The sequence below is a fragment of the Equus asinus genome, chromosome 1 (assembly GCF_041296235.1).
Source record: "Equus asinus isolate D_3611 breed Donkey chromosome 1, EquAss-T2T_v2, whole genome shotgun sequence".
NCBI classification, from domain to species: domain Eukaryota; kingdom Metazoa; phylum Chordata; class Mammalia; order Perissodactyla; family Equidae; genus Equus; species Equus asinus.
Genome location: NC_091790.1, coordinates 118,520,036 through 118,664,214, shown reverse-complemented (window position 1 = coordinate 118,664,214; position 144,179 = coordinate 118,520,036). Strand labels below are relative to the sequence as shown.

The following is a 144,179-nucleotide window of genomic DNA, read 5'->3' as shown; positions in this document are numbered from 1 at the left end:
TAACAGTAACTGTTAATGAAAGGAGGAGAAGCTCTAGATTACATGCCTCCTTGTAGAAGAATGTAACAGCAAATGACGTAGTCTTCAAAACTGTAAACCTGAATCTGGTCATGCTACTTGTTTATAGGAAATACATGTTAAACCACACCAAAGAGCATTATAATCAGCAAAAATAGCCAGGTAACTGCAACAAATAAATTTTTTTAAAAAAGAAAAAGAATTCAAAGGAGAAGTCTATGTTAAAACAGTGCTGTTAAACCGACTCTTTGGACAAAGAAAAGTCATGATTTGTAGTGTTTGCCAATTTCAGTAATGTAAAAATTTTTTAAAAACTACAAAACTTCTTCAGTATCCTGGGTCTTTTGCCTTTCCATGTAGACTTAGTATGAAACACTAGCTGAGAGACAGGCTATGGTGGTACAGCTGTGAAACCCAGCCCGGAACAGTCTCCCAGCTCCTAGAAAGCCAGGAGGAATGGGAAGAAAGGATCCTGAGGGCATTGACAATCCTAGTACTCTTCACCATTACCATTCTTGTCAGGACTCCCTCTATTTAGAGAAAAAGATGTGTGCCTTGGGGACTTGCCTGCCCTACAATCTCTTCTCCTTTGTCCTGTTGATGAGGATTATTTTAGGCTGGTTACTGTTAAAAACTGCAGATGAGAAGGAGGCTTTGAGGAGTGGAATTTGCTTGCCCTTAGATGAGAGACATTTGCATTTGTGAAGGACGTCTCCATCTGTGGGGGGTGTCTCCTTCTCTGCACCAGGAGGAAGGGGGGATGACCTTATCTCTAGAAACTCTTAATGGGGATGGCAAGGACTTAAGTCTTGTTTATTGTGTTTGTCTGGTAACCTCATGTAGCTGACTCCCCCCACCACCAACATCCTCTTTTGTCTTTAGCTGAAGATGATATTTAAGATGGAGGCTTCTGCCATTTACTTAATCAGGTTTGATTCTTATCTAAAAGTTATAGGACCACCCAATAACCAGACCCCACGGATACTGATACCATTTTAATAACTTTCTTTATGTAACCTTTCCTTTGTCTTGTAAAGAGATAACTCATACCTATGCCTTAAATTTAGCCCTACCCTCAACCCGTGTTTGCGGCAGCTCTTTACTGCCCATGGGTCCTGTCCTCACGCTATTCCACACTATTCTCTAAATAAAAGAGCACTACTGCCAGACCTTGAGAGTCCAAGAAATCTTTCTTTTGACTCTTCGGCTCGCTGACCCCGCATCACTGTCATGTGGTAGGCATCAGAACAGTGATTCTCAAGTTTGACTATACATAAAAATCAATGTACAAATGTCTGGGATCCAACTCATAGATTTTGATTGATTTGGAGTGGGATCAGGGAATTCATTCTTTCTCAAAACTCTTCAGGCAATTCTAACGCACAGCCAGGGTTGTGAACCACCGCATAGAAAAACTTCTGTGAAATGTAGGGGAGCAGAATTTTCTACCCAAAAATATGCCTCTTTGGCATAAGGATTGTTTTAAGCTGTTTTTTTTTAAAAGAAACTGCAGACACAGGAGAAGCTTTGAAAAAGAACAGAAGTTACCCTTTTGTAAGAGATATTTACATTTATGAGAGAAGTCTCCATATGCAAGGGTGTCTCCCTTGCGGTACCAGGAAGAGGAGGATGACCAAATTTCTAGAAACTCTTATCAGTTCAGAAGACAGTGACCTAAGTTTGCATAACAATTTGTTTACTGTGCATTTCCTGGTAACTGTCCACAACTGACTCCCCACCCCCAACGTCTTTCTTTGTCTTTAGCTAAAGACAGTATTTAAGATGATAATTTCTGCCATTTCAGGGAATTACCCAGTTTTCCTGGGTCTTTCCCATGTATGCATGTTACTAAACTTGTGTTTGTTTTTCTCCTGTTAATCTGTCTTATATCAATTTAATTATTTGGCCAGACAAAGAAGCTAGAGGGAGAGAAGGAAAATTTTTCCTCCCCAATAAAAATAACCAAGGGGTTAGATGGCAGGTTCCCCAGAGTGTGCTTCCAATGGGTGAAGGGGTTCAGAACAGGTCTTGCCAAGATGTGCCACTCTGGCATGTGGAATAGTTTGAGCTAAAGGCAATGGAGAATCTGCAGGTTCAAGATAAACTTTTACCCCTCCCTCAAAGTATTTAAACTGGGGGCCTTGCCCATAATAGGAGTTATTACCAGAAGTAAATTTTATGACCTATCTGCATGGCAGGGCAAACCTCTAATGACTGAACCTCTGTTCTTCTTATTGTCCTGTGAGTTACCCTCTTCCCTTCTGAAGCCTCAGGCCCCCATCCCATTCCTTAGTTCGAGATGGCATTTATATCTCATTTTACCTTTTTGCCTCTGAATCTGGCATGTATGTGGAGTCTCTGACACTCTCATGTATGTGAGGTTCCCATATGAGTGCAATTAACTTAGATTTTCTCCTGTTAATCTGTCTCATGTCAAGTTAATTCTCCAACCGGACAGAAGAACCCAGAAGGGTAGAAAAAAATTTCTTCCTCCCCCACAATTGGCACAGTCAGCTGGATAAACTTTTCAGCTGGATTCTGCTCTCTCAGAGGCTGCTGCAGCTGAGAGATCCTAGGACATCTGACAAGCACCAGCAGAAGGTAAAGTTCTTGCCCTGTCTGTCTCCCAGATCTCTGCCTGTTTCTGGGTCTATTGGAAGTGAGAGTAATAAGAGTCTTTTTTCTCTTTTCTAAATTTAGATAGGAGGAGAAAATATTTGTGAAGCTAGGTTCTGTGGCAAAAGCGACTCTGCCAAAGATTTGGGATGAGTACTCTGATTCTGTTAATCTCATTTCTCCCAGAGGTGGTCATTGTTTTTCTTTTTTTTTTTTTGTCTCCATCAGCCAGAGGATGCATATGCTTTTGGTGGGCAGCCTAGTAAGCTACGGATCTGAGCTAGGGAACCTAAAACCCTATTCTGTTCAAAAGTGTGGGGGGAACACATGATTCCCTATGTTTTCGAAGGGCTGTTTAAAAACAGGGGCCCTCATAATTATTGGCTTTACCTTCTTAGGCTGACTCTGGGAGTGAACTTTTTGGATTTTGTGAGGGCTGCCTCTATTACTGCCCAAAGCAGTGGGGGGTTTGTCTGCCCACCACAAGACATGCCAAAAGTTGAGAGGCAAGGTGGTAGGAGAGAAAGGGTTTTCTTACAGCTTGCTAGCAAGGGGTAAGATGGCCAACTAATGTCTGAAATAACCATGTTACAGAGCAAAGACTACAAGCTGATTATATAAGGGGCTGGTTTCCGGATGGGGGAGGCATTTGGTCTCTGGGTTGGGGCAGACATCTGATCTTCGGGTGGGGCAGACGTCTGGTCTTAGTTCCTGATAATCTTTTGTTTTACAGGATAAACATCAGAGACCAGAGCAACACCCTATACCCAGATCTTTCCAGTGTCATTGATGATGGCTATCAGCATAGACTCTCTGCCCAGGGTCATCACACTCCTAAGGAACTCGAAAGACCAAAGTTATCATCTTACAGCAGTTGGGAGGGGCCATAAAGCCTACAGAGATGTACACCTCCTGGAGGGTGCATATCCAGCTGGGTTAGTTAATCGGGTTGCTCAAAGTTACTGTAGGGTTTCTTTCCTACAGTATAACTTCCCTTATGTCAACCTCTTGTTGAGCCAGTATCACCTCCTCTGCACTCTCCTTTGGGAATACCTCTTGCATCCATGGTTAAGTCATAAATAGGCTTATTGGTTTGAGTTGCTATTAACATCCTACTTATCAATGGCCAGATGATGGATCCTTTGAATTGGAAAAACTTCTACATTGGAAAAAATTTTTGGAGATCTCTCATATTCGTTTAATGACTAGTCTTTAAGACTTCCTTAATATGATGGAAGGAGAGAAATTAGAACAAAAATCAAAGGCCACTCAGACCCCTTCCTATTTACCTTTAGACTTTTGCAGATATTGTAAAAAAAAAAAATCAAGATATCGGAAGTACAATTGTCTAGCACTCAAACAGAAAAGGAAAAAAAATAATATAACAGCTAGACTTATGGACTCCTTAACAGATGAAAGAACAAAAGTTTAGACTTAAGACTCCAACATAAAACCCCTTCTTAAAATCTGGGCCCATCCTCCTGTTGTTGTTTTTTTTTTAAGTCTTTTTATTGTGGTCTAAATAGTTTATCACATTGTGAAATTTCAGTTGTACGTTAATATTTGTCAAACACGATATAAATCTGCTCCTGCATGCCCCGTGCCCACCCTGCCCCACACCCTCCCTCTAGTAACCACTAAATTGTTCTCTTTGTCCGTAAGTTTGTTTATAAACCACACACGAATGAAATCATACAGTGTTTGTCTTTCTCTGTCTGGCTTATTTGCTTAACGTGATGCCCCCCAGATCCATCCACGTGGTTGTGAATGGGACAATTATGTCTTTTTTTATGTTTGAGTAGGAGTCCATTGTATATACATATACCACATCTTCTTTATCCATTCATCAGTTCTGGGGCAGTGGGGTTGCTTCCATGTCTTGGCTATTGCAAATAATGCTGCAATGAACATAGGGCGGCATAAGTCTCTTCGAATTGTTGATTTCAAGTTCTTTGGATAAACACCCAGCAGTGAGATAGCTGGGTGATATGGTATTTCTGTTTTTAATTTTTTGAGAAATCTCCATACTGTTTTCCACAGTGGCTGCACCAGTTTGCATTCGCACCAGCCGTGGATGAAGGTTCCCTTTTCTCCACAACCTCTCCAACATTTGTTGTTTTCTGTCTTGGTGATTATAGCCATTCTAACAGGTGTAAGATGGTATCTAAATGTAGCTTTGATTTTTATTTCCCTGATGATTAGTGATGTTGAGCATCTTTTCATGTGCCTATTGGCCAGCTTTATATCTTCTTTGGAAAAATGTCTGTTCATATCCTCTGCCCACTTTTTGATTGGGTTGTTTATTTTTTTGTAGATCAGTTGTGTGAGTTCTTTATATATTATGGTGGTTAACCCCTTATCAGATGTATGATTTGCAAATATTTTCTCTCAGTTGGTGGATTGCTTTTTCATTTTGATCTTGGTTTCCTTTGCCTTCCAGAAGCTCTTTAGTCTGATGAAGTCCCACTTGTTTATCTTTTTTTTGTTTTCCTTGTCTGAGTGGACATCCTATTTGTAAAGATCCTTTTAAGGCTAATGTCAAAAAATATACTGCTTATATTTTTTTCCAGAAGATTTATGGTTTCAGGTTTTGCCTTCAAATCTTTGATCCATTTTGACTCTATTTTTGTGTATGGAGAAAGATAATGGACTACTTTCATTCTTTTGCACGTGGCTGTCCAGTTTTCCCAGCACCACTTATTGAAGAGACCTTCCTTTCTCCCTTATATGTTCTTGGCTCCTTTGTCGAAGATTAGCTGTCCATAGATGTGTGGTTTTATTTCTGGGCTTTAAATTCTGTTCCATTGATCTGTGTGCCTGTTTTTGTACCTGTACTATGCTGTTTTGATTACCATAGCTTTGAAATATGTTTTGACGTCAGGGATTGCAATGCCACCAGCTTCGTTCTTGTTTCTCAGGATTGCTTTGGCTATTTGGGGTCTTTTGCTGCCCCATAGGAATTTTAGGATTCTTTGTTCTATTTTTGTGAAAAATGTCATTGGGATTCTGATTGGGATTGCTCTGAATCTGTAGATTGCTTTAGGTAGCACGGACATTTTAATTAGGTTTATTCTTCAATCCATGTGTATGGAATATCTTTCCATTTCTTTATGTCATTATCAATTTCTTTCAGTAATGTCTTATAGTTTTCCTTGTATAGCTCATTCACTTCCTTGGTTAAATTTATTCGTAGATATTTTATTCTTTTTGTTGCGATTGTAAATGGAATTGTATTCTTGAATCCTTAACTTCTGTTAGTTCATTATTAGAGTATGGAAATGCCATTTAACTTTCTGTATTTGCCTGAAAGTCTTTAATTCTTACCAGAGTTAAGTGGATAACTGAGCATTGTTTCACAATGACTTATGATCCTGTTTGAGCAAGTGTTTTAAAACATTTTGATATTTTTGACAAACTTCCCCAAATCAATTTCTAAATGAAATATTTTTGGCTTAGTGGTTTTCCAAAGGGTCCCTGGAACACCTCAAAAGATTTGCTTTCTTTCCTTACAAAAAGATGTTAAACTAATTAGGTTTATTTGGTATGTTAAATTACTTGGGAAGCACTGTCAAATAAATGTTGATGAATCTTCTTAGGTTATACTGTGTGGGTAAATATTATAAATATGTGTTCTAGAAATTAAATGAATTTCTAAAATTCTGATATGTCTTGGTATAATGTTACCACTTATAATTTTAGCTATTTTCTTAAAATATTGCATGTCATAAAAATAACCAAGTTTCTTTGTCAACTGCATTATAATGTTAAGTCTTTTGTCATTTATAGCCAGTTATTGTTTTACTCTGATGCTTTTTCAAAAATGCTTCATCTTCAAGAAGCTTCATAGAAGCAACTTTTTTGACAAGTATAGGTCTATGATAACTTTCAGATCATACCACTGAACTGGGTAAGAAATTACAGAACTCTAATGGAAAAACTGATGGCTTCATAAAACTACTAAGAAAAGACCACAATCAACAAGACTTAATTACATAGAACTGAATGAGCTGATAAATATGATTATAATTTTTATGCTTTTTGTCTAAAATATCATTTTTTTAAATCTTTTGTTTTCCTGATATGAGAAATTTTTTTTCTCCTAAGCCAACTATGACTACAGCAATTGGTAAATTATACCTTTGTAAGCAGAATTGAAACATCTTTTTCTCACCACCTTATCCCTCCAAATTCAGAAATTTAGTGACTATTCTTCTTTTCATATCAATATAGTTATTTGCATAAATTCAATAATAATCTGTTCTCCTTGTAGCAGGGCACAATTGGAAACTGGTTATATTACCAAGGCTTTGACTGGAATGTCATATTTGAGAGAGAATGTACATAGACTCAGATATGACTAGTCAGCTTTGAGGAACCAATATTGACTTTATAGAGCCAATAAATCCCCTTGAAAATATCATCCTGGTACCTTGCTTATAGGATTCTCAGTAGCCTTACCAGGGAGTAAGGCAGGTCACTTCCTGGCAGGTGCAGGAAGCTCAAAATATTTTGGAAACCTCAAGAAGAGAGGAATTCACACAAATCTGTAGTTATTGCAGGTGAGTCTGATGGAAAGTCCTCAGCTTGGTTTCCTGGCCTTGAGAAGTCTCTAAGTTCAATCTAGAGATTCCTTATGAAAGATTCCAGCCAAGCACATTTAAAAGTGCCTATATGACCAATTGCTATTCTTGCTGCACTTATGAAAATAACAAGTCAAGTTTCTTGAACCTAAACTTATTTTATAAACAAATTAATCTTACTGTGGTTATACTTGATAGAAATGTGAGTAACTTTAGAGAGAAAAATTATGTTTCAATAGAAACTATAATACGCAATTGTGGATATTAGATTCTAGTGCTGTTCATTATCTTTTAAGGTTCTGTTTACTAGCTATAAACTGGACGAGATCCTGAATTTTTCTAATTTCCTCCAATACTTGGCTACAACCCTCCAAATGAACATATCCAATTTTCTTCCACTTTTTGACTCAAAATCATTGAGAACTAAAACTACCATTTTCCCGAATCCTTCCAAACTAAAGCCAAAAATCTTAATATAAATTTCAGAAAAACTACCACAACAGCTTATGTATGGATAATCTTTATACCTGTTACTCTATGGGCCCCTCAGAAAAATCATCAGAGACATTCACAGTGCAATCTAGGAAAATCTGTCAGATTCCCACTGCCCGCCCTCAATCCATCTGAAATTCCTTCAAACCAAACGTCTAATAATCTCCTCGACTGGCTGCCTTTAGAACTCAAAACTAGGATTATAATCTGCTCCAATCAATAGCTGTTGTTTTCCTTTTGTTTCATGGGAATGTCTCTGCTGATTTCTTGCACCATAGGCTTAGCTTTGGGAGTCCACCTGTATCACTGCCTCCTGAAATTGGACACTGCCGTTTGATTAGACTGATCCATTTTCTAAACCAAGAGACTGATGCAATGAAATGGTGCAATCTCCCAACCCATCTTTTGGATGTGAAATGTCTCATGAAGTTTCGAAGGTGAGACTGAGGGGGTTCAGAACAGGCATACCCAATATGTGCCACTTTGGCATGTTTGAGCTAAAGGCAATGGAGGGCCTTTGTGGGTTCAAGAGAAAGTTTTATGTGTCCTTTCAAGAACTTAAATTGGGGGCTTTGCCTATAACAAGAGTTATGACCAGAAATGAATCTGTGTGACCCATCTGTATGGCAGGGCAAACCTCTAATTACTGAACATCTGCTTTTCTTCCTGTCCTGTGAATTACTCTCCTCTCCTCTGAAGCATCAGGCCTCTATCCCCTTCCTTAGCTCAAGATGGTGTGTATACCTCATTTTACATTTTTGTCTCTGAACCTCTCATGCATATGAGGTCTCTGAACAGCTCGTGCATGTGGGGTTCTCATATGTGTGCTATTAAACTCGATTTTCTTCTGTTAAACTGTCTCATGTCAATTCAATTCTTAGACAAGCCAGAAGAACCTAGAAGGGTAGAGGAAATTTTCTTTCTTCCCCACACAGGTAAATAAAGTTTGAGATATTAAAAAAATGGGCAGAGGATATAAACAGACATTTTTCCAAAGAAGATATACAGATGGCCAACAAGCACATGAAAAGATGTTCAACATTATTAATTATTAGGGAAATGCAAATCAAAGCTACAATGCAAGTCACCTCACACCCATCAGAATGACTATTATTAAAAACACAAGAAATAACAAGTGTTGGAGAGAATGTGGAGAAAAAGAAACCCTTGTACATTGCTGGTAAGAATGTAAATTGGTGCAACCACTATGGAAAACAGTATGGAGATTTCTTAAAAAATTAAAAATAGAACTACCATATGACCCAGCTATTTCTACTTCTGAGTATTTTATCCAGAGAACACAAGAACACTAATTCAAAAGATATATGCACCTCTATGTTCATTGTAGCATTATTCACAATAACCAAGACTTGGAAGAAACCTAAGTGGCCATCCACAGATGAATGGATAAAGAAAATGTGATATATATATATATATATATATATATATATATATATACATATACAGTAGAATACTAATCAGCCATAAAAACAATGAAATCTTGCCATTTAAGACAACATGAATGAACTATGAAGGTGTTATGCTAAGTGAAATAAGTCAGATGGAGAAAGACAAATACCATGTGACTTCACTCACATGTGGAAGAGAAACAAACAAATATACAGATACGGAGAACAGATTGGTGGTTTCCAGAGGGGAGAGGGCAAAATGGGTAAATGGCACATGTGTATGGTGATGGATGACAACTAAACTTTTGGTGATGAACATGATGCATTCTATACAGAAGTCAAAATAGAATGATGTACAGCTGAAATTTATATAATATTATAAACCAATGTGACTTAAGTAAAAAAAAGAAAGTTTGAGATATTGATTCCATCTGTCCTCTGGATTGCTGCAGCCCCAGATCCTCTGTCTATTTACCACAACGTGCTGCCAATATGTTAGCATTTTCTATGTGTGCCAAGACAAGAAGAGGCCTGGGAAGCATGAGGGTAAACAAAAGAAGAGCTTTCTTTCCAGAAGGCTCTAGAAAATTCCCATTTGTTACCAGGGCAGAGAGAGAAACACTAAAGGAACACTTCTAAATTCTTTCCCTGCAGGGTCATAAAAAGACACCACCGAGATCCTCTGAGGGAGCAAGTATTTGACTGAAGGCTCCAGCTACTGCTCTCCCACTACACACACCCGGTATGCCCCTCAAGGTCATGCCCAGCCCATAGCTGAGCACTGCAGGGGCATTGGCACCAGCCACTCCTCCCTGACTCAGATCTCCTGTAATGGGTACCTTTGTCTCAAGGACTCGCCATTGGCCTGGCTGAAATCTTTCCAGAACTGTGCTCTAGTCTGAGATTTTTCCTCCCAGGCCTCCTTCCTTCACCGTCTCCTTCACAGATGTCAGATCTGCATTGCAGACTAACGGTTTCCCATCCTCTCCTATTTCCTTTCCTTTAACTTTCATAAGCATGCCCCCCCCATAACTCTCTTGCACCCCTAATCCCATCTGCCTTTGGAGGTCTAAAACTAACACTCTCCCATTAGCACTGGGAAAGGCGACGTCAGCGGACGCACATTAAAACAGAGCAGGGGCAGCCATTTCAGAAAAATTGCCTTGTGTGTCTTGTTTTCTTTATCTTCCAAACTGGACCATCCCGCCGACATTCCAAGAAGGCAGTAAAGTGAGAATATCCTGTTTGCAAGGACTGATGAAACTGGACTTTGCTGATGGCCAAATGCTAACCCATCAGTGAAGTACAAGTCTGGCCTTTTGCCTGATGAGCGAATCTCAAACCAACGTCTGAGGCGCAAACCTAGCCTTATCTCATCTAGCACCTGTGAACTCTCCTTTACTACAGCTCACCTCATCGTCCTCCCTTTTTCCCTTAAAAACTCTGAGCCCCTCTTCTGTAACTGAGACAGAATTTGGGTTTCCACCTGAATCTGTGATCCCCAAATTGCATTTCTTTCATCTCAAATAAGCGCTTTGCCTTTTGACCTGGTTTCTGATTTCTACAGGTTGACAGCACATTAGTGAGAATCAGTACCTCAGACCTGTTCCCTGGGAAGATAGAAAAAGTCTGGCTTTGAGAAATAGGATAAGAAAACAAAGAAGTTTCTGAAGAAACCAGAGGAAGTCATCTTCTAATGGGTTCAGCAAGAGATCTTCCCCTGGGGACCTGGAGGACAGAGCCTCAAGAGATGCCCCGCCCTGAATATAAGATTAGACACGTGCTCCAGAGAGAGTATTCCAGGGCACATCCTGGCAGGAACGTGAGCATGAGGTGGGGACACACATTCATTCAGTAATTAATTCAGCAAATATTTGGGCATCTACTCTATACTAGAGCCTTTGAATACCTTGCTGAAAAGAAAACCATCAAGATGGGGCCTGGCCAGTGGCGCAGCAGTTAAGTGCGCATGTTCCGCTTCTCGTTGGCCGGGGTTCGCCAGTTCGGATCCCGGGTGCGGACGTGGCACCGCTTGGCAAAAGCCATGCTGTGGTAGGCGTCCCACGTATAAAGTAGAGGAAGATGGGCACGGATGTTAGCTCAGGGCCAGTCTTCCTCAGCAAAAAGAGGAGGATTGGCAGTAGTTAGCTCAGGGCTAATCGTCCTCAAAAAAAAAAAAAAAAAGAAAACCATCAAGGCTCCTTCCTGGTGGAGTCTCAGTGCCACGTGGACCCTCAGGGTGTACCGTCTGCGTTTCAAGCTGCCGGGCGCAGTCCGCGCTGTGACTCCTCCGCCTGCCTGGAGTCAGAGGCCTGCTCTTCCCCGAACTGTTAATGCAAACGTCTGCTCTTCCTGCTCCTCCAGTAATTTTCTAACCCAGAGTCAACCTTGGACTGAGCCTACTGTCTAACAGCTTGTTTGCATGCCTGCTTTTCCAGCTATTTGAGCCTCGGGAGGCCGCTGGCTTCCACCATAGTGCAAGGTGTTCTGCAGGAATTCAATAAACAAATGTGTCCCGAATGAAAAGAAGACAGAACTTGAAAGACGGCCGTAAGGGTCAGCAGGCCTCAACACATGTTCCTGGAAACATTTATTGAGTAAAACGGCCTGAATCAGATGGGGGCTCCCACAGTCATGGGTAGACAACCTCTCTTTTGAAGAATAATAAATAAGATTAACAAAATAAAGGCTCTGAGAAGTCCTGTAATAAAGAAACATTTAAATTTGTTTAATCTGGAATTTTGCAAAGTTCACCATATTACTATTTACATGGGACTATAAATTTATTAAGAGGTAGTGAATGGTGGTCTCTTTTGAGATATGGCAATTTTCAAGGATGGAGTTGCCCTTACATTGATATCTTCAGCTTTCTCATGACAATCCTCTGAGTGCTCTGTCATATTTTATTGATCATAACTTTTTCATAAATTTAAATTTTTCTCTGTTAACGATTCTCCTTGACAAATGTGCTTCATGGAAGAAGCTATTTACAAGATCAAACATTCTTATACATTCTTCTCATGCATTCTTACACATGAAGATTGCCAAGATGGGAGGTGGGTTTCCTCAGTTCATTGAACAGGACAAAACATAGCGGTACCATTTACAGTCATATGAGGAAGTGTTTTCTAGCTAGCATTTTATAATAATTCTTTTTAAAAAAATTGACTATACGTTTTTTAGTGTCAGGAAGGGAAGTTGACCTGTGAACTTCACGCATTGGCATTTGCATGCCAAATTTTAACAACAAGCTGGTGTCTCTGAACATACTCATGTATCCTGTTTTGTTTTGTTTTGTTTTTCTGCTTTATCTCCCCAAATCCCCCCCAGTACATAGTTGTATATCTTAGTTGCAGGTCCTTCTAGTTGTGGCATGTGGGATGCCGCCTCAATGTGGCCTGACAGGTGGTGCCATGTCCACACCCAGGATCTGAACCAGCAAAACCCCAGGCCCCCACATCGAAGCACACAAACTTCACCACTCGGCCACAGGGCCGGCCCTGTCATGTATCCTGTTTAACAGCACAAAGTTAGACTGAAGGGCATGCACGCCTGTGCACTTTTGTCTAGACTATGGGCAAGAACAATCACTATAAATTAGTCAAGGAGAATAAGGACGATCACCCACCTTCAAAACTGTGCTTTGTCTTTTCAGTGATTTTCTCGTTTGATCCTTCTCTACACTGGGGATAAGGAAAGTAAGAGTGTAGTTTAGTGTTTAACTGTAAGAATTAGGAACAAGATAAACCTGAATTCAAATATTAATTTCACCATTTATTTGTTATTGCTTAAATCTTCTAGTTAGTTGTGTGAATATTCAGCTGTAAGAATAAAAATTGCTACCTCGTATTTTTGCTAAAACTATGAAAATTTTGTCAGATATTTTTAGAGATGAAAATGTAAGTATAGATACAAATCATTTTGTTAATATGTGGCAATAGTTATTTTTTCATCTGTTTTTATTCATAGTCCTATATTTTATTTATTTATTTTTTATTTTTGGTGAGGAAGATTGTCCCTGAGCTAACGTCTGTGTCAATCTTCCTCTATTTTGTCTGAGGTATGCTGCCACAGCGTGGCTTGATGAGTGGTGTAGGTCCGCGCCTGGGATCTGAACCCGCCAATGCTGGGCTGCTGAAGCAGAGTGAGCAAACTTCACCACCACGCCACCAGGCTGGCCCCCTGGTCCTATATTTTGAAAGGTCAAATTTTTGCTCTCAATATTTTCTATGGCAGTAAGCAGAGATTCTTGTACATAAACCTTTCAGTGTGGTGTGTTCTGGAGATTAGTGTAATTTGTATTACAATGTAATATAGAGTGGCAGAGTGTGCTATTTAAAAACGATAAATATGGAACACTTTCCACTGCAAAATAATGTCACACTTTTTCAACTACCTATGAAAGCATCTAAAGATATCTGGCATTTTATAATCTGATTTTGGACTGCAAGAATTTTGCCTACCAGCTCTTTCCAAAAGACCACCCCAGACTGATGACAAACATTTTCAGTTTTGACAATTTCATAATTTTAATTTCAAACACAGAAAAGAGAATAGAGAGTAATATACCACATGTGTACCCAACACTTACATTAAACATTAGTATTTTGTTGTATTTGTCTCAGATCTGTAAACTAAAATTTCCCCCACCCCCATTCCGGCACGCTTGCTCGATGTAACCACTATCTTAAAGTTGGGAGTTTTAAGTCGATGCATATTTTTATATATTTAGTGTATTTGTATGTCTCCACAAGCAATAGGTACCATTGCTTTTTATGCTTTAAAATGTTGAATAAGTGGTGGCATGCCATCATACTCTTTTGCAACTTTATCTGCTTCTCAACTTTCTACTTTTTAGTTTATCCATGTTGATGTATATAGATGTTTGTTTAGTTAATTTAATGTAGCATAAATTATGTTGACTGAAGAAAGTACTGTTTATATATGCATTTTCCTACTGAGTTTTCCCACATTTTGGACGTTACAAACCATGCTGCCACGAAGGTCCTCCAGCTGTCCGCTTGGAATTAGTGTGCCGTACGAAATGGATTCTGCATTTTCCCTTGATAATTAAATTACTTTCTGAAGTGATTCTATCAATTTCAGTTGTCAACCATACGGTTAAAAAATTATTCCCCACAATCTTGCTAACTGTACATTCTCAGGTCTTTTTATTTTTACTATCTTTTGATTAAGCCGTATTTGGTGTAAAATTCTTTGTATCTCTTTGTTGTTTTACTTAGCAATTCCCTGATGAATGCTGAGGTTAAGCTTCTCTCATTTGTTTGTAGACTTTTCTAGTTCCTTCTGTTACTTGCCGCGTCATAACCTGTGGCAGAGAGTGCTGCCACATTCATGCTCCCCACTGATTTTGTGGACCTGTTGCTGATAAGTGATATCAACCAGAAATCTATTTCCAGGGACCCCTGGCGACTAGATTGGACCATATGAATTGTTCTTACCGATGGAGTATGAGCGGAATGATGTATTCCACCTGGCGAGCTGGATAAGAAATGAGTGAGCCTTCCCTGTTCTTTTCTCCCTTCTCTCGGGATGCAGAGGTCTCTGAGCCCCTAGGAGATGGAGAGCTCTCCAAGATGGAAGGAGTCTGGGTCCCTGAGTCACTGTGTGGAGGACGGCTGGAAGCTATCAACCAGGATACTCCCTTTGGACTGTTACATGAATGGGAAATTAACTTTTGTCTTAATCCAAGGAAATTTGAAGGTTTATTTGTTAGAGAAGCTAGCAGCATTGCCTTAACTAATACAAACCCTTTACCTATTTTTCTATGGGGTTGTCATTTTGTATTAATACTTTGTAGTTTTCTTACATCTGACGGATATATAAAGTTCCAAATATCTTCCCCCAATCTGTGGCCTGCTTTTCCCCACTGTTAATTATTTCTTGTTGTATACAAGTTTCTAATTAAAAAAATGCCCTCTTTGTTAATATTTTTCTTTTATGGAATGTCCCTTTTTGTTGCTTTTTTAAAAGAAATATTTTTGCCAATATTATAACAATTTTTCCCATGTATATGCAAAAACTTTTATTTAAAAAAATTTTGATCTTGATTTTTTCCCGGGTTTTTATTAGTATTTGATGTGCACTTCAGATCTAATTTAATCTTTTTCTTCCATTGTTAATTGTCCCAGAACCAGTTATTAAATATCCATTGTTCCCCTACTGATATGTAATGGCTGTTGTAATGCCCTTCTGATCTGCAATACATCAAGTTCCCATTTATACTAGACTATTAGACTAGATGAGTAAACTGAGAAAGTAACCTTTCCTTTCCTTCATACACATAATATAAACACACGTGCAGAGGGTTTTAAAAAATCATTGGTTTGCAAAAATGAGGTCATATTATATATATTTTATATCTTACTTTTTCTGTTCAATAGTATCTTTTGGGACTATCTCTAAGTAAAATAGCATAGCAATAATTTTTTAATGGCTGAATATTACTTTATGAACAAGTGTCCAGGAGCAAGAACAAGTGTCCATAGGACACTGAAAAAACATTCTAAAATTTCTTCATCTCCTCCCCTATTAATGGGTATTAACATTTTGCTGGTTTTCTTGCCAGTGAAACATGGTTGCAGAATAGCTTTATACATCTGTTACTATATGTTAGTACTTACTTTCTTTGGGATACACTCCCAGAAGAGGAATGGCTAAGTCAAAGAATGCATTTATTTTTAATTTTAGTGTATCTTGCCAGAATGCCTTCCAAAAAGTTGTAAAACATCATATTTCCACTGAAAATACAGGAAAGTAATCTTTCCTTTCATTCTGCCAACAATAGGTTTTACAGCTCTTGCTAAACTTTGCTAGTCTGATGGGTACAAAGTGATATCTTTCTGCTCTTTTGAGCATTTTTTTCAAATAAGCATTTTTTCCAAGTATTTCTTGCCCATTTAGATTAACTCCTCTGTGATTTATTTACTCCTAGGCTGTGCTATTGGATATTCTATTGGGCTGTCTGTCATTTTCTTCAAATTTTTAATAGTTTTTTGTATAGCACATATGTTCTTTAAAATCTACATTACAAATATTTTCCCATCATTGTCATTACCTCCTGATTTTATTTGTAACATTTTTGCTATATAAAAACTTTCAATTTTGAAATTGTTATACAATGCTGAATTTCTAATATTGGTTAAGATTTTCTCTTCTTCTGTGTTTGACATGTACTTTTCTAGATTTTCCTACAAAATTATTCTCATTTTATATTTCACCTCTAAATCTCAATTGTTTCTCTGAAAAAAGTATAATGTTCCTATATTGCTCTCGTCAATATTTTCTTTCCTTTACCTTTGATTTTTTTCTAAACTATGAGTTGTTGACTACTCCTTGTTTTTGACCTTTTTTCTCATTAGGATTTAAAACTATACCTGTATCTATGAATGAATGCTTCTGTAGCTGTATTTTATGTTTCATATATAGTATCATCATCACTGCTCTGTTCTAAATAGTTTCTAATTTCCATGTTTTCTTTCATTTTTTGTTGTCGTTGAAGTAACATTGGTTTATAACATTATATAAATTTCAGGTATATATCATTATATTTTTATTTCTGTGTAGATTATCATGTTCACTACCCAAAGACTAATTACAATCCATCACCACACTCCTGTGCCTAATCACCCCTTTCTCCCTCTACCCCCCTCCCCTCTAGTAACCACCAATGCAATCTCTATCTTTATGTGTGTGTTTGTCGTTGTTTTTATCTTCTACTTATGAGTGAGGTCATATGGTATTTGACTTTCTCCCTCTGACTTATTTTGCTTAACATAATACCCTCAAGGTCCATCCATGTTGTCACAAATGGCCATATTTCATCTTTTTTATGGCTGAGTAGTATTCCATTGTGTATATATACCACATCTTCTTTATCCATTCGTCCCTTGATGGGCACCTATGTTACTTCCAAGTCTCCGCTATTGTGAATAATGCTACAATGAACATAGGGGTGCATTTATCGTTACACATTCATGTTTTCATGTTCTTTGGATAAATACCCAGCAGTGGAACAGCTGGATTGTATGGTATTTCTATTCTTAATTTTTTGAAGAATCTCCATACTGTTTTCCATTTGGCTGTACCAGTTTTCATTCCCACCAGCAGCATATGAGAGTTCCCTTCTCTCCACATCCTCTCCAACACTTGTTATTGCTTGTCTTGTTAAGTATAACTATTCTAACAGGCAAGAGGTGATATCTCATTGTAGTTTTGATTTGCATTTCCCTAATAATTAGCAATGTTGGACATATTTTCATGTACCTGTTGGCCATCTGTATATCTTCTTTGGAGAAATGTCTGTTCAGATCTTTTGCCCATTTTTTAATTGAGTTGTTAGTTTTTTTGTTGTTGAGATATATGAGTTCTTTATATATTTTGGATATTATCCCCTTATCAGATATATGTTTTCCGAATATCTTCTCCCAATTGTCAGGTTGTGTTTTCATTTTGTTGATAGTTTCTTTGCTGTGCAGAAGCTTTTTAGTTTGATGTAGTCCCATTTCTTTATTTTTTTCTATTGTTTCCCTTGCCCGGTCAGACATGGTATTTGAATATATGCTGCTAAGACCCATGTTGAAGAGCGTACTGCCTATGTTTTCTTGTAGCAGCTTCATGGTTTCAGGTCTTACATTCAAGTCTTTAATCCATTTTGAGTTGATTTTTGTGCATAGTGTAAGATAATGGTCTACTTTCATTCTTTTACATGTGGCTGTCCAGTTTTCCCAACACCATTTATTGAAAAGACTTTCCTTTCTCCATTGTATGTTCTTGGCTCCCTTGTCAAAAATTAGTTGTCCATAGGGGCCTTGTGGCACAGCGGTTAAGCGTGCACGTTCCGCTTCAGCGCTTCAGGATTCGCCGGTTTGGATCCTGGGTGCGGACATGGCACTGCTTGTCAAGCCATGCTGTGGCAGACATCCCACATATAAAGCAGAGGAAGATGGACACAGATGCTAGCTCAGGGTCAATCTTCCTCAGCAAAAAGAGAAGGATTGGTCGCAGATGTTAGCTCAGGGATAATTTTCCTCAAAAAAAAAAAAAATAGCTCTCCATAGATGTGTGGGTTTATTTCTGGGCGCTCACTTCTGTTCCACTGATCTGTGTGTCTCTTTTTGTGCCAGTACCATGATGTTTTAGTTATTATAGCTTTGTGGCATATTTTGAAATCAGGGAGTGTGATAACTCCAGTTTTGTTTTCTTTTCTCAGGATTCCTTTGGCTATTCGGGGTCTCTAGTTGTTTCACATATTTTAGAATTCTTTCTTCTATTTCTGTGAAAAATGTAGTTGGAGCTTTGATAGCGATTGCATTGAATCTGTAGATTGCTTTCGGACTTATGGACATTTTAACGATGTTAATTCTTCCAATCCGAGAGCATGGATTATCTTTCCATTTCTTTGTGTCTTTTTCAATTGATTTCAGTGATGTTTTATAGTTTTTGGTGTACAGGTCTTTCACCTCTTTGGTTAAATTTATTCCTAGGTATTTTATTCTATTTGTTGCAATTGTAAATGGGATTGTATTCTTAATTTCTCTTTCTGTCACTTTGTTGTTAGTGTTTGTTAGAAACATAACTGAGTTTTGTACGTTGATTTTGTATACTGCAACTTTACCATATTCGTTTATTATTCCTAAAAAGGTTTTGGTGGATTCTTTAGAGTTTTCTATATACAAAATCATGTCATCTGCAAAGAGTGGCAGTTTCACTTCTTCCTTTCCAATTTGGATTGCTTTTATTTCTTTTTCTTTGCTGATGGCTCTGGCTAGGACTTCCAACACAATGTTAAATAAGAGTGGTGACAGTGGGCATCCTTGTCTGTTTCCTGATCTTAGAGGGATAGCTTTCAGTTTTTCTCCATTGAGAATGATGTTAGTTGTGGGTTTGTCATATATGGCCTTTATTATGTTGAGGTATTCTCCTTCTATACCTATTTTATTCAGAATTTTTTCTCATAAATGGATTTCAAAATATGCCACATAAATGGATGTTATATCTTGTCAAATTCTTTCTCTGCATCTATTGAGATGATCATGTGATTTTTATTCTTCCTTTCATTGATGTGGTGTATCACGATGATAGATTTGTGGATGTTAAACCATCCCTGCATCCCTGGAGTAAATCCCACATGATCATGGTGTATGATGTTTTTAATGTATTATTGTATTCAATTGTTTAGTATTTTGTTGAGGATTTTTACAATGATGTTCATCAGTGATATTGGTCTGTAATTTTCTTCTTTTGTGTTTTCCTTCTCTGGTTTTTGTGTCAGGGTAATATTAGTTTCGTAGAATGAGTGAGGAAGCTACCCCTCCTCTTCAATTTTTTGGAAGAGTTTGAGAAGGACAGATATTGAGTCTTCATTGAAGGTCTGGTAGAATTCACCAGGAAAGCCGTCTGGTCCTGGACTTTTATTTTTTGGGAGGTTTTTGATTACTGTTTTGATATCTTATTCTCCATTTGTTCTTGATTCAGGTTTGGGAGGCTGTATGATTCTAAGAACTTATCTATATCTTCTAGATTATCCAGTTTGTTGACATAAGCTTTTGTAATATTTTGTATTTTTTTTCTTTTCTTTTTCTTTTTTGCTGAGGAAGATTCATCCTGAGCTAACATCTGTGGCAATCTTCCTCTATTTTGTATGTGGGTCACAACCACAGCAGGGGAGCTGATGAGTGCTGTAGGTCCACACCAGGGAACTGAACCCAGGCTGCTGAAGTGGAGAGTGCCGAACTTAACCACTAGGCCATGGAGCTGGCCCCCTAATCTTTTGTATTTCAGAAGTTTCCGTTGTAATTTCTCCTCTTTCATTTCTGATTTTATTTATTTGAGTCTGCTCTCTCTTGTTTTGGCGAGTCTTGCTAAAGGTTTGTCAATTTTGTTTATCTTTTCAAAGAACCAGCTCTTAGTTTCATTGATTTTTTTCTCATTTTTTAAGTCTCTATTTCATTTATTTCTGCTTTGATTTTTATTATTTCCTTCCTTCTACCGATTTGGGTCTTGTTTGTTCTTCTTTTTCCAGTTCCTTTAGGTGTACTGTTAGATTGTTTATTTGAGATTTTTCTTGTTTGTTGAGGTAGGCCTGTAATTGTTGTAAACTTCTGTTGTAGAAATGCTTATGCGGTATCCCATAAATTTTGGCATGTCATATTTTCATTTTCATTTGTCTCCAGGTATTTTTTGATTTCTTTGTTGACCCAATCGCTGTTCAGTAGCATTTTGTTTAATCTCCCCATATTTGTGGCTTTTCCAATTTTCTTCCTATAGGTCATTTCTAGTTTCATATCATTGTGGTCAGAAAAGATGCTTGATATTATTTCAATCTTCTCAACTTTATTGAGATTTGTTTTGTGGCTTAATATGTGATCTATCCTGGAGAATGTTCTATGTGCATTTGAAAAGAATGTGTATTCTTCAGTTTTTGGGTGGAATGTTCTCTACATATCTAATAAGTCCACCTAGTCTAATGTATCATTTAAGGCCAATGTTTCCCTATTGATCTGCTGTTTGGGTGATCTATCCATTGGTGTAAGTGGGGTGTTAAAGTCCCCTACTATTATTGTGTTACTGTCTATTTCTCCTTTTATGTCTTTTATTTATTCATATATTTAGGTGCTCCTATGTTGGGTACATATATATTTCCTTTGTATGTAACTTGTTGCCTTTCTCTTGCAGCTTTTAGGATTCTCTCTTTACCTTTAATTCTTAACATTTTAATTATAATGTGCCTTGTTGTACGCCTCTTTGGGTTTATCTTGTTTGGTGCTCTCTGTGCTTCCTGTATCTGGAAGTCTGTTTCCTCCCTTAAGTTAGGAAAGTTTTCAGCTATTATTTATTTGAATGGATCCTCTGCCCCTTTGTCTCTCTCTTCTCCTTCTGGAACACCTATAATACAGCTGCTAGGGTGCTTGATATTGTCCCAGAGCTCCCTTGGACTGTCTTCATTCTTTTTAATCCTTTTTTCTTTTATCTGTTCAGCTTGAGTGATTTCCTCTAGACTTTTGCCCAGCTCACTGATCTGTTCCTCTGTATCATCTACTCTGCTATTGAGTCCCTCTAGTGAATTTTTCGTTTCCATTATTGTATTCTTCGTTTCTGATTGGTTCTTTGTTATATTGTCCAATTTTTTTTTTGAAGTTCTCACTGAATTCATCCATTCTTCTTCCAAGATCAGTGAGTATCAGTATGACTATTTTTGTACCCTTTATCTGGTAGATTGTTTATCTCTGTTTCATTTAGTTCTTTTTCTGAGTGTTTGTCCTGTTCCTTTATTTGGAATGTATTCCTTTGTCTCCTCATTTTGTGTATTTGTCTGTGCTTATATTTATGTATTAGGTAGATCAGCTATGTCTCTTGATGTTAGAGAAGTGGTCTTACATAAGAGATGCTTTCTGAAGCCCAGTAGGGGCTACGTGTATCCTTCTACTGTGGCAGGGTTGCTCTTGCTGCAGGTGCCCAGGGAGGCTAGGCTGTCCCCTCGACAAGTAGGTTGTAATGCTCAGCTGTGTATGGATGCTATGGTTTCTTCAGTCACTTTGTCAGGCATGGGGAGACCCAGCATAGTTGGTTGTGAGGTCTAATAGCACAGTCCTTTTGCAGTTTTCCCGTTAAGTGGGTAGGCCCCCCGTGTGGCTGGTTGCTAACCCCAGGAGCTTAGAATTGCTGTAGGCCTCCGGTCTGCAAGGCTGTTGTCAGTTCTCTCAGGATTGCAACTGAGTGGCGCTGACCACAGGCATGTGAGCACTCAATGGCTTCAGGCTTTGGAAGGTGGGGCCAATCCCCTTAGTGGCTGTTTGAGAGGCACAAGTCTGCTGAAGCTAACAAGCTCCACCACCCACAGAGCCACACATCTCATCAACACAGTCCTGCCTTGTGTGCATGCCCTGACCCACTGAAGCAGACCCACTTGCCCCGCTGCAGAGGCCCCCAAACACTCCACCAATGCAGGCCTGCCCCTCACGCAGACCCTGCTCCACAGAGGTGGACCCACTCATCCCACTGCAGAGGTCTCACATGCTCCACATATTTGGGCCCACAAGTTGCCCCAGGGCTTGCCATTGGGTGGGGCCTGTCCCTAGGGTGGACTGCCTTCCCTGGCTAAGCTGGATTAAACCAGCGCCATAGGGGGTGGGGCAGACCCCTGCACTAGCAGACCAGGGGAAGAGCTCCAGGGGTGTCTGCCAGCGTCTGTGTCAGCACGCCTGTACTAGGTCACAGCAATGGCTGCCACCAATGTCTCCCTCCCTGGGGAGGTGCTCCCAGCCTGGGGAGGCCTCATCCCTAGCTGAAATGTGCCCAGAGCCTATTAAGTGAGTCTTTATTTACCAAAAGACTGTGCACATTTATTTCTGGTGATTTTAGGTTGCTTTCTGAAATGGGCAAATTTGTGTGTTGGTCCTTTAAGTGCAGGCTTTTCTCTCCCTTATGTCCAATAGCTTTTCTTGGGGTATTCTCCATTGTTGTTAACAGCCAGCAAAGTCAGATATTACAACATTTGTCTCAGTTTTGCTGACTCCAAAAGCTGCCTATGGTGGTCATGCTTCCCCGCTCAGATCCCCGACTCCTCCAGGGAAGGCTGCATACTGTAGGGTGGCTCCTGCCTGGCTGTGAATCTCTGTGCCTCATGAAGGTGGCTTTTTTCTCTCCAGACAGGAATTTCTGCCTCTCCCACCTCAGTCAGGACTGTCCCTTATTGTGGGGGTTCTTTTTATCCAGTTTTCTGTTCTCTCTCAGGGCAATTGTTCCAAGAGTAGTTACAAATTTGTTGTGTCCATGTGAGGAGGTGAGTTCAGAGTCCACTATGCTGCCATCTTGACACCGGATCTCCATGGCATTTTCTTATAGACGAAATTATCGAGGGAAGGTCTCTAAACCTCTAAAAGTACTTATATATCTATATAATTAATACATACTTCATTATTTGTTATAACTTGTTTTGTGAATTATTATGTGCTCAATACTCACATTCCACGTGTGTTTGTAACAAATGTGTATTCTCAATTCCCAGGGACAGAGTTCTGCATCTCTCCATTAGGTAAAGCTCGTTCATTGTGTTTTTCAAATAATATATACTCTTATCAGTTAATTGTTTGCCTGCTTTATCAATCAATTATTGAGAGAGGCAGAGGCAGACTAAAATTCCCTACTATGACAGAATATTTGTAACTTTCTCCATCTATTTAATTAAATATTTTGCTTTTGCATTTGGGGGCTGTTTTGAAGCACACACAAGTTCAGCTTTGTTATATTTTCCCATGACTTTTTCCTGTTAGCAACATATAAAGAATCCTTTTTTCTCATTGTTATGCTGTTTTCATGTCTATTTCAATAGGGCTACATTAGCTTTCCTTGATAGTATTTTCCAGGTCTATCTTTTTCTAGCTCTTTATTTACACATTTTCATTATATTTTGTGTGTCTATTATAAACAACATTTCAAAGTTTGTTAAAATTCTATAAAGCAGAAGTTACTTCCACTTCTACCCATGAAAAAAGCATAAAACTCAAAAATCAGACAAAATATCTGAGGCAACTGTTCCAGACATGAACAAGGGGTAGTGTAAGTCAGTGATCCCTAACGAAAAGGAATCTCACTGATGAGCTACACTTCGTCTTGGCTCTGTGCCTGGAGAAAACTTTCTGAATAGGGCACAAGGAGGTGGAATGTAAACAGAAGGAACACTGGCCCCACTGAGCTGCGGAAGCAGAGATGGGAGTCCTGGGCTGCTGCAGATACTGGAATCAAAAGGGACAAGTAGGAAAGGTGCTGTGCTAAGGAGGGCTACAGAAATATCTATCAGGAGTTCCACAGATCCTTGGCCCAGAGCTGTGCCTCGCATATGCAAGGTGAGCTGGTAAGACTAACCAGGGAAGGATAGCTATGCAGTCTAGACCAGGAGGAATATACTAGAAGTCAAGCCCACAGGGTGAGAGGTCATGTCAACAACTCTTTATGGTACATCATGAAGGGCAGCCATCCATGCTCTTGTGTGTTCCAGGTGGTCAGCCTGTCATTTCTCCTCACGTCTTATTGTTACTTTCCCGTTTCCCTTTTTGTTTTCGCTGAACTTCTTTCACTCTCCTGTCAAAATGTATGCCAAAGCTTTCTGGGACTGTTAATTGTAATTAAGCATAAAAATATTTTATTTCCTTATTTTTTTTAAATAGCTAACCTGTAGTATCATTAAAAACATAAAACTGATTTGAGGGTAGATATAAGACCTAAATATCCTTACGTAGTTATTTAACTAGGAATTATTTAATTAGATGAACCCATCTTCAATACATACTGTCAGCTTAAAAATACATTATTGTTTAGAGATCAACGTGGTCAGCTCCCTGGAATAAGGTAAGGACTGCAGGCCAGAGGCCAAGAACGGTTCTCAAGAGTTAACAGGATGGGGTGTGGCTGACTGGCCTGTTGTGGGTCCTAAATTTATTCTTTGAATATTCCTTTTGGTCTTGGTGTCTTCAGACACCATGCCCTTCGTGTCTTCGGAAGTTCTTTATGAAACACTTCTGGAAGGGATGGTATTTAAACAGGATCAGATCATTCCACAGGAAAATCAAGAATCTTTCAATGGTTCTCTTAGGGTGCAAGGGGCTTCCATTTACAAGGGTTTATTTGATCCTACAATATCAGATGTGTTGAATGATGCCAAGCAGGTACTTGTGTATTACCGCTCAAGCATTATAAATGAAAAAACAGTGACTCAGAGATAACCAGGTGACTTTTTTAAGCTTGTAAGTGCAGAGCCGAACTGCAAAGCTAGGTTGCCTGATTTCAGGTGCTTTATTCTCTCCACCACCCCTTCCTGCCTTCCTGGTAATGGATACGGCAGCAAGGGCTTCTGTGAGCTTTACAGTTTGTATGGCACTGGTCCGTACAAGAGAAAGTAGCAAAAGTCACCTCCTGAGAAATTCCTCTTCAGCATTATTTTGGGGAGACACAGAGAATGACACACATTCCCAAGGCCACATTTCACCATAGCGTCTCCTTCCGCTCTCCCTAGAGAATGAGTTGGAGCCCGTCTTTCCATCCTCAGTGTTCCCTCTTACTCATCTCCCCAGATATTCAGTACCCTTATCCTCTATCCTTTTATCCCTCAGACATTCACACCAGAACTACACTGACCAATAATATGGGAGCCGCTAGTCACATGAAGCTATTTAAATTTAAATTTGTTAAAATAAGATAAAATTTAAAATTCAGTTGCTCAGTTTTTGGAGCCCCATTTGGCGCTCAACAGCCACATGTGGCCAGTGGGCAACTGAGCAGGACAGCACCCTATATGTAGGACACTTTCCTCATCATAGATGAGTGTTTTTGGAAAGGTCTGCACTAAAGTGTGACTAATGACACTTTAAGATATTTTTCCTTCAGTGAGATCTATATTTAACTGAATTCTTTTAGTAAATGAATTCCAGCTCCGCTATTAGCCTTGTTTAAAAGACAGCTCCTAAGCATCCAGCCCAGCCTCTGAGCTGCCCCGGAAATTGCAGCACTGAGGCCAGTGGCTCTCAACCCTAACTGCGCATTAGGATCACCTGGTAACCTTAACCACTCCCGTCTGAGGGGGTAGGGGACCGTTTGTTTTAAAAGCTTGCCAGGTGATTCTAACATTCAGCTGGCACTGAGAACTGCAGACCCAAGGGGCTGCTTGCACGGCCCTGTCTGGGATCTTGCTGATTTAGCTGTCTGGCTGCTGCCTCGCTTCACTGCTCTTTGCTGTTGGCACCTGCAAGGCCTCCAGTCTCATGTACCCACTTCTGGCCTTAGGATGGGAAGCAGTCTTTCAGTCTGGCTTCCTCTCCAGCCGCAGATTCTGCTGCATCCTGGTCTTTGCTTTGGCCCCAGCAACGTGCCTATTTTTCTACAGCAATTGATTTTGTTAGCGTTTCCGTTTAATTGACTTTATATGCTTAATGTAAATTTAATATTATATACTTAATACCCATAAAGAAGCTTCAATGATGCAGCTAATAGGGTTAGAAGCCAATTTAAGCAGTAAGACAGGGAGTCATTGGTTATTTGGTTTCTGTTGTTCAAAAAACATTCATTTCCCATTAGCCAAACCAAAATTAAGAATAAAGTGGGGAGAGAGAATATTTTTCATACAGTTGTCAGAGAACCACAGAACCCAGAACCACAGAGGGGTCATTGGAGACATTTAGGCGTAGGTGCCACCGGCATAGATGCACTTGCGACGCGGAGGACCCGGCCGCACGGCGTTCTGGAGGGAGAACCAGGTTGGCACCGGCGCCGCAGGCTCCCAGCCAGAGCTCTGTCCAACGTGTGCAGCTGTCTCTCAAAGAAACACGCCTTTAAGGCAAAGTCAAGCAACCTGAAATCCATACGACAAAGGTAGCACCTTCATCCAAAGCACTATTTAACCAGCCGAATGGCTTTTAAAAATGTATGGCCAGGAATGGGGACAAATTTAAATTTTGTGGGTCCCAAATCTTGTACAATTTGTGAGACTCTGTTTAAGAACAAGAATGCAATAGGTATGAAAACAAATATTCATCAAAAATTATTATTTATTAAATTATTAAAAATAATAAGGGCTGTTTCCAAAAACTGACATCATAAACCAGAAAATACAGAAAAAAACATTTTATTAATTAACTGCTGATAAGCTTATAATAGTTTTACTGTATATTTTTTGCTGTAAAACATATATTTTACTATATATTTTTTGTTACTATACATAACAGTATATAACAACTGTTACGATATTACTCTTTTTGAGCGAGAATGAAAAGAATATTCAGTCCTTTTACCATCATGAGAGACTAAAACTATGAGTCAACAATTATAATTATTGATATTTTTAGAAAACTTTCAGGTTCAAAAGCCATTATTGATAATTTCATATAAACTTTTAGCATTTTTGTTAAATCTGGGGAACCTCTATCAACCTTCTTTTTTCATGTACAAGCTGTAGGATTTCTGACATTTAAAGTCTTCTTGTCCAGTGACTTATTTTAAATGTTCATTGAATTGCCAACACTCCTTGACCACTTTGTTGTCAGTCCTTCCATGGCACATTAGGGGTTTATGTTATCTTTGTTAATGTTGGATTCTGTGTCAAGGCAGCAAGAAAGTAACAGGAGCCTGAGGATGAGCCTAAGTCATGATCCAGCAGAGGGGGGAGTGTGGTCTGGATGGAATGTGTAGGGAGAGCTGCAGAGGGACATGGACTTGAGAGGTGTGTTGCAGCCAGGTAGGACATGAACACACTGGCAAATGCTGTTTGGTGGCTGAGGACAGACTATCGTGCATTTCAGTTAAGGAATTGAAGACCCGTTGATGGATCACTACACACGTGAAAGGCAATGTTGAGTCAGGAGCGTTATCAATAGCGTCAGACGAATCTCTACATCCTGCTAGGCTGTGACTCTCCCTGGCGAGAACTGAGCCAGACATAGGAGTGACTGCAGACGGCACAAACGGATCTCACTAAACCCAAACTCAGTGTATCATCAACTTGACTCCTGTTAGCCGGATTTCAAAAGTGACATGGTTACTCCAGCCTTACCTGGCAAGGGGGGAGCCTGGGAGATCTCGTACTGGAGTGGAAAGGGAGAATATTCTTAACCAACTGGCTAAAATATCTTACTCTTGCAAATATTACAAGAGCATATGACCATGTGAAGATACTACTGGGGTTCCACCTAGAGCCTTGCAGTGGTCCATGCTGGGGAGAAGTCCCAAAGCGGAAGCTTCTTTAGCTTCGTGGTAAATCCTCTGCTTGGTGCCAGATGGCTGGGTTTGAACCCTAGCTGCGTCATCTTGCACAAGTTACCTAATCTCTCTGGGCCTCAGTTTCCTCATTTGTGGAGCAGGAATCTGTGAAGTACTTACCTCAGAGAGTGTTGAGAGAACCGGTTTATACACACAGAGAGGATCAGTTTATAAATGTTAATGGCTGTTAACAGTGCTTAGTGCTCAGTAAAACCTTTTACTTTAGAAGTAAATTAATGCTAGATTGCGTCTGTGTAGCATTCTTAACTTTTAAAACCTTCAGTAAGATAGAATTCATCCGATCCTCTCAGCACCCACGTGCTGTAGTTGTTCTTGTTGCCATGTTTTGGGTGAGAAAATCCAGGTCCCAGTTGAAGCAATTTGCCTCCCAGTGTGTCTTTGGTCTCTCGTTGGGGTTTCTTTGCGTACCTCACTTACTGAACAAATCATATCGTAGCCGACATGTTGCCCTTCTCTGCCACTCAAGCATGATCATTGATGGGAAGGCCCGGTGCCTGACTCTGGGTGGGCAATTGACACAAGAGTGTGCTTTATATGTGTGCACTTCTGAAAGGACTAGGATTTGGGGCCACCGTCTGGCTTGCTTTGTCAAGTCTGGATATGTTCTTCAAGAAATAGAAATACGAACCTATGTGGATGCAGTAATGGTAAGAACTCTTTGCAATTCCTGTGCTTTTCTTAAAGAATAAGGCCCCGTTTCACACTGTGGGAAAAACATGTAAATCTTCTGACTATATTAAAACATGGGAACTACTCATAATGGAGAAATTTAAAAAGAAAAAAAAAAGTTTCTCCTTTTAACTGAAGCCAGTGGGGAAAGACAGAAGCCTGCAAGCGAGCACTCAGGCCATCGCCGCCTCTTTCGTTGGCCTTTTTCTAGTAATTGGAATTTCCTTTGGAAACCATTTGTTGTAGGTAGTTTCCCTCCTTCAGTCTGCTATTCTTAGAACACGCTTATTGGTTGTGATTTCTTGCCAGCTTGCGAGTTATTTGTAATGTTTTCCACCGTCAAGAATGCCTGTTGTGGTTTATTTTTAATGGACTTATTGCGTATTCCCACTGGGAAACTTTTATGATGGAATTTATAGCTACCCAACTGTTTTTTTCACGTGTTTTACATTTGTCAGCCTCCCGGGGCACAGTGTATGGAAGACACGTGGATTTGGCTTGGTGACTGATTTTCACTCTGTTCCCCTGCGGGAGTCTGAATTCAGCCTGCACAGAGGCCAACCTCACCTCCCCCCCTTCCAGGTTGTCCTGCGGCCTCACCCCTCAGGAATTCGAATCAAAGTAAAACTGGAAAGTTCTCCTTTCCAATGCACATTGTTCTCAGCTCAGGTCAATCTTATTCCCTCTGCAACTTTGAAGCACCTCAGCTGTGTGGGAAAAAGCAGATTGAACTGGGGCTCTTTTAAGACCTGAGCAGATTAGAAATTTTTTTTTTTTAATTGTGTATTTTCTTTGTCTTTCATCCATTGGTGAAAACTTTTGCAGATTTTCAAACTGATTAATAAAAAATATATGCAGCTGCTTTTCAAACTAAGAAAACCTGTGACAACATGGACAGACCTTGAGGGCATTAGGCTAAGTGAAAGAAGTCAGAGAAAGACAAAGACCGTATGATTTCACTTATATGTGGAATCTCAAGAAAAAGTCAAGCTTATAGATTCAGAGAACGGATTGGTGGTTGCCAGAGGCCGGGGTTGAGGGTGGATGAAGTGGGTGAAGAAGATCAAAAGACATATATTTCCAGTTATAAGTCAGTCCTGGGGATGTAATGGACAGCATGGTGACGGTAATTAACAATACTGTATTGTCTATTTGAAAGGTGCTAAGAGAGTAAATCCTAAAAGTTCTCATCACAAGAAAATACACAAGAAAATTTGGTTTATGAAAGATCTAGGTAATCAGAGCTGTCCTGGGACACAGCTGTCCCAAAATGTCCCAAAAACGTGTTTGATAACTTCTCCAGGAGCAGATCCCCTCTCTGCTTTTATTACTATTTCATTTCTGTTTCCATCTAAAATTAAGGAGAAATGTTGTTATTTTATCTGATATTTAAGAAGTGAACATTAATAAAAATTAAACTTTGCTTGAGCAGGCTAAAACCACTGACTGGGAATGGAAAGTTAACACGTGAAACGGAAGTTAGCAGAGTAATAGCAATAACAACAATGTCAATAATAGTAATATCTGGGGTCCGGCTCCGTGGCAAAGTGGTTAAGTTTGCACTCTCCGCTGCAGTGGCCCAGGGTTTGGATCCTGGGCGCTGACATGGCACCGCTCGTCAGGCCACGTTGAGGCGGTGTCCCGCATCCCACAACTAGAAGGACCTGCAGCTAAGATATACAACTGTGTACGGGGGTGGGGAGTTGGGGAGATAAAGCAGAAAAAAAAAAAAAGATTGGCAACAGTTGTTAGCCAAGGTGCCAATCTTTAAAAATAAATAAATAAATAATAGTAGTATCTGCATTTTTTACACCATCAGACTTTTTGAATCTTTAATATAATCTTCACTGATCCGGATGTAACCTTCTGGGAGGGGGGCCTAGAAATAAAGAATAGGACTCTAGTCACACTTCTTGCACCTCGATAATAGGAAAAAGAGAAGAAACAGAAAGAAAAAATACACTGGATAATTCATAACAAATGAATTGATCTTTTTTAGGGTACATGTATTTCAAGGCCCCATTTCCTAGAAATTTTAGAATAAGGAAACTTTCTTCATTATTAATGGAAAGTTACAGCCACTTAAGGGACTTCAAGTTTTGAATGTATCATTTGGGAGAACTTTAACGAGTAGGAATGTCTTACTCATTCTTCCATGATCTCACTATTAATAGCTGTAATTCAAGTGTACCATAAAGGTTCAAAGAAAGCTTATCCACTGGGATTTAAGGTTCTATTTTTCTTATAAACTAAAGAGAGTAATTAAGAGCCTGAAGGACATGAGGTAAAGGATACAGAACATTATTTCAAGTTTTTGTTTTTTATTAATCCGCTGATCTAGCTTTCTTAACCTTTCTCCATCTTCTCAGTTATCGTTAGTAATTCTGAACTCCTTGTGGCCCATCTTTTAGGAAGGACCTAACAGGAAGGAGAATGGAGTTAATAAGGATTGCACTTTGAATATCATTTTCCTGGGACGGCACAGGGTCGGAGTACTGGTCCACTCTCTGCAGCTCCTGAGAACCTGGGTAGAAGGGAACAATTGGATCCTTGAGCGTAGTTAAAGTCATGGTAAATAAATTGTCTTTACGCTAAGGGCCGGTAAGGGAAAAATCAACCCCATCAACCCTCCTCAGTCAGAATGTAAAATTAAAGAAGTCTTGACCCACCAGTCCCACCGCCCAGGTGTTGCATAGCTGAGAGAGGATAATTCAGAGCTCCTTGAAAGCTGGGAAAAGCCAACCCCATCCCATGGCCAGAGTTCAGATCCTCCAACCCTCAGGCATCCAGTGTAGTCCAGTTCAATACATTGACTGAAGGCTAGTTGGGTGTTAGTGATGGGAGCTGACACAATAAATACGGCGTGGTTTCTCTCTGCTGAGAGCCTGGCAATTGGTCCCCTGATGAGCTGATTCATGAATTTGTCCCAACACGACTGACAATGCTGTCAGGTTCACCTGGCGCCTTTTGCTTCTAAAGATAAAGTGGATTCAGTTTCTTACCTGCCTAATTGTCTTATTCTTCGATTTGGGTTATTTGTGGGGAGAAGTCACCGACTGTTTCAGTATGTGAGTTCCTTTATTGCTATTTGCTTCTCATGAGGCTCAACCTTAAGATTTTATCCCTAGGTTTTCCAAATCTTATTATACTGGTAATTTCCTTCTCTGTTCTCACTGGCCCTAAAATGTTTCTTTCTCTCTCCCTTTTACTTGCGTTAAGAGTATCAGAAAGCAGAAGAACCTTACTGCCAAGCTGAAACTATGGTGGAAAAAAATTAAAATATCTTGCATACATGATATAAAACCCAATGACTTATTTGGCTAATAGATAGGGAAGGAGGATTGCAATACTTAAACTTCATCTGTAAGGATTTATTTCTTTAAAAACTCTGAAGCAAATATTCGGAAAATGTGAGCGTGTTTATTTCAACAGGCTGATCCAATAGTGTTTGCTGTCTTTCGAACATTTTGTTTTTATTTATTTTTAAAATTCATACACTCACATGCTCACACTACACACAATTTTGTTGTTTAAAGCAGAAACATCTTCAATGCTTCTGAAACAAAATGCAAATTCTTAGCCTTAGAAATTAAGGTCATCCGTAGTTTTCTGTAGCACGTCTCCCCACCCTTTCTCTCCCTGACGCCCCGGCAGCATCTGCCCCCGTCTCGCTGCCCACGTGCTGCTCCGTGCCTTCCTCCCTTCACACCTGTGTTCATGACCTTCCCCCACTATACTTTCCTGAAGCCTATCCTGCCTTCAGTGTCTATCTGATCCGTGAACCTCTTGAAACATTTAGACTTTTGAGCAGAATGATAACGATAACGGCAACCATTCGCACCTGCTCTGCCTCAGTCAGACACCATAATAAGCACTCTGCAGAGATTATCTTGTTTCGTACTCATGACAGCCTTCTAAGGTTGAGGAAACAGAAGGAAAAAACAATCAAATTCACAAACTAGCAAATGTACACGTAGAATTGGATCTCAGGTTTACGTCACTCTACGGTTCATGTTCCCAACCTAAGGAAAGAACATCTGAAAGAATTTCTGAAAGGAGAGACTTCAGGCAATGAAACAAGTTAGAAGTTTACAGAAATAATCTAGGTGAGAAGAAAGGAGTGGATTAATGGGAAATGGGGAGAGGGAAAAATGATACAAATATTACAATGGCAGAATCAACAACATGATATTTGAATATGAGGGCAAAGAATGAAGTTTAGAAAAAGCCACTGTTATAAGGTTTGCTGACTAGGGCAAATGGGGGTTCCATCCAGAGCCATGGCCTGCATTGTTGGAATTGAAGCCAAGCAGACCAAAAGCATTTATTTTGGGATGATCTCTTAAATATAAGCTACTGAGTTTTTCTCTCTGAGTAACTGAGATTTGTCTCTGGCAGCCCTTCTGCCAAGAAGGCCAGGACCTAAGTCTGATCGCATTGTCCAAGGGCAGCAGAGGGCAGACACTGTGTTGGCCAGACAAAAAATCAGAAGAAATTAGTGTTCTGCTTTGCATTTCAGAAACAGATTTTTGAAGTCCATGGTGAGATGATAATTTGAAAAGAAGTCTTTTGATTTGTAAGAGCCTGGCTTCCTGGGAGATAAAGAATTTCACAGAATTTCCAAATCTAGGCTTTGAATATTGAGTCATACACAGAGGACTATAGCATAAAGTTTTAAATTAAGCCATATAAATATGTTTTAATATAAACTATGGAATAGAGAAGGATGGGGCTATGACACGAAGGCAGTTCCTATTAAGCAGGAAAAGGAAATAAAAATTCTTTCTATGTCTACAGAGAGGAGCTAAGGGAGGGGGCTGAAGAGAGAGAGAGGGCGAAAGCAAGAAAGACAGAGAGTGAGCGCATGAACACAAGTAGGCATGAATAGCAGAGCAAGAGATGAACCAGTTGGGGGATGTAGTCCAGATTCCATTGCCACCTCGCCAAGGCGAAGGGGAAGAGATCTGGTGCCAAGCACAGTGGTAAAAAGACCCCAGTAGTTTTGAGATAATCCCAAAGCAGAGGATTTGCTCCTTCTTTCCTGTGGCATGGCCCCTTTGACAAGGTCTGCATTCACCTTAATGAAACGTGGCATCCGGAGAAGACAGCAGTGAACAAAACAATAATTACCAATGATAAAGAAGGGGTGTAGGTAGATGGGCCTTAGATACCATTCTTGGCTCCCAAGGCCTATATGTGGAGGGCAAGCGATCCAGAACTTTCCATGTGTCCTGAAAGCTATGCGGAAGTAGTAGGAGAACTGGAGGATGCCAGAGGTCAGGAAGCAGAGGCTGAAGAGTGAGGAGACCAGAGGCCATTGCAGAGAGTCAGCATGAAAAGTAGAAAACCTGAGAAAGCAAGATGGGCCTAGCTGTGCCACTGGTGTGGATATCAGCTCAGGATGTTAGTGACCAATGGGGTCAATCTGGACCATAGAAGAGGCCACTAGGACATGGGGATGGTGGCAAACCAGATGCTACTTCTCTCTTTATGCCACAGGGTACATAGTCTACTTGAGACATTCAACTATCTCTGATGAGTAGAAAGTGGAAGAAGGAGAAAGACTTGAGTACTAAGTATTTATTCAACTGAAGGTAATCAGGAAGATAGGTCTAGGCTTTAAACTGGAAAGACTTTAATAAATTTAAGTTGGCCAGCAGAAAAGGCAGAAGGTCCTGTGGGTGGTCTTAAATGAGGCAGTTTCGATAAGTAATAGAAAAATAAGGTTGCAGTTTTCTGAGTCTGAGTCATAGTGGGTGCATTTTGACTTCGCCACTATAGATCACCTCAAATCAACTTTGTCTTTCACGATGTGGTACCTAGAGTCACGTCATTAACAATACGGGCTGTTTGAAAGATTCCTGTTTTAACTTTTTTTTTCCCAATATGTAGATGCTAAATAGATATTAAATTTAAAAACTACTAAGACATTGCACACTAAAATCTGTGCCTTATAAATGTGGATACCCAAGGCAAAGCCCTGGTTGGCCCACCATAATTACACTGACACAAATAGAGAACATAAGAGAAGAAAAATGTTTGAGAGGGAAAAAGGTGAACTCATTTTTTTAATCAAGTTTTTATTTTAGAGTAGTTTCAGATTTATAGGAAAATTGTAAAGATAGTACAGAGTTTCCATATGCTCACGCCTAGTTGCCCCTTTATTGATTTCTTAGTGTGGTACACTCGTACAATTAATGAACAAATATTTATACATTATTATTAACTAAAGTCCATACTTTATTCAGATTTTCTTGGTTTTTATGTAATATCTCTTTCTGCTCTAGGACCCCTTCCAGGACACCAGATTTCATTTAGTTTCATGTCTCCCTAGGCTCCTCCAGGCTGTGGCAGTTTCTTAGACTTCCCTTGTTTTTTTTTTTTTTATTAAGATTATGATAGTTAACAACCTTGTGAAATTACAGTTGTACATCATTATTAGTCATGTTGTAGGTACACCACTTCACCCCTAGTGCCCTCCCCCTACCCCCCTTTCCCCTGGTAACCACCGATCAGTTCTCTTTGTCCATATGTTAACTACCACCTATGAGTGGAGTCATACAGAGTTCGTCTTTCTCTGTCTGGCTTATTTCACTCAACATAATACCCTCAAGGTCTATCCATGTTGTTGTGAATGGGATGACTTTGTCCTTTTTTATGGCTGAGTAGTATTCCATTGTATATATATACCATATCTTCTTTATCCAGTCATCAGTTGCTGGGCACTTAGGTTGGTTCCATGACTTGGCTATTGTGAATAATGCTGCGATGAACATAGGGGTGCATGGGACTTTTGGAATTGCTGATTTCAGGTGCTTAGAATAGATACCCAGTAGTGGATGGCTGGGTCATAAGGTATTTCTATTTTTAACTTTTTGAGGAATCTCCATAGTGTTTTCCATAGTGGCTGCACCAGTTTTCATTCCCACCAACAGTGTATGAGGGTTCCTTTTTCTCCACAGTCTCTCTAACATTTGTCACTCTTGGTTTTGGATAATTTTGCCATTCTAACAGGTGTAAGGTGATATCTTAGTGTAGTTTTGATTTGCATTTCCCTGATGATTAGTGATGATGAGCATCTTTTCATGTGTCTATTGGCCATCCGTATATCTTCTTTGGAGAAATGTCTGTTCATGTCCCCTGCCCATTTTGTAATTGGGTTGTTTGACTTCCCTTGTTTTTGATGACCTTGACAGTTTTGAGGAGTCCTGGTCAGGTATTTTGTAGCATGTCCCTATGCTGGGATTTGACTGATGTTTTTCTCATGATTAGACTAAGGTTAGGAATTTTGGAAGGAAGACCACAAAGTACCATTTTCATCACTTCATATTAAAGGTATGTACTATCAACGTGGCTTACTGTGGATGTTGATCTTGACCATCTGGGGAGGTAGTTTGTCAGGTTTCTCCACTGTGAGTTACTCTTTCCCTCTCCTTTTCATGCTGTGCTTTTTGGAAAGAAGTAACTATGCACAGCTCACACTTAAAGGAATGGAGAATTATAGTCCACTTCTCTGAGGGAGAAGCTTGTACATAAAATGAGTCCATTTTTGCCCACAGACTTTGAGATGCCTTGGAAATATACAGTGAAAATTCTCTGTGAGTGTTGAAAATGCAAAATTGTATCTCCATTGAAAAATAAGGGCAGAGAAAGAGAGAGAGAGGGATCAGCGTCATAGAGGGATGATATTCAGCAAGCGTCTAGAGGATGAAGAGCCAGAAGGAGAGAGTTGGAGGGAGTAGTCTGTGGGGTAAAGTGGTGTCCTGGAAGCCAATGGAAAACAGTTTCAAAAAGGGAGGACAATTGGTGATGTACAAAAAAGACAAGAGAGATAAGGAAGCTTTTGAATTTGGTAACTAAAAAGTTACTGATAGGGGCTGGCCTGTGGCACAGTGGTTGGGTTCATGTGCTCCGCTTTGGCGGCCTGGGGTTCACAGGTTTGGATCCTGGGCAGGGACCCACACACCACTCATCAAGCCATGCTGAGGTGGCGTCCCACAGAAAATAGAGAAAGACTGGCACAGATGTTAACTGAGCAACAATCTTCCTCAAGTAAAAAGAGGAAGATTGGCAACAGATGTTAGCTCAGGGCCAGTCTTCCTCACACACACACACAAGTTACTAATTACCTTTTATTATTTATTAATTTTCTGCCCCTATCAATTAACAGAAACTGGAATATATTCTTTTGAGCTTATGCCATTATCCACTCTGAGCCATTCCCACAGGCATCGACATGCCTGATCCCCAACTAAACTCTGGTCATGTGTTATCTTGGTTTTCCAATGACTTAGTCATTACTGTTATTACACATTTGCATTCCACAACATCCTGTGGGATATGGGGATTCCTCCTGCAGAAAACCATCAGCATGCTTTTATGTTACAGTTGGGTATTGTCTTAGGAAAGACTGTCTGCTCGAGTGATCTTTTATGTTGAGAAGTACTTAAAATAACGGGATGAGCAGACTACAGAGATGTAACTAGCACAACACACTGATGGAGAGCTCTCGGGAACTCTGTACACAAAAGCCACAGGGGTCCCTAACAGGAGGAGCAGAGGGAAGGCAGAGAATGGAGGGAGGAGAGCTGCATTCCAGCTGTACCCGCGCTTCTCTTTAAGCCACGTGATGTCAGGGGAGACTCAGTCTACTGCGTCGGCTCCCTCATCCACAACGTGAGCAGACTGGGCCAGCTCCGCCCCGTGCGCCCATTCACTACAGCATGTGATCCAAAGTGTGCAGGGTCTGGTGTTGGATAAACTGGAGATACAGAGCAAAATCTTCCTCCTGAACTAACTACTTTTTAGGCCAAAGGCAAGAGCACATTTACACTTAGGTGGAACTCATGTCTTTATAAAGTCAGTATTATACTGACAGCCTCAAGCCTGTGGCAAATATTTCAGTCAGAGCCATCTCACAATTTGGCTCTTTTAAGGTGCCACAGAAGCTATCAATTCTGAACCAAATATTTATGATCCCACATAGACCATGGTCAAAAGGGAGTTAAGCCGTTTAGGGTCTTGCTTTCCAAACTCCGCCCTTGGAGTGACATTTGGTAGATGAAAGGAATTACATAACTAGGATATTCAAAATGTTGTTGGGAAGAGTAATTCAGGGCTTTGAAATAGAAATTGGTTTGAGAGGAATTATTCTCAGGAATTCTGATAGAGATAATGTATGTAATCACCCAGCACCAGCTCTGGCTTATGCCAGTCACTCGATATTTTCATCTTTTTATAGAACAGAGCTCAGCTTTCTTTGGGCACTGATTAACTGAATTAGCAAGGGGCAGCCAAAGCACTTTTCTTTTTCTCCCAATGCAACGTTAGGGCACTAGTGAAGTTTGTTTTCAATCTGTGGGTTCCTCAGGAGAGTTACATGCAAATCTTTTGTGTTTCAAACCATTTTAAAAATTTATCAGTGAAGATAAAACTTTCAGGGAACATGAGTTTTGAAAATAAACATTTATTTTATAGAAATTGTGCTGCGGAGAAAGATTTCCTTCAGGATTTAGGTTCAACAACCCAAATTCTGGAAGATTAACCTGCGTTTTCTGGATGGAAGCCTGCTATCCACCCCATTTATATCACCTTAGAGATAATTCAGTTCAGATGGACGCTTCTCACACCCTGTACTTACTTGTTCTCAGGGCTCTGTCCCTTAGATGAGACTCTGAGCCCTTTGGGAAAAGATACTGTGTCCTCACTGGCACTTGGAATGGTACCTGTAAGGTACTCGGCATGTGTTCAGAGGATAGCCATTATCTCTAGGTTCCAAACACAAGATAAGACCAGTTCTAACACCCGGATTTCAGAGGTGGTGCTAAGGCGTCACTGGGGGGAGTGGTGGGTGGAGGTCGTGGTTAAACCTTCTCCAGAATCTCCTTTACCACCACCAAAGGCACCCAAATGAAATCAGAGCACAGGTGAACCGAGCTTCAAGACAAGTCTATCTGGCCTTCCTTCCAGCCAGATGGCCTCAAGCCCCAACTACAGAGCATTTTTGGAGCTGACACTGCTGAGTTTCATTTGGGTGCTTCCTGCATCCAGCAAGTATTGCATTTACATAAAATTTTATTCAGAAACTTTGAGAATATATATTTCCGGAGCCTGGGTTCATTGTCCTTTTCAAGGACAAAAGCACTGGGCTTACTGCATGTTCATCACTTTACCCCCCTTAGAGGTAAGTTCTTTAGAAGTTAGGAACAGCAATTTTTGCTCTCGTCATAATACACACTTCCATTTTATGCCAGCCCTTTGCATTTTATGGCTAGTACGATGCTTTTTTGCATAGTGAAAGCTCAATAACTACTTTTAGATGGACCTTTGTAAAAACTCACCCTAATGGAATTGTAACCTCATTGCTTTGCAGATAAGTTTTTCAGACTGCTCTGGACTATTTAGTGGCCAGTGCACTCTGTGATCTATACGTATATCTGGAGAAACCGCTGCATTAGACATCACTAAGATGTGTGTCAAGAACAGTATTCAGACCACTGCTTTTCACCTCGTCTGACATACCATTCAACCAAAGTGAATAAGTTAATATACAAGTGAATGACTAAAACCTTATAAATATTACCATACCCATTACAGTGAGGATCCACTCCACGTTGTAACCAAGGCAGGCACTTTGTACACACTATTTCTGATCCCTTAAACAACCTTCCTTGTTATTCCCCTTTGCAGATGAGAAATTGAGGCTTAGGGAAGTTAAGTAACTTTCCTTCCTCGGTGAGTGGCACACCTGGGTTCAGAATACACTGACCGAAAAATCCTCCTCTTTTCCATTACGTAACTAGTTTCCTAAGATCAAGATTGCCTCTGGCTCCCTTGAATAAAAGTCTAACAATTTTCCCAAAGGATTGTTTGAGTGGCTCTCAATATCACTTTAACTTCACAGGTTTGAGGGAAAACAATCATCATTATAACTGACTCTCTGGGTGCTGTTCAAGGTGATAGGTTCTTTTCGCTCCCAAATTAATTTATTCCTTAGAGATAATTCCCTCAACAAGTATACAGACTATAAATAAACCCCTGGCAACTGGTGCTTCTTATCTGGTAAGTGGAAGTGTGGTAGGAAGCCCTCAGACGTACACTGATGTACAAAATCATTGAGATTTTGAGGACATTTTAAAACAACAAATATAAAAAAATCAGATGTAGAATATAACACTTCAATGAACCATACGTTACACCTCATGATTCCAGAGATGTCCTGTGTTGCTACTTTATCCAGAACACTGGGCAGGCGTCCACGCATTCTCCTTTGCCTTCTGGAGAAGAACTTCGAGAGGCACTGATCTACTCTTTTTCAAAAAAGTAACTGTCCCTTACAAATTATACCTCCCATTTTATACATTTCTTCATATTTTAACGTCTTTTTCTTAAGATGCTACAGTTCTGGCTGAGTAATATTCCATATCTCTCTCTCTCACACACACACATCTCACATCTTCTTTATCCATGGATGGAAACTGTTTTTTTTTTGTGGTGAATGCGATGCAGTCTATACAGAAATTGAAATACAATGATGTACGCCTGAATTTATGTAATGTTATAAGCCAATGTGACCTAATAAACTAAATTTAAAAATAAGTAAGTAAATAGATTCACATTTAAAAAAAGACGCTACAGTCTGGACGTCCATTCAGCACCTTGAAGACGGAGGAAGCGGACCTTAGGCGCAGCTCTTCCGTTACTGATCGTCGCTGAGCTTTGCTCCTCGCTGAGAAGCAGATTCGGAAGACGCTGCACTCCGCCGACGCTCACCGTTAGGCCTCTCCGCGCCCATTGTTGGTCTGTCGTCGTGGATGCCCGACATGGACAGGCCACCTGCGTGCTTCGCCACAAGCAGAGGCGCACTCACTTCCCTTCATGTTACTCTACACAAGACGTCCCGTGAGCACTTCACAAATGCTCTGTATTTTATTCTTGCAGTGTGCCTTGAACCTGATATTTTAGCTTATTAACTTGTTCAACTGTATCCTTTCTGCTCTTCAATGCATCTATCTATTAGGTTTATTTCGGTGATTATATTTTCCATACCCAGTATTTTTATTTGCTTCATTATGACATTTTCTTCCTGCTTTATTCGTAATATCCTTCCTTATTGAATTTGTTTATTTTAAACTTTATTTTCTTTTTTTCTCCTGTGAACTCCCATGTCCTGTCCTGGGGATATCAGGCACCTGGGCTCATGAGGCATATGAGGTGGGTGGGGAAAGCGACAGTGCGGTTTGCGCCTCTCCTGCTAGGCCGGGGTTGGGTCGGGGGAGAGGAATTACCCAGGGTCGTTACAGTGTGAAACCCCTTCGCAGGCTCAGCACGTGTCAAGATCCTTTCCCTCTGTTACAAACGCCCGGTCCACAGAGTGTGGAAAGAGGTGGTAGGCAGAGGGACCATGTGAACACGCTGGGACCAGCCGCTGTGCTCCATGCATGTTTTAAACCACTTCCCCACCAGCTGGCTCCACTGTCACTCATATGGTACTCTGTCACCCCTTGACAGTTCTAGGCTTGCTGACAGTTTTCTTGCCTTGCAATTGTAATTGCCTATTCAAGACAATATTAGAGAGGAAAACAGTTACCAAAATAATTCCACCACACACTAACTCCTTCCTCTGGTATCTGGCCCTTGTCTACCCTGCCTATGTTTTCACCCTGCACTGGGACCAAACTTCCCTGTCGTCCCAGGGATTTCTGTCCGTGTGTAAACACAAATGAATCTTTTTTGTTTAGTTTAGGTTCATATTATATACACAAATATTCTATTTTTGTTCAAGAAAACTGTATGAGGTAGTTACTATTTTCCCTCCCATTTTGTGGATAAGGAAATGGAAGTTTCTTGGTTCTAAGTAACTCGTCAATGGCAACCTGGCCAGTAAGTTGCAGAGACTGATTTTATTCTGGTGATTGGAATTCAGGGCCTGTATTTTTATTGTTTATTTTTCCCCACAAGGGGATCATTATTAACATTAATTGCACATCCAAAAATACAGAATTGGAGGTTAGCTTATGCACAGAAGCATGCACTCAATGATTATACTCAGGTTGAAAGAGTGGAAGAAGACATACTTTTAACAACCATGTTTCACAGGAAGTATTGAAATGCTGAAGCTATAGTTGGAGATTAAAGAAATAGTCTCTTGGCAGATCAGAATTCAATGCTAAGTGGTAGAAAAGAGGTTGATGCAAGCTCTGCCTACCTCTTGTTAACACGTCTAAACGGTTTGGTTTTTAGATAAGTTGAACCCATACCAACTTGTCGACATAATCGAAACCATTTCCTCTTCGATGATGATGATGTCTTTTTCCTATCCTAAACCAAGAAGTTCTTAAGAGTAGGGTCTGATGACTAATTACTCCCTGATAGAGCAGCTCAGCGTCATAACATTAACTTCTGCACAGACAACATTCACACACACACACACACATTTGGCAGACATTTTCTAGTGTTCGAATTTATGATGCCGAGTCTCTCTTGAGACGAATCAGTTGATTCTGCTGCTATGGTACATTCTGCACATAACTCTCCTGGTAGGTCCATCAGAATAGAGTGCAATTTAAACCAGATGTTTTAAAGAATTCCTACTGAACATCTTTCAGGATTACTAGTACTAGCTGGCATTGAACTCCCTAGGTTAAAGTCCTTGCAATTAGATTTTATGACAGGAGTCAAGAAACTTTTTCTGTAAAGGGCCAGAAAGGAAATATTTTAGGTTTTTGGACCATATGGTCTCTGTCACAACCACTCAACTGCTCACTTTTCAGCATGGAAGTAGCCACAGACAATCCAGGAAGTAGCCACAGACAATCCAGAAGTGAATGAGCATGGCTGTGTTCCTATAAAACTTTATTGCTAAAAACTGGACGCAGGCTAGATTTGGCATGTGGGTCATGGTTTGCTGACCTCTGTTCTGTGATATAGAATGCTGAGGCCTGTTCCCAAGGGGAGCGCTGTCTAGGAGGCTGACGGAATCAGTGCTAGCTTGCACCAGTGAAAGGATGCATTTTCTCTGGGTAAATATACTCTCAGTGTTCTTAATTTTTATAATGAAATGTTGACTTTACTTGAATACATAGTAAAGGGTGAGAAACACTTGAACTACTGATAAAATATATGCTGTTTAGTAATTTTTCAAATAACTATAAAATCTAAAACTAGAGGATCTCTTCTTCTTGCAAAAAATGTGATTAAAACAAACATGTTTCAGTTTGCAATAGATCTGAGGTCAAAAAGTAAGCTTGAACTCCGTAGAGTGTGGAATGAGGTTGAGAGGGAGAGTGTTTCCAGGAGGTTTGGACACATTGTTTGTACCTGAATATAAATTAAAAATGCAGCAGACATTGATGTCTCTCCTTACTACCAAGAGCCCAAAGACGTGCGTGGCGGGGGGGTGGTTATCAGAATTTCCTGGGGAGCAGGGCTTTTCTTTTTCAAGCTACACGTCTGGCTGACGCTGTGAGCTGCGTCCTCAGGTGCTCCTGCTTCTGTCCCTTTGAGGACTGCTGTCTGACTGGCCTTGGGCAGCCTGACAGGCGAGCCTGTCACTCTGCCTTTCCTCTTCTAGGTCTGAGAAGGGTGGACATTGATGTTACCAGGGAATTTCTCAGTGTAGTGGGATTATGGATGATCCTTATTATTTGTATTTCTTTCTACATTTTCATAATTTTCTAAAATGAAAATATACATTTTTATAATCAGGAAAAAACTATTATTAAAAAAATTCACCCAAGGCACATCACAGCTAAAACAACAAAATGATTAAGCTACAGCAATTTTTCAGAGAAATTCCAAGCTTACATTTTAGAAGAACAAGAGTTGTTCCTGAGACTGATGGCATGCTATGACCTCATTTGAGGAAATATCTGGGGCAGCAAGTGACAAGAGGGCAGGGGTGCCTAACAGTAGAGTTCAGACTTTGAAGTCACAGGGATGTGGTTTAAACGATGCCTCACGTCCTAATTAGCTGCATGGACTTGATAAGTTACTCAACCTCTTTGGTTCCAGTGTCCTCCGATGTAAATAGGAACCAACAGACACCTTCCAGAGTTATCGTCAGATTACCGGAGGGCGAGCAGAGCATGCACTTTGTGGAGAGACTGTCACATGGTAAGTGCTTAATATGCCATTGATATTATGGAAGTCAACATTGATTTCCCGCAGCTTTTGGAGCCAGGATACCTTGTATTGAACCCTGAAAAGATGGAGAGAGGAAGATTTATTTCACAAATAAATTGTAATGTTTTAGAAGAGTAAGATCTAGCCAGATCTTGTGGGCCCCGTGAAAACACACACAGGGCGCTTCTGTAGTGTGGCTAAATGGCGGCAGGGCCTGGGTGGTGGAGGGCGGGCCTCCCAACGGCCGGCCTGGGGCTCTTTATGCCACAGCATTTTGTGGCAAGTTGAGACTTCGTTTTTATTTAGTATTTTCAGAGAAGGAAGGATCCCTATAATTAAATTAGTATAATGGTGCCATTATGGATTTTTTTTAATCAGAAGTTTGCTTTTCTATATATATATTTTTCAGAGGTTGTTTATTTCTTAAGTTTGGTTTTAATTGCACTTCATAGTTAATAGAATCCACAGGGGAAATTATCAACCTTAGAACATAAATATAAATTAAGGAGTGTGCATAATTTGTTTTGAATAGATCCAAATTATACTTGTATTTTATATGCATAATACAGTATATACTCTAGGTTCATTTTTGCCTTGGTCCTTATTAAACAAAAATGCCGTTAGAATAATATGAAAGCTGTATTTTATTTCATAACTAAATACTTGATCAATTCCAAGAAAATAATTAGTTAAACTGGATGTTTGACATTATGTAAACAAACCGCAAATTGAGTGGAAACTTCCCACCCTGACAAAGTTTCCAGGGCTGATTAATAAACTAGTCATTAGGCTTAGTCTCTCCTTGCACAGATGTTTGTTGTTAAAGCACTATGCAGCATGAGCACTGAAGTCTCGTACTTTGTTCTGTTGTTGGGATTCAACTAAGTTTAAATACAAAAAAGAATCAATAAAAAAATCTGCTGTGGTGAATATTTTTGTATGTCTCAGTTGTGGAATGCTTTTTAAGCATGTTACAAAACCTAGAACAATAAAGAAAAAGAAAAATCCTATTTGACTCATCTAAAATTTAAATTTTTTCTTACTACATACATATAAAAGCATACAGAAGGATGAAATGCAAACTGGACACATATTTGCAATATGTTTGAAAAACAAAGAATTGATATGCTTATGCAAAGAGCATGTGCAAATTAACGTAATAAAACTAAGTCTCTATGGAAGAATTGGCAATGAACAGTAACGGGGAATTCATAAGAAAGACAAATGGCTCCCAAAGAACTGAAAATAGCCAGCTTCACTAATAATAAAAGAAATGCCAATTAAAAATGAAATATGCTTCACTTGTCATATTGCATAGAGAAAAATCTGAATAGTACCAAGTGCTGCAATGTAGAGGGCATTGGGAAATGGGCTCTACCACGTGCCTTGGTGGGGCTGCGACTTGGTGTAACATTTCTGGGGAGCAGATAGACAATATATTTAAAAATATAAAATGTGCAAATTCTTCAATCCAGAAATTCCACTTATATAAATTTGTACCAAAAAAACCCCCGCCCAAATGCCAAAGGATATAACCACAAGCATGTTTATTGAATAATTGTTAATAATAGCAGAAAGGGAAGAGACTAATTAAATTGTGACACACAGATAAAATTGAATACTATGTTCCATTAAATTGATGATATAGTTTTATATTGTTGATATGAAAAACTGTGTAATAGATATTGCTAAATGAAAAGAATCAGGGTATAGAATTACATGAGTACTATTGCATGATGTAAAATCTTACAAATATATAAACATGCAGAAAGGGAGAATGTTTATCAAAATGTTTACAGTAATAATCTCTGGGCTTGATGTGATTTTTCACTTACTACTTTTTTTCTACAGTGTTGGATTTTTCCCACTGAGAATGAGTTATTTTTCCGGTATAAGAAGCTGTATGTCTCGTACCCGTGGAAATCACCCTAAAAGTACTAGGGCTTGTTCACGAAATCTGATTCCTCCTTTTGCTGGGCACGCCACTGTGCTACGTTTCCCACTCTCCTTTGCAGTTAGTTGTGGCCATGTGACTAATTCTTCGAAAGGAATTTGAGTGGAAGCGATTTGTACAACTTCTGGCGAGAGACTTTAAGAGGAGGGTGTACCACCTCCAAGTTCTCTTTCCCATTCCTTCCAGCTGGATGTAGATGATGAAGAGCCTCTGGGAGACGGTAGAGCTACAAGACAGAAGAAACTTGTGTCCATCACTTACCGCCTGCGGGAGCACAGCTCCCTCACCAGGTGCACCCACCTTGGACTTCCATCTGAGCAAGAAGCAAACGTTGTGTTTGAGCTATTACGCATTTTGGAGAACATACGTTATAGTAGTATAAGCTACCCTAGCTAATATAGACCCCTAAAGATTTTCCTCAACAGCATGGAATTGTATGCTATTTTCTATTAGATTAATTTTAAAAAATCTGAGCTGCTAAGTGCAAACTGCATCATCAACAGTTATTTTCTGCCTTTTGTCACCATTTACCATACAACGCACAGGCATTTAGGAAGTGTTTAGTTACATGAAAATGCCAATACAATGCTGGTCTCAGCTGAAGCTTTCTATCAGAGATCTGAGATGTTTTTTGGGTGTGGGAACATGCAATTGATTTAGTGAAAAAGTAATTGGAAACTCTGTGAAGTGCAACTTAAATGTTTATGGACTTTTCAGCTGACTGACTATTAGCATCACTTTACTTTTTTTACATTTTAGAAAACTCTCTGTAAGGCATTCTGAAAATCTCCCATGTAGATATAGATGTCATTTAAAACAACTTTAGGTACCTGAGGCTGGAACAACTATGTGTCTTTAGTAACGAGAAATATTAGCTTTGAATTCATAAGAATGCATTGAAGGTCATGAAGTATGGAAAACAGATATATCAACTAAATTAGACATTGCACAGTGGAAAGCTGGCAGCCCTCTAGCTTTGACATTCCATTTTGTCCCAGGTCCAGTATCATACTTCATTATACACTGTATGTTCCTGACCTCGGCAGCACCAGCACGTCTGCCTTTTATTACCCAAATGAGCTAGTCCTGGGAAAGAAAGATTAGATTGTTTTATGCCCATTTTCAAAAGCAAATTGATCAATAATTTCCAATTTTATAATGTTAGCATTGGCAGTTTTCTTATCTTCTCAAGCTCCAAATGCACACATTTAACAAGACTGCTTATTACAAGGGGACGTGGATGCTGTGCTGATAAGAGCTTTGCACGTTGTGCCTAACAGTAGACAGACCTGGCTGCTGTTGACAAAGGCTGACTCACGTCGGTTCCTTCACGATTGTGGTTTTCCATAAGAAAGAAACATCTCTTTTGGAATTTTAAAGAAGCAATTTTTTTATGATGGACTTCAGAATAATAGATAAGAATATACTGGTGAAATTGTGTCAGCATTTTCCTGGAACTTTACAAAACCAAATATCATTACCAATTTTAATTAGCCAGATACTTCAAACAGTGCTATTTACATTTAACAGGGAGGGAAATGGAAACTCTTTTTAAAATCATTCTCGCATTAACTTATTATAACAAGATTAGGAATTGATCCCAAGAATACCAACAAAGAAATCACCAGACCCTATTACCACTGGCTATGGGAAACACATCTCCTTTGGCAGAGGTCCTCTTTATTGCATTTTCATTTTCCTACAAAAGTTCCCAAGCATGATATTTTAGTAGCTGCTAGGTTCATTTGGAAACTCATAAAGTAATAATGTTGATTAAAGGGATTAAAATCTCTCTTCCGCTGGCTCTCATTCCTGCATGAATGAGTTGCATACAGGAATGCAGTCCAGATTCGGAAATGGTAGAAGCCAGAAAAAGTAAGAACCACTGAGAAAGAAAGTGGGGAGAAAAAGCCAAGCTTGAATGAGAACTATACTTGTGACTTTGCTACAAAAATTTTTACTGGAACATTTGGACAATTGTCAAAAATACATACATATAGATTTATCTTTGGGGTCCCAGTAGACATTGACTGGTGTCAGTGTCAAACTGCAGGTTTTCCTTTTAACTGCAGCAACAGACACTGCTAAGCAAGTTTTTAAGCTATTTTTGTGCGTGAACAGCTTTGGTGAAGTTTCTCAGAGTAATGTTTCTAATGCATAAAATAAGTAGTGTAGTAGTCTTCTACTGCTGCCGTAACAAATTCCCACGAACTTGGTGGCTTAAACGGCGCAAATTGATCATCTTAGAGTTCTGAAGGTCAGGAGTCTGACAGACGTCTCACTGGGCTAAACTTAGGGTGTTGACAGCGCTCTGTTCCTTTTCGGAGGACCTAAGGGAGAGTCTGTCTCCTCCTCTTTCCCACCTTCTAAAGGCCACCTGCATTCCTCAGCTGTGGCTCCCTTTTTCCATCTTCAAAGCCTGCAAAGGTGAATCAAGTCCTTTCCACACCCGCCTCTCTCGCCGCAACTGGGAAAGTTTCCCTGCCTTTAAAGAATGCGTGCGATGAGATTGAGCCCACCTGGATCATCCAGGCTCATCCCCCGGCAGGTGCTTAACCTTCATCACACCTGCAAAATCCCCTTCGCCGTGGAAAGGTAACATAGTCACAGGCTCTGGGCATTCGGGTGTGGGAATCTTTGGGGGCCATTATCCTACCTAGTTAGGATTACGGATAAAATAATTATGTGGAAATCAGTAACAAAATATATTAAAAAACCAAATTTGTGACATAATATGTTTGTCTTTATTAACACATTAATAACAGATCTAGAGCAAGTCTAATAATGTTTATAAATTCAAAATAGTGATGAGCACAAATGGTTTTTCAACATATCAGTAACAACTGTAATGAAGTACAAAAATATCTGTCATTTTTATTGGTCACGGTCACAGGAATTGCTAATACCACCGTGATCTGTTGTTTATGTTCATAATTGTAGAAAATGCTAAATTTCAGCTACAGATTAGAAAAGTAAAGATGGATTTTTTTCCCATCCAGCATCACAGACCCTTTTCTCTCACATTAATCTGGCGTTTTATCATCCATCGCCTTGGGACACTTAGCTGTCCTTTCCTGTGTGTGTTTCTTACCACCCTGATGAGCTTGGAGTTGCTATAAGTAGAATTGATGCAAATCTTTGCTCTTTAGAGAAGCTTTGAGGGCTTTTAAGAGTAATAAGTGAGTGAATATTTATGATGTGATTGACCAATTAACCAATTAGTGATCCCTACTGGATTTACATATATATTTTGGTGAAAATGGCAAATTTCAAGAATGTGCTTGGTAAAGTGAGAGTCTTTTTGAGCTAGTTCTCAGAACAAGATATATTATAGGAAAAGACCTTTGATCTGAGAGTGGGAGTTTTTCTTTTCTACTAACCGGCCTTGTGATCCTGAGCAAGTAACTGCATCTCTCCTGGGCCTTGATTCCATCTTCTGTAAAACGGAAGGATTAGGTTAGATCATCTCCAGGGGCCCTTCCATCTTTAAGAGTTTATGTCACCTTCGTCAGCATTACCAAAGCTTTTACCACTTCATTAGGACTGAATTCAAGTTTCCAGGATTATTCCACTTCCCCAAGTAGTTAAGAATTTAAATGCCTCAACAATGAGACTTTCCGGAGAAGGTAAATTGTGACCATATCAAACACTCCTAACAAGATTCCTTCTTTCTTGTCAAAAGGCTCATTTGGAGGGACATGCTGTCTCTAATTTTAGTCAAATTCTTTCATACCTAGATGAAGGAGGGACCAGTTAGTGAGGTCCTTGGAAAGTTTTTTAAAAAGCATGATGTGAACTTTTCAACAACTTTCTTACAAAAACTATAGCATCCTCATGACTTATCTAAGCACTAGCTGAGCAGATGGTCATGGTGACAATAACCACCAATGATTCTCTGAGAAGGACTTTAGTGACATTTCCTATAAGTTCTTGAGATTTACAAGAGTTACACCCTTGGTTTTGTTTTTCAAAGCTATGGGTATAACATTCCATCCCTTAACCTACTTCCAATTTCCCTCCTCCACCTCTCTCTCCTCCTAGCCTTTTCCAGCCGTCTGCTCCACCGCCCTCTCCTCCCAATGGCAAACTCATGCCTCACTTTGGTCTTTCCGTATCTGAGAGATGCAGAACACAGGGTTTCGGTTGGGCAGGCTGTGTGAAGATCAGCAAGAGGACTAGAGCTTATAGAAAGTTGGGATCTACAAGTAGATACACATTCAGCTTCAAAAAGAATAAAAATACAGACAAGGCTTTAGACTCGAATCTGTCTATTTCATGTTTTAAGAGATTGCTGCCTACTGGGATGATGTGACTATACTTGTCCTGTTAGGCAGTTTCTCCTTAGCACTAACGTGGCTGTTTTGCTGTAATTGATAAAAGTTACATGCTTTCCACAATTATGGGTCTCCTCTTATGATTTCTCTTGTCTTGTTACCCACCTCACGTTCTCTGCTCAACTAAGGCGCAACTCAAATGTCACCATCCCAAAGAAATGTCCGCTGCAGCTTCCCCAGTTTGGAGAAAAAAATATTATTAAATTTCAATAGCAATTCAAAAGCACTGTAAACTATGCTTCTGATTATGTTTATTTCTGCACATCTGCATCCCTAAGCAGATTTTGAGCTCCTGAGCAGTAGAGATTTCTAATGAAACTTTATGCCCTCAGGTTACACAACACAGTATTTTGCACTTCCCAACTTCTGAAGCTTATTGAACTGAAGTAGATTGAATCCTACTGTCTCTATTCATCAGCTCAATGATTATTAATTAGAAATGTTCTGATCTTTTGCAGTCCATTTTGAGGAGAAATAACTACTTGGCATGGCAGTAACAAAAATATACCTCCTGTCCTAGCAGATGACGAGATTATAATAGAAAATAAATTATTTTCTGATTTTCTCTGCTTTTTGCTCCACATAATTCTAAAGATAATTTTCAAAAGGATTATTGTCTGATATAGAAATCAAATATATATACAAACATATATTTAGCAGGATTCTCTCTGTTATTCTCCCTGCAAGTGCTGGAACTTTTCTCATAAATGCTACCAATAAATAGTGAATTAGTCGGAGAACTTTTGGTATAGTGACATGGAATACATTTTTTTCCAAGCTGCTTGGTTGGCAGACTTCTGGAAATACTTAGAATGTCAGGGGATGTTTATAAACAGTGTCTCAAGACAAGATTGAAAAAAGAATCAGCACATATGTATACTTACTTGCAAATACCTAAACACATCGATGTGTTTCTCTTTAAATTCAACACCCAAAAAGGATGGATGTCAGAATTTAAGTTTTGAAGACATACTATAAAGTGTCTAGTTCAAATGAGGAGTGATTCAAAGACTGCACACCTGATCTCAAACTTTGTCTGCAGAAGTCGAAGGATTATTCAGAGGCTTGAAGAATCTTAGATCTTCGAAGGACGTTAGACATCCAGCTCTGGCTGCTGACGTTACATGTGGGAGAAACAATGCTCAGAGGAGGGTCAGGGAGTGCATTTTCTTTCGTCCATGAACAGAACAGATTTTGGCAACAAGGGAACCGGAACTACAGTTTCCTGGCTCATGATAAAACACTCTTTGCCTTATATCGCTCTGTGCCCATGGTTTTTTAATCTTGACATCTTTTCTTCAGTTGCTTGTCTTTGGAGCCAGTGGGTGGAAGAGAATACATTGAGAAAAAAAAAATTTAAATGAGCTCAGACTTTCCCAAAAGTGTTCAGGTCTCTGTGGCAGCTTCTGCAATTTTAAATTTCCATTTGCTCCTTGGTCTGTAAGAATAATCTTTCAGTTACAATTTCCTCAGACACCATAATTATTTTCAGTTTTCAACATGGTCTGAATATTATTTTGTTTTTAACACACAGAGGTTTTTTTGTCAGGTAACTCCAATGAGCTTGAACATACTAATTTCTACCAGAGTACGGATAGACCAGGAACACATAAGCTGCCAGTGGAAAACATGTATGTTGTTACAGGATGATATTAGTGTACATTATAAGAATGTTCTCAGCACATCAAAGTCACTGTTATCCCTCATAATCTCAACAAAGAAAGAACCACGTATTTGAATTAGGAATCAAGATTCACCAGGTGCCATGGATGGGCTCTACCCAATAGCCCATGATTCTGATATTGGGAATGAGGTTTTCTTAGGTAGCAATGATTAACAAATGGTTGCAGGACTTTTTGATGCAATTATCATTATAAATTTATGTCACACTGCAGTGTTAGAGGACAGCGGCTTCCGAACATGATTCACATTTATTTGATGAGTTCAGTACAATTTCTTTTTCACGCATTCATCTATGAATTTCACCAGTTAGGGATACTCAGCATGCACCAGGCATCACGTGAAGTCCTAGGGACTCAAAGATGTATAAACAGCTCTCGCCGTCAAGCAGCTTGGCATCTAATGAAGGGCTACACGCACACACATATGCAAACATGCATACACAGTTTAACTTACATGACATATAAAGGGAAGTGGTAAATAGTCGTTTTGCCACGTTACTGTTGTTAGAGGGGTATTATTAGTTTTCTACAGAAAGTATAGAAGCACTGCACAACAGACAAATCTAAACATCCTTTTTCCCTCTTAAGGGACTTTGAATGTCCCCTGTTCCATAACACAAAATAACAGAGCTGAGGGATCCAGAAGACAGAAACAGTTCCATGAGTTACCATGAAAGCAAGCAACCGGTAAGGCTAAAAGCATATTTGAGATCAAAATACATCTCTCTGTGTATCCAGATACATAGGTCAAGTTCATGCTTAAAACAAAAGTCGAGCCACAGACGTTAGGAGGAAATTGAGGGTTGAAATTCATCCTTTACATTGCTTTCTGAGTGAAAATGTCGATTCTTGGGCAGGACTATCACAGCCTTCTTCCTCTTGCCTCCTGTCTGCGTCTGCTGGGGCTGCCGTAACAAAATACCACAGGCCGGGGCGGCTTAAACTGTGAGAAATTTATTTTCTCACAGCTCTGGAGGCTGAAATGCCAAGATCAAGGTGCATCAGGGCTGGTTTCTGGGGAGGCCTTTTTCTGACTTGTCGATGGCCGCCTTCCCGCTGTGGCCTCATCTCCGCGCGTGTGTGTGGAGAGAGAGCCATCTCTGACCTCTCTTCCTCTTCTTATGAGGACATCTTTGGGATTAGCGCCTCCCCATTATGGACCTTAATTACTTCCTAAAAGGCCCTGTCTCCAAATACAGTCATATTGGGAGGTCCAGCTTCAACACATGAAGTTTGGGGGAGACGTGGCTGAGACCACAGCACCTCTCGATCTGTGCCATCTCTCACTCATGCTCCTGGTCTCAACAGACCACCTGCCATAGCCACGCTAAATTACTCAAATTCCCTATGTTTCCTACATTTTTTTCTCCATGATGTCGCTCACGCTTTTACTTTTGCTTGCTTCTCCCTGCTTCTCTGTCTGCAAACCTTCCACTCAACCTCTTCTGTGAGGCCTTCCCTGGAAGAATCATTCCCCAGAAAGTATTATTGTGTCTTTTACATAACCTCCAATATGGCGTTGTCACGTCAAACTTTCATTTATGGTACTTAATACATATTAATATTTTTAAACAAATTAATGATGCTGGTATTTTTACAAGATCTCCCAATATTGCTATAAAGCTAGTGGTCCAGGAAGTTAGATTCGTGGACTATTGTCACGCAATCATCTTTACCTCCAAATTTCAGGGGATATCTGAAGTAAGGGCAGGTGCTCTCGCCTCAGAGTTTCAGGCAGAAATTTAATTGAGGAAATAACTGTTACGTTTATAGTGAAGTCCACATCCCAATCTGATTTCCCGAAGGGGAAGGCTATCTAAGTAGGAAAAACAGTAATGTTATTTAAAATAAAGAGGAAGAAACCAGTATGTCTGGGAAACCCAGGACTCCCTAGTGATGTGGGAAATCCTCTCCAAGATGACACCTTAATCCATTGCACCGGTCATTCAAATCCTGCTTATTTCTCCCCTGGACTCATGATCCCTTTGCAACCAGGCCACAGGCTCCAGTGTGTGTTCACGTCCTGTACTCACTGTCTAGCACCCGCAGTTAGTTGGAATGTATTGACCGGATAATAGAAAAATCCACTGTTACACCTCCTTCTATAACAGGAACTGTCCAATGACCTTGGTAATGTGAAGTTACAACTCGTAACAACTCACTGTATTTGCACTAATGTAACTGATGGTTTACCTACATAGATGATACTTATCTGAAATAAGCAGTCTGAGCTTAGAAACTTTCAGCGTTAGCTGTGCAGCATCAGGAAAATTTACCACCCTGTGGCTCAGATTCCTCATGTGTGAAACAGGGACAACAACTGGACCACCTCTTAAGATTGTTTTAATATCTGTAGAATGTTTAGAATAGTGCCTGGCATTTAGTAAGCATTCAGATGTTAGCTGTTATATTTACTACTATTAAAGTATTGCTTTCTTGGAATTAGTGCTGCCCCTTTAAATATACTCCAAAAAATGAGCTTTCAGTCCCGGAATTCCACATGAACATCAAAGATTACAACCAACCAGGTAAGCACACCTCCATACCAGGGATGCCTTAAAATTCTGTGATATTTTTATTTATTTTTACTTTTTATTGTGGTCATAACAGCTTACAACATAGTGAGATCTCATTGTACATTATTGTTTGTCAGACGCCATATAAGTATGCCCCTTTACCCCTTGTGCCCATCCTCCACCACCCTTCCCCCAGTAACCGCTAATTTATTCTCTTTGTCTGTAAGTTTGTTTATCTTCCACATATGAGTGAAATCACATGGGATTTGTCTTTCTCTGTCTGGCTTGTTTCGTTTAACATGATGCCCTCAAGGTTCATCCATGTGGTCACAAATGGGACGTTTTCATCTGTTTTTATGGCTGAGAAGTATTCCATTGTATGTATATACCACATCTTCCTTAGTCAATCATCCATCTATGGGCACTTGGGTTGCTTCCACATCTTGGCTATTGTGAATAATGCTGCAATGAACATAGGGCTGAATAAGTCCCTTTGAATTGTTTATTTCCAGTTTTTTGGGTAAATACCCAGTAGTGACATAGCTGGGTCATATGGTCATTCTATTTTTAATTTTTTGAGAAATCTCCATACTGTTTTCCACAGTGGCTGCACCGGTTTGCATTCCCACCAGCAGTGTATGAGAGTCCCCTTTTCTCCACAACCTCTCCAACGTTTGTTGTTTTCTGTCTTGGTGATTATAACCATTCTAATGGGTGTAAGATGGTATCGAAGTGTAGTTTTGATCTGCATTTCCCTGATGATTAGTGATGTTGAGCATCTTTTCATGCGCCTATTGGCCAGCTGTATATCTTCTTTGGAAAAATGTCTGTTCATATTTTCTGCCCACTTTTTGATTGAGTTGTTTGTTTTTTTGTAGTTCATTTGTGTGAGCTCTTTATATATTATGGAGATTAACCCCTTATCAGATGTATGACTTGCAAATATTTTCTCCCAGTTGGCAGGTTGCTTTTTCATTTTGATCTTGGTTTCCTTTGCCTTCCAGAAGCTCTTTAGGCTGAGGAAGTCCCACTTGTTTATTTTTTCTTTTGTTTCCCTTGTCTGAGTAGACATGGTATTCCAAAAGATCTTTTTAAGTCTGATGTCAAAGAGTGTACTGCGTATATTCTCTTCCAGAAGTTTTATGGTTTCAGGTCTTACTTTCAAGTTTCTGGTTCATTTTGAGTCTACTTTTGTGCATAGGGAAAGATAATGGTCTACTTTCATTCGTGTGACTGTCCAGTTTTCCCAGCACCATTTATTGAAGAGGCTTTCCTTTCTCCATTATATGTTCTTGCCTCCTTTGTCGAAGATTAATTCTCCACAGATGTGTGGTTTTATTTCTGGGCTTTCAATTCTGTTCCAATGATCTGTGTGTCTGTTCTTGTACCAGTACCATGCTGTTTTGATTACTATAGCTTTGTAACATGTTTTGAAGTCAGGGATTGCGATGCCACCAGCTTTGTTCTTGTTTTTCGGTCTTTCTTTGGCTATTTGGGGTCTTTTGCTGCCCAGATGAATTTTAAGATTCTTTATTCTATTTCCATGAAGAATGTCATTGGGATTATGATTGGGATTGCATTGAATCTGTAGATTGCTATGCATATTAGCTAAAGATTGCATATTAACTATGTTTATTATTTCAATCCATGTGCATGGAATATCTTTCCATTTCTTTATGTCATTATCAATTTCTTCCAGTAATGTCTTATAGTTTTCTTTATATAGGTCTTTCACCTCCTTGGCTAAATTTGTTCCTAGATATTTCATTCTTTTTGTTGTGATTGTAAATGGCATTGTATTCTTGAGTTCTTGTTCTGTTATTTCATTATTTGAGTATAGAAATGCTACTGATTTTTGTAAGTTGACTTTGTACCCTGCAGCTTTGCTGTAATTGTTGATTTTTTATAATAGTTTTCTGATGGATTCTTTAGGGTTTTCTGTATATAAAATCATGTCATCTGCAAACAGTGAGAGTTTCACTTCTTCACTGCCTAGTTGGATTCCTTTTCTTTCTTTTTCTTGCCTAATGGCTCTGGCCAAAACCTCTAGTACTATGTTGAATAAGAATGGTGAGAGTGGGCACCCTTGTCTTGTTCCTGTTCCCAGAGGGATGGCTTTCAGTTTTCCCCCATTTAGTATGATATTGGCTGTGAGTTTCTCATATATGGCCTTTATTATATTGAGAAGCTTTCCTTCTATACCCCTTTTATTGAGAGTTTTTATCATGAATGGATGTCGGATCTTCCCAAACGCTTTTTCTGCCTCTATGGAGATTATCATGTGGTTTTAATTCCTCATTTTGTTCATGAGGTGAATCACATTGATTGATTTGCAGATGTTGAACCTTCCTTGTGTCCCTGGTTGAATCCCACTTGATCATTTGATCATAGTGTATGACTTTTTTAATGTATTACTGTATTCAGTTTACCAATATTTTGTTCAGGATTTTTGCATCTTTGTTCACCAGCGATATTGGCCTGTAGTTTTCCTTCTTTGTGTTGTCCTTATCTGGCTTTGGTATCAGGGAGATGTTGGCCTTCTAGAATGTGTTAGGAATATTTCCATCTTCCTCAATTCTTTGGAATAGTTTGAGAAGAATGGGTAATAAATCTTCTTTGAATGTTTGGTAGAATTCTCTAGAGAGGCCATCTGGTCCTGGACTTTTATTTTTGGGGATGTTTTTGATAAATGTTTCAATATCTTTACTTGTCATGGGTCTATTCAGATTCTCTGTTTCTTCTTGATTCAGTCTTGGGAAGTTGTAAGAGTCTAAGAATTTATCTATTTCCTCTAGATTGTCCAGTTTGTTGGCATATAGTTTTTCACAATATTCTCTTATGAGCTTTTGTATTTCAGTGGTATCCATTATAATTTCTCCTCTTTCATTTCTAATTTTATTTATTTGAGCCTTCTCTCTCTTTTTCTTAGTGAGTCTGGCTGAGGGTTTGTCAATTTTGTTTATCATCTCAAAGAATCAGCTCCTTGTTTCATTGATCCTTTTTACAGCCTTTTTTGTTTCAGTTTCATTTATTTCTAATATAATTTTTATTACTTCCCTCCTTCTACTGAGTTTGGGCTTTGTTTGTTCTTCTTTTTCTAATTCTGTTGGGTGTAGTTTAAGATTGTTTATTTGAGATTTTTCTTGTTTGTTAGCATGGGCCTATATTGCTATAACTTGCCCTCTTAGGACTGCTTTTGCTGCACCCCATATGAGTTGGTATGGTGTGTTTTTATTCTCATTTGTCTCCAAATATTTTCTAATTTCTCCTTTTATTTCTTTGATCACCCATTGGTTGTTCAGTAGCATGTTGTTTAGTCTCCACATTTTTGTTCCGTTCCCTGCTTTTTTCTTGTAGGTGATTTCTAGTTTCATAACATTATGGTAGGAGAAGATAGTAGATATGATTTCAATCTTCTTAAATTTATTGAGGTTTGCCTTGTCTCCCAATGTATGGCCTGCTCTTGAGAATGTTCCATGTGCACTTGAGAAGACTCTGCTGTTTTTGGATAGAATTGCTCTCTCTATATCTATTAAGTTCATCTGGTCCAGTTTTTTGTTTAACTTGGCTATCTCCTTGTTGACTTTTTGTTGGGATGATCTATCCATTGATGTGAGTAGGGTGTTGAGATCCCCTACTATTATTGTGTTGTTGGTAATATATCCTTTTAGGTTTGCTAATAGTTGCTTCATGTACTTTGGTGCTGCTATGTTGGGTGCATATATGTTTATAAGTGTTATGTCTTCTTGCTGGAGAGCTCCTTTTATCATTAAATACTGCCCCTCTATGTCCCTCGTTACCTGTTTTATCTTGAAGTCTACTTTGTCTGATATAAGTATGGCAACTCCTGCTTTCTTTTGTTTGCCATTAGCCTGGAGTAACATCTTCCATCCCTTTACTCTGAGCCTATGTTTGTCTTTAGAGCTGGGATGTATTTCCTGAAGGCAGTATATTGTTGGGTCTTGTTCTTTAATCCACTCTACCACTCTGTGTCTTTTGAGTGGAGAATTCAATCCACTTACATTTAGATGATTATTGATATATGAGGGCTTAATACTGCCATCTTATCACACGTTTTCCAGTTCTTCTGCATTTTCTTTGTTTCTTGTCCCATGTATATCATGCTACCAATTTGATTAGGTAGTTTTCTATGTTGGTTTTCTTCATTTTCTCCTTGTTTATCATATATGTCTCTGTTCTAATTATTTGTTTAGTGGTTACCATTAGGCTCGTATAAAAAGTCTTGAAGATGAGATAGTCCATTTTCTCATTGCCTTTTATTTCTTTAGACTATACTGATTCTGTTCCTTTCCTCTTCCCCCTTTAAGCTATTTTTGTCATATCTTATTCCATCTTGTGTTGTGACTTTGTGGTTAAGATGATGATATAATTTTTATTTTGGTGTTTTCCTTTTCTTTATCCTTGATGTAAGAGTTAAGTGTTTACCAACCTGATCTGATAGAGAGCTACGGATTTCTGATTGTTGCCTACCTATCCATGTCCTTGTTCATGGTTTTGTAGCCTCTTTTCTGCTTCCTTTTGTTTCCTTTCAGGTATGAGAGCCTTTTGAGGATTTCACGTAGTGAAGGTCTTGTGATGATGAACTCCCTTAGCTTTTGTTTATCTGGGAAAATTTTTATTTCTCCATCATATCTGAAGGAGATTTTCACTGGATAGGGAATTCTTGGCTGGAAGTTTTTGTCTTTCAGGATTTTGAATATATCATTCCACTGTCTCCCAGTCTGTAAGTTTCTGCTGAGCAATCCGCTGAAAGCCTGAAAAGGGTTCCTTTGTAAGTTATTTTCTTCTGCCTTGCTGCCCTTAGTATTTTTTCTTTGTCCTTGATTTTTTCCAGCTTTACTGCTATATGCCTTGCAGTAGGTATTTTTATATTAACATAGTTGGGAGTTCTAGTAGCCTCTTTCATGTGGATTGCCATCTTCCCTAGGTTTGGGAAATGCTCTGCTATTATTTCTTTCCTTTCTTTCTTCCTTTTTTTTTTTTTGAAGATTGGCACCTCAGCTAACAACTTGCCAATCCTTTTTTTGTTTTTTTTTTTTTTGCTTTTTCTCCCCAAATCCCCCAGTAGAAAGTTGTATATTTTTAGTTGTGGGTCCTTCTTGTGGCATGTTAGTTGTGGCATGTGGGACACCTCCTCAACGTGGCCTGACAAGTGGTGCATGTCTGCACCTGGGATCCGAATCGGTGAAACCCTGGGCCACTGAAGCAGAGAGTGCAAACTTAACCACTTGGCCACAGGGCCAGCCCCTGCTACTGTCTCTTGGAACAGGCTTTCTGCTCCATTCTCCTTTTCTTTCCCCTCTGGAATACCTATAATCCTTATGTTGCATTTCCTAATTGAGTCAGATATTTCTCTGAGAGCCTCTTCATTTCTTTTCAGTATTAGTGATCTCTTCTCCTCCCTCTGAAGCATTTCTATAGTGTTGTCTTCTAAATTGCTAATTAGGTCTTCCATATGGTCAGTTTTGTTGTTTAAGGAGTCCAGATTTTTTAAAATCTCATTCATCATGTTTTTCATCTCCAATAATTCTGATTGGTTCTTCTTTGAAGTTTCAATCTCTCTTTTTTTTTTTTTTAAAGATTTTATTTTTTTCCTTTTTCTCCCCAAAGCCCCCCGGTACATAGTTGTATATTCTTTGTTGTGAGTCCTTCTAGTTGTGGCATGTGGGACGCTGCCTCAGCGTGGTTTGATGAGCAGTGCCCTGTCTGCGCCCAGGATTCGAACCAACAAAACACTGGGCCACCTGCAGCAGAGCGCACGAACTTAACCACTCGGCCACGGGGCCAGCCCCAAGTTTCAATCTCTTTTTGAAGAAGCTCCTGAATTTGTTAATTTGTCTTTCTGTGTTTTCTTGTAACTCATTGAGTTTTTTTATGATAGCTTTTTTGAATTCTTTGTCATTAAGGTTATGGATTTCCGTGTCTTCAGGGTTGGTTTTTGGGTACTTGTCATTTTCTTCTGGTCTGGAGATTTAATGTACTTTCTCATACTTCTTAATGGTGTGGATTTTTGCCTCTGCACAGTGTTATTATCTGGTCACTGGTGTCATGTGCCTCCACTGGGTGAGGATCAGGCACTGTGTATTCTGGGCCCAGCACGATCTGGGGCTCCTCAGCTCTGGCCACTGGTTGCTTTTCTCACTGTGTGATGCTCTGGCTGATGGCATATCTGGAGCACTGGGCAGGGGGAGGGGTGCTCTCCTTCCCCTGTGCTTCCCCCAGCCTCTGCTTCTCTGTGCACAGCTCCGGGTGATAGCAGGACTGGACTGCCAGACGGGATAAGGAGCACTTTCTTATACCTGCGTGCCTCCCCCTACCACTGCCTCTCTGTTTGGTGCTCTGGGCCCTCATGGGGCTCCACCTGCCTCTGCTTCTCTCTCCTCTTCTCTCTTTGTTCTCTGTGCAGTGCTCCCCGCGATTGTGTGGCTGCAGCGCATGGTGGGAAAAGAGTGCCTCTCCCCAGCTGAGCTGCTCCTCTAACCGGCCCCTCTCTCACTGTGCTGCTCTCCCAGTGAACGTGGGGCTGGAGCACTGGGTGGGAACAGAGCACCTCTCTCCAACTGTGCCTCTCCTCTAGCCATGGCTCTTCTCTCTCCACGGAGCTCCTGCTGAACAGCTTCACCTTCTTCCGGAGGATCCACCCTCACCACCACCTTCAGGCGTATGGCTACGTGGGTCTCCCAGATGTCTCCTGTGTTGTGCGTGTGTCCTCTGTTGGTGTTTGCATGTCCTTTTGGTTGTATTTTAGAAAGGAGAGTCCAAGGCAAGAGCTCACTTTGCCATGATGCTGACCCCTCTGTGATCTTTTTTAGAACAGAACTTTGCTACTGGTGGAGGTTTACGTATGGTCTAAACTATGATTTGATCCAACTGCTTTGGTACAAAAAATGAACAAAGTTAAAAAAAAATGGGGATGGGTAGAGAGAGGAAGCTGTGCAGATAACCAAACCCTTCAACCCTCAGTCAGTTATTGTTCTTTTAGAAGTGAAAATATTTGTACCAATGCTATTAGGGTTTAACTTTCTTTAGAAAGGACAGTATATAACCTTTCCTTAACCCACATACAGTAACCTCAAATTTCCAGAAGTATGAGTCATATGTAAAGAAATTTCCATGAACATCTGAGGATGGCCCTTGTCAAGCCCTGTCACTGGGGTCTTTTCCTCAGTGTAATGTTGAAGCCTACTGCTTCCTTGGCTGTGCAACCCTGGGAGCTGTTCTTGGCTTGTGGCTCCAGGTCAGCAGTGAATTGGTGAGACAGAACGTGACCTTATCTTTTCTCCCCCATGTCTGCATTGACAAAACAATGTTACCGAACAGTTTCACTTGGGATGGTCACAAGAACTTGGGAACATCGTATTCCAGCCTAAAGGTCAGCAGAGTTTTGTGACTTTGCCCACTGCAACTAATGACTATTCATTCCTTCCAGGTGTTCAAGTTGAAAACCTGGAAGTCAACCTTCACTCCTCCTGTCCTCCTATCTCATATCCAGTTTATCAGAAATACTGTGGCTCTACTTAAAAAAAAAAAAAAAAGCCAGAAACCCATCATATCTTATTACCTCCCTGGGAGCCCTGATCTAAGCCATCAGTCTCACCTCGATTACCGCAATACTCTTAACTGGTCTCCCAGCTTCTGCCCTTGCCTGTCTTAGGGTCTAGTCTCGACACAGTAGCCAATATCCTTTTATAGTTAAAAGTTAAATGACATCAGGCTACTCTTCTGTTCAAAACCGTTCAGTAGCTACCATCTTGTTCAGAGCAAAAGTCAAGTCTCATACCAAGAGCCTGTATGGCCCTAAGCCTGCTAGCAGCTTCACAAGCCTTCTGCACTTAACCCCTGACCTGTTCTCCACTCCCTGTGCCAGGAATGCTCTTCCTCCCTCTTTCCTTAGATGTCACCTGAAATGTCAAATGTCACCTCAGTGAGGCCTGTCCTGTCTTATTTAAATATGCATGTCTCACACACTGAAGCATTTCCTATCCCATACTCCAGTTGTCTCCACAGCATTTATCTCTCTCTGATACAGAAGCTCCTCAAATGTGGTCCCCAGAACTGACAAGTTCCCGCATGATGTTGATGCTGGGAGTCTGTGGACCACACTTTTGAGAACCACCACTTCAGGGGGATATCTCTCCTCCCAGACTCAATCTTTCTGATTTGGGTTGGGCTAACCCACTCAAACTAGGGACCACCAGATTATCTAAAGTGGTTTCTTAGAGCTCAGAATGCTAACCCCACCCTTAGAGTTTCTGATTGGGTAGGGTCTGAGATTTGCATTTCTAACAATTACCCTTTGAAAACCACTGGCTGAATACACATACAATATACTTATTAAGTTGGTCTGTTTCTTCCCCATTAGAATATAAACTCCATGAGGTAGGGATTCTTTTCTTTTTTCTGCTCTTTCCTCGTGCAAAGGACAATACCAGGCACACAGTAGCTGCTCAATAAATACATGCCAAATGACTAAAGGAATACAAACTCCATGAGGTAGGGATTTTCTTTTTTCTGCTCTTTCCTCGTGCAAAGGACAATACCAGGCACACAATAGCTGCTCAATAAATACATGCCGAATGACTAAAGGAAAACTGCAATCCTAGTGTTACATCAGGAAATTTCTAACTTTATCTTGTCAGATTTTATATAAAGAAATATAAAGTCAAAAAATCTTCACAGGTCAATCCTCTCACACAAGAAAGCATTTTTAAGCAAAGGGCCACAGAAACAACTGGGATTTCCTGATATTCAGGAAATAAATTCTCATTAACAATTTACCCTATTATGGTAACATTAATGCTAACAACAATAAACATTCATGGAACGTCACTGTGTGCTGAGCATATCATGCTTGGTATCTCACTTAGTTTTCATCATCAACTCTCAGGTAGCTAGTGGTATCGCTTCTGTTTTACAGAACAGGGCTGTTACAACAGCCTACTTATCAGTGGACTCCAGGGTTCCCACATTATTTTCTTCCGTCCAGGTGTTCTCCCAATCAGGAGCAACAAAATAGGGTGTGAAATGGGAGGTGACGGTGTTCTTTCTCGTGTCCAGACATGTTAAAATTTGAATTAAAGTTTGCTGAACCGTATTTGCCCTTTCTTACACTAAAGCTCATTACAGCCACGTTTCTACTACTGTAGCGTTCTAGAGAACTGTGTCAGAGCACTGGGCTTCTTGATGCAAATGCTGAACCCTACAAACGTACGAATTCAGTTGTAAAGGTAGGAAAACAGTTTTCAGGAGGCATTGTTTGGGAGGCTTGTTTTTACAATAATTTAGAACAGTTTATTCTGTCTGAATATTCATCTATCAAACTCTATACAACAGCATCACACCTTTGCAAAGAAAAATCGAAAGACACAAATGATTATGAGTTAATGATTCATTTTCTTTCAAACAGACTATTAGATCAGGGGTCACTTTTTCTTAGGGAGCCAAACAGTAAATATTTTAGACTTGCAGGCCATACAATTCTGCAATTGTGGAAAGCAACCACAGAACAAACAAATGGGTACAGTTTTGTTTCCGTAGAACTTCACTTACACAACATGTTCAGCCCATGGACCGGTTTGCTCACCCCTATGCTAAAGGACTTTAATTTTAGTAGAATGAATGAAAGGGACCAGATAAACTTTCGGTAAATTGGCCAAATTTCTCTCTTTTAAAAAATTGTTTGTCTCTTACTATAGAAACATACATATTCCTGTAACTAAAAATAATGACTTAAAAAATGCCAATTCTAGCATGCAAATCAAAACGGACATTTGGCTCTGTAATAATTTGAACTAGTTAAAAGAATCCTTGTATTTATTTTTTACACAACACAATGCAGGTGACACAGTTAAGTCCATAATTCCCCACACAACTTAGAAACGTAACAACTGAGAACGTACAGTCGTAGCATCTTCTGCATCATTCACAGCTACACGCGTACGGAACCCGTCCTACAGCAGCAGAGGAGACCCTAACCTAAGCACCAAGTGTCCAGGCGTTACCACAGACATCTTTTTCTCATTTTCTAATACATGCAGTCACACTGCTATGAAGCAAATACCAATTCACCTTAAGCTTCAATGCATAAGGGAAAGCAGGTGGGAAACCCACATTATTCTTACATCTAAAAGTGATTCTATCTCTTTACCTTATTATATTTCCTTCCATGAAAATTTTAACTTTTAATGTAGTTACATTCAAAACATGAATATAAATTGAATTTTGACTTCACATTCACCTAACAGTTTAGGATGTTCATATTTGTTTTATAAATGCTGAGGAAAACAAAAACATGATCTCTAATCTCGAATATTCTGGCAATCTTTTTATTAAAAGTTAAATTTAGAATTTTATAGCAAAGTCATATGATCTGTCTGTCCAGACTATAGATTAAAAACATTCCTTAACTTACATTAAGATACAAAGCTTATTCCCAATACATTTTATAGAACTGTATTTTCATTTTTTGAAGCAGGGTTCAATGGGCATAAATTTTTAGGATCTTGCTAACATCAGCCCTGTATACCCAGAGATTACTGGATCCACTAAATGGACAACGAAAACTGGCTGAGGCTGCTGCTGAAAGCTTCAACAGGAATCTGAGCGCAGACACAGATTTCACTGTTACAGTCAGCGGAACTGAAGTCTTCCTTAAAACTGTGCTCCTGATGGGCTGAAGATAGAGTAAGACACTGTTAGTTCTTTAGGCCAAAAATGCACGGATGTCTTGTACGAAGGCTTCATTCTCTGCCTGTAGTCAGTAACTTGAGGGCCTTCTGTAGATTCTGCACAGCAGTGCTGACATCTTCATATTGCAAAGCACTGCCAGCATACTTGCAGTATTTCTGAGCTCTAGCAAAGTCCTCTGGTGTTAGACGGATATCCCCTAGAAGAAAAGAATAACTATGATAAATATAAATAAGTATATAAAATGTGTTCTGTTTAGGTTAGGCAAATGTTTACATCTAAGATGATAGAAAATATTTAAGTTTATGTAAAACACAAAGGTTTTTTTCAATCTCACTTGTATTTAAATAAATTTCCTTCATGCTATCAATTTTTTTATTACTAATATAAACAGTACATATGCCAATACATAGTTACTTATATGAGCAAGATTTTCCTTCCAGAAGTAATGAACTAGAAGCCTTTATATTTTGGCAAATCGCAAAAAATTATATTTTGTGTAAAACAAGGACAGTAGCTTTGGTGTTTATGCTAGAATCGCTCAGCCTCTCTTTCCATGGAACAATAAACAGAGACTCAACCATTCAACCCTCATTTGAACTAGAATATAAATATAACCCTCAATTTAAAAAATGAACAACGAACTTTATGTAAAAATATTACATAAGCCCCTTAACTTTTTTTTTTAAGCATGAAAAGATTTCTCATTTGTGGGTGCCATCCATATAAAAAACTCTATGGTTTAACCAAGATTTTCTATCATTAAACTACACACTTAAACACGTAAACAACCTTATAAATTACTTCTCCAAAATTTATTCTCAGCAAGTTTTCCAGGTACACATATGATTAACCTGTGGAGAGCCCAACTAAATAACATGGGTTAAAAAACCATACTGAAGACATTTAATTGGGGCTGGTCCTGTGGCCGAGTGGTTAGGTTCGCGCACTCTGCTTTGGTGGCCCAGAGTTTTGCTGGTTCGGATCCTGGGCACAGACATGGCACCACTCATCAAGCCATATTGAGGCAGTGTCCCACATGCCACAACTAGAAGCACCCACAACTGAAAATATACAACTGTGTACCGGGGGGCTTTGGGAGAAAAAAGGAAAAATAAAACCTTAAAAAAAAAAAAAAGACATTTCATTTAATCTAAGATTTGAATATAGTTGAATATCTATTTCTAAAGATGAAATTAAAAACTGACTGTATCCTGTTGTTTTTTTTTTTTAATATTTTATTTTTTCCTTTTTCTCCCCAAAGCCCCCCCGGTACATAGTTGTATATTCTTCGTTGTGGGTTCTTCTAGTTGCGGCATGTGGGACGCTGCCTCAGCGTGGTCTGACGAGCAGTGCCATGTCCGCGCCCAGGATTCGAACCAACGAAACACTGGGCCGCCTGCAGCGGAGCGCGCGAACTCAACCACTCGGCCACGGGGCCAGCCCCTGTATCCTGTTTTTTGAAATAAATCTTTTCTTTAGAGATTTTTACGTGGATTCTAAGGAACTGATCTGAAGGCTGGCAGCACAGACTATAACAAAAAGATAATGTATTTTGATTTTCTTTATAGGCCTGTACTTATAAACAGAATAACTTTGTTAGTTGCTTCTAATTTTGCCATAGATATACAGCATAAAATGAAACTCTTGACATTACCTAGGTAAGGACTTCAAAGTAGGTAGCAATTCCAGGTACTAGGACACTAAATTCTGATCCAAATTATTATTTTCTAAAATTTTCAAAAAAGTGGACTTCAATAATGTATCCTAAAGTTTCTAGCCCAGTACCAGGCATGTGTAAGTGCTCAGTAACTTGAATGAATAAATATAAAAAAGCTGTCTGTACTCTAAATTATTTCCCACATTTTAAAATGAATAAAGTGCATGTGGAATTAAACTAATTAAATTTCAGATTTTGAGGCCATCACATATGTCTACATACAGTAACGAGCCCAGCGTGTCACATGTAGTAAGTCTGCAAATGTTTGTTGAATTAATATTATTAAAGATTACACTGTTATTAGTGCAATCCTTAATAATATTCCTTCCTGTTATAAATCAGAGATTACACATTTAAATTTTAAAAGAACTTATTTTAATTTCCTTGAATTTTGGTCTTTATTAAAAAGCAAGGAATACAAATAAATAAACTAATAAAATATACATTAAAAAATCAAAAACAGTTTCTCCACAATTCTACTTTTAGTATTTTAGCGACCAGGCATCTGCTACCCATTAAATCTAAAAACCAACTATCCTGCAGTTCTACTGACAACTTAATTAGGCATGCTTCAGCTTGTATTTTTTCTTGAAAATATCTACCAGCTTCTTTAATGGTCACATGGACATACACAGTATCTAGGCTGAGTGAGACATCTTTAAAAATTGAGTTTATCTTAACGCTGCTCATTTTGTGCTTTAATATTCTATCCTCTTATCTCAGGGCTATCTTTAAATATATAAGGCATCCATCCAGAATTTACTGGACTTGCTGGAAGAAAGCCTTAATGCTCAGGACTAATCTTATTTTTACAGCATTAGCTTTAGTGCTGTTTTGACATATCACTTATTTATTAATCAGATAAAATGTGTATAGTGGCCAGAACTCTTACTATTTTTGTTTTATAAACTAAACTTATCCACCAATGATAAAAGTATTTTAAAACACAAATACTGAATTTTTTCATAAAATAATTTCAATATTTATAAAATGTGAATGAAGACATTTTAACAAAAAAATAGATACGTAATATATATAGCTTACAGACACGTATGACAAATTATATAACTCATAAAATATAGTTAGATAATAATAACATAGTTTTAGACACAAAATGTAAGTTATAGACTTAGAGATGTTAGATTTATTTTCAACAATTAAAAATATAAAGAACTTAAGCCATGTTAAATAGTTACTTTTGCTATTTTGTAACAGTTCAGGCTTTCCTTCATTTAAACAATAGTCTATAAGTCATTAATAATAAAATATGTGAATAAAAATTTTAAATTAAGTAGAAATAAAGTCTGTCTACAATTATGATTCTTTTAAACTAGCATTTAGAACTAAATAGAGAAAGCGGAAAAGACATAGGAAGGGAAAACACATTTCAGGAAGAGAACAATTGTTCGACTTCAGTTTGCCTAATTTTATATTCTAAATAGTAAATACTGCTTAATGCACCAAAAAAAAGCTTTTTTATCACTAAAATTTACTAGAAGCCATAAGAGAACCAAAAAGAGCATACTGTGGACCCAAAAGGCGTTTAAAGGATTCGAAAGGTTGTCTAATATATCGTCTCCTTTCTGAAATCTGTACTTAGAAGTTTCAGATGGCTTCGGGCAAGACCATCTTTATCCCAGAGATGCTTCTGCCTTCACAGGGTTGGACGAGAACAGGGCAGAAGGCAGCTAGGGTCATCAGTCCAGTTCTCTGTGACAGCAGGAAGAGAGCCTGGGTCAGCACTGGATCGAAGATAACATTACTTGGTGTAAAGAGAAATTCCTGCATGCTCAGTTGACATCAGCATCCATTTCCAAGACTGATTTATCTAATGCTATCACAGAAGATAGAATACTGTTTGTAAATATTTCCAAAATGGGTCTTTAGAGACTCTTTCCTATTTAACTAGGTAGTTCTAGAAATTCACGTCAAGGACCCTGGGTAATCTGACCCTCGTGCACTCGATCATCCTCCGACGTGAACAGAACGCACAGGAAGAAGCGTAAGGGAACCATGGGACCTGCAGTCAATTTTGGAGGTAGACAGAAAGCGCTGAGCCTGTGTATCCAGGCACTACCAAAATAGGTCACTCAATAGTGGCAACAAGGTAGAGTTTTATTATGGCAGGTGCTGTGCTGAATACTTTTCAGATATCCCATTTAATTGTCAAAAAACTTCACGAGGTAAGTTGTTATTCATACTCTAATACTATACGAAGATATAGAAGGTAAAAAAGTAAATACTGTGCTTCAAATACCTACCTTTCCAATTCTATTCTCCTCTCCAGAGTCAGCCACAAATTCATTACTAAAATATTTAACATTTATTAATACTAACACACACACACACACACACACAATATATGTATTAAAAAGTGTTAAGTACTAAGCACTAAGGAGAAAAATACAGCCAGAAACGGGTACAGGAAGTATCAGAGGTGGTGATGGTAGTGATGGTAGTTATGAAACCACTTTTTAGTTTGTGCATTCTCTAGACTTCTGCTATGCATTTACACACATGTGTACATGTAGGAAGATGGAGTTTAGTATTAAATGTTTTTTTTCCCTAAACAGGGTCATACTGTATACAGTGTTCTGCAACTTGCTTTTTTACTTAATACATCAAAGGAATCTTTTCACAGGCGAGCTATCATATTCTTTTTTAATATGTGCACAGTATTCCATAGCATGGGTGGACCATAATTAATTTAACTACTTTCTCATTAATAAGCACTTAAGATTGTTTTCTACTATTACCACAAATGATGCTGAAAAACATATCCTTGTGAATACATTTTGTGCCCATGTCTAAATATTTTTTTAAGATAGATTCCTAAAAGTGAATAGCCGGGTCAAAAAGAATTACATTTGCAATTCTGATACAGACACAATGCCACTGAGAAAAGCTTTACCACCTTACAGTCTCACCAACAGCATGCAAGACTCATCCTCTGTCTTCATCAACGTTGTAGCTTATTAATCTTTTTACTTAGTCATTTGTGGGAGCTCTTTATATACGCTCTAGACAGTAATTCTTTTTAAGTATCAATTTCCTCCCAGTCTATCAGTTGCATTTTAACAATGTAATGGGGAAAGGGGAGTCTTTCACTGTATAGAATTTACTACTTTTCATTGGTCAAACTTGTTAAGACACACCCAAAAATAGACACAAGAATTGAGAGCCAGTATCTAATATATTTTTTCCCTGATAACCAACTGTTCTAACATCATTTTTGAATACATATTCTTGCCACACTGATCCAAGTGTCACTTTTATAATTAATTTAATTCTCATACCATGTGGCTGATTTCTGGATTCCCCATCCTGTTTCACTGATCTGTATATTCTCTTTCAGATATTTTCCCGTCAGATGCCAGGCAGAGGTCTCACAGGTGGGAGGGGCTCTGAGGGGAACTGGGGGAACCCCATACAACAGAGCAATGCAGTGCTTGCAGGTCAGGTGCTCTGTCTGTCTGCTAACAGGTAAATTTTCCTACTATGTTCTTGGGGAGTTCGCCGGGCTATTCTAGGTTCCTATCTGCGCCTCTTACCTTAGCACTATGCTCCCCATGAAATATGCAAATACTCTTAAACTAGACCGTTTCAGGATTCAAAGGTCATTGTAGCTCTTGATTTTAGGCTTCATAATACATCTGCTTTTGATGAAACTGAGAAAAGTAGAACACACAAAGTAACTCACATACTTAAATATAAGTAAAAAGTACACTCTATTGAAATGTACAGTCACCAACACAGTCCCCAGAGCACGGAGACACCACTATCTTAGCAGCAGAGCGTACTGTGCTCCACTTCCGACAGCACAAACTTCCAATCTCTCTTCTCCCCTTTTGTTAGATTCTGAACCAACTACAGACAAATCTTTCTGCTGTCAGACAAGTAAGCCAACAGAGTAAAGAATTATAGAAACAAAGTTTAAGCAATTCATATTACATTCATAATAATATCACTTGACCCATGTGACAGGGATCGTGTTGGGCATTTTATTATTTTCAGAGTGATATGCAACGTGCTTTAAAAATAAGGATGGGCCAGCCTGGTGGTGTTAGTGGTTAAGTTCATATGCTCCACTTTGGTGGCCCAGGGTTTGCAGGTTCAGATCCCAGGTGTGGACCTATGTATCGCTCATCAAGCCATGCCGTGGTAGTGTTCCACATACAAAATAGAGGAAGACTGGCACAGATGTTAGCTCAATGACAATGTTCCTCAAGCCTAAAGAGGAAAACTGGCAACAGATGTCAGCTCAAGGCGAATCTTCCTCACCAAAAAAAAAAAAAAAAAAGATGACGACAACGATAGGACATAAGTTATCTATCACGCTGCTCCCCACTCCATTTTGAAATTATTTCTATTTTTTGTTGTTCTCAACAAAAGAGCTAGGACTTGTCAGAGCTAGGATTGACAAGGTTATTTCCTTAACCCCAACTGATAAGCTTATACTACTAGTTTTTGATTTATCAATTTTTAGACATTATCTACTGACACTCTGCTATGAAAGGTAAGGATTTAGCTCCCTTACACTACTCTTTTCTCCTCTCTGCTCTATCTCCTCCTGTTTTTGTTAATTCTTTCAAATTCCTTAGTTTCTTACTTGTGTCTTCTATTTCTCATTCTATCAACTTTAGAAAAAAACCTCGGCATTTCACTTCTGTTCACTCCTGACAGCTTTCTTTTATCTGCTTCACCTTTCAACTTTCAGGAATATATCTCTACCTTCACTTGTCAGTGCTGATAATATTTATATTCTGTCCTGAATGGAGTATTCTGTTTGTGATAATCTTGTGTCATTTGAAGGAGAATGTCATCTGTGTCCAAGTCAAACAAAATCCCTTTTCTTATATTTCATAATTCTATTACTGTTCAAAATCATGGCATATGTTAGTTTGTTTCTTACTTGAAATTTCTTGCACAATTTAAAATTTTTTCTCAGATCTTTTCATTGTTGTTGAGAGAAGAATTCCATGGCTTCCTATCTATGTCTTTCATATTCTATATATTGCATGGGATCCTTTTGATGTTTCTTAAAGAAGGAGAGCTCATTGATTTCTTGTTCTAATTTCAGAGCAATTGCTTTCCAAGCCTACGGGGAAGTCTCAGGCTCCCTAAGGTTAATTTCAACATTTCTTATATCTCATATTTCTTTTCTTGGTTATCATGCTTTTCTGGATGGAGCACATCCTCAAGCAACTTCCATAGGAAAGGTATGAAGTAGGCAAAATTTCAGAGTCCTTACATATTTAGAAGTAGTTACTTTAGGGGGCCGGCCCCGTGGCTGAGTGGTTAAGCTCCTGCGTTCCGCTTCAGTGGCCCAGGGTTTGGATCCTGGGCGTGGACATGGCACTGCTCATTAGGCCACACTGAGGCAGCATCCCACATGCCACAACTGGAGGGACCTACAACTAAAATATACAACTATGTACTGGGGGGATTTGGGGAGAAAGAAAAAAAAAAAAGTAGTTATTTTACCCTCACACCTCACCGACAGTTTGGTTGGGTAAAGGATCCCAGGGTTCTGATTCTGGATAGCAGACTAAGTGTACATGATTGAGTACTCTTCCTCCTGAACCCATGTTAAAGTGATGAGATAAAATAAAAGGAAATAAATCCACAAAACTGAAAAGAAAGAGCAGAGAACAGAAAGAGTGGAAACATTTAAAAGGGAGAACTGACAAGTGATTTAAGGAAATTTCTAGAAAATCAGAAATTGAGTTTCACTCAGTTGAGATACACTGTTGATAACAGAGTGGAAGAAATCCCAACTCAGAACATGTACGTAGGAGGCGACTCTGGAGCCTCTCCAGAGAAACTTCAGAAATGGTCTAGCCAGATGAGGGGTGGGAGTGTGGGTCTTTACTGAGTCAGTCTAAAAAAAACCCTGTACCAGTTTCATATTCCTCCCTACTCTATCAACCTCTACATACCACCCTCACCCCAATGGTTTCCTCTCTCTCATATTCGCCCCTAGGCAAAAAACATAGAGAATGTCTCTAAAATTGTGGAATGAACTGCCTGGTCAGAGCTCGTACCCTCTGCTCTCCCCTCTCCAATCTCATTCCACAACTGAGAGGCAGGTAAGCTTAATGGTCAGTTTCCACTCCCATGGGGAGAACAGAAAATCATGTGGGAACCGGACCTGCAGACATAGAAGAAACCAGACAGCTACTGAAAATAGTAAAGCAAAGTCTTCATTCTAAATCTCATGAGACTTATGAAGAAAACTCTGAATGAGAAAAACCAAAATAAACACAACAAACTGAGGGAAAAAGCAGAGAAGTCAGAAAAGTAGGAAAGATTAAAATCAAAACCCAATCATCTGGCCTATGAACCAACCAATCAAAATAATTATCCTCAGAGATTTTTGTTTTCATTTATGGTCTTGCCTCTTCTCAGATAATCTAGTAGCTCAGTGCAGATAAAGAAGATCAGCACCATGACATACGGTAATCTTGAACTAAACTAACGTCATCCAGCATAAGCTTCCATGGCAGCTTTGGCTACATGTTTGTGCCACTATATCCAGCAGGATACAAAAAAATGGAACTGTAGAGAAAGGGAACGCCTTTGGATCTAGGAATTTTTGATAACGTAAAACAATCTTGGTTCCATTGGAGAATGGAGTGAACATGGGCATTCAAAGAAACGTGCTTCAAATTCCCTAGACATGCCAATATATGGCATTCCTAAAGCAAAATTACAAACAACACCTCAGGACAAGAGACACTCTATCTCATAAAACAGCTGACTTACCCTGGGAAATTGTGCTGAAAAGGGCTGGATCAATGGCCGGAATCGTCTGTGGAGTAGGTTGGATAGTATTACTTGTTACACCTGCAAATCAGAAAACCACAAATGGTATCAAACTGTTACCCTTAATAATGCAGGAGGAAAGCACTTCAAAGGTTATGGAAGAATTTTATTACTTCACTTAATTACTTTCTTAAAACCTTAATGAATTCTCATTTGATATACTTATTTGCTGTTGGAGGCTGGTATAGAAAATATGCAGGAAATTACATATTGAGTGTTACATACATGTACCGGCTACACATTTCCATTGTGTTTTCTTTGTCATGTCTAATGCTTCAACTTGCTTCTCAATGAAAGTTTACTGAATATCTGTAGAAGTAAGAGACTCCCTTCTTACATTTTTTTTTTTTGAGGAAGATTAGCCCTGAGCTAACTGCTGCCAATTCTCCTCTTTTTGCTGAGGAAGACTGGCCCTGAGCTAACATCCGTGCCCATCTTCCTCTACTTTATATGTGGGACGCCTACCACAGCATGGCGTGCCAAGTGGTGCCATGTCCGCACCTGGGATCTGAATCAGGGAACCCCGGGCCACCGAGAAGCGGAACATGCACACTTAACCCTCTGCGCCACTAGGCCGGCCCCTGCCTTCTTATTTTTTAACTTCCTAGCCAATTAAATAATTTGGAGGAGAAGGTGAAAGATGATTATGATTTAGTTTAACTTATAGCATGAGCCTCATTTCATCACTCTGCATGAAATTACAAATTATACACTCCAAATTTTCCAGTTTACATGTTTTTAAGATGATATTTTTACCTATCCAAAAGCAATTAGTTTTGACTTCCTGTTAGAACTTATCATGACTGTCATATTCAGTGAATAACTAGTATTCTTGGTTAATGCTAAGTAATATATTAGAGCTCAAGCTTGTTAACCATCTAAAAAATTAACACAAACTATTGAATCTTCCCAAAGAGACTTAAATGATTCCATCAGTAGGAAAGCAAATGAAGAAAAGTTGATTACTTTAAATTAATGGACTCAGACAACAGGATTCACGTGCCCCAAGCTAGCAGGTTAAACTCGAATAGGCAATTTGTAGAAAGGGTAAAGTGGGAAAGACACTGGTATAAGAAGGAGGAACAGAAGAAAGGGAGAAAACAAATTGGGAAGTTTCTAGGGGCACAAATACATGGTCAATACGAGTTCTAGAATGATGGTTTCACAGAGTTGACTGAAGTCCTAAAATGTAGTCTTCAGGTAGGAAGTTTTGACTTTGAAGGCCAACCCAAAGGAAAAAATGGCTTAAATATATACCATTTTCTCTCATTTAACTTTGAGGGCAAACTAATTTCATTTTATAGGCTTTGGAACTACTAAGTCATGAAAATCTTATTTTTTAACTAAAAATTGAACTAACTAAAAAACTCAAAAGTACAAAGGGACATAGATGAAAAGTCAAGTACAAATTTTAAATAGTACAAAAATATACCGGTGAAAAATCTGCTTCTCATCCTCCTGCACGCCACTGTGGGGCTGTCGGGGGCTTTCAGGGCAGCTTCCATGCGCATACAAGCAGGTGTGGGTCCAGCCCAATGCAAATGCTGTTCTCTGCTAAGAAATGTGTGTTCTCATCTGAATCAAAATCCTCCAAACAAAGTCCTTTCTCTCTGGAGAGGAACACTTTGGTCTGTGTGTGTTTTGCAAATGATAATATGTCTGCGTACTGTACTATTCTGTGCATTTTTCACTTAATACGTTTTAGCAATAACTCCAGATTAGTATATAAAAATCTGCCTTGCTCTTCTTAATGGCTACAATGTGTTCCATTTCATGCATAAACCACAATTTATAAAGCGACCTACTGCTGATGGACATTTAGGTTTGTTTCTAATCTTTTGCCACTACAGATAATACTACACTGAGTATTCTTATACACTGTGTACATATATATATTTATAGGAAAAATTTATAGAAGTGTAACTGCAAAGCCAGGGGACACACAAATTCTAAACTGAGCAATTCAATGACTATCTTTTACTTGATTTTGGTAAATGCTAACCAAATACATTAAACTATAAACATCTGACATAATTCTCCCCACAAAACTTGCTGAACTTTTAAAGACATATAATTACATAATATTAAAAAATAAAAGGTAGAATGCAAAATTTGAGAGGACTCTTCAGAAACTAGCTAGTCAAGTCTAGCGCTCTGAAGCAGCTGTACCTAAGACACAGGGAGACGACCATGTATGTTCTTCATAGAGATCTTAAAAACAGTTTAAGTCTGCAACCCTCTCACAGGTCAATCTATAGATCAATGCCACTTCTTGCTAATTTGTATTTCTGCCTAAATTAAAATCCTCCAAACAAATCCCATTCTCTACAGAGAAGGCATACTTTTTTTGGTCAGCATCCTACATTAATTTTTAAATGCTTGTTTGTACATCTCCATACAATTAATAAGTAGGCAATATTAACAAGAACAAAACAATTTAGAGGGAAAAAATTTAGTGACATAGTAAAAATTTGAGCATTATTAAAAAAATAGGTAGTCTGTATTTTATTAAGACCTTCTGGTCACAGTCATTCAACTAAGACCCGAACTAACAACACAGGCTGCCCAACACGCCTCATACAGCAGCCAGAACATGCTGCTTCTTGGTTGTCTTGACGCACATGAGCTAAGGCCAGTCCTCTTGGCTGCCATGATGCCATGTTCCCATGGGGGCCTAGTGCACTGGCTCAACACAAGTTCATAAATGCTGGTTAAATAGTAAAAACGGTTTTTAGTTTATGCTCTCTCTCTTCCTACATACTTATTTATGTTTTGCAGGGAAGGAGTGGCCCTGAGCTAACATCTGTTGCCAATCTTCCTGTTTTTTTCCTTTCTCCCCAAAGCCCCAGGGCATGGTTGTACATCCTTCCAGTTCTTCTATGTGGGCTGCTGCCACAGCATGGCAACTGGCAGACGGGTGGTGTGCTTCTGCGACTGGGAAACAAACCCAGGCAGCTGAAGTGGCGAGAGCGCCGAACTTTAACCGCTAGGCCATCAGGGCAGGCTCTATTTACTTATTTTTTGAGATGCCGGTAAACCTAGGGCATTATTTCTCCTCTCGATTTGGGAAGGTCTCATTTGTCAATTCGCAAATGGGTTACAAGCCCCTGGAGTGCAGTGATGTGATCAAAAAAACCTTCCTGAGGGAAAACAGGACTGTGTGGGCAACTTCTTTCTATGATTTAACAAAAGAGAAGTGTTAACAAGTAACTTCTGGCTAATTTTTAAGTAGATGGTCACATAGCCTATTAGAAGGGATTAATATCATTCACGAATTAAACATCACACGATTTCTGATTAAGTACTAAATAGTTCTATTACTAAATCGTGCAGGGGATTCTGAAAAGGGAGAAATGGGTGCTGGTTAGAAAAGCAGAGAAGACTATCCAAAACGTACAATTAAACAGTGCTGAAAGGCAGCAGCCCTGAGGAGCACCCTGACAGGCAGCGGCAGAGGGAGGAGGACACGTGTCTGTGGGGAACAGCACAGGCAAAGGCAAGAAAAGAGGAGGACTGCGCTGAGTAAAACCTCAATGGAACCATGGAAAACAGCACTGACAGAATGGTCATGCCAGAAGAGCAATAACTGAACGCTGTAGAGAAGAATTCAAACGCAGCGCTTCCCACACTTAAAGAACAAGAGAACAGCTGAGTTCTTGATCTACATGTGAGGTGAGCTGCATTTATAATTAAAAGGCTAGCATTAATTATAAGATAATTCTATTATTTAATCTGTTTAGACTTCTTACGGAGATCTTCTGTATTTACTGACTGTAAAAAGCATATGTTTCCAGAGAAGGAAGAACCAGTACACTCCTCACCCACGTCTGCTATTCCCTGGTGCTGAGAGCACCAGAGGCCAAGGCCGGGCCTGGCCAAACCGTCGCCATCCCTGCCCTCCTCGCACGCTCTTTGCTTTTCGGTGGAAGAAGTAAAAACCGTATATGAGTACATACTATTCTTTCAGCTATCTTAAGGATTTCCCTTTGATAAAAGCATATCCTGGCCCTTTACACGAGAGAAAGTAAATCATTCTTAAAGTGAGTAAGAGGGGAAACATCTGCTATGTTTATAAACTAAAAATCTTATTTCATTTTCTACTAGGCAACTATGAACTGATTATTTTTTTTACTGTTTGATAGAAAAACAATCTGCTAGTGAAGAGGAGAAGATTCCAATACCTCAAGCCAATCTTAGGGGATAGATATCAGGAAAGTAGGGCTTGATGTGACAGGATCTTAGCTCCGTGCACCAAAGGACAGAGAAGGGCGGTGCCAAAACAGGAAATCAGAAAGACTTGGGTTCAAATTCTAGTTGTGTTAGTTACGAGGTATATCTGTATGTTTATTTTCTTGGGATAATTGCTTAATTTCTTTATAGTTTATAAACTAGGGACAGCAATATCTAATATAGTTTCTATAAGAAGAGATTTATAAAATAGATATAAATATCTGAATGCTAAGTCTGTAAGAGTGTATAAAGTAACAAGATAGGCCCTCACCCTAAAAAGGTTCCAAGGATTTTAGCTTTATGCTCCCACTCTGAGGAACAAGAGAGAGAGAAAAAATAAAGCCCATGCCAGTTGACGGAATCAAAATAAACTCTTCATGCCAGAAAACTTCCTAACAGAAGACCACCTCTAACATGGATCTTTACGTCGTGGATATTCTAAGCAGGAGACAGTGTGTGTTAGTGGAACATACGAAACTACTAATATTTTGTCACTTTTATTGTACAAAAGTAGCAACTTCATATGGTTCAACCTAATAGCCCTCCTATTAGAAGTAAACCCTCCCTCTCATATACACATACAGCAGGTCTATATCTAACACACCCGTATCTATGCTTATACCCTGGCTCTACCCTGGGTATACTGTCTGCGGCAACAACCCCTAGGCAACCTTTCTGTAAGGTCAAGATCCTACTCCAACGTGACACTTCCCTTGATTCACAAAATGATTTTAAGTGTTCATTAACTTGCTATTACATACTCTGTCTTTCTTTGGCACGGATATAGGAAGGAAGATTAAAAGAAAGGAAAAGGAAGCTAATTTGCTGAACGCTGATTTTATGCTAGGCATAGCAGTACATAGTCAATTTTCACTTTTTTCCTCCTCACTAATTAAAACAACCATGAGAAGTAGGCACGATTAATTTCATTTTAGAAAAAGGGAAAAACTAGGTCCTGAGAAGTTGAATAGCAGTCGAGTTTGTGGTTTAGCAAGGGATAGCAACTAATAACCAACACTATTTGACTTCAAACAGCATTTTATTCTCACTTTGCATTCTATAAGGGTGCTTGTGTTGGAGGTTCTGGTTACCGTTTAAACTTACTAGTAGAATTCGAGCAGTATTTATCTAAGTAGCTGGTTTTGCTTATTTTATTCTACACTGGAAATACTGAATATTTTTAAAAGATAAAATATTTAAAACAGTGTTCCATGCAATTTTACTTACAAAACTAATTCAAATTTCTTTGTCTATTAATGTCATCACATAGATCACAAGGCAATGAGAAGTCAGGCTAAAATACACAGAATACTACAATGTTAAAATTACCATGTTCAATAATACTCTTAAAGACAAAAATATTAGCAATATTTGCAGATAATATAAAGTTGAAAATGTGAAAATAGGAGAAAAGAGACTAATAATTGCGGCTTACAATGGTCAAATGTTATTCAACTCATGCAAAGTAACCTAAATGATTTGGGTAACCTGATGTTGAAAATTTGGAAGTCAATTAAGTAATGGTGTGATATATAACAGAAATAGTAGGAATCAGGAGGACGACTCACTCTATCACTTAAATATTCTAAAATGTTTGTATAGTTTGGTACCATAAATTACCCCTACGCTAAGATAAAAGTAAAATTTTAAGAACAACTTTTAGAAAAAAATGAAGAAAAATTAAAGATTTAAATTATGGTTTTAAATGCCCTTCTATTTGGAAGTAAGGGTGATCCTTTGTTAACAATACCAATAAATGGAAGAGTGTGTCTAGAACTTTCAAAAATATCTTTATCTACTCACATTGACTTATTACTGGAGATTAGTTTTGTCAGATCTTTTTTCTATGAAAACACAGACATATAATACTGATTTATTCAAAGATAGTAGATATCACTTTCCTGTATTTTTTTAGTTAACGCATTTGTAATCTTAAAAGAAAATAACCCAAACCTCTCCTTTCACTTGTCTGTGATTTCCCTGCTACAGAGAGTCTGTGCCTGAAAGCCTGCTCCCTTCCTCAACAACACCCATGCTGAGGGCAGAGGCAGGGTCCTAAGGGAATGAGGCAAGAAAAACTGAATCTTGCTATCACAGTGGGACCCTGATGGACACATCCTATAATAAACCCCACTCATCTCAGTACTATTCTTGAACAACAGCAAATGGGAAAGAAAGGGAGGGGAAGAAAAAGAAAACAAGCACACACAAAAAACAGAGAAACTATTCTTATTAATAAAATATAAGTTAATAGCAATTGATATATGTAGATTTTTGTCATTTCTCAAAAAACTAAATAAAATACAACTAATATCAAAACTTCAATGAAAAGGATTTAACGTTTTTTTGGCAGGTTCAAATGGGATTTGAAGATCTTATCATGCTTTATGGCCATCACGATGAGGCACAAATATGAGGAGTGCAGTTCTTATTTATGCGAGTTCAGAACTTGTTAAGCTTTAGTTTCCTACCTGTGCTGTGAGGCACTTCTGCTGGCGTATTGGCTGGAGCGTGTGCCCCGGGAGGAATCTGTGCTCCACCATAGCTGCCTGGCGGCATGCTGCCCGGGTCGTAAGCTGAAGACGATGGCTGAGGTGGCGGAGTGGGCAGAGAGGTTGCTCCAGCATCTTCATTTTCTTCAACATCTATTATATAAGATATACGCAGTGTTAAACCAGGTATTTTAAAATAAAAACGCCAAACATTCTTTTTGTTAATGGACATGACAAACAGACCTTCATACGCAATTCTATTTAATGCAGTTGATAAGCAGGCTCTCTCTTAAAATAATAGTTTTAATTTTTTCTTTTCTTAAAACACTTAATTGTGCCTGACAATAGTATCACTTCTTCTAAGTTAATACTTTCCAATTCTGTAAAATCTCTGCATATAGTACGTTTTTCTTAAAAATAAACGTTCTTTAACCTTATGAAAAACTGAGTACATTTTTGGCAAAACATGTTACATTTATGCTATCCAATAAGAACTCTATTTTCTGACAGCTGTCTTTTACTCAATAGTTATTATTTACTGGCTAGTAAATGATTATTTGTGTGTTTGTTGCTCAAAGTATTAAGTTAATCAACAAAAACAAAGGAATGAAGTTTCACATTGAGTTCTCCATGTAGAAAGGAGTAATGAGAGTTTGTGTTGGTAAGTTTTGAAGTTCAGACTTTTAAAATATACTATTATCATTAGATGAATTTGAAAACTACTTTGAGAAAATTAAATTTTGATAGTCTATTAAAAAATGACAATTAGCCACTTCTGGGAACCTTAGTAACGTAAAATAAAATAAAACAAATGCAAGCTGGAGATACAGATTTCTGGAATTTGTTTCCTATCAAATTTTTAAGTAACTTTTTAAATGTTATGTCTGATCATAAACATATTATTTAATGTTCAATGTAGATAATTTTAAATAAAAAGAAAATCAAACCTACCTACTACTTTTAGATATCCATTTAACTAAGTAACCTTATATAAGTATTTACACTTTATACACACTAAAATAATTTTCTCCTATATTAGAGAACTTTATCATTTATACATCCTGGGAAGGAAAAATTCCCCACTGCTTAAAGGCAAGGGAGAGTGAGCAAAAGCTGGTAGGAACTAGAGTGAAGATGGCCCTAAGGAGAGGAAATCTCACCTGGTAAAGTTTGTTTTCATGTGGCTTTTCACCTGAGGGGACTTAACATTCTGTGCAAAAGAGTGACAGAAAAGTGAGCCTTGAAATGTGTGTATGAACTCCAACTACATAGCTGTATAGCCCTGAACTATGCACGCACACGCAGGGAAGATTCTAGGGCGCCCTGGAGAAAACAACAGCCTTAAAGCTGAAAGAAAGAGGGGCAGTGTTTGAGCTCAGGCAAGTTAACTGCCTGCTGGGAAAAGAATCAAGACTTTGCAAAGGAAGCTAACAGAATGCAGAGGAGCTACAAGATGTTATCAATAATAACAACAAGAAATATGGAGGGGAAAAATAAAATGTGACCAGAATCAGGAAAAATAAGAGAGTTTACAGGAAAAGACCTCAAAATTACCCAGATAGTGAAATTAGCAGAAAATAATTTTACAACAGGTACTATAACCATGTTCGAGCTATAGAGAAAAATGTAGTCATAATGAGTGAAAAAGGAAAAACTTACCAGAGAAAAGAAAATTGTAAGAGGGAACAAAAACCAGATGGGACTAACAGAAAAAAAACCCAGCAAAAATAGTGGGCTTAAATCTAGCTATAGCAATAATTACATTAAATGTAAATGGACTAAATATTATTTTGAAGGCTGATGGTAACAGACCAAAAAAAAAGAAATACCTCTTTAAGACTCAGATATGTTTAAATTAAAAGGATTAAAACAGATATAACATGTAAATACCAAGCAGACAAAAGCTGAAGTGGCTAATTTCAATAACAGACAAAACAGAATTCACATCAAGGACTATTAGCAGAGATACAATGGGATGTTTCATAATGATAAAAAGGTTAGATCATTTAAAAAAAATTAAATAATCATAAAAATGTATGTGCCTAATAAAATACCAAAGTTTCAATGAAACAAAAACTGAAAGAAGTAGTAAAATCTCCATAGTTGGAGATTTTAATACCGTTCTATGGTTCACATTCACAGAACACCACAATTCATAAATGAAGAATATATTCTTTTCAAATGCATGTGCAATGTTCACTAAAACAGATTATATTCCGGGGCATGCAATAAATATTAGTAAACTCTGAAATAATGAAATCTTACCAAGTATGTTCTCTGACCAAACTAGAACTGAATTAGACATGAATAACAATAAGATAGCTATAAAAATCCCAAATATTTTTAAACTAAATAATGTATTTCTAAACCTATTCCTCAGAGAAATCACAAAGGAAATTACAAACGTTTTTAAATTGAACGCTATAAAAATTTGTGGGATGCCATTAAATCAGTGTCTACAGGGAAATTGATAGCTTTAAATGCTTATATTAGAAAAACAGAAAGGCTTAAAAAAAATCTATGTTTTCTCTTTAAGAAACTAAAAAAAAAACTTAAAGCAAATTAAACTTCAAGTACAGAGAAAGAAAAAATAATAAGGATAAATGCAAATGTAAAGGAAACAGAAAATAAAGAAGAAAAAGAATTTAAAAAAGGATTTGTTGAGACAAATTGAAAAATAACAAGACAGATTAGAAAAAAGAGAGAAAAATATTACATATATTAGTAATTAAAGAGATAATTAATACACATCCTACAAACATTAAAGGGATAATGAGGACAATAAGGAAATATTAAGCCAACAAATTACACAGCCTAAGGGAAATATTGTCCCTTTAATGTCTGTAGGATCATTATCATTATAAAACATAGATACAAACTACCAAAACTCATCTATGAACAAAGACATGATCTGAATAGTCCTACATCTAAAGAAATTGAATTCATAGCAAAAAACCTTCCTACAAAGAAAACACCTGGCCTAGATGAATGAAGTGGTGAAGTCTATCAAACATTTAAGTAAGATATAATATCAATCTGATGCAAACACTTTCAGAAAAGAGGAGGAGGAATCACTGTCAACTTGTTTTATGAGGCCAGTGTAACCCTGACAGCCAAACTTCATGAAGGCGTGAACACAGACACAAAATCCTTAGTATCAGAATCAAATCGAGCCACATATTCTAAGAATATACATTATGACCAAGTGGGGTTCACCAAGGAGTGCAAGGGTGACTCAACACTTGACAATGTAACTCATATGAACAGAATAAAGAGGAAAATCATATGATAATTTCAATAAATGCCTGAAAAGAATTTGACTAAATTTAACATTCATCATGACAAAAGTTTTCAGCACTTTAGGAAAAGAAAGGAAATTCTCAGTATCAGACAGGGCCATAAACAAAACAAAACAATAGAAATATTTATCGCTGTTGGTGCAACAGACAAGAAAAACAGGAGAGTGATGTCAATAACATGGTGGAGTGAGCTGTTCCCTTTGTCTCTCCCCCTTTTGAACTACAACTAAATGGACACTCACTGACCAACAGAGGAAGCTCACACAGCACAAGAGGATGCCTGAGAGAGACACACAGCTATACATCTGAGGGTGGATGGACTGGCCCCCCTGGGAAGTGTCAGAGATAGGTGAGCACACTCTGCATTCCCCTGGTAGCCCTGTGCATGAACACGAATGCTTTCCAAACTGGTGCAAGCCCTCAGAAAGTGGGAACATGCACCAGGGTGACTGTAGGAGGCAGTGGTAACCCTTACCCTGTGATCATGGTCACTCCCCAAGCACGGAGGGGGAGCCCACTGTGCCCCTCTGCCAAGGAGCGAGCCATAGCTTGGGGCCAGTGAGGAAGTCCCACCTGCCAAGCACAGAGGCCCCAGGGACTGCAAACTGTAAACAGAGACCTCAACAGATCTACGTGCTGGAGCAAATGCTTCTCAGGTGTACGCGCAAACACTCATGGTGCTGCTGAGCCCCTAAAGAGGGAATGGGTCCTGGGCGGCTGTGGGAATAGGAGTAGTTTTGAGCCCACTAGGGTTTACTTTCCTGGCGGGGAGAGGGAGCCCACTGTGTGCCTGTGGCACCAAGGAGCAGTCCTAGCTTGCGTCCCAGCAAGGAAACCCTGCCCACCAAGAACAGCAGCCCTGTGGACCACGAACCCAAAGAGGGACCGCAGCAAATCTACATGCTGGAGTAAACGCTTCCCAGGCGTGTGCCTAAGGCAATGTGACCTGGGTGGCTGTGGGTACAGGCATGGTAGCTTTGAGCACACTGGGGATAACTTTCTGGCAGGGAGGCGGAGCTCTATCCAGTGAGACTTTCCTTCAGATATGATGGAGAAATAAAAGCTTTCCCAGATAAACAAAAGCTGAGGGAGTTCATCACCACTAGACCTCCCCTACAAGAAATAATTAAAGACACCCTCACATCGGGAACAAAAAGGCAAAAGTCTACAAAGCTCTGAGCAAGGAGACAAATAGACAGACATAATCAGAAACCTGCAGCTCTCAACCAGAACAGGGAGCCAAAGGCTCAATTACAACTTAGAAAGGGAAAGAAAGCATCAAAAGTATGAAGTATGATAAACACTTCAACTCAGGCACAAACTCACAAAATTAAAAACAGAACAATTTCTAACAGCAATTACTCAGAAGGGGAGAGGAAAGGGAAGGAACCCGCTTAGGTTAATGGAGTTAACAGGTTACAAGAAAATGGACTGTCTCATCTCCAATATCTTTCATACAATCCTCATGGTAACCACTAGACAAAAAATCAGAGAAGAGCCACAATTCACAAAAAGACAGAAAACTGAGAAATCCCCCTCAGAAAACCAACAAAATGAAATGGCAGTCAGAAACACAAAGGAAGAGAAACAGTGGAAACATAAAACAACCAGAAAACAAGAGATAAAATGGCAGCATTAAGCGTTCATATAACAATAATCACTCTAAATGTAAATGGACTGAATTCTCCAATCAAAAGACACAGAGTAGGTAGATGGATTAAAAAACAAGACCCAATAATATGCTGCCTCCCGGAAACGCACTTGAGTGCCAAAGATAAACATAAGCTTAGAGTGAAGAGATGGAGGACAATACTCCAAGCTAATGGCCAACAAAAGAAAGCAGGAGTTGCCACACTTTCATCAAATAAGGTAGACTTCAAGTTAAAAAAGACAGAGAGACAAAGAGGGACAGTATATAAGGAGAAAAGGGACATTCCACCAAGACGACATAACACTTATCAATATATATGCACCTAACACAGGGGCACCAAAGTACATAAAGCAATTATGAACACACCCAAAGGGAGACATTAACAGCAACACAATCACAGTAGGGGACCTCAACACCCCACTTACTTCTATGGACAGATCATCCAGACAAAAAGTCAACAAGGAAATAATAGATTTAAATGAAACATTTGACCAGATGGACTTAGTTGATATATATATAGAACATTCCATCCAAAAACAGTAGAATATACATTCTTTTCAAGTGCCCCTGGAACACTCTCAAAGATAGATCATATGTTGGGTAATAAGGCACAACTCAATAAATACAAGAAGACTGACGTCATCCCAACCATCTTTTCTGACCACAATGCTAATGAAGGTAAGAAATCAACCACAAGAAGAAAATGAGGAAAGTTAGAAATAAGTGGAGACTAAACAACATGCTCCTGAACAAACAATGGATCACTGAAGAAATCAAAGGAGAAATTAAAAGATACCTGGAGACAAACGAAAATGATAATACAATATACCAACTCTCAGGGGATGCAGCAAAAGCAGTCATAAGAGGGAAATTCATAGCAATACAGGCTCACCTCAAGAAGCAAGAAAAATCTAGAATAAGTAATCTTAAAATGCACCTAACAGAGCTAGAAAAACAAGAACAGACAAAGCCCAAAGTCAGCAGAAGGAGGAAAATAATAAAAATTGGAGCAGAAATAAATGAAATAGAGACTAAAAGAACAGTAGACAGTATTAATGAAACTAAGAGCTGGTTCTTTGAGAAGATAAATGAAACTGACAAACCCTTAGCTAGACTCACCAAGAAAAAGAGAGAGAATGCTCAAATAAATAAAATTAGAAATGAAAGACAAGAAATTACAACAGATACTGCAGAAATACAAAGGAATATAAGAGAATACTATGAAAAACTATAAGTTCACAAATTTGATAACCCAGAAGAAATGGATGAATTCATAGGCTCATACAACCTCCTAAAATTGACTCAAGAAGAAATAGAGACTCTGAACGGATCAATCACAAGTACAGAGATTGAAACATTAATTAAAAACCTTGCAAAAAACAAAAGTCCAGGACCAGATGGCTTCTCTGGAGGATTCTACCAAACATTCAAAGAAGATTAGTACCTATCCTTCTCAAACTATTCCAAAAAATTGAACCAGATGGAACGCTTCCTAACACATTCTATGAGGCCAATGTTACTGTGATATCAAAACCAGACAAGGACAACACAAAGAAGGAAAACTACAGGCCAATATCACTGATGAACTTAGATGCAAAAGTCCCCAACAAAATATTGGCAAATTGAATACAGCAATACATTAGAAGAACTGTACACCATGATCAAGTGGGATTCATTCCAGGGTCACAGGGATGGTTCAACATGTGCAAATCAGTCAATAAGATACACCACATTAACAAAAAGAGGAATAAAAACACATGATCAACTCAATAGATGCAGAGGAAGCATTTGACAAGATCCAACATCCATTTATGATATAAAAAACTCTCAATAAAATGGGTATTGAAGGAAAATACCTCAACATAATAAAGGCCATATATGACAAAGCCAACATCATACTTAATGGTGAAAAACTGAAAGTCATCCCTCTGAGAATAGGAACAAGACAAGAGTGCCCACTCTCACCACTTCTATTCAACATAGTACTGGAGGTTTTGGCCAGAGCAATCAGGCAAGAAAAGGAAATAAAAGGAATCCAACGTGGAAAGGAAGAAGTGAAACTTTTGCTATTTGCAGATGATATGATTCTATTTATAGAAAACCCTGAAGAATCCACCAGAAAACTATTAGAAATAATCAACATCTACAGCAAAGTTGCAGGGTACACAATCAATTTAAAAAAATCACTTGCATTCCTATATACTAACAATGAACTAGAAGAAAAAGAAATCAAGAATACAATCCCATTTACAACCACAACAAAAAGAATAAAATACTTAGGAATAAACTTAACCAAAGAAAGAAGTGAAAGACCTGTACACTGAAAACTATAAGATATTACTGAAAGACATTGAAAAAGACATAAAGAAATGCAAAGATATTCCATGTTCATGGGTCTGAAGAATAAACACAGTCAAAATGTCCATACTACCTAAAGCAATCTACAGATTCAATGCGATCCCAATCAAAATCCCAATGACATTCTTCACAGAAATAGAACAAAGAGTCCTAAAATTTATATGGAATAACAAAAGACCCCAAATAGCCAAAGCAATCCTGAGAAACAAGAACAAAGCTGGAGGTATCACAATCCCTAACTTCAAAACATACTGCAAAACTATATTAATCAATGGAGCACAGTACTGGCACAAAAACAGGCAAACAGAGCAACGGAGCAGAACTGAAAGCCCAGAAATAAAACCACACATCTATGGACAGTTAATTTTTGACGAAGGAGCCAAGAACATATAATGGAGAAAGAAAAGTCTCTTTTCAATAAACGGTGTTGGGGAAACTGAACAGCTACATGCCAAAGAATGAAAGTAGACCATTATCTTGCACCATACACAAAAATTAACCCTAAATGGATTAAAGATTTGAATCTAAGAACTGAAACCATAAAAATCCTAGAAGAAAATATAGGCAGTACACTGTTTGGTCTTAGCCACATCTTTTTGAATACCATGTCTACTTGGGTAATGGAAACAAAAGAAAAAGTTAACAAATGGGCTACATCAGACTAAAAAGCTTCTACAAGGCAAAGGAAATCATCAATAAAATGGAAAGACAAACCACCAACTGGGAGAAAATATTTGCAAATCATTTATCAGACAAGGGGTTGATGCCCAAAGTATAAACAACTCACACAACTCCAAAAAAAAAAAAAAAAAAAAATCAGAAAATGGGCAGAGGATATGAACAGACATTTTTCCAAGGAAGACATACAGATGACCAATAGACACATGAAAAGATGCTCAACATCACTAATCATTAGGGAAATGTAAATCAAAACTACAAAGAAATATCACCTTACACCAGTCAGAATGGCTATAATTACCAAGACAAAAAACAGCAAATGTTGGAGAGGATGTGGAGAAAAGGGAATGCTCATAGTATGCTGGTGGGAATGCAAACTGGTGCAGCCACTATGGAAAACAGTATGGAAATTCCTCAAAAAACTAAAAATAGGAATACCATGACCCAGCTATCCCACTACTGGGTATCTACCCAAACAACTTGAAATCAACAATCTAAAGTAACATATGTACCCCTACGTTCACCACAGCACTACTAACAATAGCCAGGACATGGAAACAATCCACGTGCCCATCAACTGATGACTGGCTAAAGAAGAGGTGGTGTGTGTATGTATATACAATGGAACACTACTCAGCCATAAAAGTCATTCCATTCGCAACAACATGGACGGACCTGGAGGATATGATGCTAAGCGAAATAAGCCAGAGACTGAGAAAGACACACACCCATATGATTTCACTCATAGGTGGAATATAAACAAACACATGGTCAGGGAAACAGTACAGTGGTTACCAGGGGAAGGGGGGTGGGTGGTAGGTACAGGGAATGAAGGGGAGGACTTGTGTGGTGACAGACAAGAAATAATGTACAAGTGAAATTTCACAATGATGTAACTATTACGACTCTCAATTAAAAAAAAAAAGAAAGGCACAAAGATTGGAAAGGAAGAAGAAAAACTGTCTCTCCTCGCAGAAGAGATGATAATCTACATAGAAACTCACAAGGAATCTAAAAAGCAAGCACCAGAACAAATAGGTAAATTTAGCGAGGTTGCAAGATACAACATCATTATAAGAAATCAATTTTATTTCATACACTTAAAGCGAACAACTGGAAAACTAAATTAAGAAAATAACTCCACTTACAAGAGAATGAAAAGATATAAAATACTTCAAAGTAAATTTCACAAAAGAGGTACAAAATCTCTACTCTGAAAAATACAACGTACTGCTAACAGACATTATGAAGGCTTAATAAAGGGAAAGATATACATGTTCACGTATTGAAAGATTCAATTTTGTTAGGGTATCCATTTTCTCTAAATTGAGTATCAATTCAACACAATAAAAATCCTAATTCCAGTAGACTATTTTTTTTTTAAATAGAAACTTAAAAACCTACTGTAAAATTTATGTGGAGACTCAGAAAACATAGAATAACTACGAAAATCTCGTAAGAGAAGAGAAGCATTGGAGGACTTAAACCATGTGACCACAAGGTTTCCTACAAAAAGGCAGGAGGCAGTGTGGTGTTGGTATAGGCCAGAAACACAATGCAATTGAACAGAGTCCAGAAATAGAACTATAATTACACGGTTAATTGAATTTTTGACAAAGGAACCAACAAAATTCAACAAGAAGACGAAAACGCATAACAAATCGTGCTGGAATAATAGGATATCCTTACCAGGGAAATAATCCTGAACCCCTATTTCACATATATGCACAAAAAATTCAAGGTCTATCACAGGCCTAAAAGAAAGGCTCAAACTATAAATCTTCTAGATTAAAAATATAAGAGAGAATTTTTGAGGCAGAGGTAGGTAAAGATTTCTTAGGACATGAAATTTTAAAAATTATAAATTGAACTTCATCAGGATTAAAGATTTTTGGTAATCAAAAGACAGTTAAAACAAGTAGGCAAGCAATAGAGCGGGAGAAAATATTTGTAAAACATGTACCTCACCAAGAATTTACATTTATAATTTATAAACAACTCAATAACAAAAAGACAAACAACCCATGAAAAACAGGACAAGTACACCAATGTTCATAGCAGCATTATTCACAATAGCCAAAAGGTGGAAACAACTGACAAGCCCATCAATGGACGAGTAATAAAATGTGGTATATACACACTATGGGATACTATTTAGCCTTTGGAATGAAGTTCTGAAACATCCTACAACACGGATGAACCTTGAAGGCATTACGTTAAATGAAATAAGCCAGTCACAAAAGGACAATACTGTATGATTCCACTTAGATGAGGTACCTAGAGTAGTCAAATTCAGAGACAAAAAATAGACGGGTGGTTACCAGGGGCTGGGGGTTAAAGGGGACTTATAGTGTAATGGGTACAGAGTTTCAGTTTGAGAAGATGAAAAGCATTCTGGAGATGGATGGTGGTGATAGCCTAAACAACATGAATGTACTTAATGCCACTAAACTGTACATTTAAATGTTTAAAATGGCAAGTTTTATGTTGTGTATATTTTACCACCAAAAAAAAATAGGAAAAACTTTAAATGGTTACTTCACAAATAAAGATACATGAAAAGCCAATAAACACACGTAATAGCTCAATATCATTTAGTCATTGGGAAAATGCAAATTAAATCACGAGGAACCACTATACATGGGTCAGAATAGCTAAATTTAAAAATACTGACATTATCAAATGTTAGCAAGGACACAGAGCAAGAGAAACTAATATATTGTTGATGAAAGTGTAAATGGTACACAGACTTTAGAAAACAGTTTGGGAATTTCTTAAAAATTAAACATATAATGCAACAATTCTGCTCTAGCTATTGATAAAGAGTAATGAAATATATGTCATATGTTCACATATAACATGTGAAATATGTCTAAAAAACACACATATTTGAAGGTCAAGAAGCTTAACTCATCATAACCTCAAAAGAGAAACAGCCAAAACGTCCATTAGTAGGTGAACTGATAAACAAGTTGTGCTATCCCTACAATGAAATACCCTCAGCAGGAACAAAGAACGGACCACTGATACGCTAGACATGGGTGAATCTCAGAGATACAATGCCGAAAGAAAGAAGTTGGGCACACAAGAATACTGTATGACTTCATTTAAAAGTTCTAGAACAGGCAACACTGATTTTTGGTTAAACAAACAAACAACAAAATCAGTTGCTTCCTAAGGTGGGAATGGACTGGGAAGGAGTATGAGGTAATTTTGGGGGGTAATGGAAGTGTTCCATAAGAGGGTGTGTGTCAACAGTCACTGAGTCATTGAATTACACATTTAAGATGTATGAGGTTTTACATTAAAAAAAATTAAGCAAACAGTAAACTTTAACTTTGTACATCTACTTTGTACAGTGGTATGGATTAACGATTCTGACTCCACCATGTCTATCTAGACACGAGCAAATGAGTGAATAAACTGAAGCTAATGGAAACAAGACTTCTTAGTGTTAAAGAATGGATAAAAATATAAAGAAATTTATTACTATTATATATGTAATATATATATTTACTTTTCTTGTGCTGTCTTCTGAGAGGGCCTAGAAGCAATTATCTACCAGTAGCAATGAGTACAAATTGTGCCCAGGTCTTGGCTTCTAAATATCATTCTCTACTAAACAGGACCAAGTGCTCTTGAAAGGCTGATTCCAGTGCTGAGTCAAAGAAAGAACTAGATGTACTTGAAGCATTTGGATGTGTTAGAAAGCAAGGAAGTGCAAACCTCCAAGAAAGACAGGAACATATAAAAAGGATACAGGAGCCAGTTTGAAAATTCCCACTGTCTGAATCTGCGACAATTTGACCATCATAATAAAAAATGATAGTAATGGGTTATAATCACTGAATATAAATTCATGAGCCCATACTGAAATAATTAAATGAGTAAATACATAAATGGAGGAGACAGGAAAGCTCTTCCTTATTGTATAATGCCAACTAATTAATATAGAAGGAACGATGGAGTTAGAACATCATTAGTAGATGCTAAAGATGGATGGTAACGTTTCACTAAAAATAGGATATTTACATAGTCTCAAAGTATCTTCCACAAACCGCTTATTATTAACAAAGGGAAAAATTATTTTACAGTGGAATAACCCAGAGGATATCATATTATCTGAGTGATCAGTTAATATTACCAATGTTTCACCAACATCATACACTTCCAATGTGAAGTAGAGAGGAAACAGGCTCCTTCTGAGATATTTCTGCTAAAAAACGCATAACTTTAATCTAATTATGAGGCAACATCAGACAAACCCAAGTTGAGGGACAGTTTACAACTAAACTAACCTGTACTCTTCAAAATGTTGGGCCAAGAAATAGCTAGAAAGGCTGAGGAACCATCCCAGATTAAAGGAACTAAAGAGACAAGACAACTAGATGCAATGCAGGATCCAAGACTGGAACTTGCACAGGGGAAAAAAATGCTACAAAGGACATTATTTAGTCAATTGATCAAATCGGAATGAAGCACATAGGAGTAAAAGAGCATATCTCCAATTTATTTTCAAATACCTCAAAAAAACTTACATATGTAAAATGATATCGTCTTGTAGGGCCATAAGCCACTTCTGAGGAGATGTTGTTAAAAGTTATGATATTAACACTAGATTACTTAAATTTTAGGTTAATGTATTGACTTATTTTATATCTTTCATGTTATCTAACTAAAGGTTTTAATTAATAGCAAATATTTACTGAGCCTAAAAAAGTGTTGAAGTTAACGTATATTAAGCTTTCCCCAAAGAGGGAAACTTTAAATCACTAGAAATTTGAATAAGTAATTACCTTCTTTAATTTTTATTGCTGGAGTATAGGTTATTAATGAGCATTTAAAAATAATACCATTTTTCAGATACTGAATTCAAGTGGACATGCAAACCTTGAGTTTGAATGTTAAGAGAATTCCCTTCAGTTGAGCCTAGTTTTTTCCTAGAATAGTTTTTTGTACTAATGATATGGCTTTCTTACACATTTTTTCACAGTATAGTGACTTAATTTCACATAGCACTGTTTTCAAAAGTACGTACATTCCTCTCTTTTTTCTTACTCTAAATTAACAAAGGTATAGTGTCTATTATTTTTACTGGTTTTACTCAAAATTCAACTCCAGAATAACAGAGAATTAGACTTTTGTTAAACATGCCTTTTACACCTAGAATATCCTGTAAAAGTTAACTTAAAAGAACAAGAGAGGGGCTGGCCCCGTGGCCAAGTGTTAAGTTTGAGCGCTCTGCTTGGGTGGCCCAGGGTTTCACTGGTTCGGATCCTGGGTGCAGACACGGCATCACTCACCAGGCCATGCTGACATGGCATCCCACATAGCACAACCAGAAGGACCTACAACTAGAATATACAGCTATGTACTGCTGGAGCTTTGGGGAGAAGAAGAAGAAAAGAAGATTGGCAACAGATGTCAGCTCAGGTGCGAATTTTTTTAAAAAAAGCACAAGAGAATATAATGCCATACTGAGAAAAAGAAAAATCAAGGTTCTAAAGAAGACTAGTTTCATAGTTAATGATATTCTTTTAGAGCCATAAGCCATTTCTGAGCAAATACTGTCAGATACTATGACATTAACTCTTGATTACGACACCAGGTCATGGTTTAAGTTAACAAGCTGAAAAAGTATAGAGTGGAAATATTCTCCATTATATTTTAAAGACTTTATTATTAGTATTCTATAGCTCACAATTTTCTACTATCCAGAAGTTGTATAAAAACTGAAGAAAAACAACGAACAGAAATTACAGGTTCCATTTAAGCCGATTTTTGGAAAACAAAAATTATGTAGATTTAATAATCTATTATGTTAGTATTATAAAAGGCCTAAAACAATGATTTCAGAACAAAAGAGATCATGATAATAATCAAAATGTTATACGTCCTACTTTTAAGGGCAAAGGTTAAAAATTTTAAGATTAGAGAAGTCACTGATACTGAAAGAACGCCTAAAAAACAAAACTGATCATTTATTAGGCATTTCAATGTATCTAAAAAGATACCTCAGAAATCCTACTGCACAGTAAAACAGTATGTTTAAAACAACAAAGGCATTTTCATGGTGTATTTAAGAACATATGCATAACCACATACAAAAGGTCAAGTATCTCCTGAATCACGTTTGAAGGTAATGATAAATACAACATGTATTATTATATTTACTATGAATACGTTTGTGTAAGAGCCACCTTAAATGTAACGAGATAACAGAAGAGGCTCAGTTTCATTTCCAATTTAATGTAGTTACTAAATGTGAAGAAAGCTTCCATCTTCGGCCTTAGTTCTTGTTATCTGTTCTCCTGGGGTGACCAACATTTTTATTTCAGCTTCACCTCTTGCTTTCAGGCAGACAACTCCAAAGTTCTACGTTTAGGCCAGATCTTTCTTTTTAAATCTTTGGTACAATATCTAATTGCCAGCTGGACATATTCAAGTGCAATCACATTAGCATATCAATGTATACTCTTAATTTTTCCCACCATATCTGCTCCTCTCTTATTAGCCATGTCTTTGAATGGCTGGAAATTTAGGGATCATCTTCCACTTCCTTCCTCTTCTTCCAAATTAAACTATCTCTAAGTTCTACTGATTACACTTCCTTAACTCTACTTCCTTCTCCTTACCCTCATGACTAATATCTTACCCAGGCGTTTGTTATTTATAATTTGGGTTACTAAGAGCCTCTGCAGTCATCTTGCAACGTGCAGAATTATCTTTCTCTTATTCACTCTCAAAAGTATTTCTTTTTTTTTCTTCCCTAATTCTCATAGACCAGCCAGTTCTCAGTCTGCTTCCTTGCTTTCGAAGATGCTCTTTTGTTTAGTTGTAGCATCCTTCTCCTTTTTGTTTACCTGATTTAGTTCAATTTATCTTGAAAGACTCACCTCAGGCACAGTCTCTACCACCATGTATTATAGCTGCTTATTAACCTATTGCTCCCCATGAGGATGTAAGTTCTTTCAAGTAAGGGACCATGTCTTATTCATCCCTGGTACCTGGCTATTGCCAACAAAAGGCTATTAAAGAGAAAAAAAAGTATTTCTTAAAAATGATTGAAAAAAAATCTAACATTTTAAAAATACAAACATAAGGGTATGTCCTGGGAGGTGGAACGTCATGACAAATTTAGGGGTCTACATCATGTCTAAAGCACCTAAGTGTTCCTCATAATGTTGGTACTGTGTTCTCAAGAGAAGGTTAAGTTAACAGTTATCCTGTTGACTGGCTGAGACATTTTCTTGTAAGGCTCAATGGGGAAGACAAACACATATTACGACTTATCTAATGTCAAACTGGTTGAGGAAAAAATGCATTTGCTTAAATGCAGAACAAGAGCATACACTTTAAAATTAGAAACATTTGGGTTCAAATCCTGGTTCTATTAACTAGTTATTTGAAGTTGGCTAGGGACGCCCAGCTACCTTCAGAAGTTACGAGGACTAAATTAGATAACATATGTAAAATGTTTAGCACAGGGCCTACTACCTAGCAAGTGCTCTATAAACTATAAACATTACCATGAATTATGAAGACACTCACTTTATCAAATAGTATATATCTTATAAGGCTTTATATACATACATACACACACATAAAATAGCTCTGCAAAAATTCAGATGAAAGAGAGATCATCACAGATAGGCAGGATTCAGATAGGTAAAGATTAATAAGAGAGAGGAATGGTTGTAACTGAAGAGACAAAGGTACCTTCTGGCTTTTAACTTCTATGGCTGTAATAAATGGTTTACAGAGATGCTATGAACTGAACCGTGCTCCCCCCCCCTCCCCAATTCGTATGATGAAGTCCTACCTCTAATGTGACTGTATTTGGAGATGGGGTCTTTAGAAGGCAACTAAGGTCATAAGGGTGGAGGCCCAATCTGATAGGACTGTGACCTTATAAGAAGAGGAAACGATCTCTTTCGCTCGCTCTCTCCCCGCAATGTGAGAACACAGAGAGAAGGTGGTTGTCTGAAAGCCAGGAAGCAGGCTCTCACCTGCAACTGAACCCTGCCAAACCTTGATCTTAGACTTTCCAGCTTCTAGAACTGTTGGAAAATAAACGTCTGTTGTTGAAGCCACCCAGGCTATGGTATTTTGTTATGGCAGCCTGAGCAGACAATCGAGACAGGAGGAGGAAATAAAACTGGCGGAGCAGGTTGGTGCCAGACTGTGCTGAGTCTGGCTTGGTAGGCTAAGGATCTTGTGGTCACTTGTAAACAGTAGGACTGACATAAAACATTCTTGATTATGATCAGTATTAAAGGAGGGAAGGAAGCATGTAAAACATTCTACAATATCAAATGAAAAAGTAAGCAATAGTGTTGTGGCAAGATACTTAAAAAAATCCCAGTTCACTGTCACGAGAAATAACCCAAAACCTTAACCATATTTAAGAATAGTCAATTTTAAATACTTAATAACAACTTAATATTACATTATTCACACTGTAGTGTTAGTGTAAAAACACAGGACATAGAGCAAGAAGGCCAAGACCCAAATTCTAGTTCTCCTCCTTTGTGGTTCTGCGGCCAAAACTCATGTGGAACCTCAATTTCCTCCTTTGTAAAACTGGAATAACATAAACTATCTCTTAGGGATTTCTGTGAGTATGGGCTATGTGAAAACAATTTGCAAGCTTTAAGGCACTATACGAAGGCAAGGCATTTGTTATATAAAATGTATAAGAAGGATTCTATATGAAAAAGACTGCCTAAAGAGTAGACAAGGACACATCATGACGTGTGCTTCAGAAACAGAGAACAAAAAGTTAACTTGAAATGCTGCATGAAAGCTTGCCTCTCTAGAAATTGAACTGCAAAATAATGTACACAGAATATTCATATGTAAAGCTGCAGCATGTCTTTCTCACTGAGTGGCATTATAAAATCTAAATATTGCTATAAATAAATGAATAAGGAAAAGATAGTTCCCCACTTTGTTTTCTTTTGGTCTTTTAAAGGCAGATTTAGAGATACAATTTCCATATGGTAAAATTTAAACTTCTTAGGTATGCAGTGTTGACACTTGCAAAATGTGTAACCACCACCACAGCCACAATGTGAAATATTCCCATCATCCCAAACCTTTCCCCGTGTTTCTCTGCACTAAATCCCCTCCTCTCCCTCTAGGCACTCACTCATCTGATTTCTGTCTCTAGAGCAACACCTTTTCCGGAAAGTTACACAACTGCAATCAGTATGTAGCCTTTCGTGTTGGTTTCTTTCACTTGGCATAAAGTTTGTTTCTTCTGCCTTGCTGCCCTGAGTATTCTTTCTTTGTCATTCATTTTTGCCATTTTTACTACTATATGCCTTGCAGTAGGTCTTTTCACATTGACAAATCTAGATCTGAAAGCTTCCTCCACACACATTTCTCTCTCAATCCCTGGATTTGGGAAGTTCTCTGTTATTATTTCTTCGAGCACACTTTCTGCTCCATTTTCCTTTTCCACGCCCTTGGGCATACTGAAGATTCTTAAGTTGCACTTTCTTACTGAGTCGGCTATTTCTCAGACATTTTCTTCAGTTTTTTAGTCTTCGTTCTCTTTCTTCCTCTGTATGGAGCCATTAACCCTATGTTCAATTATGCTAATTTGCTCCTCTATGGTGTCCACACGGGCATTCAGGGAATCCATATTCTGTTTTATCTAATCCCTTGTATCTTTCATCTCCAGTATTTCTGATTGGTTCTTCTTTATAGTTTCAATCTCTTTTGTGAAGTAACTCCAGAATTGTTGACTTGTTTCTCCATATTTCCCTTTACCTCATTCAGTTTTTTGATGATAGCTATTCTGAATTCATTGTCGCGTAGTTTACCTATTTCCAAGTTCTCAGGACATATTTCTGTGTTTTTACTGTCTTCCTTTTGGACTGGAGCTTTTATAAATTGCTGGATGGTAGAGGAACAGTTTTTGCGCATGATGCTATTATTTGGTTGCAGCCACAGCCTGTCACCACTAGATGGGGGTCGAGAGCCACGTGTTCTGAGCCCTCCGACTTCAGCTGAGATGGCGGCGCACAGCACTGGTTGTGGGGAGGGGGGCACTTTCTGTTGCACGCAGACGCAGTTTCCCGATCAGCTCTCGCTATCTGCTCTCCTGGGGTCTTAGCTTGCTGAGGTCACCCCACGCGAAAGCTTTCCCGTGTTAGAGGGTTTCCAGTGCACAGGTGGTGGGAGTCCTGGACGATCCCGTGGACGCGTGGCCCCTCCCCCCCTTCCCGCACCCACAGCAGTGATCCCAGTCTTTAGGGGAGGGAGTGAAGTTCTCTCTTACCCCGTTCCCGCTCCTCCGAGGGGGGCTCCAGCCTCTCCGCCCTCGGTTGTTTGGCTGCTGGGGGTCTCTGAGGATTCCAGTGCTGTTAGGATATTTTTTGTTGGAATGTGGTTGCTCTTTTTTGTATGTTGGAGGGGAGAGAGTTCCAGGGAGCTCACCCCGCCATGACGCTGGCGTCACTTTCTGGAATAAAGCTTTTGAAATCAGTCCGTATTGTTGCATATGTCAACAGTTCTTTCCCTTTAATTGCTGAGTAGTATTCCACTACAAGGATGTTCCACAATTTTTAATCCATTCACAAACTGATGACATCTGGATTATTTCCACTTTTTGGCAATTACAAATAAAGCTGCTATAAACATTTATATACAGATCTCTGTGTGGACACACATTTGCATTTCTCTTGGGTAAATAAACACCTAGGAGCGGAACTGCTAGATCTAATGCTAAGTATATTTTCAATTTTATACAAAACTACCAAATTGTTTTCCTTTTCTATTCTCAAGAGCAATGTATCAGAGTTTCAGTTACTTGGCGTTCTTGTCAGCACTTGGTGCTGTCAGCTTGTTAAATTTTAGCCCTAGATTCTAGTAAGTATATAGAATATCTTGCTGCAGTCTTAATTTGTTTCTCCCTTTTGACTAAATATTTCAGCATCTCTTCAAATGCTTACACGCCACTCATTCATTCTTAAATAATATATGGAAATACTCAACATAGCTGTCATATTTTATCAGTGGATACCTATACAATATTGTACACATAAATATACCAGCACACAGAACTGGAATACAAGAGTCATCTGAAAAATTGTGAGGATAGCACAGATATGCAGATATCACTAAAATGGCCTAAAAGAACTAAATTATCATTAATTTCATCAGTGCACATTCACTCATGGGGCACTAACTGAGAAAATTTTAAGAAAGCGAAGAGGATTAATTTTCATAGAAGAATAGTGCTAACAAGCCATCCCCAGTACCAAGGACAATTGGTTTCACAAACAATTCTAGGAAGTATTTAAAGAAAAGATAATTCCAAGCTTATTTAAAATGTTTCAAAGCAGAAAAACACTAGAGACTTTCAAGTTATATTTATGAAGTAAGTGTAACACAGATATCAAAAAGTAAAACTAGACCAATTTTACTTATGAATGTCAATGAAAAAATCCTGAATGATATAGTAGGAGCAAACTGAATTCACCAGTATTAAAAAAAATACATCACAGCCAAATGGGGTTTATTACACAGTGTAAAGGTGGTTCAACATTTGGCAATCTTTTAATAGAATTCACCATAATAGATCTAAGGAGATGGACTAGCCTGGAGCTGGCCAACTACGGCCAGCAGGTTGGCTGCCTGTTACTGTAAATAAAGTTTTACTGGAACACAGACGTGCTCATTTGATTGCTTATTGTCTGCGACTCCTTTTGCACTACAAGAGCAGAGATGAGCCACTGCAACAAAGACAGTATCACCTACAAGCCTAAAATATTTACTATCTGACCTTTCAAGAAAAAGTTTACCAACCCATGCATTTGATGATCATCTTTCACAGATGCCTAAAAGTTGTATAATCAAATGCAAGGATCATTTTGGAATTTTCTTAATTCAGAAAACAGTTATTGTTTTCGTTGTAACAGTCAATTTCCTATATGTCTAGTCAACAAAAACAAGTAAGTGAAAAACGTTTTTCCTTTTCTTTTCCATCACACATTAACTGAAAGGCCAAGTGAAAATTTTTTCATGATTTAATTTTATAAAACCACTTATAACATGATGGTGAAATTTTCCTATATATATTAAGTAAAAAAAGAAAAACACACAAAAAAACCCAAAACAGGTGCAGAAGAGTGTGTATTTGCCAACTGTGTGAAAGAAGGGGGATATATATATTCCTATTTACTTGTAAAGTCATAAAATATAATCTCTGTAAAGACAGACCAAAAAAACTAAAAACAATATTTATTTATTTGGGTTTCAGTAGGATTTGGGAAGACGAGGGAATAAGAAATTCACTTCCTATTTTTTATATACTATATAAATTTTGAACTATGTGAATGTTACTACCAGCCTCCCGCAAAAAAAACCTCAAATAGATATATTAAAAAAAGAATAGCTATGTTCTTTGTAGTTTGGAAATAATTTATATATTATAAACGAATTGCCTGTTCCATGTAGGAATGAAATCTGATAAGAGTTGCAGGAGATAGTCAAGCCATTTGTTGACAAAGACAGATATTAGAACAGTTTTGCCTTAATCTCTCCTGTCACTAAATTTATGATTTTATATCTAATTTACATGGACTTTGGACCTGACGGGGAAAGAAAATTGTATGGCTCTTTCTGAAGACTTTGAATCATAATATACTAAACAACTATGATTCTACTGAATCATCTTACTCAGATAAATAAATACATACCATTATCTTCTTCAATTCCAACAGGCCCTGCTTGAGGAGTCTCTCCATTCTTTAAACAATTATGGATATATGTTGCCTTCCACCTTGCATACTTCCTGTGTTTCACATTCTAAAAGAAATATTTTTATATTAATATTAGACCGCAGTAAAGAATCAACTAAAAATATAAAATTATGTTGACCTGTATCATATTTCTGAGATAAAACCCATTTTTGCATGGTACAGCTCTGAAAGGGTCTGGCAACCTCCCCACCTTACCACTGGATTCTACCAACTGTCTCGGGCTTGGCAGACTTCATAAAAACCTGTCTTCCCCAAAACACATGCCTTGTTCTCTTGTTCGGTTCTGTATTTCAGAAAAGGTCTGCAATGGAAATATGGGAGTGTCCTTCTAGCAAAACTTGCAACCCTTACGCACAGGGGAGGACTAGGTTGCATGGAATCTAAAATTAAATAGAAAAGATGCTAACAGAGTCAACTATATTCAACAAAGAGAAAAAAACTGATCTGGACAAATCTATGAAAACAAAAGGAAAACTAAGATGATGTAGTAAAGCAAACAAACAAACAGAGAGATACCCAGGCAAACTTGGCCTTTTAACCTGCAGTATGCTGTCTATAGCTCTGACTCCCAGTTACCTCAGTTCCACAAAGGGGAAAATAATACCTCATGGGGTCGTTGTAAGAAGAACTAGAAATATCAGTGAGGAATCTGCTAGCTGCCTCTTCTTTCTTGCCTTAAAATTTATGCTATATGCTAGAAAATAAGATGAGATTTTGCTTTAAAAAATAACAGGAGTAAAATCTGTTGGAATTTGGGATGCGCCAGGGAGTTTTAGCTTATATTTTCAATTGACCTTATGATACTCATGGACCAGTGGGACTGGTATCAGCTGGGAGCTTGTGAGACAGGCAGAATCTTCAAGCCCATCCCAGACCTCCTGAATCGGAACCTGTGCTATAAGAAGACACCCCGGAGGTTTGTATGCACCAACTTGTGACCTCCCACTAAATTTGTTCCTCCAGGTCAGCAAATGGCAACTCCATTCTTGCAGCTGTTCAAGCCCAAACCCTTGGGAGTTATTTTTGAGTCCTTTATTTCTCTAACACTCTACCAATAAATCTTTTAAATTCTGTCAGCTCTACATTCAAAATATACCCAAGTCCAACTGCACATCTTCTACTGCAAATTCTGGTCTGAACCAGCACTACCTTTCATTTTGATTATTTAATAATATATTAACGGGTCTCCCTATTTCCACCCTCGCTCATTACAATGAAAGGGGTAATACTTTTTAAACAGCAGTCAAATCCTATCAATTCTGTTTGAACTGCCCTCCCCACCCTCACCTCATATCATTCTCCTCACTCCAGATTCAGCCACATCGTCTTCCTTGCTATTTCTTCAACTTGAACACGTAACCTTTACTGTCTCAAAACCTCTGCACTTTCTCTTGCCTCTTCCTGGAACATGTGTATGATTCATTCTCTTATCTTTTTCAAGGCTCCTAAAACGTTGCCTTCTCAGTGAGGCCTTACCCAAACACCTTATTTATATATATATTTTATTTTTTTGAGGAAGATTAGCCCTGAGCTAACACCTGTTGCCAATCCTCCTCTTTTTGCTGAGGAAGACTGGCCCTGAGATAACACCCGTGCTCATCTTCCTCCACTTTATATGTGGGACGCCTGCCACAGCATTGCTTGCTGAGCAGTGCTATGTCCGCACCCGGGATCCGAACTGGAGAACCCCGGGATGCCGAAGCGGAACATGCGAACTTAACTGCTGTGGCCCTGGGCCGGCCCCACCAACCACCTTATTTAAATTGACCCTCCCTATCCCTACCTTGAGTTTCCCTCTGACGCTTATCATTTGATATACTGTACTTTTTCTTTATTAATTTGTCTACAGTCTGTCTCCACCAGAGAAGCGTGATTCCCATTACGGCAGGGATTTTATCCATTGCTGTATTACTAGTGGCTAGAACTGGGCTTGGTATATACTAGAGCTTAACAAATATTTGGTGAATGAATAACTGGAGAGTAGATCTGGAATCCATGTTCTTTTTATCAAGTACCCCAAATGATTCTGAAGCTGGCTGTCCTGGAACTACACTGCGAGAAACACTGGACTGGAGTAAAACCTTTTTTGCTAACGAATAACTGTGAATGTTAAACCTGAGTATGCAGTTTGGCTGAGGCTTGCAGAGGAAGGCCAGCGGGAAGACAGGGTGTCAATGAACCCTGATAAAGTACAAAGAATGCAATACACAGGGGAGAGAATCCATAGCTCTCACAACATCTCAAAGTAGTGATATAAAAGAGATTAATAACCTCTTAATTTAATCGTAACATATGGGTAACACATACATACTCTTAATCCCTCAATTCTCCGAAGTATATTAAACAAACAACAAGGGCTCTATATAACGCCCACGAACACGGGACATAACACAATGAGAAATGCTTGAAAAACACAGCTTCAACGAATTAATCATCACAATGACTCATATACTGAAATATTTGTAACCACAAATTACAAGTATTTCCTGATGGAGATTTATTCAATATTTTTATACTTTATATTTTTCAAAGCTACAAATTTTATAAAACAAGTTTTAAAAATGAGAGTAAAACTGTAACAAAAAATCATAACTATAATACTTAAATAATTCAATTTACTCTATTTTTATAATATTTGGAATGTATATTGAAGTAGCCAAAAGATTTCCAAAGGTATGGACATTAACTGTTTAATACTTAATCTACTGGGGTAAGAAAAAGAACCATTACCTTTTGAAAAAAGAAAATATATATATAGTTTTGTGAAATAATTTTTTATTTTATATAATTTCATCAAGCTTAGAGAGAAGTTTTGTTTTTTGTTTTTTTAAGATTTTTCCTTTTTCTCTCCAAAGCCCCCCAGTACACAGTTGTGTATTTTTAGTTGTGGGTCCTTCCAGTTGTGGCATGTGGGATGCCGCCTCAGCATGGCTTGATGAGTGGCTCCATGTCTGCGACCAGGATCCTAACCGGCGAGACCCTGAGCTGCCGAAGCTGAGCTCATGAACCTAAACACTCAGCCACGGGGCCGGCCTCAAGAAAAGTTTTAAGAACAGTACAAGATACTTCAATATACTTTTCACTCAGATTCCCCTGTTTACATCTTTCTTTGTTTGTTTTATCTATTTACACATGCATATTACTTACTATGAATATATTAATATACAATCTGTTTATTTAGATATATGCATTTTTTCCTGTACCATTTAAGAGTAAGTTGGAAGTCACTCTGTCCCTTTACCCTTTCGTTATGCACTTCCTAAGATCAAGGACAACCACACACAATGGTAATTAAAATCAGGAAATTTAACACTTATAGAAGAATACTGTTTGATCCACAGTCCCAATAAATTCTGTCAGCTGTCCCAATGACGTCCTCAGGAGTTATGCCTCCCCTGGGTCCATCTGTCTTAAGAAGCATGTGTTATTTAGCTGTCATGTCTGCTAAGTCTTTAATCTGGAACAGCCTTTCGTTTCTTGACCATGGACATTTAAAAAAATACCAGCCTGTTGTGAAATGTCCAATAATTTGTATTTGTTTGATGTTTCCTCGTGATTAGGTTCAGGTTATGCATTTTTGGCAGGATTAGCACTGAAGTGATGTTTGCCTTTCTCACTTCATCTTATTAGGAGGCACATGATACTGGTTGGTCTCAATATTGGTTGTGTTGAGTTTGATGACCTGCTTAAAGTAGTGTCAGACGTTTCTCCATTACAGACTTACTATTTTCCCCTTTAAAATTAACAAGCAATTTGAGGGGAGATATTTAAGGACTAATGTAAATATCCTGCTCTTCATCAAACTTTCAACCCACTAGTTTTAAACCCCATTAATGATTTCTAACTCCATCATTATTTCTATATTTATGAGTTAGAATTCTACTGTAAAGAGTCTTCTCTGTTCTTCCATTATTTATTTCACTGTATGTTTCAGTGCGGACTCATGGATTCTTTTTCATTCAGTAGGTTATCATCTATTAATATCATTCTTATTTTGATGCTCAAATTGTCCCTGACTTGGACAGTGGGAATCCATTCAAGTTGCTTCTGCATCCTTTTATTACGTCCCCAAGATTATGTGAACACTTCTTTACTTTCTGGCACAAGAAGAAGGTCCAGCTTCATCCAGTACGTTCCCTGATCCAGCCCTCGATTCAGCCCTTTCTACAAGAGCTCTAGTTCCTTTTACAGATGGATGGTATTCAGAACCCAAAATTAGGCACAAGGGGTGCTCACTGCTGCTGGTACTTCGTAGCTCCTAGGTTAGTTCAGTACAGAGATAGAGGAAATCTGTTTTATGTGTGCATATACACACGTCTATGTATATATGCTGTATATACACAAATACATGCATATATTGTAGGTAAAACATTTATAGTATCCATATATACTATCTATATACATATATCTCTTTTGCTCTATTCCTCTATATAATATACTTAAAAACATAAATTAATATGGACATCTCCAATTCCAATCCAACACCATAATACAATCTCGTCTTCTCCCATCTCATATTATAACTTCTTTCCCTAGAAGTGAGAAAGCTGGCTCCCCCAATACATTTACTCGTTTGCTCAATCCTATAATACAGAGGAAGCAGTTTTAGAATTGCCAACCCAATACCATCAAGAAAAACCAAACTTAGAAAAAATAGTTCAATCTTCAACTATAAATATTTTTTGCAGTAAAACTGACATACCTTGAGATGCATGAGTTTTAATAGATAAGCCTGTGTAAAACATACTCCTATCAAAATATAACACTTCCAGTTTCCTAGAAAGTTACTTTATATCCATTTCCAGAACAATTTCCCCTTGTTATACATGACAAAAAGCATCCTATTTTTTTTCACTAGAATAAATTTGTCTATTGTGGTACTTTCTATAAAGGGAATCATACAGTTTGTATTCTCTTGAGTCTTCTTTTGCTCAGCATAATATCTACAAAATTCATCCACGTTGTAAGGCATATCAGTAGTCCCTTTTTATTTCCTAGTAACAGCACAATTTACTTATCATTTCCAGATGTTGGGGGACATCTGGGTTGTTTCCAGTTTGGGGTTATTATGAGTAAAGTTCCTATGAGCACTCTTGAACAAGTCTTTTTCTAGTCATACGTTTCCATTTCTCTTGGATAAACACCAAAGAGGAAATGCTGGGTAAAAGGGTAGGTGTAAGTTCACCCTTATAAAAATCTGCCGAATCTCTTCCCAAAGTGGTAATAACACCTAACATTTTCACCTAGCAATGTATGAAAGCTCTTGTTTTTCCACATTCTAACCAATACTTGATGTGGCCAGTCTTTATTCATTTTAATTTTACTGTTTTTAAATTACTTATTCTATTGATGACTGAGGGGAGATGTTAAAATCTCCAACTATGATTAAGAATTTTGCTATATTTTTCTTTTATTTCTATCAATTTTTGTTTCATACAGTTTAAAACTCTGTTACTAGGTGCACAGACATTTATAACTATAATATCTTCTTGATGAACTAAACCCTTTATCATCACAAAATGTCCCATTTTACCTCTAGTAACACATCTTCTTAAAATTTACTTTGTTTAATATTAATATGGCCACTTGGGATTTGTTTACTTAGTATGTGCATTAAATATTTTTTCCTATCCTTTCATTTTCAAAATATCTGTGTCTGTTTTTGAAAGGCATCTCTTGTAAACAATGTAAGTTATGGATTGCATTTTTATCGTTTGAAAATCTCTACTTTTAAATTTGAGTGTTAATCCACTTACATATACAGGATGTATTGATACAACAGCTATATTTAGGCCTAAACTTTGTTATTTGTTTTATATTAGGCATCTCTGTTTTTGTTTCCTTCTTTCCTTTCCTTGACTTCTTTTGGGTTTACCAAATATACATCTAGTTATAATAATTTTTACTTAGTCATGTATCTTTTAAAGAAATGAACAAAAGAAAAAGTCTATAGTTTTTATATACTTACATACTATGTCTACATTTTATCCCTTCCTGTAAATCCAAGTTGCCATCTAGTACCGTTTTCCTTCAGCCTGAAAAACTTTCTTTCTGCTGTTCTTTAGCTCTTTAGATGTTTAGTGCAGATTTGCTAGCAATGAATTAATTTGCCTGAAAAGGTCCTATTTTACTTTCATTTTTTGAAGGATAGCTTCATTCTATATAGAATTCTAAGTTGACAGGGTTTTTTCGCTTGTTCGTTTTTTCTTTCAGTACTTTAAATATGTCAATGTCATCATCCTCTTGCCAGCACTTTTCTAAAAAGTGAGAAGTTAACCATCCTTCAAAGCACTGTTCCCTCGTGTGTAATGTAATGTGTTGTTTCCCAAGACTGCTCTTCCAGGGTTTTCTCTTCCACCACCAACCTGCACTGGTTTGATCACGTGTTCTCAGGTATGGTTCTCTTTGTATTTATTTTACTTGGTGTTCACTGAGCTTCTTGGATCCATAACTGTTTTTTCACCCAGTTTAGGAAATCGATGGTCTTATTTCTTCAAACATCTTTTTCTTCTACATTTTCTTTCTACTCTCTTTTCTGGGACTCCAGCTGCACATGTTGGACCTCCAAATATAGCAGTAATAAAACACAATGCCTATCTATTTCTGAATAAAGTCATCTTAATATATAAGATTGAGCAGTTTAGGATAGTTTTCATTAAAATTTTCATATATTTGCTTATGTCCTCTCTAAATATAGTACACTAGAACATCACCCATCAACTAATAAAAACAAGAAGTAATGTTTTCTAAGCATTTACTATATGCTAGGCAATTTGCTAAAGGCTTTACAAGCATTTTTCATTTGAAATCCAGGATAACTTGATGAAGTAGGTATTACAATTTTTTTCATGTTACCGATGTGGGGAACAGGCTTACATAAGTCAAATAACTTACCCAAAGTCACACAGTTATGAAGAGGCATATGGAATTTTGAGACCAATGCCTGTAGTATTCTTAACCACATTACACTAACACTGCATGTGAAAATGTGGAAAGATGCTCCATTCATTCACAATTAGTTGAATATTAGGTGTAAGACACGGTTCTTGGCAACTATTATATAAAAGTGTGTACAAGATACATAGAATTCCTACTCTAGTAAGAGAGACAATAGTACCCTCATGTTTTTCTATTTATTTTTATAATTACTAAGAAGACGACCTTCAGTGTACAATGACAGCATGAAAACCTAAGGTACGGTCTATGTACAGAACACATGCTTTTGTAATTAGATAAATTTCTCCCACTCTACTATGGTTTTTTAGGCTAGCGATGACATGTTGCTTAATTCAGAACCTTCCAGTGCAAATGGATGCCTTAAAAGACTACATCCTTCGCAGCCAGCTATTTAAGTACATGATCATTCCAGTAACGTTACAGCCCTGTTTTTCAAGCACAGAGAGTCCCAGACTGGGATAGAAACAGGACTCCCTGGGGGCATCCCTGGAGGGATCTAGGTCAGTGCCAATCAAAATGTGGTCCCAGAATGAGTGCTGGTCTGCAAACTCTTTACCAATTTGTGGCAAGATAGTACAGAAAAAGAGAGTATTTGGGAAACACAAATTAAGTTTGCATTTTATGTGTCTTTTTAAATTTCATTTTTCTAGTTCTTCACTTATTGCTTGTATTTTACAAAACAATCAGTCTGCAACGGAATGGAAATAAAGAAGAAAAATAAAAGCTGGATCTTTATCACAGAGAGTTTGAGAATACTGTTCTGGGCCATAGCATCTAGGAACAAAGTACTCATATCTGTCTGATTCTCAGTTTTCTCATTGTGATTCAAAGTTGTGACAGATGAACAAGATATACCTAAAGCGTCTAAGCACAGAGCCAGGCAAATGATAGGAGTGGACCCCTTCCACGTATTTCATCATTACTACACCACATATCCTCACAGTGAGTTATTCTGCTTTTCTTCCCCAGTTAGACACAGGCTCTGTGAGGGCAGGAAAGCATCTCTATTCAACTGATTCCCCCAAATTAGCAGGAACTCAGTAGATAAGAACAGTTTTATTATCCTTTACCTGCCATTCCCACATTCTTCTTAAGTCAGCAGTATTAAACTTAAATCAAAGACTATGAAGGAAAAAAAGCAGATTGATACATTGCTAGAAGTGAAATAAATCTAAAACACAGTAAAAGGCAGCCTATCACCAATACTGGCCATAAATAGATTACACAAGAAGCTACAGTAGGATAATAAAATATTCATGTTTTGAACATCCTTTGCTTTAAAACACAAAATTAAAAACTTTAATATATACTCTGGTGACTCTATACCTAAAACTGATACACTGATTTCAAGACAGCTATAGGAATGCTGGAAGTTTACTTAACAATGAATTAGACACTGAAATGGAATTATATAAGGCACATTTAAAAGAGTATTTAATCTATTTAATGATTTAATGTATAACTAAAAGAGAGACAGGAGAGTTAAAAAACAGAATATTGGCAGATAAAATATTAAAAAAAAGAACAGTTAAGACTAAAGAAAATACTGGTTTTATTTATTTTTGTGCAACTATGAATAATGATGTGAAATTAAAAGGGAAAAAAATCAGAAAATAGACCAAGAAAAACGCTATGAGAAAATGAGATCTATTAGATTTTAGAAGAGGTATGAAGGAAGTTCCGTGTAAACAAGTCTGAACATTATCTCCATCTGCAGTTAGAAAAATGAAAAGCTAAACTATAGCCACTTTTGAAATATCAACTAATTAGCCACTGTTTTTACGCAGAGATTTTACTCAGTGTGCAAATTTAGACAATGCCAAAGAAGACATAAGAGGAGAATAAGACAAAGTCCCTTCTTCAAGAACCTGCAGTTTAATCTACTCCGAAATATAATATATAAAACTTAAGTCAATACATTTCTAGCGTAATATCCATACAGTTGAGAGTGTAAGGGTGGCAGAGTTGAGAGAATGGAGAAATTCATATAAGGGCTGGAATAACGTAGCTAAGACTCAAAGAGAACGTAAGACTTAAGAAAAGCAGCCTAGACACAGGAAGCCCCCAAGGGTGGAAGCTGAGAGGCGGTAAGCAGACTGGTCTGCCATGCATGAAGCAGGATTGGTAGGAAGGAGCCTGAGGAGGAGCCTGGGCTTGCAATGACCTGAAATGAAAAGTCCCTGTAGGTTCTTTAATGAAACAATGACAGACAATAGGTTGCAGGGGAAAAGAGCCCAAAAAAGGGAAAACTACTTAATCAGGGAAATTGCAGTAATGTAGCTTGTGAACCAGTTGCCTTTTTAAAGAAGGCTGGAATGTTAGGAAGACTCAAAATCTCTATGCACAAAGGTCATACAGGCGGCCTCAGGTGTTCGGCCTGCATTCCTACACTGACTACCCCCATATGGCTATGCTGTATTTCTTCTCCCTTCTTCCTACCACAAATCTGCTCTCTGCCATCATAATTTTCAGTGGTTCTACTTCTAGCATTTGTATAACTTACATAATTTGTTTACGCCCCCTCCTTTTGCAGCTTCTAATCTAAAACCATTTTTGCTTCTCTTTTTTCTTTTCTGTCTGCTTTTTTCAAGATTGTTTTTTATTCTCCTTTTCTTTCATTTCTCACATGCTTAGAGCATAAAATCATAGACTGGCAGAGCTGTAAAGGACCTCAGAGATCCACTCATCCATGTTTCCCATTTTACAGAAGAAAAACCAAGTTAAGTAAAATGACTTGTAGGTTTGGAGTATAGTGGGGCTAGGCTCTGACAACTACTGTCTCTTTTCTTTTAGAATAAATTTTCAGAATGATATGGAAAAACCATAACATTTTCTAAACTTTAAAAAATATAATTTAGGGCCAGCCTGGTGGTGTGGTGGTTAAGTTCACGAGCTCCACTTGAGCAGTCTGAGGTTTTCAGGTTTGGATCCCATGTATGGACCTACACACCACCCATCAAGCCATGCTGTGGTGGTGTCTCACACACAAAACAGAGGAAGACTGGCACAGATGTTAGCTCAGGGACAATCTTCCTCACCAAAAAAACCCACTAAAATATATATATATATATATATAACATTTAAAAACCACTATCTTGATTATAAAGATGATAAAATTAAAAGGTAATTTAAAAATACACACAAAAAATTATAAGACAATTCTAATGCCTTCCTCCTCCCTATTTTCTGTCATTACTGCTGATTTCAGTGTTTTTCAAACAGCATTCTTCGAGAAGCAAGGAAAACAACAATTTCTGAAGTTTCAGCTTTGATAAAAAGCTATGGAATATTATGCAGTTAATAACATGACTGCATTTCTTTTATAAATGAACAAATAAATTACCATAGGTCCTGAAATATATCCACAGGAGTATATATATACACTTTTAAAAAACTGCCAACCTGAAATCCTTAAACTCATTCTTTTCCCACCTTTCTGTTTCCTGTCTTTGTCTCTGCTGGTGTTTTAAAAGCACCGGGTAAACTAAGGTAGCGGTGGAGAGGAAGGAATAAGTTAAAATTGCGAAATGCTTTGACTAACCAGTTTACATCCACAGCTTTTACAACATTTCATCTTTTTAATACTCATTATGAAATAAATAACGTTACAATAGCTATGTCTCGTCTTAGGCATACAGTGCTTTATCCCAAGTCAATAAATACAAGCCTGAGATTTTTGAGACAATAATGAGAACCTATGAGAGAGGGTTGACGTCGATTGCAACCTTGCTTATTTGTACTGGCAAGAGTGGTAAAGTCACAGCCAGAGTGGATTCCTCCTTATTCCACTCAGTGAAGCATTATTTAAAATTATTTGATATTTTAAAGCATTGTTGTGAAAAACCTAGCTCTCAGTAATAAGGATGAAGATGCCATTTCTAGAAATGGGAAATGATGGAATAAAGAACAGCGTGAAAAGAGAATGTGAAACTAGACTGATCAAACTGGTTGCCCTGGGGATTATGCTAACGGCATATGGACAGGCATACCAGTCTTTTACTTTCCTTCTTGGCTGACTTCACATATTCAGTCAATCTTACCTTATGGTCAAAATTCAGTTCACCAGTCTTATAAGGATAAGATTGTTGTATAATAATGAATATCAGAAATGTCAGTATTGTGTGTTGAACAATTTGTAAATTTTGATATACACACTTTTGCTGGATATACAAACTTTTTGGTAACTGACATATGTAAGGTATTGAAAAGCACCTACAAATAATTACATATTGTGTATACACACATTTTCTAATTTTAATATTCAGGATTTACATAAAGGCCCAAAGAACAAACCTCAGCCAAATCAAATAACTACAGGGACTTCCTTTCCACGCTGTCCTTAGAATGCCTAATTTCTTTTCTCTGTACCATTTCAGACCCCTTCAGCCAGGTGGGTCTTCAACCACCAACACAGACACTATTTCCTACTTCAGTCTAGCCCCAGTGCAGGGCAGAAGAGCAGAGGTAGCAAGCTGGGTGGTGAGACAGGAAAAGAAAAGAGTGCCAACATTCTGGGAAAATGCCCCTTTTACTCTTAAGCTACATATATTCTTTAGTATCCTCAGTCTCTAAACAAATCTTTCCCCAAATGCTTTTGAAGTCCTCTCATTTGCCCCATTTAGAGTCCCTGCCCCAGCTTCTACCTTCAAATAACTAAGGAAGCTGTTCTTTGTAAGGATATAAACCTAGAATTTTCTTCTGAAATGCTGATGAATCGTATGCTAATTATGTGTGGAGGTATTTGTGTCTCTTAAGTAAAACAACAACAACCAAAAAACCCCCTATATTACCCACCATTACTCACTAAGACTAAGACTTCTGGACACGTTGTTCTTTTTCCTGTATCTATTACTTTACCTATTATCTGGGGTCCCCACTGTCGGCAGTTATAACTTCAAAGGATGCTCAAATTTTAAAATCAAAGTCTGAACATAATATTTTCCTCAAATCACAAACAACGCACCTTGTATGAAGCTCCTCAGTCATTAACTACTCCTTCTGCCAAATGACTTGTAATTCTTCCTCACCCCAGTTCGTTCTACAGATTCCTATCATACAAAGCACCTAAGGCATGGTCCTTTATCCAAAAACACACTAAGTGTGAAATTTCAGGCCTCCAGGATCTGTCTGATTTGGTTTATGACTTACATTTCTAATTCCAAGTCTCATTATTCTCCTCCACCCACCTGGTACTCTCTAAGACCTTCCTAAACTATGCAAAGCTTTCTGTAATGCCATGTTTAAATCACCTCTGTACCCTCAAGTATCTAGAATCGTGCCCCATACTAGTAAAACAGAGGAAAAGAAATCCAGATAAGTGATAAAAGGTGACGGCAGCAGAAAAGCAGCCCCACAGAATGGATCCACATGGCCCTCAGTAAACACAAAAGTGATACCCCTGAGCAGCATTTCAGGTTTTCACACTCCAGGCCTGTTTTTCTTATGCTTCTCCAACTCAAGAAAACTTGACAGCAGTGGCTCTCAAGGGGCATTGTCCCATACCCTAGAGGGTGTTCTGGAAATATCTGGGGGTGGTTTCTGTTATCTGAATGACTGGGGAAAGCTGTGGAGGCCAGGGCCAGGGAGGCTTGATGCTGTGAAATAAAAGGGACAGTCACACACTATAAAAATTGCCTCTCATTTGGCACAATTTTGAAATGTTCTGTACATTTCTGCCGACACAAAATCTCAGCTTATAACCATGAGGCTTAACTTGATTTTACATATGAAGAACTTTTTGCACAGTTTTGATATATTATTTTATGAAAATGCGATCTTCTAGATAGACTGTACTTTGGTTTGTTTGGAATTTTACTACCAGCTGCTCATCATTTTGAAAAAATCATACTACACAAAGTAATGTTCTTCGTAGATTTCAAATCACTAAGATAGCATGCACCTATCAGTCTCATTTATGGCTCTCTTTCTTTCTTTCTCTCTTTCTCTTCCTAGATTAATCACTCTCCCATCAGAAAATAAATTTTCCATGCCGACGGTGAAGCCCACCAGCAAGAAAGAACAGCACTGAACTGACAGCAAGTCTGTCACAGCCTCCCTGTGCTCACGTGTGAGATGAGCATGTGCTCCACTTATCCCAGGGGTTACAGGAAACAGACATAAGATGGATATGAAGCATCCAATAAAACATCAAGTTCTATATGTATTCTACAACAGAAACAAAACAGAAATAATAATACTTCTGACCAGAAATGAAATAGGAAAAAGAAACAGTCCTAAAAAGTCTCTACTTCTAGTACGCTGACCAAATAACAGTATAGAAATTTAACAGCATACAGGATTAGGAATATTTACACTTAACAAAATCAAACTTTAAACCCGTGCTGCCCAATACAGTAGCCATGTATTTGCTAAAGTGGAAAATACACACTGGATTTAAAGAACTTATTACAAAAAAATTATACATTTTAAAAATAATTTCATCTTTTGTTTTTACTTTTTAAAACGCGGCTAGTAGAAAATTTAAAACTTTATTCTTTGCTTACACCACATTCCTGATGAACACGCTGCTTAAAATAAACAATGAAATAACAAAACTGGTAAAGAGAAACAATGTGGATGTTCAGCTAATAAGACAATAAAGAATGTACACTCACTTCCTCAGTGAGTTCTCCAAACACTGTTATGACATCTATTAAAAGACTTGCCGTATAGAAGGACTTGATCATGTTTCTGGAAGAGAAAAGAGAGCTGGTCTAGTTCAAATGAAAAACATTAAGATGTAGAATTAGTCATGTAGCTTTAAGGAAAAAATTCCAGTGTTTTAAAATAAAATCAGATTTCAAGAACACAATGGAGCGCCTTTTGTAATCTCTTATCAGGAGAAAGTAACAACACTCATATTGCAAGTAAATATGCTACAGTAAGGTTTTATAGTGATTTTAGAAAGTGTAACTACAGCATTATCTGAACGCATATCAAGCCATGTGCATCTCTTTGCATTTAAGTATTATTATAATAATGACAAATCATTTGAATTGGTAGGGGTGGGAATTTCTAAAATCAATTATCATTTAACCAGGCTGTTTTTGGCTGAAATCAACTCTTCGACCTGACTAAACGTTAAAGAATGGCTAGTGAGGGCATATTTACTGAGAAGCTGAATCTGTCCTGCGTCCTCTTCTTCCTTCAGCCCTTTCTCTAAAAGGACAGAATTGCTCTCAGAATCCAAAATCATTCTGAGATTTATAAGTAATTAAAAGAAAAATCTTAATCATTAATCAGGAAGTCTGAAAGTGTTCAACAGAAAACTGGATAATTCTGGTTACACAGTAACTAAATGTGTAATTTTTATTTTCCTCTTTCTTTACTTACTTGTGAAATCGCCCAGCACGATCTTCATTATCTGCATACAAAAACATTTTCAAAGCGTAATTCTCCAAATGGGCAGAACCAACTATTTCTTGAGTAATAGCTTCATTATCACCCAGCTGTTTCTTAAGCTAAAATAAAATCAGATACAAAGCTTATGATTTTGGACTTACAAAAGTGTATGCGTAAGTACAAACAATCCTAATAATCACTTTAAGTAAATTATTTTACTTTCATTTCAGTAAAAGACATCAATGAAATCTTGCAAAAAGAAAATTGCTCTGCCTCAGCCCAAAGTGTTTAAAACAAAATCCAAAGTGTACAGAATTTTCAAGAAACACACTCATGATAACCTGAAAGTATAATTTAGCTTTAAAAAACAAAATAGCCAAGAAGAAAAAGATAACACATCCAACTATCTATGTAAATCATCAGGCAAATATTTCAAAATAATGTATCATCCAATGTACTATATCAGGTATCCTAAATACAGAATTAGGAAATTCTTTCCTAATCATATATAATTTAAAATTTTAATTTATTCCCATTTCAATTTCTTCTATCAAACATAAAAAAAAAGCCTTAGAAAGATCATTATATCCTAAAATAGTATCTCTCAGAGGACACTGTGTAAAAAGAGATCTAATTCTAAGTAAGGTATATGACAAACTTAGAATAGGATTATGGAAGTCTTAAAAATTTAGATAAATATATACCTAAATCAACACAATTTACAACTATATAAACTTCAAGTCAGTATATTTCTTTCCTACACGCACAATAATTCAAAGTATTTTAAAAGCAACAAAGTTCCTACATTTTACTCAGACTGTCATATTGAATAAAATGACCTCCTGGAATATTAGATCTGAGCACCACACTACTGTTTAAAAATTGCTTTTTTTGGGGGGGGGAAGATTAGCCCTGAGCTAACATCTGCTGCCAATCCTCCTGTTTTTGCTGAGGAAGACCGGCCCTGAGCCAACATCTGTGCCCATCTTCCTCTACTTCATATGTGGGACGCCTACCACAGCACGGCTTGCCAAGCGGTGCCATGTCTGCACCTGGGATCTGAACCAGCAAACCTCTGGCTGCCGAAGCGGAATGTGCAAACTTAACTGCTGTGCCACCAGGCCGGCCCCTAAAAATTGCTTTTTTAAAAGATGTTATAAAGTAAAAACTTAAATTTAAAAAAGGCCTTAGGATTTTTCATAAAATTAACAAAGTAAATATTCTCATAATTACAACAGAGTAATTTAAGGTCCAGAAGAGATTTACTGTTGGAAGTTAAGGACATTTTGGCTCTGCTTATCCTGAACAAAATCAGAAAGAAGCCCCACATATGACATTAGTTTACTGTATCCAAATTGTGAAATAATTTAATTCTGGAGGCGAATTTAATTCTAGAAAAATTTAGTGGGAGTAGGTCACTTCATCTCATCTCCAACATAAAACCTCTGACGACAAAAAAAAAACCATATACTCGAAGTTTTCCAAATGTAATGTAAACACTACAGCACAGGCAGATGCCCTCTCACTACGTAATAAACTTACTCGTTATTTAATTTAGATGACGATAAACTCCTGATGAGCCCCTTTATAAAATAAATGCGATTTTATACTTTGCTCATGATAAAGAAATGTTTGAGTTTTGTCTATCTATAAGCTATTATTATTTTAGCTATTATTGTTATACTATGAAATTAATAAAGAGATCTATTCTATATCAAATGTCTGTTACAGATGGGAGTTTATGAACGGACTGCTATGTGTGAAACACATTTTTCCCCTCACCTCCTCACTCCACCCTCCGAGAAAAGAGGACTCAAATTCTTCCTGCATCCATAGAAGCAGTGTTAGAAGTGGAAGGCCAAACAGGCTCCAAGGGCAGCTGAGTTCCCATCAGTGGCGCCACCAGGCCCACCTTGGGTGGTTAACAGTAGCAGATGACAGAGGCTCTGGGTCAGAAGGCCAGACAGCCATACCAAGTTAGAGAGAACACTATTGCCCACAGCTGCTTAATACATGGCCACTGCTTTGAAGTGAATAACTTCTAACATTTATAAAAGCTCTGGGATGACTAGTATAAATGCTTTGATTTTTAATAAAGCTAAATTTTGTCTCTCTAAACAAAAGAATGCAAATGATCGAATAAACATTTAGGTTTCTAATTCTCTTGAGCAAGTCACATAACTAAGTAAGGAAATAAAAAGTAAGCTGCAGCTATTAATATAACAGCCTTGGAGATGAATTAATGAGTAGACGTTGACATTGTTAAAAGAGGAACAGTGAGGGCTGGGCACGGGAGACACAGGGTGGAGCCCTGATCACTAAGTGAGATTTCTGCCTTCCTGATGTACTGACATCCAATCCAACCCATTCAGTTTTTCCTGGATTGGCGCCTCTACATAACCTGTGAAATTACATCAGGGTTCAAGAAGGTGAGTCATTAGTCATCTGCCACCTTTCTGCTAGCAGGGGAGAATGCTTGGACCATAAGAGTATCTTGTCTTGGGACCAGGAGTGGGATGAGGAGACAACAGGCAACTGATATAATTTCCTTCATTGTCCCTTTCACTAAATAAATAGTCCATTTCATTATTACAAGAGCTATTTAAGAATTCCCAAATCAATCATCCATGTGACTGCATGAGGGAAGGTTAGAAAGCGTTCATCACTTATGAAAGGATGACTTAAAGGCCATCTACAATAAGAGGGAACAAGATATAACGGTATATGCAAGGATACTGAAACCTACTTTCATTTGTGTTTACAATTCCCTTATCAGTATGATGTAAATGTAAAACACTGGGTTTAATTTTTCCTTACCTATAATGACACTGCCAGGGGGAGAACTAAAATAAGACACACATACACAAATGAGAGAAAACGGCATTTTAAACATTATTTAGAAAATAAATTATCAGTGTTTAACTTACAGCTTCTAACTGATCCATTAGCTTTGATAAAAATTTACGACATTCAGGAGTTTTACTATCAATCTTCATTCCAGTTTGCATCGCATATAAACGACCTACAAAGAAAAGAAAAATAAGATGATTTGAACAATTTCATTTTCATCTTCCTCCATGACTGAATGTGAATTTAGAAATAAAACTTTGATTTACTATGGATCTTATTTACAAATATAAAGAGCACAAAAATATTATCCAAAGAACGTAAGAGATTCATGAGGATGACGATGACTTTTCACCAAGTAAGGCCTTCTCTTTTGGCACTGTTTAAAAAAAAAAGGACTAGGTCCTAAGTTGTCAAAGGGACCTGCAATTTAACTGATAAGTCAGAGCACTCAGAAAAACACTGCAGCTACAAGAACACTTGTCAAGTGTCAGATAAAATATACAATGTGGGCTGGGATAGTGGGAGATGTGACTGTAGCTGAGACTAATAGGCTGAATTGTTTTAGTCATTTTTATGTATACAAATAAAAATAAATATACCCTCTCTTTAAAAAAATTAATGAAAACATTAGAGATAAGGCAAAAGCTACAGACTTCTCTGACACCACAATCCGAATCGCTGTGAACAGGTCGGTGGTGGCTGTTGTTACCCTTGATGTGCACATGTACTGCCTGTAATTTACCTCTTACATTCAACCATATGTTCTGGGCATCTGTGTTAGCACTACAGTGCTCCACAGTGTGGACATATCACTCTAACTATGGCCCATTTGGGTAGTGCTCAGATTTTCATTGTTACAAGTCACGCTGTGCTACCAGACCTTCTTGTACACACAGGCAAAGAGTTCCCTGAGTAGACACAAGAAATGGAATTCCTGGGTCATGGTGTGTGTGTACCTTTTTCATTTTGAAGCTACTCTTAAACTGTTCTCCAAAATAGATTACCAATATGCAGTTATAGCTGTAACATATACAAGCACCGATTTCCCCCAAACTCACAAAAAATTGCTATGATTAAAACTTCGGAGCCAGCCCTGATGGCCTAGCAGTTAAAGTTCAGTGTGTTCCACTTTGGCGGCCTGGGTTTGGTTCCTGGGCATGGAACCATACTACTTCTCTGTCAGTAGCCATGCTTTGGCAGCAACTCACACAGAAGAGCCAGAATAATTTTCAACTATACACAACTATGTACTGGGGTTGGGCGGGGGGGAAGGGAGAAAAAAGAAGGAAGACTGCCAACAGAAGTTAGCTTAGGGCAAATTTTCCCCTGCAAAAAAACACAACAACAACAATTTTCAACTTCCTATCAATCAAGACTGTAATTGGTATTTCACTGTTTGATTCTGCATTTTCACTACTGAAAAGTAATTATGCATTTACTGGCTAGCTGTATATCTTCCTTTACGAATTTGGGATAGCTACCAAAAGAAAAGAAAAAAAAAAAATGTTCTGCCCAGTTTTCTCTTGGGTTGTTTGCTTTTGAACAACTTGCCTTGCAGCAGTCCTTTATATAGCATGAAGGAGGGATACAACATTTTCCCCCAAGTGGAATCTTGTGAACACTATCCCTCTTCCGTGCTTCACTTTTCTCCTCAGCATGTAATCATCTTCTATTTATTTATCCTCTGTCTCTACTCAAACTAGAAATTAACCTCCACAACGATGGCAATTTCAGTCTATTTGGTTTGCTTATGTTTCTCTGGCATCTAGGATAGTGCTTGGCCTTCAATAAACATTTTCTGAATAGATAAATACACGAATGACAGAATAGCTCATTCTGTTCCACTGACTTAAATGCCACTTTTATCATATATTATCATATATTAAGTTTCCATGGGACAAAAGGGCCCAATTCTGTATATTGTCAATCTTGCTTTGTCAGTCTATCACTGCTTCATTTACTAAAGCATTGTAACATGGCTTGGTATCTGTTAGTTACTCTCAGGATTTCCATTTCAATTATGTCTACTTGATCATATCTTCTTTAAAATGTATTAATATACACATAATACACATTTATTTGATCTGTGTGTTTTGAACTTTAATAGCTTATCTGAAGGCACTACTTTTTAATGCTTAGGCTTTTAGGGCTATCTCATGTTACAGAGCTTGAAATTTAATTCATTAATGTATCTATTTCCATATATCAAATTTAAGGGCTTGATCCATCTAGGTATTAATGAGAGAAAAAGAAATGGAATTCCGAAAGTGTTGTACAGAGTTACACTGCCACACAGCATAAAAACACAGTGCTGTCATTTTCACTGCTCATGAGGCAGCGTTGGATATCACTCTGACCCAAAACCAGATTCTAATTGGAGAAGCAAAAAAGGCACTTATTTTAAATATCCACTGCTTTGAACACAAACGTGACCAAATTTCCTATCTTTGTCTCTTTCTTTTTTTTGTGTGAGGAAGAGTGGCCCTGAGCTAACATCTGGGCCAATATTCCTCTATTTTGTATGTGGGACACTTCCACAGCATGGCTTGACAAGCAATGTGTGGGTCCGCGCCTGGGATCCAAACCCGTGAACCCTGGGCTGCTGAAGTGGAATGCGCAAACTTAATCACTATGCCCCCAGGCCAGCCCCTCTCTCTCTTGCTTTTTAACAGCCATATTTCTTCAGCAACAAGTCCAGGCTCTTCACCCACCTGTCTATTAGGTTTTAGTCATCCCCCAACCCTCACCCTACCAACACCTTTTAAAGCATGGTTGAACACCCTCCCCCTTTTAAACCAGTTGTATCTTTTGAGTTGTTGGAGCTCTGTGCCTGTTTTAGTCACCTCTTTTGTTCTTGAAACCGTGATTAAACTCCCCAATACTGCCTCTTTGTGAGTTCTTCAGGTCCTTCCTTTCGGCATTTTTGTTGCATTTCTTTTTTTAAAGGGCATCCCATGAACTCTTCATATTAGCTGCAAATATTATCTTTCAATTTTTGAATGTTGTTTTAAGAGACGCTTAAAATATTTATGTACTTAAAGCTATTATTTGTGATTTTTCCCCCTAACAGTTCTAAGCTTGAAAAGTTCTTTTTATCTCCAAGGGACTTGATAATCTAACTTACGTTTCCCCTCCTTCCCCAAATATTGGCACCTATCTCAAATACAATTAATAAATAATTCTTCCTTTCTCTAATGATTTGTGGTTCCTTCTTTAATATATTTTTACTTTTTATATTTCCTGGCTATTTGATTTCACTGAGACCACAAATCAAATGTCATCTCCTCACATGACCTGATAATATGCGTTTTTTCCCTCCAAATTTAATCTTAGTATGTCTTACTGTACTACCAAAATTTTCTGAGAAAGTTTAAGTGTTCTTATTCCCACTTTTAAGAGGAAGGCTTTTAGGTGAGAGTAGGGATCAACTCCATGCCAGGTTGCTCACATTTTCCCTGTAAGAGTTCCCACCCTAAGCCATACTGCGGCTGTGGCGTTTGAGACCCATCTGATGCCAGGGATCAGCAAACCAATCGGGTGGAGTGTGGGGAAGAAAAGAGCAGCATTTATATTGATATTTTTATCTAATCCTTTACAAGCTTCTGTTTTTATATATCTTTTATAATATAGTTTTTTTAATAATTCATACAGTATTATGACATCAATACGTAACTGGAATTTATAAATAATTTACAGAGTAATTAGAGATTTGTGTTTAATGTGTTTATTTTTTAACTCATATGGATAGGTGATCAGAAGGTCACTGCATCTGCACTCCTCTCAACTATAAACTGTTTTCTTGCCCTAACCTAGCCCGTGCCTCTTCCACAGCCCTGTTCCTCCCACTGCAGTCCCGGGAACGGCTGCTCCATAACCAGCAAACTCCCCTACATCTCCTCAGATTCCTTCTCCCTCTGTCTTGACTGAAATATCATGTCACTTAAAGAAATCACTTTATTTGCCGTCCTCTCAAGTGTGATATTTAATTCTCTTCCATTCCTCCTATCTCGAGGTTGGCAAGCATGATTGGTTTTCTCTTTGCGTCCCAGTGCCACTTATAGTATTCTCCCAATATCTTCTAAACACGATGGTCTAGGGCTCACGCTACGCTCTTCCACTTGATCTTGTTATGCTTGTAATTGCCCATGGACCTCAGGGTGCTTCCTTCTTCTTCCATCCTCTTGAAAAGTTTGCTGTTTACATGGACAATCCATCCTTGAGGCAGAGACTGCTAGCTGTCTACCCACATCCTTCCTTCCTATCTTCTTTACTAATAAGACCCCTACATTATTAGGGAGCAGTAACGTACCTAGCCAAAACAGTACATTTCCTAGTATTCCTCAGAGCAAAATATGGCCATGTAACTAAGGCTAATATCACATAACCAGAAATTGTTGGAAGAGACTTCTGGAAGTCGCCTTGAAAGGAGGAATGACAGCAGGGGAAAGACCTTACTGACCCTTTCCCTTTCCTCCTCCCTGCTGCCTAGAATAGAAATGCGATGACTGAAACTCTAGTAAACATCTTGGACCACAAGGCAATCTTGGAAATGGTAATCATGTGCTAGTTTGTACATCTGAAATTGGAAAGAGCTTCGGTCCCCGATGACTCCATGGAATTGGCACAATGGCACTGGGTACTGCCAACATCAGATTTTCTTTTAAATGAGGAAGTAAATCCTCATTTTACTTAGCCATTGTTATTTTGGATTTTCTGTGATGAGAAAGAAAATTTAATTCTAACGCAAACACAGCATCATGTTCTCAATTCTTTTTTTAAAATTTTATTTTTAGATCCTTTGTTTTTGTTTTTTGAGGAAGATTAGCCCTGAGCTAACTACTCCCAGTCCTCCCCCTTTTGCTGAGGAAGACTGGCCCTGAGCTAACATCCGTGCCCATCTTCCACTACTTTACACGTGGGACGCCTACCACAGCATGGCTTTTGCCAAGTGATGCCATATCCACACCCGGGATCCAAACTGGCAAACCCTGGGCAGCCGAGAAGCGAACGTGTGAACTTAACCGCTGCGATACCAGGCCGGCCCCCATGTTCTCAATTCTTATCAACTGTGATCTCCAATAATTCTATGTGCTCTCCCTTACATGCCAGTCATTCCATAAATAAATTACCGTCTCAAACTGCTATACCTCCAAAATCAGTATATCAACCACCCACTCTAAACACAATTTCCTTTTCTTCCAACTTTAAACTATGCCTATTACTACAGGCTTCCAGTTCACTGGTGTCTCCCTACTTCTTCACTACAATGTCTTTTCTCTTTTAACTTCCCTCTGCAACCAGCTTTGATTTTACAATATATCTTTCTAGAACTTCATTGCCCTATCTCCTTCTACCCTTAAATCTTTTTATTACATCCCTCTGGCAAAAGCTGACTCATACATAAACCCAACTATCCTCTTTCTCTATGCCTACATACAAGCAACAGAACCCACTGGCAGATTAGCATCATTATAAATACCAAATTATCAATATTGCCTTCTCAACCTCCCAAATTATTATTTCAAATGTACTTCAATTTCTTTAAAACAACCTGACCCAAATACACAGACTGATAATTGAACAGACACTAATTTATTCACTATCTACATACACTATTGGCCAATACAAAACATGATAATGTGAGGAAATACAGTACTGACAATGACATTTCCCTAAGAGGTCTTATTTTCCAATCCTAGTAGGGAACTCTATATGCATCCTACCATCTGTGGAGTGTGGTTAGCTACTTGGTAGACCAGCTTTGGGGATAAATGGCTATCCAGCACAGGTAATAGCCCAGGTAATAAAGAACTGAGACTGATTCCTAGATTCACATTGGCTTCACAGGCAGCCATCTCAGGACTTAACCATTAAGAAAATATGCAGAAAATTAATTCAGCACTTTCTTGTTACCACGTGAAAGTGATTATTCCTATGTAAAATGTGCAATTCTCAGTTTCTGATTTGTTACTCTTAACTATTTCTACTGTTGTTTATAATAAAAATGGACATTACCTATATCTCCTTTGAAGCAAAAATCAAATTATTCCCAATTCACTATCATCAGACCATCATCCTCCCTTATAAGACAAACATAAACGAATATCAGCTTCTTGTCCTTTAAAAGGTAATCTTCATACGGATGGCTGATACTTGAATATAGTATAGTTTGCAATACAGCTCACTGGTTTTGCCTACATGCATTTTTTCCCTTGTTTTACATGCATGTTTAGTTTTCAAAATTACACGGACATTATTATACGGTAACACTTTTAACTGATGAACTGAAAGAATCATCTCAGAATTGGGAAGATTTAAGATAAAAATTGGCCTGGCTTTTGCATTTTTGAATATCTTATGTGGTTTACAATTCTTAATAAAATTAATGAAAGTGAAAAGACCTTAAATCTACTTATGAAAATTAATAAGTACACTAAAAGATCTTTTTGCCATGAGGGATGGAAAAAAGGATCACTTTGATATAGAACTCTGTTCAACACAAGTAATTCATTGTAGCATCAGCAGTATGACGAAAAATTAATGTCTAACTTGGAAAATTACCTCCTAAAACAGAATAAATGTGTAGCTAAAGTCATCTATAAGAAAATATATTTGATTTATTTCATCAAGGAAATGTGCTTATTTTTATGAATAAATATTATTTGAAGTTGAGTAATGAGGCACATTTGCAAAAGGATAAACTATTTTCCAACCTAACTTTAATTTAATGTGAGGCATTTAGGAGACAAACATTTACTCATCCTGAAGGTATGCCTAATTCAAAGTTCCATAAAATCTAAACGTTAATTCTAACACATCTTTACTTATACATGAGAAATACGAAATGCATGATATAAACACATAAAAGATATATAAAAGCAATTGTGAAGAGTGATGCTTTAAAAGGTTAAATAAATGTGGCAAATAGGAATCATTATGACACATATAGATGTTTAAAAGCAAATTTTATTCCAACAAACAGAACTGAATATACTGCGGTATTCCTAAGTATATTATAAATGCCTGCTATATGGTTAGCATTATGTTTTGTGAAGGAACTCCTAAAGCAAAGATTAAAAAGAAAGTATGGACAAATGTCTATTAATAAGGGTACTTATTCCACTCATTCTCTTCATTGAACAAATATCTTTGAAGCTCCTGTCGTAACACAGCAGCTTTAAGAAAAAGTTAGCTACTCCTGAATTCCTACTAAAACACTGTGCCGGTCCATAGTAAACATATAGGGGTAACCTTGAGGCTCAGCTGAACACGGCCACGTGTATGTGTAGGGGAAAATTCCGCAAGGCCACACAAAGAATTTCTTGAGCAGGAACTGTGAGCTGACTGGCCCCGAGGCACACACGGGGCTGGGATGCACTCACGTTCCAACCACCAGACTGCACAGGCCTCGATGCTTACCCAGGATATTTCCTACTTTAAAATTTCTTTTATGACAAAATGACAATTAAGAAAATTAAAATGCTGTCTAGTGTTTATGGCACACCTATAAGTAAAATGTATGAATCCACAGCCAAGGACAAGAGGGGAAAAAGAAAGCGAAGTTCTTAGCTTATATGTGAGGTGGTATAGTAGACTGTGGCAATTCATTGAAAATGCTAGAGAAATCACTAAAAAAATAACACAGAGAAATATCTAATAAGCCCTCAGTGGAGGTACCAGAGAATCCAAAGTGCCTCAAAAGAGAAACAATAACTGAAGTTAAAAAACATCTAAAAACCAAAAAACCTTGAGAAGCCTCAGAAAAATAAATGACAAATTGAATGAAAGCAGGAACGTATCAAGCATTGAAACCTCCTATGTATAACCCTGTGCTGCTTAAGAGTATGTGAGCTTTCACTCTGAAAAATCAAACATAATTGTCATAAAAAGTGAACCTTACCAAAGACACTTTAAACTTGCATGGGGACAGCTAAGACAGAGTTGCTTGACTCCACTAACCCTCTCCCTTCAACCTTAAGGACAGGTTGAGAGACTAAAAATGAAAGGATTTAATCAAAAAAGAAGGAACTATTAAAATGACTACTGTTTACAAATAAAATTCATGTTTGCATACGTCTGCAAAAATAAACATAAGGTAAATGAATGGACTGCTCATGGATACATTAGTAGTCCAACTTTCTGTGTTATTATTAACCTGTCATTGCTTCAGTAAAGTACCCTGAGTCAGTCTATAATAAAAAAAGATGAGCACTTAAGACAACAGGACTATGGGTTCCAATTAATCATACGGATCCAGAAATCAGCAAAAAAGGGAAAAAACTGCTTATCTTTATTGGCTTATTAAGCTTGTCTGACTGGCTTTAAAAAGTCCAATTTCTGTGTGATTAACAACAACAATAAAAAAATAATAGGCAACTGATTATTAATCCTAATACCCACATGGCTTACTACCATCAATAAAAAAATCCAACACTATTTAGCCTTTAAACGAAATTAAAATTTTACACTTATATGTCCTATAAAATCTCAGCATTGAAATAACCATATGTACTTACAACTTTCTGAACAACTGTATTTAATTTTCCTATGATCATATAAACAAACAACTCTCAAAGAACATTCATACACTTCAAATGAAAGTCTATTAATTGTACAATGTCACCCCCTAGAGGAAACTTTAAAAAACCAAACTTGAAACTTTAAATGTTTAGTTACTTAACCAAATTGAAAAGGAAGGAATCATTCTGGGTTTAGCTTTATCTACAACACCAAATCTGACAGAATAAAAATATTTATCATATACTGTCCACATTTAGATACGACTCAAATATTTTCTGACTTTATGAAAGAACAAAAAAAAGAGAAAGACATGGAGCTCAGAGATGTGTAATACCATCAAGGCTGTCCTCTATCCTTACTAGGAATCTCCAAGATTACTGCACTGGCTTTTTGCCTCCCTTTCATTTTTCACCAATTTAACTAGTCTCTTTACTCTCACTCACTCTGTAACTGGTTTTCTAATTACTACCTATTATCAACAATTGTCCACATGACCCTTTCTCATCTTGCATCTGTCATTCAGGTCCTGGTTCCATCACTTACTAACAGAAGGACCAGGATGATCGAGAGATTCAAATCAGATACCCTAAAGAAAAGCATTGTTAAAAAAGACAAGAGCCACACGAACGTTAGTTGTCTGGCCTCTTTATTCAGTGACAACTACACGGACATAGTTCCTTCTAGGGACCACTACTGCCTTAAAATCTAGGTCAATTTAACAAACACTTTTTGAGCACCTTTTCTGTAGTGTGTAAATCTCTCTAGTGGCCTAGCACTACCTGGCACACTAAATGAATAAAGAGCACCCAGCAGGGTGCAAGCCTTCTTAAATTTACAGTCTAGAAAAGAGAAGAGGGCAATGAAAAGCAATTAAGGTAAAGCCACACAAGGCACAACGAGGACATAGAGAAGTAGCACCTTAAAACTAGGGCTTTAAGAGAAGGCCTCCCAGAAAAAAACATATTCAAGCTAGTACCTTAAGGATAAAAACGGAGTGGGCGTAGTGGGGAAAGGAAGAGGTGTCCAGGCGGAGAGAACAAATGTTGGAAGGCTTGGAGGAGATAAGAGAAAGCAAGGAAGCTTCCAGAAACAGAATGCAATTCACTTTGATTAAAACTACAAATGATGACTCTCAGTTCAAATGAGGAGCGGTCGCTACAGGCACTTACACTTGTTTCTGATAGACTATGGAGCTACTAAAGGTGACTTTAAAAAATTTTTTACTTTTAGTAAAGGTTTTGTTTTCAAATTTTTTATAGTATGAAACACATCCACTTACAGCATATAAAATATAAAAAAAGACAATCATAAGAAGAAACACCATCCATGAAACTAAAGCCACCATTTTTTTCTCCAAACATACATAAAAAAAAGTTCAGATTATAGTATATATACAATTTTATACCCTGTATTTTCATGTAAACTTTTCCCTATGTTACAAAGGATGATTTACAACTTTTAAATGATTACATTGCTTTCCACCCAGTGGATACACCATAATTTTACCTAACCATTTCCATAACGATATATCTTTAGGTTGTTAGTTTGACACAAATGTATAAATAATCATTCAGAGGATTCTGCATAAAGCTCTTAATATATTTGTGATTATTTCCTAAGGTTTTCAAAACTACAATTCCATACATTTTGCCAAAATGCTTTCAAAAACTTTGTACCAATTCAGTCACGACAATGAAGATTACACCATATATTCATTTACACTGAGTTATAATTTTACAGTCAAAAAGTGATATGCCATTTTAACTTACATTTTTACTTATTAAGCTGAAATGTTAATAATTAGTATTCCCTCCTTCAGTAGTTGTACATACATATTCTTTGTCCCTTTAGCTACAGGGATCTTAGGTTTTTTTTAGAATGGATTTGAATGAGTGCCTCCAGTATCAGGGATACTGGCCCTTGTCTCCCATCCATTGGAAATACTTTTTCTTAATGGATTATTTTTTAAAATTAATTGTACTGTTTGTGCGACACAGAATTTTTAAATGTCTACAGTCAACTCTATCATTCTCTTACTCTGGGTTTTTTTCAGAGCATTTAAAGCAGATCTTTCTGGTGGCAACAGGCGTTACCCGTCCAAAGTAGAAACTAGGAAGCAATGTCAACAGCTCAGGTGTAAAGTGAGGGCATGATACCAGAGAAACTGAGGAGATGATTACATTTTAAAAATGTGATGACTAGTTGATTGTGAGAGATATGAGGGAAGGAAGAAAAGATTAAGTTTTTAATTTCTAGCTAACAAATTTGAAAATCTGACATACAGAAGATATTCTGGAAAACTTTAACATATCAACATTGGCTCAAGTCAAATTTTTTAATGGAAAAAAAGTTGATATATATATAGAGAGGAACTTCCCCCCAAAGGCAAAAAGTTCTGCTTTATCTATGACTTCTTTTTTTAATTTAAAGAAACAGAGAAATCTGCTGCCTTTTCACCCAAGTCAGACCTGAGAAAAAAGAAGCAATCTTTTCAACAATATTTAGGAAACCAGCATAACATTGTTACTAAAAATCTGACAATGATGATACTTACAAAAAAGAAAAAGCTGAACCAAATTCACTTAGTAAAATTATTGGGGGAAAAACACAAGAGAAGATAAAATAGACTAGGACATTAAGAAAAATACACAATAAAATAAATAGACTGGAAACCAAAAGCATGATAAAAAAAGGAAAAACCTGGGGCTGGCCTGGTGGCATAGTGGTTAAGTTTGTGCATTCTGCTTCAGTGGCCCGGGGCTAAGAGGTTCAGATCCCAGGCATGGACCTCCACACTGCTCATCAGGCCATGCTGTGGTCACTTCTCAAATACAAAACAGAGGAGGACTGGCGCAGATGTTAGCTCAGTGACAGTTTTCCTTACCAAAAAAAAAAAAAAGAAGAAGAGAAAAAAGGACAAACTGGGCACCACCAAAATCAAACACTTGTGGTCTGTGAAACCGTGCTTTGATGACAAAAGACAAGCAACAGACTGGGAGAAAACATTTACAAAACACACGTCTGATGAAGGACTATTAACTAGAATATATGAAGAAGCCTCAAAATACACTGGAAAAAAAGAAAGAACAGAGGGAAAAAACATGAAAAGACATTTCACTGAAGATATACAGATAGTAAATAGGCATAAGAAAGGAGGTTAACTTCAGTAGCCATCAGGAAAATAAAAATTGAAACTATGATGAGATATCACCACACCTATCAGAATGACAAAAATAAAAAACTGACACACCAAATGCTGGGGAGGATGCAGAGCAACTGGTTACTCCTCACTCATATGCTGCTGCTAAGAATATAAAATAGTACAGTCAGTGTGGAAAACAGTTTACCAGCTTCTTGTAAAACCAAAAATGCAATTACCATATGTCCCAGCAATTGTACTCTTGGCCATCGAGCGCAGAGAAATGCAAACTTATGTTCACACAAAAAAATCATACATGAATGTTCATATCCGCTTTATTCATAGTAGTAACAAGCTGAAAACAACCTGTCTTAGTCCATTTGGGCTGCTATAACAAAATACCGCAAACTGGGGAGCTTATAAATAACAGAAATTTATTGCTCACAGTTCTAGAGACTGGAAGTCAGTGCCCACATGGCCAGGTGAGGGCTCTCCTCCAGGCTGCACTCGTGGAGGGTCCACCCTTATGGCCTAAACACTTCCCAAAGGCCTTACCCACTAACACCACTGCCTCTGGGAGCTAGGATTTCAACATGAATTTGGGGGAGGGACACAAACAGTCAGACCACAGCATAACCGTAATGTCCTTCAACGGCTAAATTGTTAAACTGTGGAATACACACACCATGGAATACTACTGAGCATTAAAAAAGAAACAAACCACAGATACATGCAATGACTCAGATGCTCTCCAGGCAACTGTGCTGAGTGAAAAGAGTCAGCTCCATTGGTTACATAACCGTGACTTCATTTATACAACACTTTTAACATGCTACAATTTTAGAAATGGAGCACAGGTGAGTGGCTGCCAGGGGACAGCAGGCCCAGTGGAAGGGGAGGTAGGTGTAGTTATAACAGGGTAACATGAGGGAGTTTCAGGAAACTGTTCTCTATCTTCACTATGGAATGAGCACAGGTCTACACCTAATAAAGCTGTCTAGAACTAAATATGCACACACACAAATGAATACACGTAAAATTGGGGAAGTTTAGAATAAGACTGCTGGATCGTACCAATGTCAATATTCTAGTTGTGATACTATACGACAGTTTTGCAAGATATTACCATTGGGCACACCGGGTAAAGGGCGCACAGGGTCCCTCTGTGTTATTTCTTACAACTGCATGTGGATCTACAATTATCTCAAAATAAAAAGTTTAGTTAAAAAAAAAAGCTAATGGGATTCTTTCCAGGAAGAGAGGGATGTTTCAAATATGAGTGAATTCAACAATTTGTTATAACTTACTACATTCGAAATTTCAAAGTAAATAATAAGCATATTAGCACTTCAATAAATAGTCAAAAATTAATGTGCTCTACAGTATTTTAACACTTATTCCTGATTTAAAAAGAAAACAAAGACTAGACAACTTAGAAATATAGTGATATTAACGTAACAATTTAAAAAATGATAAAACACTAGAGTATTCCCATTGAGGCCAGAGATAAATCACCTTTGGAAATCATGAAATAGTAGAAAAGAGGCCCAACGGGCACATCCTATGATGACATATGTATGACTTAATCTAAAATCCATTATAAACATAGCAAGGTAACAAATTTTAAATTAGAGTGTTGGAATTCTTCATTACATTGCCTTACTGTAGTGAGAGCAAGTTAGAAAGCTATAAATTACTATATACTTCATTTATTCAGTCACCAGATAAAATTTACAAATATCCACCATGTCTTAGGTACTGCATAAAGAGATTCGAAGATCGTCAATGTAAGACATACCTCTTGCTCTCACAGAGCTTACATTCTAGTGGAATATTAACAGAGACAGCATTCATTAAACATGTGTGAACACCAATTATGTGCCAGGTGGTGAAAGACAGCGAGGTATCGATCCTTGTCCTCCAGGAGAACCCACAAGATTGAAACGTAAACAGGTGTTTATAACACAACATGATCCAGATGAAGAGCACACTGGGACAATTTCTAGACCATCCCTGCCTTGTGAGATCGTGAAAAAGCAACCTGCTAAAAGGAAAATCTGTACTGAACCAGTAAGAGTAAGTTAGTTAGGAGGAAGTCAGAGGGGATTCCAAGCAGAGAGCAACACACATACAGCATCAGAAGGAAAAGAAAACATGGAGCTTTTACAATCAGCAAGTAGTTTAGCAAAATAATCTCAAATTTTTTTCTCAAAAAAATTCTTCCTTGTTCTAGGAAGTTAGGAAATTTTTGTATCCTCTAAGATTACAGAAATGTATCCCTTCAAACATTTTTAAGTTGACATCTATCCGTGTTCATCAGAAGTTTAAATGAGTATAAAAAATATAATTTCTATACATCAAATATTGACATCTAAAAATTATATCACTCTTTCAAATGTAAATATCCTAGCAATTTGGTATCTATCATAATCTATTTTAAAACACAAAAAGCTCTTTTTTAAGAGTCAGAAATGTTACAGAGTTTTCTTTTAACTTGTATTTCCACTTCTTATCCTATAGAATTTATTATAAAGGAATATATTTGTATGCTCAAAAGTCCTAATGTGATTATCTTATCGTACCTCTCTGCAATAAAAAGTGTATAAAAATTGAAATTTAAATTTTTACAAAATTTCCAGTTAGATAAGGTGCTAAGTATTAAAATTTTTCTTTTGGAATGGAGTTCTTGCAATTATACTTGATCAAAACAACATAAATGTTATCTATTTTAATAATCCTTACATATAAAAAGTAAAATTTACTGGAACTGCATCTTATAATGAATTAAATCACATATCTATGAATCAGTATAATTTACTGTCATAATAAACCAGCTTGGTTCCATTCCTACTTTCATTTTTATGAATTTAACATGGGAGAAAATTCATTCACATAAAGCAACAGATAAGAATGGAAGTTTTGTCACAACAAAATCACTGAATTCTTTAAATTCCTTCTGGGTTACATGCTAGAAAGCATATAATCACCTATTACCAAATAATATTTTTAATAATCTTAGCTGACATTTCAATTAGGCCTGCCTCAAAAATTGTTTTAAAACTGGAGAAGGATTTGTCATCCCACCTTAGAGTACTCTTTTTCTCAATTCCTGTGAAGTATACAAAAAAGATCTTACAAAGATTCATCATTTTCTTTCACTCAGAGGGTTCCTATTTATGCTAAGACATTGAGACAGGATTGGGAAAACTGAAACACTATTCATTTCAACATACTCCGGCAAAAAAAAAATTAAATTGTTTTTATCTGATCACTTGTTTTAAACGTATTTCTGAAGAGACAAAAACCTCAGAGTTGAAGATTTACCTCATTTAAAATAAGGAGAATATCTACCATACTACATAAATGGCAAAACCAGTTGTTAACGTCAAACCAATCAGCCAATGGAGGCTTACATTTTCAGAAAAATATGACAATTTTCCAACTCAAATAAATATGTTAACCCGTGTCGCCACATGCCTCATCCCATTTCTGAGTTCTAATTCTAAAATTTCAATAAGCCACACACCCTTACATGAGCTTGTCACCTGGATGAAACAAGGCACTGTCCCCTTCACCATTTCTCTTTTGCTCTTATCTCAGGAAAGATATTCTTTAATAATGAACAGACAATGAAGCGCTAAGGTCACTTCATGAAAACTCTTATCCCATTTTTGGAATTCAGAACACTGCAACACACGCCACTTTTCAACATGAGGCATTATCCTTAACAAATATATGTATAAGTGTAACAGACTCTGAAAGACAGAATTTTCCATTATGGTCCTTCCACGTCCTTGTCCCCACACCCTCGTGCATATGACTTTGGCCCCAAAAACCAAAGGGACCTTGCTCCTCCGCACCCATCTGGATAAAATCCAAAGGATCAAACAATGGCTGCTAACACATAAGAACAATTCTCCTTCTGAGATTCATTCTTGACCAATTACTTCTGAAAGGAGACAAAATCCAGGTGACTCCCCCATCCTCCTTATAAAATGTTCCATTCTCTCTCCCCGAATTAGAACGCTTCTTTGACATCCTTTCTCACGCCTGGCATTTTCAAATAAATGCTATTCTTTGCTCTGATTTTCTTCCAAACAAGACAGGCTAAAACAGGAAGCGCCACCTAATACCTTAATTAGCGGAGGCTTCACTAACACCAGTAATTTGAACTGTTCCTTTTTTCTGGACACCCCACAGGTTTTCCAACCTTCCTCCCCAGCGCAATACACCATAAAAATACTCGTGATGCACGATGGTGTGCCTTTCTTCTTAAAGCAGAAGGGCGATGTGAACAGGATGGGGGGAAAGAGAAGCAGCCTACTCTTCTGTTACCCTGACCAAAGGCTTCGCCAGGAAAGAAAACAAATGGAAGGTGAAAATTGGGAAACTGATTCCTGTAGTACTACTTGAACACTGAAACTTGAAGAACACTGGGTTAGTATGTCTATAAAACAAATTGCAAGGAAAGAAACCACCATGAGCAGTCTTCTGTGAAACCGAAGAATCAGACCCACAAATATAGTAGCTACAGGAATTATCAGACAGCAAATCTAAGTAAATATTTTTAAAGCACTTAAAGAGATGAGTGTTTAAAAAATATAGGAACAGGGGCTCGCCCCGTGGCAGAGTGGTTAAGTCCGCGCGCTCCACCGCAGACGGCCCAGTGTTTCGTTGGTTCGAATCCTGGGCACGGACATGGCACTGCTCATCAAACCACACTAAGGCAGTGTCCCACGTGCCACAACTAGAAGGACCCACAACGAAGAATATACAACTATGTACCGGGGGGCTTTGGGGAGAAAAGGAAAAAAATAAAATCTTTAGAAAAAAAAAATATAGTAACAAAAAACTATCAGAAATGGCTAAGCCAATTTGAAAACAAATAAAAGAGAGAATATCTAGAAATAAAAAATGGAAGTAGAAACTCAATAAATGGGTTACACAATAGGAGATATGGAGGTGAAGACAGACGTCAAGAAATTACACAGAATGTAGCACAGACAGAGACAAAGGGATGAAAACTATGAAAGCATTAAGAGACAAAGAGGTTAAAGGCAAAAAATGCAATACGTGTCTAAACACAACTTGGAGAATAGAGAGAACAGAGGAGAAGAAACATTTGAACAGCTAATAGTAAAGAATTTTCCAGAATTGATGAAAGATACCCATCTACAGATTAAGAAGGCAAAGTCGCAAACAAGGTACACAAAAAGAAATCAAGGCCTTGCAGATCAGCATGTAAATCATAAAGGAAGAGGCTGATAAATTGGCTATATTTTAAAATTAAGAATGTTTGGACATCAAAGGACTTCATAAAAAGAGTGAAAAATCAAATTGTGAACTTGCAGAAGACATTTGCAATGCATATAACAAAGGATTAGTATTTGGATTAAGAAAAGACAAACAGCTAAATAGGAAAACAGTCCAAAGCAATAAACAGGAATTTCAAAAGGGAATCACAAATGGTTCATTAACATATGAAAAGATACTCAACCTCATTAAGACTCAGAGAATTGCAAATTTCCCCCCAATGAGACCCCATTTCATGCCCACCAAATTGGCACAAATTTAAAAGTCTAATAACATCAAAAGTGGTGGGTACATCAGTGTTCATTTTATTATTCCTTAAACTCTATACACACGATATATGTTTTGAGTTTGCATATGTTTCATAACAAAAATACTTCTGAAGTGCCACCTGGGCTTCAATAAAAATGTCTGCTCATGACCCTGCTGAGAGCATTTCAGTGAACTAATGGGCACAAACACCAGACTCAACGGGCTGAAAAGGTGCAACAAGACAAGGATGTAAAGACAACTACAGAAAACAATTTCAAGCTTATCTATGAGGCTGGGCAGACAGGACTTTGGGGGAATGTCATAGTCAGAGCTTCTATTTTTTTATTTTTTAAATAAAGGAAACTGGGACAAGTTTAGAAAGAAACAGCAAAAGGGAGAAGATAATGACACAGGAAATAAAGGGTCCCTGGGTAATCACAAAGGTATACAATACAGAGCCCATGAACAGGATTCATTTTAGACAGGAACAAGGGTTCCCATGTCATTGTTGTAAGAGATCACCTCTTTGTCCTTATCACACCATTCTTCTTGCTCTATCCACTCCAGTCACAATGGCCTCCTTGATCCCCCTCCATGCAAGCCTCTGCCTCAGGACTTTAGTACCTGTCATTCTCTTTATGGAGAACACTCTTCCCCAGATGATGCGAAGCCTACCTTCCACTCCTTTCAAGTCTTTGCTCAGATGAGAACCCAGGGAAATCTTCCCTCACCACCTTGAAAGAGGAGTCTGCTCCGCACTCCCTACCACCACGACTCTTGGTGCTCCCTGTTCTCTTTCTCTGCTTTATTTTTCTTCCCAACATTATAATATTCTATACAATAGATTCATTTTATTGTTTAGTCCTCCCACTCTATTGCATGTAAGCTCCATGGATGCAGGAACTGTAGCCACAGGACCCAATAATGCTTGATACAAGCAGATGCTCAATAAACACATGCTGAATGGATGACCAATGATCCCTGCTTGACGAACCTGAAGAACAAGTATAACGGATTTAACGCTGTAAGAGTTGAACAGAATGAGGTAAAGCCTAGAGAGTAATCAACTTACTGCCTACAGAAGAGAAGACGACTGAGTTAGATCGCGAATCACGAGTGGTTTGCCAAGTGGAGAAAAAGGGGAAACATTCCAAGAAAGTGAAGAACGTGGAGGTTGGAAAGAGCCTGGAACATCTGAGAAATGAAAATGGGGTACACAGGGATGACAGTGGGCAGGGGCGACCGCGGACCAAATCTTAGCTGACGGTATACCATTCACAACAGGGGTCACGGTATAGTGAGCTTCTCAACTCTAAAAGTCCTTTTCAGACGATCTACGGCGGCTCAGTTGTTTTATCTGCAGTCAAGTTAGGGTAGAGAATATAAAATAAACTTCACATGAAACTACTGGAACTACTCTCTTCGCTGCAAAAGAAAAAGTTGAAACAAACGTAATCGGTGTTTTCCACCAACTGTAGATCATACGCATCACAATCGATCAGAAGGACAGCAAGACCACCAAGCGTCTCCACCCCAGGCATCACCTAAGTGGAGACTGAACATTCTCCTGGGTGGGAAGGAGCGGTCTGGACGCAGGACGGGAACGGTCAGATCCAAGGGCTTGCTCTGCAGCAGACGCCCTCCATCAACCCCTGCTGAGTTTCTGGACCCGCCTGCACGGCCATAACGGACTGCGCTTCTCCTCCGTTCCCGATCAGCCTGTCTTCCTTTGTCCCCATCACCAGTGTCTCTGGGCCTTGCCTTCGCTTTCGCTGCCACTCCCTCAACCACCCCGGTTATCTTCAGGACGCCCCGGCGGAGGCAGGAGCTCCGCGTCCACACGGAGAAGACCTCAGGGCAGAGAGCCGGAGCTCACGGGCCCGGGCCGGCGGTTCGGGAACCCCGAAGCCAGCGCGGGGGAGCACCGCGCCTCCCGAGCGCCGCCGCTCCGGGGCCCGCGAGGGGCGGGGAGGGCCGCGGAGTCCCCAGGCTGGGCCCGAGGTCAGAGCTCGAGTCCAGAGCCCGGGGCGGGGCCTGCCCACGAACCGAGGGGCGGCGCGGGGCGGCGGGGGTCAGGACGGGCGCGGCGACTCGGGGACTCACAGTAATAGGCCACCACAGGGTCCCGCTTGTCATGCTCCTGAGCCGTCCTCAGGTGATGCTGGATGCTCTTAAACGGGGTCGGCAGAGGGGGCAGCCCGGCGAGCGCGGCCATCTCCGCTCCGGGACTCACCACTTCCTACTCGCGCGCCACCGACACTTCCGCTTCCGACCAGGGGGGTCACGGCCCCGAGCGCGCACGGCCAGCCCCGCCCATTCCCTGGTTGCTCAGCGACGGCAAGTCAACTACGGATCCCCAGCAGGACCAACCTCGGTGGGCTGGGCTCGTGCGCGTTCAAGGCTGAGCGGCTCAGCGCCTAAGACACCCGCGCCCTCTGCTGGGAGGAGGGAGGAGAACTTCTGCTTTGTTTTACTTTTTCCTTTCGTTGGTCCCTTCCCCTCCCCTTTTTGTGGCAAAAAGCATAGAAAAGGAAAAACAAAAAGAAAATGTTTTGTTGATTGGGAGAAAGGGTAAAAGTGTGAATTGCTTTTGGCATCATTCAGGAATTATTGCTTCCAATTCCCCCGATCTCAGAAACTTACATTCAGTTCTTGGGTAAGATGAGAGATGATAGGATTAAATTTTTAAATCCATTCTTCGATATTGACACATTGGATAAAATAACCAGACGCTTTTTCAGCTTACACACTAAACACATATCGGTTAAAGAAAATTGAACTTTTGTTCTGAACTGGATAGCGTATACTTCAGTGAATGAATAATCTGTAGGTCGTTTATTTCTGGAGAGTGATGAACAGTTTGCAAAGTATTTCGACGTTATCTTGTCAGTGCAGGAAGGCGTGCCCGTGTGCTTCTTGCTCAGAGCTGCTGACTCGTGCCATCCAAGTTTCCTTCTCCCATCAATGACCTCAATTCTCTTTTTCCTCTCCATCCCACAGTTTCATCTGTCAGGACTTGACGCTTTATTTGCTTCCTTCAATAACTTCCATCTTTCTTTCTTTATTTTATCTCAGTCTCCAGTTTTGAGAGTTCATCTTGAAAAACTAGTTTTCTCTGAAATCCCACCATCTGCAAGAAACAGGGTCTCAAGCTCTGAAATTTCTCTGTCTTCTCTTCTCTAACCAGCACCCCTCTCCGCCTTCTTTATCCCTGCTTGGAGAGTCCATTACCTTACTCTGAGTCTGGCTTTTTTACCCTGCAAGAAACTGAATTCTGTATTCTCAGCAACATGTTCACTACCACGTGAGAATGTGTTTGTTATGGACTGAATATTTTTGTCCCTCCCAAATCCATGTGTTGAAACCTAACGCCCAATGTGATGGTATTTGGAGAGGGGATGCTTTTGGGAGGTGATTTAGATGATGAGGGCAAAGCCCTCATGTAAGAAACAAATTTTTGTTCTGTATAAGCTACCCAGTCTGTGGTATTTCGTGATAGCGGCCAGAACAAAGACGTTATGGTTTCTTTCTCTTCTCCTGCAGTCCTGACTTTACAGTCAGAAGTTGCTGGATTGGCAGAGAAATTAATGAGGCAAAGCAGAGTGGATTAACCATAAATGCCTTCTCTGTTCTTATGACTTCTCATTTGTTCTCTACGTATTGCTTCTCAATTCTTGACTGTGGTAGTGCTTGAAGATGGTTTCAGATGTTTTTTAAAAAGGCTCATCTCCGGGGCTGGCCCCGTGGCCGAGTGGTTAAGTTCGCGCGCTCCGCTGCAGGCGGCCCAGTGTTTCATTAGTTCGAATCCTGGGCGCGGACATGGCACTGCTCATCAGACCACGCTGAGGCAGCGTCCCACATGCCACAACTAGAAGAACCCACAACGAAGAATACACAACTATGTACCGGGGGGCTTTGGGGAGAAAAAGGAAAAAATAAAATCTTAAAAAATAAATAAATAAATAAAAAAATAAAAAGGCTCATCTCCCCGTCACATCCCCAGGCATTCAGATTTAGCTGTTTCAGGTTGGAACCTAAATATCCGAAAAAGATCTTCAGGAAATTTTAATGGCACCTCTAGGGTTGAGGACCAGTGCTAGTGAACCGCCAGCACATGGCTGATGCTTCAAGCCTTTGCTTCTGTCTTCAAGCCAACCCCTCTGCCTGGATTGCCTTGGTCAGAAATTGCACACCCTGCTGTTAAGCTTAGGATCCCCGATAGGAATTGTTTCACCTCACCTCTGCCGCAACAAGTAATAACTAGCCAGCATTTCCTGAGCATCTGTTGTCTCATGCATGCTTTTAGAGACTTTCCATCAACTTGTTTAATCTTTACCACAACTCTCTGAGGAAGGTATTATCATGTTAATTCTTTTACAGATGAGAAAAAGGAGACACAGAATTTTTGTAACTTGCAGCAGGTCCCAGCCAGTGAGTAGGAATGTTAGACATTAAAATCTAGGTCCCCTGGTTTCAGAGCCAGTGAACCTACCCACTACTGTTTGACTTTAATGTCTCTCTGGACCAATATATTCTTGTGTTTTATCTTTTCTCTGTTGCATCATCCTATGTCTGGAAATCAAGGGTTCCTCTTCCTGGTGAAGCCCACACCTTCCTGTTATTCTCCTGCCTTCTCCCTTCAGGACTGGAGGCAGCTCAAGGTCCCTTCCTAATCTACACACCTTCTAGGAGGGGAGGGGCAAAATAAGCAGGTAACTGAAATGGTTAGAATTGGATTTTACTCCGTCTGCCAACACATGTTCTCTTCTTTGTAAGTATGGCACTCCCTTCTCAAGAGGATAATTGATATGAGGGAGAAAAGTAACGGAAACACTGTTAGCATAGCGACACATTGAAATTATGTCATGAAACAAAGTAAATAGTAACAACATGAGGTTGGGTTTTCTTGTTGATGTTTCACAATGAAGAATTTACTCTGATATTTTAACATGAAGCAAGACCTAAACCCTCCTGCATCCAGCTCTGTCCAGTTACTGAAGGATGTTACATCACCCTCCAGGCTGGGGCTAGAATCTTGGCAAGTGAGGGGAGGGCAACAGTGCAGGAGTGGGGCAACCACAGAAGAGGGAGAGACTCCAGGACTGACAGGTGTTTTGATGGGAAAACTTACGTGTTTGGCACTACCCTCTGGACTCTAGTGTATGTGCGATTGTCTCACAGCAAAACTTTCTGTTTGAACTGTGGTCACAACTATTTTGGTGGCAAATGACAGGGCTCAACCAGTGTAATCAGGATAATATATCATTGATAGCTGTATCTTTGGGGTACGCTGTGTATGGTAGAAATTTGGCTTCCAGTATCACAAGACTCACATTCTTTTAGTTCAGTACCCCCTAACATAGGGATAGTTTTCCTTAAAACTTCCTGCAGAAGAGTGAAAGAGAAGACCCTGATGATTTGGCAAGGCCCCTTTGCACACTCATGGCTGGGACAGGGCCAAAGGTAAAAATTGCAGTTTACTTTTTCAACACGGACATCCAGTTGTTCCAACACCATTGAATTATGTTGGCAAGTTAAATTAAAAAAATCCAGCTATATATGTGCAGAAATAATTCTGGTCTTTCTGTTGTTCCTGTATTCAACATGGTTATCCTCATGCCAGCCCCACACTGGTTTGATTACTGTACCTTTATAGTAAGTCTCGAGGGTATGCAGTGTAAGTCCTGGAGTTTTATTTTGCCTTTTCAAAATTGTGTTGGCTATTCTAGGTCTTTTGTATATTTCCACGTAAATTTTAAAGTCAGCTTGTTAATTTCTACAAAAGCTTGCTGGGTTTTTGCCTGAGATTGTGTTGGGTATACAGATCAATTTGGAGTGACTGAAGTTATAAAAGATTAAGGCTTCCAAACCGTGAATGTGGTTTATTGTTCCACTTGTTTAAAAAGTCTATAATTTCTCTCAGCACTGCTTTGAGGTTCTCGTTGTACAGGTCTAACACATCTATTGTAAAATTTATCCCTGTGTCTTTCATGTTTTTGAATATTATTGTAAATGACATCTTTTAAATTTTAAATTTCTTTTCTTATTACTCCAAAGAAACATTAGCCTCGATAAATTTAATTATTTATTCTAGTAGCTTTTTGTACATCCTTTAGAATTTTCTGTGTACATGATCATGTCTGTGAGTAAAGACCGTATTTCTTTCCCAATATGTATACCTTTTACTTTTTTGTTTTACTGCATTTATTGAATAAATATGTATTCAAAATATATATTTATTTTGTTTTGTTTTCTCTTATTGACCTCCAGGTCAATGTTAACCAGAAGTGGTAAAGGTAGACATCCTTGTCTTTTCCCCCCGATTATAGGGGAAATTGTTCTTTCATATTAAGTGGAGTGTTTCCTGTAGGTTTTTTTAGATGTTTTTTAAATCAAATTTAGGTAGTTCCTTTTCTTAGTGAAAGGTTTGGGTATTTTTGGTTGTTTGTTACATCATAAAAGGCTGTTAAATTTAATCTAATACTTTTATCTGCATCTATTAACATGACTGTAAATTTTCTCCTTTATTCCATTAATCCAGTTGGATTACATTAATTGGTTTTTGATTGTTACAACAAGCTTTCATTCATGATGTATTATCTTTATATATACATATATTGCTGGATTACATAAGCTAGTATATTTTTGTTAAGGAGGCCAAGGAGGCTGGATTTCGCAGGACGGACTACCTTAGAGGGGAGAATTGCAAAGGAAGAGAGTGCCAGAGATCTGCAAACAGTCTCCAGCTGAGCTCTGTTTAGTGTAACAGCTTCAAACATCTTTCCAGGAAAAGAACTATCTGAAAAAATTAAACAGAACGAGACCCAGGATTCATAGGACTGAGAATATGAGAATAGCTGCCGTTCTCAACAGCCAGGGTAGAAATCTCTTTAAAAAGGGGCTAATGCTTTGACAATGTCCTAAAGGATGAATCATAATAAGTGTAAATCAAACTGTTTATCTATGTAGCTATGAATGGGGAATGACATTAAGGGGAAGACTTTTGTGGTTTGTTTGAAAAAATAATCTTCTCTGAAAAAAATTCATGAAAGGCAAATCAGGAGAATGTCCTTTTGCCCCTTCTCCCTTCTTTCCTTGGGTGCAGCAAAGACCTGCGTCCTGACGCCACAGCAATTTATGTTGCAACCATGAGTGCAATGGACTGAATGATTGTGTCCCCCCAAAATTCATATTTGGAAATCCTAACCCTCAATGTGATGGTATAGGAGGTGGGACCTTTGAGAGGTGATTAGGTCATGAAGGTGGAGCTCTCATGAATGGAATTAGTGCCCTAATAGAAAGGGACCCCAGAGAGCTCTCTCATCTTCTTTCCACCCAGTGAGGATACAAGTCTGTAACCAAGAAGAAGGCCTCACCAGAACCTAATCACGCTGGCACTTCCATCTCAGCCTTGCAACCTCCAGAACTATGAGAAATAAATTTCTTCTGTTTATAAGCCACCCAGTCTAGGTATTTTGTTCTAGCAACTTAAACACACTGAGACACTGAGTCAACCAGCTTGAGGATGGAATTCAAGATCTTGAAAATGGTGGAAGGATAATATTTTCAAATCACCAAAGTGGCATCTGATAGAGCACTCCGAAAGGCTTTGCCTTAGTAATGGGGCAAAGTTAGCCTTTCAGTGCAGACTACACTGGTCTTGTCTAACAAAGCTTTAAAAGGAAGCACAAAGGATCTGCTGTTTTCAGGTAATTTAACTGTGCCCTAGAATAAAGTTTAAGAACATGTATGGGAAGACAAAAATATCCAGCATCCAAGAAGGTAAAACACAAAATGGCTGACATCCAGTCAAAAATTACCTCCCTTCCAAAGATCCAGGGAAATATGACCCATGATCCCATGATGAAGACACTTGTGTGTGTGTAAGGACTGGTGTGAGCCATCCACCTGGCTGCAGAAAGTAAAGGATACCTTTTCCGTAGAGAATTTAAAAATAAGATTAAACAGAATAAACAGCGTTGCTGTTTATTAGCACTAAGGGCCAGTGGTTCTAAACAAAGGCATCCCTTCGGGGTGGGCTATTTCCACCAGATCCTACTCTCGTGGCATGCCACTGGACCACTCACTGGAATCTGATCCCATAAAGGCACCAAATCTTAGTTATCTTTGTATATGAACTCTTAATGCAGTACATGTTAAATATTAGATACTTAGCAGCTGTTTGTTGAAAGAAGGTAAGTTAGATTTTCTCCTGTGCATTCATGTGGAGAATGCCTCAATGATTTTAAAAATCCTAAATCCAGAAATTCATGATATCAAATATAGGCTGAATAATGCTTAAGAAAACAATTGGAAACCTCAGTATTTGACTGACCATACTTCTTTCTCTAATAAGGCACCAGTATAGGGCAGTCATACATAAAGACTTTAAATGATATCAAATGAAGATGATTATTGGTAAGGCAGGCAGATAAAAAGAAATGCACTGAAATGATATAAAATTGTCTCTGAAATAATTTCATAGCTATTTAGGAAGTCTAGCTTAATATGAATATAATTTTCCATTTCAATAATCTTGAATATAGAAGCTATAGTTATAGGGTTTCTGTGAGCTCAGAGGGTTTTTCTTTCAACAGGAAACAAACCATGCACAATATTTTCCATAGCATTTTCTTTTACTTGGTGGCTATATTACCATATCACTTAATATTAAAAATTTCAAGAAAACGGGAGAGGATAATATTAAACATGTAATTTCTCCATTTCTTCAAGTTAGTGATCAAGCTATAAAATAACTCATTTAATGTTAATTTATAACTTTTGTACTTAAATAATTTATATTTTACATGAATGCAAAAATCCTTACATCCTCCGACTTTAAGAAGCATGGTTCAGTGGAAAGAGCAATGGCTTTAGAGTGAGGAGAGGCAGACT

The 144,179-nt window shown here is 38.3% G+C and overlaps 1 protein-coding gene across 1 annotated transcript; it reads right to left on the bottom strand.

Annotated features, from left to right (window-relative positions):
- Positions 1-63,576: 63,576 nt before the first annotated feature.
- Positions 63,577-137,555, bottom strand: VTA1 (vesicle trafficking 1). Its single transcript, XM_014854876.3, has 8 exons — positions 137,388-137,555; positions 118,141-118,235; positions 115,205-115,332; positions 114,487-114,562; positions 100,853-100,961; positions 80,136-80,309; positions 73,375-73,455; positions 63,577-65,088 (listed from the first exon to the last, which is right to left on the bottom strand). Exons 1-8 carry the CDS (start codon positions 137,497-137,499, stop codon positions 64,943-64,945), a joined length of 921 nt encoding a protein of 306 aa, XP_014710362.1. The 5' UTR covers positions 137,500-137,555; the 3' UTR covers positions 63,577-64,942.
- Positions 137,556-144,179: the final 6,624 nt, after the last annotated feature.

What these genes read in the sequence shown, in the direction of transcription:
- VTA1 (XM_014854876.3), bottom strand. Translation starts at nt 137,499, where the DNA reads ATGGCCGCGCTCGCCGGGCTGCCCCCTCTGCCGACCCCGTTTAAGAGC. An exon ending in TAATGGATCAGTTAGAAGCT is followed by an intron (nt 115,333 to 118,140) that starts GTAAGTTAAACA and finishes ATTTTATTTTAG; the next exon opens with CTTAAGAAACAGCTGGGTGA. An exon ending in TGGAATTGAAGAAGATAATG is followed by an intron (nt 80,310 to 100,852) that starts GTATGTATTTAT and finishes CTTATATAATAG; the next exon opens with ATGTTGAAGAAAATGAAGAT.